This window comes from Maylandia zebra, linkage group LG16 (genome assembly GCF_041146795.1).
Source record: "Maylandia zebra isolate NMK-2024a linkage group LG16, Mzebra_GT3a, whole genome shotgun sequence".
Classification (NCBI taxonomy): domain Eukaryota; kingdom Metazoa; phylum Chordata; class Actinopteri; order Cichliformes; family Cichlidae; genus Maylandia; species Maylandia zebra.
In genome coordinates this window covers 6958056-7102234 of record NC_135182.1, presented here as the reverse complement: position 1 = coordinate 7102234, position 144179 = coordinate 6958056, and the positions used below count along the sequence as shown (strand labels likewise).

The window sequence follows — 144179 nt, the reverse complement described above, 5'->3', positions numbered from 1 at the left end:
GAATATGTTATGACTTGTTTTTCAGATAAAAAGTCAATCAGAAGTTTTGGGTAAATAGTTGTGCTGTAAAGGAGACAGTTCAGCAGCAAAGCTGCAATGAAAATGTACATAGGCTCATGAAGGTTTTTATGAATCCAGATCACATACACGATGGTAGAATTACTGCATATTATTATAATGTATAATGTAAAGATAATACAAAAATAAACATATCTGTACTTGTTAACCTCAATGTATCCATCTAGAGTTACATATGTGGTATTTAACTCCTCATCCATGAATTAAAAAAAATGCTACAAAATAAATATATAGCAGCATAAAGATATCAGAACTTCAAATACAAGTACACTCATCAATCAAATGCTTATAGTGAATCATATGTATGTGGACTGAAGAAGAGTTTTATTGGTTTGCTTCAACCTTGAGGGAGCTGAACTGTGAAAGTCAGTTACATCATTGTTCAGCCTCTTTTACTTGAGGCTTTAGTAGTTAGAGCTAATGGATCATAAGTTGCAGCTAACAATGACAATGATCAGCCAACTTCTATTAATCTAGTATAGAATTTTAATAATGTAGCAAGATTTTATTGTTGAGTGTATCCTGGCTTTTTTGCGCTCGGGTCCATATCTTATTTCATAAGGAGTTTTTATTTGGTTTCCAGTTTAGGTGGTGTGGTTTTATGCCTTGTGTACATTTTCAGTGAAAAAAAAACTTGGATAACTACCATACTAAATAATAATAATAATAAAAATAATAATTAAAAAAAACTTTAACAAAAACAAGGACATCAAGCTTGTGCATTACGAATGTCTTTTCATACATTATTTTATTTATAGCCTATAAATAAAGCCTATATATAGCATACATGGAAAAAATTCCCCCGCTGACCCCTGCGGGCGGTCTATCCTTCAAGCTCCGGTCCTCTACCAGAGGCTTTGGAGTTTGAGGGTCCTGCACAGTATCTTAGCTGTTCCTAGGACTGCGCTCTTCTGGACAGAGATCTCCAATGTTGTTCCTGGGATCTGGTGGACCCACTCGCCTAGTTTGGGAGTCACCGCACCTAGTGCTCCGATTACCACTGGGACCACTGTTACCTTCACCCTTCACATTTTCTCAAGCTCTTCTCTGAGCCCTTGGTATTTCTCGAGCTTCTCGTGTTCCTTCTTTCTGATGTTGCTGTCATTGGGAACCGCTACCTCTATCAGAATCAGAATCAGAATACTTTATTAATCCCGAAGGAAATTAGGAATTATCACTATGGCCGTCTCCTTCTGTTTGTCTACCACCACTATGTCCGGTTGGTTAGCCACCACCATTTTGTCCATCTGCATCTGCATCTAAGTCCCACAGGAACTTAGCTCGGTCATTCTCCACCACCCTTGTGGGCGTCTCCCATTTTGACCTCAGGACTTTAACGCCATATTTGGCACAGATGTTTGTGTATACCATGCCAACCACTTGGTTATGGTGTTCCATGTATACCCTGCGTGCTAGCATCTTGCATCCTGCTGTTATGTGATGGATTGTCTCTGGAGCATCTTTACACAGCCTGCACATGGGGTCTTGCCTGGTGTGATAGACCCCAGCCTCTATCAGTCTTGTGCTCAGAGCTTGTTCCTGTGCTGCCATAATTAGTGCCTCTGTGCTGTCTTTTAGTCCAGCTTTGTCCAGCAACTGGTAGGATTTCTGGATGTCAGCCACTTCCTCTATCCTATTGTCCCTCTATGATGGTGCCTCCTCTTTCTCGGGTTTCTGCTGCCTGAGGTATTCCCTGAGCATGTGGTTGGTTAGGGCCATCTTCCTGATGTATTCATGGATGTTTGCTGCCTCATCCTGGACTGTGGTGCTGACACACCAGTCCTTGCTTTTGCTTAGCATACAGCCTCAGGGTGCTGGATTTGGGGTGAAACCCTCCATGCATGGTCAGAGTCTCCTGATCATGATGTCACTGGCTTCTATCTCCACCTTTGGCCAACTTATTATGCCAGCAGGGTACCTGATCAAGGGCAGGGCATAGGTGTTGATAGCCCAGATCTTGTTCTTACCATTCAGCTGACTCCTCAGGACTTGCCTGACCCTCTGCAGGTACTTGGTGGTTGCAGCTCTCCTAGCAGCCTCTTCATGGTTCCCATTTGCCTGTGAGATCTCCAGGTACTTGTAGCTGTCTTCAATGTTTGCAATGTTGCCTTCTGGTAGTTCCATCCCCTCAGTTCTGACTACCTTCCCTCTCTTTGTTATCATCCACTTTGTTCAAGACAGTCCAATGAAATCTAAAAACCATTGCATTCTTCAGTTATTCAGTTCTCACCCCACGCTGCCCAACTGAATCCAGTTCTGGGACTGATAGAGTATTACCACCCAGGAGCTCTGTGTTGGAAAATCCATGAGAAGACTTTAACAAAGACGCTCCCTTTAAATCAGTATCAGAATCAGCATACTTTATTAATCCCTTGTGAAATTATGTGGGTTACGGGTTGCTCCAGTACAGTGACATTAGAAAAAACAATAACAAAAACAAAAACAGACTAGACTATTAACAATAGAATATCTTAAGATCTAAGGAATAGCACAATATATACAAATCACCAAATAATAAATATCCAGATGTGATTGCAAATAAATATCAAGAAAATAGACGGCAACATTACAGAGTAAGAAAAGAGTGTGTGCAAAAGGATGTAACTTTTGCAGTGTTTACAGTGTATTAGACGGAGGAGTTCTACAGGGAGATGGCCACAGGCAGGAATGATTTCCTGTGTCGTTCAGTGGTTTTTGGTAATTTCAGTCTCTCACTGAACGTTGATGTGATACTACAGAACTTTAATAACTTTTATCTGAGTAGACTGAGTTTCACTTTAGTGGACCTAAGCCTCCTAGTTTTTTCTCATGAAAGACTGAATAGGTTAATCAAGTTTTGGTTGTTCTTTTTTCTTTACTTTCTTTTCTTTTTCTGGATACTGGTTCCGGGTCGCTACTCGTGCGGTCCACCGGCCAGTCAGCTGAAAAGTTTTTTCAGTCACTTTAATTTTAAAACTGTATATACTGTATATTCTGTGCATTTATTATCTCACTGTTATACCCTGTTCTTACTGTCCTTATCTTCAACGTTATGCTGCTCGGTTGTCTGTTAATTGCCCCTTGGGGATGAATAAAATCTTCTGATTCTGATTACTACCCTAAGAGATCAATTGTCAAAGCACCTTAAGTAGATGGTATAATAATTTCGAGCTTTGAAGTAAATTTTGATTCTATTACTTAATGTGCAGAAACAGAATTACAATTTAGCCACACTACTTGCATGCTGACTTGGGGTATCTTTGCCACTGTTTATTAGACACTGAACTTCTGGACTGCAAAGCCGCCTTAAAGTCAAAACAACTCTTCACAGTTTAAAAAAGGTCACATGAATGCATGTTGTGGTGGAGGGTTTGCTGAAATCCGTGGAGGGTGAAGTAGAGTGATTAAAAACATACTGCATGGTCAGAGCAGGACGCATTAGAACTGTGGATAGGATCTTGTAAATACAATTCCCAGCCAGGTAACTCAATGGACAATAAACTAAATTTAACTTACATAACACTTAATGGGTATGTAGAGGTGGAAAAGTACAGATATGTCTATTTTCTGATTATTTTTACAATATATGCTGCAGTAATTTTCTCTAATTCCACCATTATTCGTCTTATTGTGTTTCATCAAAGCCTTCATGAGCCCATGTATATTTTTATTGCAGTTTTGCTGATTAACTCTACTTTTTTTTTGCACAACCATCTACCCAAAGTTTTTGCTTGATGTTTTATCTGAAAAACAGATTATATCACACACAAACACACAATGTGTCACTTTCAGTATTTTGTACTTTACACTTCAGGAGCTTCAGAATTTTTAGTGTTGGCAGCCATGGCCTATGACAGATATGTGTCTATATGCAAACCTTTGCAATATTCCGTAATCATGAAAAAAAACTACCATCTCTGTTTTCTTGGTCTTAGCGTGGCTTGTGCCTGCTTGTCAGGTTGCAGGAACAACTGTCAGGGCTCTGTGTGCGGGCAGGCAGAGATGAGGATCCAAATGCAGGACTCGAACACAGAATTGTAACTCACAAAACCTCAGCTTTATTGCTGGCAGGAAAACAAACATGAAGTGAGGATGGAACACTGAGACCAAGGACACACAGGCATAATCTGAGGGTACGACGCGACACTGGGCATGGGAAAACACAGGGCTTAAATACACAGGGTAGTAATGAGGAAATGGGCCACAGAAGGGAGACACAGCTGGGAGAGATCAGGGCTAACGAGACATGGGGAACAAAGCTGCACACACTAACATAAGACAAAGACTTTCACAATAAAACAGGAAACATGAATCACAACTCAGAGACATGGACTCAACACAGAGACAGAAAATGAAACATGGAACTGAACTATACATGAAACCACCATTCCTAAAACATGGATAATAGAAACATGAAACTCTAATAATAATAATAATAATAAACATCACAACAAGAGAATGAGAAACAATCCAAAACACCAAGATAACTGAAACACAAAGTACCAGAGAAACAAAGAATAATCCATGATGCAAAAGTGAACCAAAACATAATAAACTCGAAATACTGGGTCCAACGGACCCAGAACCGTGACAACAACATCACTAAGTGCTACTAGAAAAGTGTGTAACTTTACTCTGCAAGGGATATTTTGTAATAAGTCAATTTACAAACTTCATTGTGTGAGTTCAAGAGTTTTGGCTATTTATGGTGTGAATGTTTTGCTCAATATTGTATTTTTTCCCATGCTCTACATAGTTTTCACTTACACAAAGATACTTATAATATCTTATCAAAGCTGTAGAGAAGTCAGGAAAAAAGCTACACAGACCTGCTTACCTCACCTGCTGGTTTTATTCAACTATTCATTCTTCTGTACATGTGAAGTTATTATACTTCGACTGGAATCTGATATTTCACAGACTGTACGTTTAATAATGACTTTGCAAGTGGTTTTATATCATCCACTGTTTAATCCAATCATATATGGACTAAAAATGAAATATATTTCTAAACACCTAAAGAGATTGTTCTGCTAAGAAAAAAGTATAGTGAGATGTTTGATTTTGATCCCTGAAACAGATTTATTGTTTATTTCATCAGATATTCTTTATATTGATATATCTCCTATATAAATATTGATTTATCTCTCTTTGTACTTAACAATTTTTCTTTTATCTATTTATTTAACAATCTCTCACTTTGTGTGAGAATCAACATTTTGTTCATGTGATGAACTCTTCTGTTACAAATTGGTGAGGACTTCTACACTAACAGTCACATTTATAGCTACATGTTGACAGACTTTTCAAAATCATCTGCAATAGAAAAAAGTAAAGACAAAAAGAAAATTAATTAAGAAAGCAGCTCTTCAAGTGGGCACTGATAGGAAAAGAAACATAGCTGTTGATAATAATGCAGATTTGGGTCCTGCTGTTAAATGAAACCTTCCCCTTGTATATGTAAGTATTCTTTTGCCATGTTATCAGACTGTAGAGTGACAAATTAGTCAAACATAATAAGAGTAGCACATGGGTGTAGAATTGCTAGCTAACAACAAGCTTGTAATATAGTGTGTTTTCACCATTGTTTTTTCCTGAAATTGGCTTTATTTTGGTATTAAATCAATTTGTTCTAGAAGTAATTAGTGTTACCTTAAAACTTCACACATCACCTACAGCAAAGTGCAAAAGCAACCCAAGAGTTCCTTATGGCAAAGAAATTATGTTAATGTTAAGATATTTTAAGCTCTTGGAGAGATGGTTGAACCTTTGTGTCCTTAAAAGACCAGAAAAGTTTTCTGGTGTCGAATATATTTACTAATAAAAGCTTGAGGAGCTTAAGGGTCCTGTGCAGCATCCTTGCTGTTATTTGGACTGCACTTTTCTGGACAGAGATCTGGGATGTCCTTCACTACCCCAAGTCCTAAAATTACTATGTGAAACACTGTTTCTTTCACCCTCCACATCTTCTCACGTTCCTCTCTCAGCCCTTGGTACTTCTAAAGCTTCTCATGTTCCTTCTTCCTAGTGTTGCTATCACTTGGTAACACCACAGTACATCTATCACTACAGCTAATAGACCCCATTCCAACAGTACTGCTCAGAGAGGTCCTACCTTAAAGTATACCTCAGTCTTAAATATGGGCATACCACAGGCCTTTAAAGTGGACATGAAACACTTCATTTATAGAGGCTAATTTACATGATGGAGCCCAGCTCTCACAAACTGACACAGTGTGTGTTGCTGGATTTAGGAAAATAGTGCTTAAAACGCTAAAGAAGCTAACTAGAGTCCATGATCGTCTGGCAGCACAAATGAACAGGTCACCACCATGAGGGAGAGGTCGCCACACCACATGATCCTGCTAAGATGAACAGACATATGGCTCAATACACAGAAGGAAATAAGCAGGAATTCCAGAGAAACAACACACCAGCTACTGGTACAAGGTACCCAATACTGCAAGACCAGGCTCAGCAACTTATGCATCACCTGGATTGGCAAGAAAGCCTATGACTCGATGCCCCACACACAGATCTTGGAACGCATAGATTTGTACAAGATAAAAAGGACACTAAGAGCCTGAATCAGAAATTTGATGGGGATGTGGCGAACTTCAAGCCTATAGCACAAGTCGCCATCAAGTGCGGGATTTATCAAGGAGATGCGCTGTCCCCACTCGTGTTCTACATATGCCTGAAACCCCTGAGTCATTGACTGTAACAACATCGGAATGTAATTTGTACTGGAAAAATGTAGTTGGATGTACCTGGGAATCCCACAAACAAATAACCATGAAGAAACTGCTAGGAAAGCCAGTCTCCAGCAGTGTTGATTGCCTGTTGTCTCTGGTCCTCTGGGACTCACCCTTTGGCAGTGGGCAACCCATCTGGGCCTTCCTGATAAAAAATATCTAATATAGTAGAATAGAATAGAATAGAATAGAATAGAATAGAATAGAATAAACCTTTATTATCCCATGGATAACAGATTTTGACATAGATTGTTACACAACTGTACACACAGTAGCTTTTTCACATTTTAGTTCAAAAACCAGAACCTCAGAGATACATACTTCATCAATCTTAAAAAGTGAACATTTGATAAATGCCACAGCCAAAACTTCACCCTGGCCACTTTCTCTGGGACAATTAAAACAATCATAAAGGGAGGGCATAGTTCACCAACTAGGCAGTCCTCTCCAGAGTTTATTCACATTTCTGTTAAAAATATAAAACTATCAAGGGCTCTAACATTAAAAAGACTAAACTTAGCAAGGTGAATGGAGGTAGCAAAGAAACTGTAGGTTGTAGATGAACAACATTTAAAAAACTGGATGAGGCAAGAGATTCCCTACGCCTTGCAAAAACTGTCCTATTAGTTATTAAGGCCAAAATACCAAAAACGTCACTTGAGGGTTCAAGTCCAGCTGTATTGTATATCAGTCTATTATAATCAACAGGTATGGTTGTTCATGCCTGAGGTTTTTGTTTGTTTGTTTGTTTTTGTTTTGTGTTTTGATACTGCATTCTGTGTCAGTGAAGGGCCTGTACTATTTCTTCAATTGGTTAATACTCTGCGTAGAAGCCTGGCTGGTCCTGAAGGCCTCTATAGATTGAAATCATCTCAACAGAGACTTCAGGTTACACCCATGCCTTACAGAACAAAAATAGTAAAACTGACCAAATAAAGGATCCTTTCCAGAAAATGAAAGTGAACTACTAGCTAAACTACATTTTCTTGCACTCCAAAAGAAAACAAACTGGAAAGAAAATCCAGATATATAGTTTTCAACTGTAAAATAAAACATATTTTGAGGTGTCTGAACTGTATGTAACACAAGATTGTAATGGAATTTCATTTACACAGAGCCACAAGATAAAAAGTGACTGGCATGATAACTGTCTCATTTTTTAAGTACTCGACCTTATGTTACTCTACTTCATCCCTTTTTCATTTCTCTTGATGTTGTGTTAGTATCCATTAAGAAGGATATTCACGTTTAATTTCATTGTGAAAATCAATAGGGGCAATCACATTAGATGAAACTATTAACAAATGTATTATTAATGAGGAGAGTGATATCAAACATTCATTTTAATATTTGTTTACGTTTCATTTTGGTTTTTAAATATTGATCAATTCTCAGTTGTAGGAGGAAAACATTAAGCCAGTTTTCATAAAATTCATAAAAAATGAGTAATAAAAAAAGACTATAAATTAATAAATTGGTTTGCTTGCAATTAACTGAACAGTATTTTGAGGTGTTTAGAAATTTCTTTCATCTTTAGTCCATATATTATTGGATTACAAAGAGGGTTATATGTTACAAACTGTAATGTCATTATAAAACGTGCAGTTTTAGGAAACTCTGATTCCAGTCTAACTATAACCATATCATACGTAAGCAAACAAGAATAGTTCATTAGAACTAGCACATGAGGCAAACAGGTTTGTGCAGCTTTTTTTCTGACATTTCCACAACTCTGATAGGCAACTATAATTATCTTTATGTATGTAAAAAGTATAAAAAACATAGGAGAAAGTGCAACATTAAATAGAACAACCATACCATATATAGATAATTCTCTTGAATTGACACAATAAAGATGGTTTGACGAATTGTTACAAAAAATACCTTTCAGAGTAAAGTTACAGAGTGGTGTATTTGCATTTCCTGCTATTGGCACTGCAACCTGAATAGCAGGTAAAAACCAGCACAAAAGCAGGAAAATATTGACTCTTGTTCTTCTCATTATAGAAGGATATTGCAAAGGTTTACATATAGACACATATCTGTCATAAGCCATAGCTGACAGCAGTAAGAATTCTGAGCAACTTAAGGCATAAAACAGGAATACTTGAAAGAGACAGGCTTGATACAAAATAATCTGTTTTTCAGATAAGAAGTCAATCAAAAGCTTTGGGTAGATGACAGTGCTCAAAACAACAGAATTCACTAACAAAGCAGCAATGAAAATATACATAGGCTCATGAAGGCTTTTTTGAACTACGATAAGCCACACAATAGTGGAATTGCTGCAAATTATTAGAATATACACCATAAACATGATCACAAAATAAAGATAACGGTATTTCTCCACTTCCACGTGACCACCGAAGGTTATATATGTTAGATTCATTTCAGCATTTGTGAAGATCAGAAACTGAACTAAAATGTAAAACAGGTAGAACGAGTAACAAACAGTGTATATATAATATTTGTTTTATGTAGATTGTCTTATTGATAGCTACCTAAACTTGGTGTGTGTTCATTTTTTAAAAGTGAACAACTCAAGTTACATCAAATATATAATGAAACTTCAGTCTCTATGGATCTCATTAAACCGTCCACATGGACTTGCTACTATGTTGACCACTTTAAGAGAGTGTTAGCTGTTAGACCTTACCTACATGGGTGCACATTCTTTTTTTATCTTCCGAACCACACTTTGCACTTTGAAAAAAAAAATTCAGCGTTAGGTGCACTAAACACAACAAACCATGCGATTCTCATAAGTAAATGTATTTTAAGAAAATTCTATTGCTTATAGGAATTTATTATAGAGAGCAAAACACTTGGAAAAGGTAGTAAAAAAGTGTGGGCTCTAAATAATGGAACACTTTGGTTTTGTCAGTCTATTCTGCCACAAAGAAACTACAGCCTTTATAGAGTTTGCAATAATAGGCCCAAATTTGTTGTCGTTGCTGAGCTTTTTGGTGTGTATATTGTGGTACTGCCTTAGCGGATTCAATCATTTTCCATGCAGTAGAAGCCTCGTGAACAACCCCCTAAGCACCCTGATTTTGAATGACCAGTAGTAAAACTCGAAGTACTGCCAAACCACCAAGTAATTTGGCCTGCTGCAATGTTGACAAACGTATCCTAGGCCTTTTCCCATTCAAAATAAATTTAGACACCACAGAGTGTATATCCTTAACCCTGATGCACCCGCCAGGGGGAGAGCGGCGGGGTCGGGGGATGCGGGTCCCCCGCGGAGGGAGGGAGGAGGTTGGGGTCGCGAGATCCCCCCCGAGGGGATGGGATGGGGATGGGATGGGATAGGATGGGATGGGATGGCGGGCTCGGGGGGGGGGGGGGGGGGGAATGCGGGTCCCCCGCCGAGGGGATGGGATGGGGATGGGATGGGATAGGATGGGATGGGATGGGATGGCGGGCTCGGGGGGGGGGATGCGGGTCCCCCGCCGAGGGAGGGAGGGAGGGAGGAGGTTGGGGTCGCGAGATCCCCCACCCCCCCGAGGGGATGGGATGGGGATGGGATGGGATTGGAGAGAGAGAGAGAGAGAGAGAGAGAGAGAGAGAGAGAGAGAGAGAGAGAGAGAGAGAGAGAGAGAGAGATAAAGTCTTGTAAAAAGGTGGTCGAGAAACACCCCGGCGAAAGCAGAAGAAGACGAAGAAGAAGAAGAAGACAATGTCACGCACTAGACCGTGGGAGCCAAAGAGCACTAAGGTCGGTACAGGCGGATCGCAATCGCCAGCGGTGTCCTCCTCCTCCTCCTCCCGCTCACCATCACCGTCGCCATCGCCATCGCATTTGGCGTACGCTGCGTGGTCGGCTCCGGTGGCTCCGTTGTTGCGACCGGCCACGTTTCGCTATCGAGGGCTAGGGGTCGAGGAAGACCAAGAGCAGCGGCAGCAGCAGCAGCAGCAGCAGCAGCAGCTACAGGAGAACTTGGAGGAGGACGAGAGCGAGGAAGAGGAGCAAGAGGCCGAGGGGGACGACAACGACGACCCGACGGCCCGAACGCTCGCAGACGAGGAGGAGGAGAGCCACTCGGAGGATCAGGAGGACGAAAACGATGGGGTGGCAGACCATAGGTATTTCGGGGAAGAGGATCGCGGTTACGAAATGGCGTCGCAACTCTGCCAGGATGGCGGCTCGCAAGGCGAGTCGAACCGCCGAGAGGGAGAAGAAGAAGAAGAAGAAGCAGGCGCCGACCCACCGGGGCGGGGGACTCGGGAGATTTGGCAAGAGGACGACGCCGGCCGCGCTGCAGGTGGCGTTCATGATCCTGGGCGCGATCGCGGCCGCGGCGCTGTCGGTGAAACTCGCGACGCTGATGTAGCCGACGATTACGACTACGACGATGACGAAGAAGACAAAGACTATGAAGAAGAAGAAGAGGAAGAAGAAGAAGAAGAAGAAGACGTCCTCGCCGATGATGATGATGATGATGATGAAGAAGAAGAAGAAAAAGAAGAAGACAAAGACTATGAAGAAGAAGAAAAAGAAGAAGAAGAAGAAAAAGAAGAAGACAAAGACTATGAAGAAGAAGAAGAAGAAGAAAAAGAAGACATCCTCGCCAATGATGATGATGAAGAAGAAGAAGAAGAAGAAGACGTCCTCGCCGATGATGATGATGATGAAGAAGAAGAAGAAGAAGACGTCCTCGCTGATGATTATAACGATGACGATGAAGAAGACAAAGACTATGAAGAAGAAGAAGAAGAAGAATTAGAAGAAGAAGAATTAGAATTAGAAGAAGAAGAAGACGACGACCTCGACCCGCCGGGACGAGGCCCCACCGAAGAGGCCGTGGCGGCGGCGCGAGACGAGGCCTCCGCGTTCATGGCCTACTTCCCGCCGGAGATAGAGGACTCGGTGATCGCCATGACCAACCTGGAAGCGGGCAGGCGCAGGCCCGCCATCGACGGATTGAAGCCCATGGGCCGCGTCGAGTTCCGAGCCTACCTGGGGCTGCTCGTGCTCGCCGGCGTGTACAGGTCCCGGGGAGAGGCCTGCGAGAGCCTGTGGGACGCCGAGAGCGGCAGGTCCGTGTTCAGAGCCACGATGCCGCTCAAGACCTTTCGAGCCTACTCGAGCGCGCTGCGCTTCGACGACAGGGAGACCAGAAGGGCCGGGCGAGGCGAGGGCGAGGGCGAGGGCGGCGAGGGCGATAGCTGCTACGACAAACTGGCCCCCATCAGAGCCGTGTGGGACGAGTGGTGCGCGAGGTTGCCCGCCATGTACCGCCCGGGACCGGAGGTCACCGTCGACGAGAGACTGGTGCCGTTCAGAGGTACGTACGTACTATGTGGTGTGTGTGTGTGTGTGTGTGTGTGTGTGTGTGTGTGTGTGTGTGTGTGTGTGTGAGACTGGGGGAAGAGAGGAGGAATAGGAGCGGGAATGGCGAAAACGGGCTAGCTCGCTCTGTTGTATACTCGTGTTGGGTTCCGCGTTTGTGCTGCTTTCGCATGACTCTTTATGTCTATGAAGCTATGAAGCTATGAAGTCTATGACTCTTTATGTCTTTGTATCTATGAAGCGCCTTGAGGCGACTTTTGTTGTGATTTGGCGCTATATAAATAAAATTGAATTGAATTGAATGTCTTCTCCTTGCGTTTCTGCCCCAATCTCCCCCACACTTTCCCACATCTCTCTCTCTCTCTCTCTCTCTCTCTCTCTCTCTCTCTCTCTCTCTCCATCCATCAGGACGGTGTCCGTTCAGACAGTACATGCCCAGCAAGCCGGCCAGGTACGGGATCAAGATATGGGTGGCGTGCGACGCGCGTTCCAGCTACACGTGGAAGATGCAAGTCTACACCGGCAAGCCTGACAAGCGCGGCCCTCCCGAAAAGCACCTGGCCACTCGAGTGGTCGTGGACCTCACCGAGGGACTGACTCCGGGACGCAACGTCACGTGCGACAACTTTTTCACCTCGCGCGAGCTCGCCGATAGGCTCTATCGCGAGAGAGGCCACACCGTGCTGGGCACTCTGCGGTCGAACAGACCCGAGATCCCCAGAGAGCTGCGCTGCGTCAAGGGCAGGGCCGTGGGCTCCGTCGAATCCGTGGTACTCGCCGGCTCCGCGGGACGAGGGGGAGGAAGAGGAGGACGGCGAGAAGGAGGAGGAGGAGGAGGAAGAGGACGAGAAGGAGGAGGAGGAGGAGGAGGAGGGCCCGACACGATCATCCTCTCCTACGTGGCCAAGAAGAACAAGAACGTGCTGCTCCTCACCACAGCTCCTCGTTACCACCATCGCTCCGGCCCCGAGCCCCGGCCTAGCCGCCGCATCAGCAACAGCAGCAACAGCAGCGGCAGCAACAGAAGCGGCGCGAAACCGCCCTTGGTGCTGCATTACAACCGCACCAAGGGAGGAGTGGACAACCTGGACAAGGTCGTGAGCACGTACAGCTGCAGGAGAAAGACCCGCAGGTGGCCCATGGCCCTTTTCCACAACATGGTCGACGTGGCGGCCTACAACGCGTTCGTGCTGTGGAGGGAAATTCACCCCGACTGGATGCCGGGCAAGCTCAACAGACGACGGCTCTTCCTCGAGCGACTGGGCAAAGCGCTCGCGCGCCCCATGCTCGAAGCCAGGGCGGCTTTAGCGCGAGGACCGGGAGGAGGAGGAGGAGGAGGAAGAGGAGGCAGAGTCGCGGCCCGAGGCGCTACCGCCGAGGCAGCCTCTAACAACGCTACGCCACGCGACTCCTCTCCGGTCAAGAGGCGAAGGTGCCGCGTGTGTCCCAGGAGCAAAGACGTCAAGACCAAGATCCTGTGCCGCGAGTGCCGAGCGCACGTGTGTACAAACTGCGCCGTCACGTACTGTCCCAACTGCGCCGCTTCTTCTTCTTCTTCTTCCCGCGACGCCGCTCCCCGGACGCCACCGACGCCGTGATAACACAAGCGCCCCAACGGTGGTCCCCTAGCGACCCCCCCCCACCCCACCCCACCCTATCATCATCATCATCATCATCATCCTGATCATCATCATCATCATCATAACACAATATATGCCCCCCCCCGGGGGGGGGGGGTCCTAGTGACCCCAAACCTATCATCATCATCATCATCATCATCACATATGCCCCCCCCCCCCGGGGGGGTCCTAGTGACCCCAAACCTATCATCATCATCATCATCACCATCATCATCACCATCACCATCATCATCATCATCATCACTTAATGCCCCGAGGGGGTCCTAGCGACCCCCACCCTAATCATCATAAAACACACATATCCCCCCCCCAGGGGGTTACCAAGACCCCCCATCGCCACCACCACCATCATCAGGATCATCATCATCATCATCATCATCAGACAGACACACACACACACACACACACACACCTCGGGGGGTCACCACGACCCACGCCCCGAGAACAGGCGGGCGCACAAGGGTTAATACATTCTTCATAAGGCAGATTATATGGTAGCAATAAAAGAATCTCTGAATCCCAACATTACAAAGGTTCAACAATCTCACCAGCAGCACATCTTAACATAAACACCATTCCTTTGCCACAAAAAAGTCTTGGGTTGCTTTTGCACTCTGCTGTAGGTGATGTGTGAAGTTTTAAGGTAACACTAAAGTACTTCTAGAAAGAAACTGTATTAATACCAAAATAAAGCCAATTTCAGGAAAAAACAATGGTGAAAACACACTGTATTACAAGCATGTTGTTAGCTAGAAATTCTACACCCATGTGCTACTCTTATGTTTTATTAATTTGTCACTCTACAGTCTGATAACATGGGAAAAGAATACTTACATATACAAGGGGAAGGTTTCATTTAACAGCAGGATCCAAATCTGCATTATTATCAACAGCTATGTTTCTTTTTTTCTTTCTCTTTTTTTTTCTTTTTTTTTTCCTGTCCCGTTTGGTTCTTTTGCCATCAGAATTATTGTCTAAAGGCAAAGAAAGATGCCCAACGGATTTACTTTACCAAATGGACCATCCCAGCCTTGCCGTAATGGTCCATTTGATTCACCTTTTATTGTTTATTTTATTTTATTTTACTTGTTAAGTATGGGACAGACTTGACCGGGGAAAAGAAAAGGGACAATGAAAGAGGGAAAGAAAAACAGCAGGGAAGAGGGACGGGGATAAAGGGCAAAAAACAATAAAATAAGCAGACAAAAAATACATAGATCAATCACCTGGATCACCTGTTGAGAAAGAAAAAAGAGAAAATAAGCAGAAGAAAAAAAAAAGAGCAACATAATAAACAACATCACGATGATCTATGGGAATGTAACAGTAAATACTAAATATTAAACATTATTGTGCAGCACGTAAGATCGACAGCGCACAGTGTGCTTTGAAGTAGGAGCCAAAAAGGGTGTAGTTTGTATGTGTGATCACCCGTGTGTACACTTGTGAGCATGAGCGCGGTTGTTTTTAAAAGGTTCCTTCATGTAATGATCTGCTAGAGGGTGTGGGGAGCCACAGCCCCATCCTCCAGGGCATGAAGCAGGTATGGAGGAGATCAAGACTCCAGACATCCAGAGGCCCCCAGAACACAAGAGACCAAGGAAGACCAACAGAGGGGCAGCCGCGCCACTGTCCCAGAAAGAGCTGAGGAGAGTCCCGGATGAGGGTCACTCAGTATCCGCGGAGCAGAGGCCAGGGGGGATTGCAGTGACGTGCCCGTGAGCTCCGCCGGCAGCCAGCTGCATGTGCTACTCTTATATTTTTTATTATGTTTGACTAATTTGTCACTCTACAGTCTGATAACATGGCAAAAGAATACTTACATATACAAGGGGAAGGTTTCATTTAACAGCAGGACCCAAATCTGCATTATTATCAACAGCTATGTTTCTTTTCCTATCAGTGCCCACTTGAAGAGCTGCCTTCATTTTCTTTTTGTCTTTACTTTTTTCTATTGCAGATGATTTTGAAAAGTCTGTCAACATGTAGCTATAAATGTGACTGTTAGTGTAGAAGTCCTCACCAATTTATAAAAGAGGAGTTCATCACATCAATAAAATGTTGATTCTCACACAAAGTGAGAGATTGTTAAATAAATAAGTAAAAGTAAAATTGTTAAGTACAAAGAGATATAAATCAATATTTATAACTGAAGAATGCAATGGTTTTTAGATTTCATTGGACTGTCTTGAACAAAGTGGACATTGGCTGGGTGGCCAAGCCAGGAATGCATAGATAATCAAGCGTCTAAAACACTGTGCTGCCGAGCAGAATTTCAACAAGTTAGCATCTTGTCAGGACCATACTGTTTGTTAGTTAGAAGCATACCACTGCAACAGGCCAGACTTAGACAGTGAAGTATTAGCCGAACCTGAAGCAGCTAACTTCAGTTTGGTTTCACCTCTAGGTTCAATTGAGGAACCATCCTGCATTGTCTGAAATGTCTAACTCAGGATGCAGCTAGGATAGATGTTTTCACTGTGAAAGAGAGGACATTTTTACCCATTTGTGAACATTTTCATCATGCATTCTAGATTAATTTAGTTACTGGTCTATTAAAAAACAAATTATCATGGTCCAGGTGAGTGCTGGGTTTTTACACAATGCTGGGATCCCCCTTCGGCAGAGACTCCAATCAGCCTTCACACCTGACTGCAATCAAGTCACCGGTATTTAAGTCCAGCATTCACAACAGACCTCTGCCAGATCTATACCTAACTAATTTTAGTGCTAGGCCGTCAAGCTCTCGTTAAATCCTTTAATGTTTTGTGGTTTTGCTCATGCAGTTGGATAGTGTAGTGGTAAGATTACACACCTTCGGAAAGGGAATCGCATGTTCGATTTCCACCCAGTATAAGGGTCCTGGCTAGACCTCCCATGCTAAAACCAAGCCCTGGAATGGCACGGCTACGTCTGCAGCTCAGACACAAATATTTTACTACATGTTGTACTTTTTATGTGACAAATAAAATTTGAATTTGATTTTTGATTTCATAGTATTTTCTCTTTGCCGTAGTTACCCACTTGGTCATCATGCTTTACAGCTATACTCACAACAATACTGAACAATACTCACCTCTGTTTGGACGCTGGTTTTCTGCTATCAGGTCAGACTCCCTTCATTGTGGCGCTCCACCTGCCTGCCTCCCTGCCAGCCTGTTGGATCACGTACATTCTGGACTCTCTCTGGATCACTGCTCACCCAGACCCCTTGGACTCCCTCCTCCCATAACGTCTTCACCTGCAACTCGTAAGCCATTACAACATCGTTTAACCAACTGGCCGTGATTCACTGGATTTCCACCCAGGATCCGTTCATGGACTTTTTGAATCTAGCCAAAGTTCATAGTTTAGGTTTCACGTTTCATAGTTTTGTCTCATAGTTCATAGTTCTCAACCTCACAGTTCATAGTTCATAGCCTTCAGAATTTCTTGCAAAATTACTATTCATTGTTATCAAATTAGTCACTGTAAATAAATGTATCCACGTCAATCTTTCCTCCGTCTGTGTCTGCACTTGAGTTCACACACAAAGCCTGGCCTTTTCGTCGTAACACACTCCATGTTTTCAAGCTTACACTCTTGTGCTTTTTTTTTTTTGAGGTAGTTCTGGCATAGCTTGGACTTGGACTGTTTCGGGTCATTATCTTGCTATAGGATGAATCCCTGACCAACTTGGTGCATACCAGAGGGGATTGCATTGTGCTGCAGAATGCTGTGGTAGCCGTTTTGGTTCAGGGTGCCTTTCACTCTCTATAAGTCACCAACCACGAATAAAACAGCTCCAAATCATCACACTTCCTCCTCTATGTTTGGCAGTTGATGGTACACACTCTGGAACCATCCTTTCACTGACCCAATGGCATACAAAGACTTTGCATAATGAACAGAAGATTTAAAATTTTGATTACTCAGTCCAAAATACATTCTTCCAGCCTTCAGTTGTCACCACAAGGATATACAGCAATGACATCGGAATTTTGTTCGGACTGGATAAGTGTAGTTGGATGATAATGAAGCGAGGGAACGTAGTCAGAACTGAGGGGATGGAACTACCAGAAGGCAACATTGCAAACACTGAAGACAGCTACAAGTACCTGGAGATCCCACAGGCAAATGGGAACCATGAAGAGGCTGCTAGAAAAGCTGCAACCACCAAGTACATGCAGAGGGTCAGGCAAGTCCTGAGGAGTCAGTTGAATGGTAAGAACAAGATCTGGGCTATCAACACCTATGCCCTGCCCTTGATCAGGTACCCTGCTGGCATAATAAGTTGGCCAAAGGTGGAGATAGAAGCCACTGACATCATGACCAGGAGACTCTGACCATGCATGGAGGGTTTCACCCCAAATCCAGCACCCTGAGGCTGTATGCTAAGCGAAAGGAAGGAGGTTGGGGACTGGTGTGTCAGCACAACAGTCCAGGATGAGGCAGCAAACATTGAAGAATACATCAGGAAGATGGCCCCAACCAACCACATGCTCAGTGAATACCTCGGGCAGCAGAAACCTGAGAAAGAGGAGGCACCATCATAGAGGGACAATAGGATAGAGGAAGTGGCTGACATCCAGAAATCCAACCAGTGGCTGGACAAAGCTGGACTAAAAGACAGCACAGAGGCACTAATCATAGCAGCACAGGAACAAGCTCTGAGCACAAGACTGATAGAGGCTGGGGTCTATCACACCGGGAAAGACCCCATGTGCAGGCTGTGTAAAGATGCCCCTAAGCAATCCAGCACATAACAGCAATGTGTACGATGCTAGCAGGCAGGGCATACGTGGAACACCATAACCAAGTGGTTGGCATGGTATACAGAAACATCTGTGCCGAATATGGCCTTGAAGTCCCAAGGTCAAAATGGGAGATGCCCCCTGGGGTGGTGGAGAACGACCGAGCTAAGTTCCTGTGGGACTTCAACATACAGACGGACAAAATGGTGGTGGCTAACCAGCCGGACATAGTGGTAGTTGTCAGGTTTATATTGTTGATTGTCATTTATGCTTAGAAATATTTAACCATATATGCTTAGAGGTGAGGGGATTGTGTAGTGATAGGATGTGTCTTAGTAGTCTGCAAAGACTTTGTGTGCATTCCAGAGTGTTCTGGCATGCACACTCACATCTTAGGGTCATGGGAAGAGGTCGTCTCTTCTCTTGCTGATATATGGTATAGCAAACTCATTTATATCTGTTTTAGTATAAGTGTCTTTTGTTTAGCTGGACTGCTGGACTTATAGACCAGCAAGTTTAGGGAAGTCGTTTATGGGGTCACATTCTGCCCCCCCCCACGCACACACACATACATACCTACACACACACACACAGACGGTACTCTTTGTTCACATGTGAACCTATGTTAATGAGCCTATGCATATTCACGTAACCTTAATAAAAGAGCAGTGTTACGAGGGAGCAGAAAAGAGCAACTGGGGTCAAGCGAAGGAACAGCGTTTGTCCAGTTGGTCTTCCTCGTATACGAGAAACATAAAGGACTTTGCCTGCTTGTGTCTTGCTTTACCGTGTAGTAGAATCATCTGAACATTCCAGCAAATAGGTTTATGCTACAAACCTATCAGTGGTAGACAAGTAGAAGAAAACGGCCGTAGTGATCGATGTAGCAGTTCCAAATGACGGCAACATCATGAAGAAGGAACACAAGGAACTTGAGAATTACTAAGGGCTCAGAGTAGAGCTGGAGAAGATGTGGAGGGTGAAGGTAACAGTGTGTGTATATATATATATATATATATATATATATATATATATATATATATATATATATATATATATATATATATATATATATATGCTTTATTTATAGGCTATAAATAAAACAATGTATGAAAAGTTGGACATTTGTAATGCATTTGTAATGCATAAGCTTGTCCTTGTTTTTTTAAAGTTTTTTTAATTATTATTATTTTATGATGATTATTATTATTATTTAGTATGGTAGTTATCCAAGTTTTATTTTACACTGAAAATGTAAACAATGCATAAGACCACACCACCTAAAATGGAAACCAAATAAAAACTCCTGATGAAATAAGATATGAACCCGAGTGCAAAAAAGCCAGGATACATTTAACAATAAAATCTTGCTACCTTATTAAAATTCTATACTAGATTAATAGAAGTTGGCTGATCATTGTCATTGTTAGCTGCAACTTATGATCCATTAGCTGTAACTACTAAATCCTCAAGTAAAAGAGGCTGAACAATGATGTAACCGACTTTCACAGTTCAGCTCCCTCAAGGTTGAAGCAAACCAATAAAACTCTTCTTCAGTCCACATACATATGATTCACTATAAGCATTTGATTGATGAGTGTACTTGTATTTGAAGTTCTGATATCTTTAAAAGAATAATACCTAACACAGGTTGCATTTTAGTGCAATTTTGATTTTATGTCGTCATATAAACTGGTTATGCTGCTATATTTGTTTTGTAGTATTTTTATTTTTTTAATTCATGGATGAGGAGTTAAATACCACATATGTAACTCTAGATGGATACATTGAGGTTAACAAGTACAGATATGTTTATTTTTGTATTATCTTTACATTATACATTATAATAATATGCAGTAATTCTACCATCGTGTATGTGATCTGGATTCATAAAAACCTTCATGAGCCTATGTACATTTTCATTGCAGCTTTGCTACTTAACTGTCTCCTTTACAGCACAAATATTTACCCAAAACTTCTGATTGACTTTTTATCTGAAAAACAAGTCATAACATATTCAGCCTGTCTCTTTCAGTTTTTTATGTTTTACACTTTAGGCAGTTCAGAGTTCTTTCTCTTGGCAGCCATGGCTTATGACAGATATGTGGCTATTTGTAAACCTCTTGAATATCCAACTATCATGAACAAAACCACTGTGATCATTTTCCTGGTCGTATCTTGGCTTATACCTGCTGTTCATATTGCAATCCAAGCAATAGCGAGTGCTGAAGCAACATTGTGTAACTTTAATTTAAAGGGAATATTTTGTAACAATGCAGTTTACACTCTTCACTGTCAAAGATCAAGATTAATTACCGTCTTTGGTGTGGTTGCATTACTAGATCTTGTAATACTTCCTATGATCTTCATAGTTTTCACATACACAACAATATTTATTGTTTCTTATCAAAGTTGTAAAGAAATTAGGAAGAAAGCTGCAGAGACCTGTTTACCCCATCTGTTAGTTTTAATCAGTATTTCCTGTTTAAGTATCTATGATGTAGGCATAGCTCGAGTGGAATCAGATTTTCCAAAAGTTGCTCGATTACTAATGACATTACAATTATTGCTCTATCATCCATTGTTTAATCCATTCATTTATGGGCTCAAAATGAAGGAAATTTCTAAACAGTTAAAAAGATTCTTTTGTCATGCCACAATCATTACGTGTATTAATGCTAATGTGCCTTAATTGTTATGTAATCAGTTTGCTGAAGTTACTCAAAACGTTTTTCATTCAACATAATCAAAAAGTAAAACATAAAAATGTCATTTTTACTCATTTAATTATTCATAAATTATTGCTATTCTTTTTCGCAGGTATAGTTCATATCGATAATAGGACAAACTTCCTCAACAAGTTTTTCTTTAGTTTCTTATAATTACAAGTCTAACAGAGTAATCAATCTTTTCAAAGAAAACATATTTAAGCAAAATAAATGACATTAGTTTTAATTCATTTCACACATTTATTTTTTTAAGTTGTATGTTGCAGTGCTCCGTACAATGCTCATCTAACCAGGATGTAATATCGACAGTTTCAGAGCTACAGAGTTTTGGTTACAACCTAGGTGCTTTGGAGAAGCCATTAATGAAAAATGTATGCAGTTGTTTTAACATAAACATATTCATTCTGCCATAGGTAAAATGATAGGTAATTAAATCAATTTTCAAATTAATGTCTTTAAACTTTTATATTTCTTCATTTTTACATTATTGCTAATTCTTATTTACGATATGCTAGTGGAACATGGGTGGGTTCAGAATCTTCCCCATAATATCAAATATGGTATCAAGAATTTCCCTGGTTAATATGTATCAAGTTTGAAATTGTAGTATTATAACAACCCAATTAGTCATCATAGCTGTTATTTTATCAGACCGATTACCTTACCGTAATTATCTTAGAGATTCATATGATATTTTAATGTGTAGAGAGAGATAATGAAAATTAATTTTTCCTTAGTGTATTGATCACCTGTTCTGACAATAACACATATATAACAGGCTTATTTGAACCATAGTGGGACAGACACTCATCACAGCAAGACCACCCTAGAACATAATAATCTGCAAAACATATCCCTCTTTGGGTATGACTGTTATTGCTTTACTGCTTTCAAGGAGTAGATGCTGTGTATGTTCTGTCACGGTTCTGGGTCAGTTTGACCCAGTATTTTGAGTTGTTATGTTTTTGGTGTGTTTTTGCATTTTGGATTCTTTTCTTATTATGATGATAATGATGATTATGACTCTATGTTTCGGTTATTCTTGTTTAGGGATTAGTTCGTAGGTTTTTGTGTTCTCATGTTTATTGCAGGTGTTGCGGCTACTCCAACCAATGGCCGCGGCAGGCTAAACATGAGGACACCTGATGACGCGCAACAATTAACGCACAAAACACTTCTGTAACATTTGCTTCTTTATTTACACATGCAACCGTCCAATATATACACATCGGCACATAGGATTAACTATCAAACAAACGCACAGATTGCACAAACAAATAACTACAACTCGTCGATAACTGTACTAACCATTATGTCCAATTACAACCTGGTTTATGGCATTAATTAGTACTCCGATATACAAACACCATCAAGTTCCAGTTAAAATACAACAAAATCATTCAAGTTACGCTCAAGTTGTGCTCTGTTGCGCTCTGTTGCGGTATGTTGCGGTATGTTGCGGTCAACAGAAAGTTTTGCCTCGTGCTCACCCTACCTTCTGCTCATCACATCAGGTGCTGTGTACAAGTGAGTGCAACCACCTTCACCTTATACCATACCCATGAGACACGCCCCACACCCATGCACCAATACAGTGAGTCCATTTAAACCAACCCATTTAGTCAGACGGAAACAACTCATATGGCTCCTACATACCGGCCCCTAATTATTGTAGAGCAATAATTACAGCATACTTACCACGTAGGAGACACTAATAAACATAATCAATCTTTTATCAAACATTCAAAAATACAATTTCAATTCCAAATAAATAAATATACCTTAATGCAAATAGATATTTAAAAAATGTCAATTTTCATGACTCTTCTGCTTCCTGTAGAAGACACACTTTAGTGATCGGCCTGTCCAAACAACCAGTCTTTGTCTTAACACGAACCCGACGTACAAGTCCTTTACTGTCAGAAATCGCTTCCACAATCCTTCCAGTCACCCAAGAGTTACGAGGCGCAGAATCATCGACAACGATAACCACATCCCCAGGAATGAAGTTCCGTCCGATTCTCTGCCACTTCTGACGCTCTTGAAGCTGGGGCAGGTACTCCTTGACCCAGCGCTTCCAGAACAGGTCAGACATGTACTGTACTTGCCTCCATCGACGTCGTCCATACACGTCCCCCTTCTGAAACACTCCTGGTGGTATCAATGGCTTGGTCTTAAGCAACAACAGATGGTTAGGAGTCAAGGCCTCCAAATCATTAGGATCAGTAGAGGCTTTAGTTATTGGTCTACTGTTCACAATAGCCTCTGCCTCACAAAGAACTGTACAAAGGCCTTCTTCGTCCAAATTCTGCACTTTCAAAATGGAATTTAACACCTTCCTAACAGACCTTATGAGACGTTCCCAAACACCGCCATGATGGGAACCAGCAGGAGGATTAAAAATCCATTTAATGCCCTTTTGCAGCAGCATCTCCTGAATCTGTGCCTGATTCCATCCTTCCACTGCCTCTCTCAACTCGCGTTCACCACCCACAAAGTTGGTACCATTATCCGATCGTATCTCCAATACCTGACCTCGCCTTGATATAAATCGACGAAGCGCATTAATAAAAGAATCTGTGCTTAAAGATGACAATACCTCCAAATGCACAGCTCTCACAGCCAGGCATGTAAAGATAATTCCATATCTCTTTACTTCACACCTTCCACGCTTAACTTGAAAAGGTCCGAAACAATCCACTCCAACCCGAGAAAATGGAGGTTCATCGGGTGAGATGCGATCTTGTGGAAGGTCTGCCATCATCTGATATCCTGATGCTGCATGAAGTCTGCGACACACTATGCATTTAGCCAAAATCCTCCTTATGGCAATGCTTGCACCTGGAACCCAATACCTTTGCCGCAATTCGGACAGCATGTGGTTACGTCCACCATGCCCTATTTTCTGATGTACATGTTGAAGTATTAGGTTAGTAATATGCAGATCCCTGGCTATAATTGTGGGATGCCTTGCATCTTCAGGCATAGCTGCCCTACTAAGCCTACCTCCAACTCTCAACACACCATTCTCAAATTTAGGATTAAGCCTATAGAGCTCACTACTCTTCTTCACCCTGTCACCCCTCTGCAACCTACTGATTTCATCTGAATATCTCCTTCTTTGACAAAAGCAAAGAACTGCATTCTCTGCCTTGTTAAGCTCTTCTACCGAAAGAAATCCTTTAGCAGCATGGTCCTTGACAGTTTGCAACTCTCTTTTAAGCCTTTCCTCAAGATTTTCTTGAGTCACGCTTGATGCAAAGCTTTCTTCCAGCTGTTTCCTCTTTTTACTAAGTTCCTGCAACAAATCTTTGAATCTAAGAACCCATGCAACCATCCTTTTTAGACGAGTCCACGAAGAAAAATAAGTAATGAACTTCATCACCCCATCTTTGCATTCGTTTGTACCAACAGCATTGACTAAAACAGTCGTTTTAATCTCTGGATCATTTATGGAGCTCTTTCCAAAATCAAGATTCACTGGCCAATTAATTTCTGGTTCAACAAGGAAGTTTGGCCCTGACAACCAAGAATCATCCCTCAAAAAGGTTTGCACCTTAACCCCCCTGGAGGCTAGATCAGCAGGATTACATGATGTATTAACATATTTCCACTGGGAAGGTTTGGACACTTTAAGTATCTCGGTCACCCGGTTTGCTACAAACACTTTAAACCTTGAGGTTTCATTGCTGATATACCTTAACACCGAGGTACTATCAGTCCAGAATACCGACTCCTGCAAATGCATTTGCAGCTCTTTTTTCCACATCTTATCCATTCTACTCGCAACTAAGGCAGCTGTCAATTCCATGCGAGGAATGGAAGTTTGTTTTAATGGAGCCACTCTTGCTTTACCCATTATAAACGCACAATGCACTTGATTCTGGGTACTGCGCAACAGCAGATAAGTGACTGTGCCATAACCCTCCTCGCTTGCATCTGCAAAGTGATGTAACTGAGCAGAAGCAACGTCTCCAAAATCAGAAGGTTTAAGGCACCGGTCGACCTTAAAATCTGCAAGAAGGCAAAGATCATTTAGCCAAACTGTCCATTCTTGTTCAACAGTAACTGGCAACACATCATCCCAACCCCAATGACTTCTGCATAGTTTCTGAAGGATCAACTTAGCAGGCAGCACCACAGGTGCCAAAAACCCTAATGGATCGTAGATTGAGCTCACAAGGGACAATATCCCTCTCCTTGTTGGAGGTTTGTTTTTCAGTGTGATCTTAAACTTGAATGTATCCGATTGGATACACCACTGTACACCCAGTACTCTCTCTACCGGTAACACATCACTATCCAAATCCAGATCCTTCATCTCCTTGGATCGCTCCTGTTGAGGTATAGCAGCAAGCACTGCTCTTCTGTTGCTAACCCACTTTGTGAGCTTAAAGCCTCCTTTAGCACAAAGAGCAACAAGTTCCTGATAGAGCCTCACTGCCTCCTCTTCAGAACCAACAGAGATAAGGCAATCATCCACATAGAAGCTATGTAAAACATTGTTGACAACCTCTAGTCTGAAATGATCTCTGTTGTCCTCTGCACATTTCCTCAAGGCAAAATTCGCACAACTTGGGGATGAAGTAGCTCCGAAGAGGTGTACTTTCATTCTATATTCCACCAGATCCTGACTATGATCTCCGTCCGGCCACCACAGAAACCTTAACAGATCTAAGTCATCTCTTTGTACTCTGACCTGATAAAACATGGATTCAATATCTGCCATGAGCACCACATGTTCTTTTCGGAATCTGGTTATGACCCCGACTAGCAAGCTAGTGAGAACTGGGCCTTCCAGAAGTTGTCCATTCAGAGACACTCCCTGAAACGAAGCACCACAATCAAAGACAACTCGTAACTTCTTCTTCTGTGGGTGATACACCCCATGATGTGGAATATACCATAATCCTCCATCACAGCGATCGAGCTCTTCAACAGGCACCTTCTCTGCATACCCTTTAGAAATGACTTCAGTCATAAAACTGGTGTATTCGTCATGAAATGAACCATTCCTAATAAACTTTCGTTTAAGGCTCAGAGCTCGCTGTTCTACAGCCTTCCTATTATTTGGCATGTTTACCTGATTGCATCTAAAAGGCAAACCAATGGTGTAATGACCATCAACCAACTTAGCAGAATCCATCACTGACTCCATAAACTGCTGGTCTTCTCTAGACAAAGCCAACTGCTCATCTTCAATACATTCTGGAAAGTCAGTCTTCATTTGACGTTCCCACAGTTCATCCAATCTTGCTACGGAAATCCTATTAACACTCACATCAAAAATGTCAGTATTACAATCCTCTCTGAGAGGACCATTCACCGTCCAACCCAGCATAGTTTTTACTGCATAGGGACCTCCATCTTGACTTCTAATAACATCCCATGGCTCCAAAGCCTTGGGCACATTGGTCCCGATCAACAGGTCTACCCCGGAATTTATCTCCAGTATGTTAATATGGCGCAAATGTGGCCATCTTTCGAGATCTTCCTGTCGGGGAATATTACGTTGATGAACAGGCATGCTTTTTTGAGTAAATAAGTCAGGCAAATCACAGTAATTATCTAAACCCAAACCAGCTACTTCCAAATCTGAAACCACATAGCTACTGACCATTTTCTCCTGACCCATTGTCCGCAAAAGAATGCCAGTTTTCCTTCCTGAAAGATTTAGCCTATTCATGAGTGCTTCCGTACAAAATGAAGCTGAACTCCCAGGATCCAGAAAAGCATAGGTTACCAATGACTGAGTACCTTTCTTAGACTTCACTCTAACTGGTATTACGGACAGAGCACTATTTTGCTCACCGGCCCCAGTAACACCACTGCTTTGCACAGCACAAGAAGGACCTTCATCTGATGGTTCTCTCCCTCCTATAGTTTGCACTGCGACACTTTCCCTCCGCTTGGAGTGAATATGTAAGAGTGTGGGGTGTTTCTGATTACAAACCTTACACAAGAGACGTTTCCTACAGTCTCTGCTTCTGTGCCCAATGCGCAGACAACCATAACACACACCATTCTCTTTCAAAAAAGATAATCTTTCACAGTGTAACTTTCTTTCAAATGAAGGACACAAATCCAACATATGCCCTGCTCCACAAAACAAGCAAGCCTTCGTCACAACTGAACCATTTTCTCGCCTCAGTGCTGGCTCAATCTTCCCTTCCACCTTGGCCACTGTAGTAGCAAAACTACTCCGCTTAGCCTTGGGGTAAAACTGAGGCTTACTATTCCTCGCATCTTTTCTGGTGGCTGTCGGAGGATCCTGTATATCTCCAAACAATGGATCACTTGCAATCTTAACTTGCCTTTCAACAAACTCAACGACATCGCAAAAAGACACTTTACGTCGAAACCTCTCCTGTAGATCGCAGACAACATTCCTCCACTTATCCCTGAGCTTGTAAGGCAACTTTTTTATAACTGCTTGCATATTAGCAGAGACATCCAACTCATGCAAGGACTCAACGTCCCCCATTGCATTGCAACATTGCCTTAACAAAAACCCATATTCCTGCAAAGCCTTCACATCATCAGGTTTTATAGACGGCCATTTACTGACCCTTTCGACGTAGGCAGCAGCAATTTTCAGCGAATTGCCAAAGTTCTCTTGGAGCAAAGATTTAGCTTTAGCATATCCATACTCAGCAGGCATATAATGACAGCTTCTGACCATTTCTCTTGGATGGCCTCTAGTGTATTGCTCGAGAAAATATAAACAATCCTTAGCACTGTGAGCTTGACTCTCCACCATGTGCTCAAAAGCTCTCATAAATGTTTGATATTGCAAAGGATCGCCATCAAATAACTGAATGTCACGTCTTGGTAACAAAAACAGAGACTGCTGCTCAGCTAATAAAGTTGTAATTTCATTTTGTTTCTTCAAAACTGTGACTAAATGATCATGACCCTCACCACCTTGCCCTGTATGTGTGAGAGGTTTTGATTGTGCGTGGGACTGTGAAATCATCTGAGTAGTTGAAACTGCACCTGGAAATACTTGATGCAACTTAGTCTCTGCCCTTTCCAACGAAACGACCTTGGGTTGAAAAGTATTTTTAAACTTGGGCCTTACATCCAATACCTGTGCTTGATGATCACTAGCATCCACACCCTGATATGGTTGTTCTGGTAACACAGGTTTGAACGTCGGAGCATTAGGATTTAAAACGGCTAAACGCCCCTGCTCTCGTTCTAAATACGAATTCATTCCATCGGATTTAACATTAGCAGCACTTGAGACTCGGGACATTTCAGAAGTTTTTAAAACATTCACCTTTGCTGCTGAGGCTGCTATTTCAGTTTCCAAGTCAAGCAGCTCCTTTCTTTTCTTAAGCTGTATTTCTTGTTCTTCCAAAGCATGCTTTTCTTTCAACAACCTCTGTCGAACAAGAAGGGCAGCCATGTCAGCCTCTGCCTTTATGCGTGCTGACAAGGCAGATGAAACCATTGAGCCACTGAGTGATGATCTGCTTTTCCTACTTTTGTTTCCAACATTAGAGATGCTATCACTTGGATTAACATCATCTATCGCAGCACCTTTACCAACATTCCCGGTCTGCCTAGAAACACCAGAACCATTTCCAGCAGGTAATGGATCAGAGGAATCAACACCAGGTGGATTTAAATCTGGCAAATCAAGCTCAGACACCTGATTTTTGCTCTGAGGGTTTCCCTTTGCATCATGAAGCCATTTCTTTATCTCCTCCATAAACTCAGTATTATGTGCTCGCACACTTATGAACCAAGCAGTTTGTTTTTCTTGCTCTGCTTGAGGAAGCAAAGGAAGCAAGGTTTCATGCAGATGAGTCGCCTCTTTAAGCAACACAGACAAATTCTCTAACTGAGCCTGAACAGTTGAAACATTATCCTCATATTGCTTTAACTCTTTAATAATTTTTATGACCTTTTTAATTTTATTAATCTTAGTGTGACGTTCTGTTTGCAGTCTTTCAATCTGATTCTCCAAAGCCTTAGCAGTCGGTTTTGGCTGTCTTTTCTTTCCATCCACATCACCACATTGTGTTAATTGGTGTGTCTCCATTTTTCTTCAAAACATTACGAAATCCAAACGCTGAACTGCACCTATGCCACACAGCCTCATTCCAACACCTCAACTTGATGACGTTCACTTCATAAACCCTGGCCATACACAATTGACAGGAGCAATATCCCCCACTAACTGCCTATTAAACCTAACTAACTTAACCTAGTCTTCCGTACATACTAGCGGTGGGTATTTATGTACCTCCATACCGTCAGCTGTGAGGAAGACAAACTGTCTTAAACACAAACTGCGGCGGTACTCCCAAGCCAATGGCTTCAGCCGCCTGATGCACAAATACTAGAAAGCAAATCAGTACAACGCCTTGTGCAGCTGTACTGCTAAAACCTAACAGGGGAACAAAACTCCTGAACAAAATGCGCTAGTGTAGCCAAAGGCTTAATCTAAAAGCGGGTGGACAAAGGCAACAGCAAACTACAAAACTATCATCAATAAAACTCAGCTCTTCATAAATAATCCAATAAAACCTAAAAAGAGCACTTTCTGTTGACATTTGTTGCGGCTACTCCAACCAATGGCCGCGGCAGGCTAAACATGAGGACACCTGATGACGCGCAACAATTAACGCACAAAACACTTCTGTAACATTTGCTTCTTTATTTACACATGCAACCGTCCAATATATACACATCGGCACATAGGATTAACTATCAAACAAACGCACAGATTGCACAAACAAATAACTACAACTCGTCGATAACTGTACTAACCATTATGTCCAATTACAACCTGGTTTATGGCATTAATTAGTACTCCGATATACAAACACCATCAAGTTCCAGTTAAAATACAACAAAATCATTCAAGTTACGCTCAAGTTGTGCTCTGTTGCGCTCTGTTGCGGTATGTTGCGGTATGTTGCGGTCAACAGAAAGTTTTGCCTCGTGCTCACCCTACCTTCTGCTCATCACATCAGGTGCTGTGTACAAGTGAGTGCAACCACCTTCACCTTATACCACACCCATGAGACACGCCCCACACCCATGCACCAATACAGTGAGTCCATTTAAACCAACCCATTTAGTCAGACGGAAACAACTCATATGGCTCCTACAGCAGGTTTAGTTCAGTGTCTAGTCTGTCTCTCTGTGTCGTGTCTGCGTGTTTGTTTAGTGGTGTTTTGTTTCCTGTTTTACTCTGAAGGTTCATGTTCCCGTCTTATGTCAGTGTTTCTAGCTTTGTTCCTCCTGTCTCATTAGGTCTTATTCCTCCCAGCTGTGTTCCCCTTCTGTCTCTAATTCCTTGATGACTGCCTCAGTGTATTTAAGCCCAGTGTGTCTTTGTGTCAGTGTCAGATCGTCTGTTATCCTCACCTCGTATTTTCGTAGTTTCCCTTATTGTGACACTGTGTTTCATAGCCTGCTTAGTTACTCTGTGTTTATAGTTTTTTCCATAGTTCCTTCACAGAGTGTCTTAGCCTTTTTAGTTTACACAGTGTTCTCTGTCTTCTTAGTTTTCCCAGTTTCAGTGTTCCCTAGTGTTTTTGTTATGCCTTCAGCCACAATAAAGGCTTGCCTTATTTTGGAAACCTAGTTCTGTCTCCACCATGTCTGCTCTTGGGTCTACCTCATTCTTCACACCGGCGCGCCCCGCCGTGACATGTTCCAAGGAAGAACCGAGGTATAAACCATCAACACTTTATATGGAAATGATAAGTTGTGCTACAAGTTATGAGAGTTGTGTGTCTGTGTACCTGACTGTATAAGGGAAGCCCAGCTCTGCTTCCGCTTTAGAGACGCTGGCTTGACTTTGGCTGACTGGACTCTCTCTCTTGCTGCAAAGTGAATAAAACTCACTTCAAAGACACTCATCAAGTGTTTGTATTTTATTTTTAAAAAACTTCCACGACAAGATATAGGTGAATATTCATATCTGTGCATTCCCAGGTGCTGCCAGCTAAATCTAAGTTTTATCACTCCCACTTTTCCATTCAAGCAATCTCCACCACCAGCATCTTGGCTCCGAGGGGTCCTGCTGAAGAATATCTGAATATAATAACCTTTTTGTGTTGACTGTCAAGTTTACTTTATTTATATAGCACAATAATTAACAGAAGTTGACCAAAAGAAAAAAGAACACTTACATTTACATTCCAAGTCTTAAAGAAACCCAGTTCCTAAATATATGGCAAGCTGACTTGTCTGTTTTATTGTGTTAACTATTTCTTGTGGAAGTGATTTAGTTGTCATTAAAATGTGCTCAGAATTTTCAAATTGATGATGATTTATTTGATAAATCAAGACACACGGCTCTCTGCCATATAAGTTAAAAGTATCAAAATCAGTACTCAGTATCAGTAATGCTGAACCTGTATTTACTTTGCAGTGTTGCAGACCACTAGGAGCCAAGCTTCTCATTTGACTGTCATGAAACGTCTGTGTGCTGGCAGGAGAGGACCCAAACACAAACTCATGGAAAACGGGACTTAACTCAAAATACAGCTTTATTACTGAATGGGGGAAAAGGCGATACAAGACAATGCTAAACTAAACTGGGAAATTCTAATGCTAATCTAATCTAATTACTCAGGGAAACACGGGGAGAGACACGCAGCCATGAGGGAGGACCAAACTGAGAGAGACGTTGACCTAAATACACAGAGGGATGACAGGGACGTGAGGACACGCACTGCCAATACGAATAACCATAACGAGACAGGGGAAGCTAGACTAAACGGAATGAACATGAAAACATGGGACCTTTACAATAAAAAAGGAAACATGATGTGTAAGTGGAGGAGAAGCAGGCTAGATGGAGCACGGGAAAACGAGGGAGAGCACAGACATGGCGGGCTCTGGAAACATGATGGATTAAAACACAAGGATGGGAAACAAGGCACAAGGACTCACACAACTAAATAAACACAGATGCACAAGGGGAGACAGAGGGCAAAGACACAAGGGGAAATCTAATAAACCTGTCATGATTTGGCTGTGTGGCAGGCAGGAATGGACCCAAACGCAAACTCAGGGGGACAGAACTTAAACTCAAAAGCACAGCTTTATTGCTGGGAAAACAGATCATACCAACAATACAAAACTAAACTAAACTGGGAAAAACTAATTATAATGTGCACCAGGAGATACAGGGAGAATCACACAGCTATGAGGGAGAACGCAACACAGAACTGAGGGAGACGCGGACATAAATACACAGAGGGTCAACGAGGAAAGTAGTAGCACATGGGGAACACAGCTGACACTGATAATCATAGCAAGACATGGCAGGAGTAACACAACACTGACTCATGCTGACGGGAGACTGTCAAAGTAAAACAGGAAGTACACAGGGGTGCAGACAGGGGGGCAGGAGAGAACACGGAGAGAGCACAGACATAACGGGCTGGGGAAAACATGGGATAAAACATAAGGAGGAGAAACAAGGCATCGGGACTCACAGATGCGTGGACACACATGGAGTAAGGTCACGAGGGGAAATCTCATAAACAAAACTGAACAACCTAGGAATCACAGAATAAATAAAGAACAGAATACAAAAACACAAAAAAACTAAGAACGCTGGGTCAAAAGGACACAGGACCATGACAAAACCATAGTGAACAGAATAACCTAGGAACCAAATAATACAGAATGATCAAAAATATATGAAAACTAAAAAAAACTGGATCAAAAGACCCAGGACCATGACATTAACCCTCTGGGGTCCAGGGTATAATTGGCCACTTTTCACTACTTTTGATTTCATCTCAATATTTCTATGGCATTATTTTAGTGCCTCTATTCTGAGCGCACCTAAAAAAAAATTGCAAGCGCAAATGTTGCATGTTGAGGAGAAAATTATTTTGCCAAACAAAATTCATTTCTGTGTACAAGAAATATATTTTAGTGTTTGCGATTGTCATTACACACAATAACAGCATTTTGTCCAAAACTCAAATGAGGCAGTGGCAGAGGAATGCAGAATGGCGGAGTTTAAAATATTAGTCTTTCTGGATCATGAAATAAACTGATGTTGCCGTATAAACTTCAAATATCTGCTCAGTTTATCAAGACATCACATATTTGCCAGAGTGCTCTAACTTTTTCGGAGATGCCTGCTACCCACCAGCTGACCCCAAAGCTGGACTGGAATCGGGCATACTGGGAATTTGCCCGTTGGGCCAATGGTAATTTTATGTTTTTATGTTTGTTTGTTTGTTTGTTTTTGTAATGGTATAAACAATGAAAGGTGGTGGATTTGCCAATTGGTCATGATGGACTCTGGGCTGGACCAATTACAATACATCCGTATTGAGATGAAAAGGAACGCAATTTGTCCTGTACTTCTGCTAGAATGAAAAACAGAAAAGCTGGAGTTATTCTGTGTCTTTACGCTGCACAGCTGCCTCTTCTTCTTTCATTCTCCCCCCTCCTACTCCTGTTGCTACTTCAATCATGAAACTAGTCAATGATCAGCTGATCAGCTTTTTTCTTTTGTTTGTTTATCGCCCACTTTGCACCAGAAAGAGGAAACCAGCGGATGTCGCGCTAAACAACAGCAGCACATTTAAGCAGCTGTTGTTAGAATTAATTTAATATTACTTTCTAGTATCAGCTGATGTTTACTGGAGCCACAGCTGTAAAAGCTGCTTGTCATGATATGGGTTTGGATATCTGGTGAGAGGGAAACACGAAGGTGAAATCAAGAGATGTCCTCAGTGGTCATCTGATGTAAACTGTTTAGAACTCATACATATATACCAACAAGACAGTGTACATCACTGTCACAAAAGCGTTTGTTTTCATCCAAAGGCTTTATGGTTTTTCCTATAATACCTTGTGGCCACTCTCTAGTCAAAATGCCCAGACCGATTTTTTGTCCCAGTCAAGCTGACCAGGTGGTCAAGGTGCGGACTCACAGTCTCTTGCTTCTACAGCCGAACATAGCAGGTGGGCTAAAACTTTGTTATCGGTAAGCTGAAGAAATTAATCTCTAACGAGTTAAAATACCATCAGACTTTATGCTGCTTCCTGCTTAATTTTTTGATGTCAATCAGTTGTTTTACAATACAGTGGAACCTGGACTTACGAATACCCCATTTAACGGAAAATTCAAGTTACGACGGCACTTAACAGCAAAATGCCCGTGTAACGAAAACCGCTGGCTCTGATTGGCTGATCCTAGAATGCCTACAATGCCCACAATGCCTTCCAAATCATGTGACAACCCCCTTGGCTTTCGTACTTGCGCTTCGCTGTTCCACTTGAACGACGTATTGTTGTTGCAGTTAGCAGTTAGCAGTTAGCAATTAGCCTATAGCCTATCGTTCACTCAAAAAGCGCGATGGGTGCTTCGACTAATTTCGTAAGTCGGGGTTCAACTGTACTCAGTATTGAATACTTGGAGGTAATTTTTAGTGTATTTCCTCTTGTACTAGTAGGCCTATGATACAAGCGGGATTAAGCACATCTATTCTAATACTCCAATTCGTGGACTGAGTCCTTGTGTTTACATGTTATTGAAATTATTTGCACTTTGTTCGGTTTCTGATAAGCGTTTGTGTATTGCTCCAACAATGACTTTATATCTGATGGATCTAATGAATGTTTACCATGAAAAGTGAATTATATGGTGACTATAATTCCTGAATGTTTGAAGCCTTGTAGATAATCTTTAACATTGCTGCAGGTTACAACTAAATTTTGAAGACTGATACTTTCAACTTTGAAACTTGATATCTTAATGTTGTTCAACATGACTGAACTGATAATGATTGAATTGATGATAGCTGATCGGAATAGTAGTTACTGCAGTGTGACACTACTTTAGTTTAATTTGTGAGAGTTATTCCTAAATTGTTCGTGACATATATTGGACCATTGTTTATAGGTCAGGTTTTTATATGGGACAAATCCAAAGACCAGGTCAGCGATTCCAGAACCCAGAGTGTTCCGGTGTTCACTGGACGGCGAGACAACCCAAGATCCTAGGAGACGATATACATACACACGCACAATCATTTGCACATTGATCGACTACAATCCTCTACTGTACAAGTAGTACGGTAGGACAAACAATCACACACACACACTCCTCATCGGATGGACTCTATTGCAATACACCCGTTTGTCATGGGCCCCACCGTTACCATTTGGACTTAAAAAAGACTAATTCTTTACTTGTGCACAATTTTATTTTATTCTATTTTTTTGCTACTTTGGGGGAATTTTTTATTTTTGAAGATCTGTTAAAACCTGTTGTAATTCTGTGTTGTTAAAAAAATAGTTGCTGGTCCGTTTGTGTATCCACCATGCTTCATCTGTGTGTTCTCCCTGCTGTCATCCGTCGTCATTCTCCACTGATCATCCTCCTTCATGATTGTAGAGTACACCCAGCACAGACACACGCACACACAGGCAGGTATAGCCAACTTCCACGTTTATTGATATATTTGTATTTTGACAGCTGACTCAGTCGCACCGTCTGACAGCTCGAGCCCAGCTGATCTCCCCTGGCCGCTCCTCCTCGTCTCACTATAAACACAGCGGAGGAGACCATCATCAGTCCATAAACAATATCAGCTGTTCTTACCGGCCTCGCGGCGCCGCCCCGTTGAGCCTTCCGCTCCACTCCTCCCCTGCAGCTGCGCCCGGGGCCACGCCTCCGCCACAATGATCATGTCCTGGTTTGTGTTCACTAGTTTAGTTGTTCTCAGTTTAGATAGCCTTCTGTTCCTTTTGCCGTTTGCCCATTTTTATTTTGTGTTTAATAAACCACCTTCACACCTTTAGTGCCTGCGTTTGGATCCTCCTTTTCTTTCTTCCACACGGCTCACTCAACTCGCCGTGACAGTACGGACCAGCCAGATATGGATCCAGCGGCATTCAACCCACCCAGCGAGCTTCAGGAGGCCGTTATCGACTCCGCTTCAAGGTTAATCAATCTGTGGGTAGAGCATGAGGAAGGAGCGTTTCTCTATGCTGTGGAAGACAAGCTGCAACAACTTATTTCCGGTTACCCCTGGTTATTGGGCTCACTGCACCCGATCGTACAGAATTTTGTTCTTCACAAGCTTCACCTTCACCCTCCCGCCGCTACCGCTCGCCCACTCGCTTCGATGGAGGACGTGCCGTCCGACCCGCCGGACAAGGAGTTTCCCGGCCCGTCGGAGCCGTCTCCAAGGAGGAAGCGACGTTTGCGCCGCCGGCGCGGCACTCCACGGCCAGATGGTTTTGCTGGGTAATACAGACGTTTTGTCCAGGGATATTCAGCCATTGTCAAGCCGTTGCATGATCTCACTGCTGGTTATTCACCTTCCCAGAGGAAACTGAGACGAACTGTAAAGCCAGAGAATTACCTCAACCCCAAAGAGCCATTTGGAAGACAATGGACGCAAATGTGTCAACAAGCTTTTGAGTCCATTATTGACAAACTTACTTCTGCCCCAGTTCTGGCATTTGCTGATCCCAGAAAACCATACACACTCCACACTGATGCCAGTGCCACAGGTCTTGGTGCGGTGCTGTATCAAGAGCAGGATGGAAAAAACAGAGTTGTAGCATATGCCAGCAGAGGTCTTTCCCGGAGTGAGTCAAAGTATCCCGCCCACAAATTGGAGTTTCTTGCTTTGAAATGGGCGGTGACTGAAAAATTCCATGACTATCTTTATGGTGCTCAGTTTACAGTTGTGACAGACAGCAACCCATTAACATACCTCTTATCATCAGCAAAACTTGACGCTACCGGTTACAGGTGGCTTTCAGCTTTGTCCACTTTCACCTTCAAATTAATCTACAGAGCAGGAAAGCAGAACTTGGATGCTGATGGTTTGTCTCGCCGACCTCATGGTGAACTGTCTGATGATCCTCTGTCACAGAAAGAACGTGAGCGAATCTGGAGATTTGCATGGCAACATCTCAATGAACCAGATTATGTCTCTATTGACCACCATACCGTCAAAGCAGTTTGTGACCGTCATCTGGTGTACAGTTCAAGCACTGATCCTGATCTTGCTCTGGTGTTATCCATGTCTGTCAATGTCAACAGTCTGCCTGACAGTTTCACGGACGACATCCAGTTCACCTCCATGGTACTCCCCCGAATCTCAACAGCTGACCTTGCAGCCAAACAACGCCTCAACCCTGTCATTCGGCATGTCATAGCTCAGGTTGAGCGAGGAGAGTCACCACCGCCATTCCTGAGGGAAGAACTTCCCGATTTACCTCTATTACTGCGAGAAGTAAATAAACTGGAGCTCTATAACACCCTTCTCGTCAGGAATAGACAAGTGGGAAGTGACTTCACATACCAGCTAGTGCTACCCGTGGAATATCGACCAGTTGTACTACACCACCTACATGATCAAATGGGTCACATGGGAATTGACAGAACACTAGACTTGGTCCGTTCCCGGTTTTATTGGCCTAAGATGACGAGTGATGTGGTCCATAAAATAAGACACTGCAAAAGATGCGTGAGACGCAAATCTCCATCTGAACGAGCCGCACCTCTGGTCAATATCAGAACCTCTCAACCCATGGAACTGGTGTGTATGGATTTTCTCTCTGTGGAACCAGATCGTGGAGTCAAAGACATACTTGTCATAACTGAACATTTCACAAAATATGCCATTGCTGTGCCAACACCAAACCAGAAAGCCAGGACTGTTGCCAAATGTTTATGGGACAACTTTCTTGTGCATTATGGTATCCCAGAACGCTTGCACAGTGACCAAGGCCCTGACTTTGAATCCAGAATCATCCGAGAGCTTTGTGAAATGGCTGGGATCCACAAAATAAGAACCACTCCATACCATCCAAGAAGCAATCCTGTTGAACGGTTTAACCGAACATTACTGGATATGATAGGAACACTCACAGCTCAACAGAAATCTCTTTGGAAAGATTTCGTAAAACCCCTGGTGCATGCATGCAATTGCACAAGAAATGATGTTACAGGTTTCTCACCATATGAGCTTATGTTTGGCCGCCAACCTCGCTTACCGGTGGACTTGGCCTTTGGACTACCCCTTGCCAAAGAAGGATCAACATCCCACACACAATATGCGGAAAAACTAAAGTCCCACCTAGAAGAAAGTTACAAGCTGGCCATCGAAAACTCAGAAAAGGTGATGAAACGTAACAAAAACAGATTTGATAAAAATGTCACTGCGTCACAGCTGAATGTTGGAGACAGAGTTCTTGTGAGGAAAGTGCGGCTAAGAGGCAAACACAAGCTTGCAGATAAATGGGAGTCATCTGTGTACATTGTAGTGAAGAAAGCCGGCACTCTTCCTGTGTATACAGTTCGACCCGAAGGCCAAGACAAGCCCCTGAGAACTTTACATCGAGACCTCCTACTGCCCTGTGGGTATTTACCACCTTCTGAAAAGGAAATGGTTACTAAGCAGAAGAGAAAAATGCCTGTCTTACCCCTGTCTCCTGTACGTGCTGATGCTAATGGCAATGATGAAGAGGAACTCATCTCATACCTACCTGTTCCTTTCTCTGCTGAACCTGTCACCTTCACAACAACCATTGACTTACCCAATACTCTGCAACCTGTTCCACTTATCAACCAGCCCGATGTCCCTGTAGTATTGGCTACAGAGGTAGAGAACGCTATTCTCTCAGAGGAACCTGTACCTGTTGAAGAGGAACAAGTTATTGCTAACGGAACTTTGGAAGCTGGCTTTGAGCCAGTTAATCTTGCAGAAACTTCTCATGATGAAGAAAGTCTGTCTTCTGATTCAGAAGCATCCAGAAATAACTTGTCACAACACTCACCTACTGAATCAGAGCCTCTGATTCCTGAGGCAGAACCACCCTTGAGGCATTCAACCCGCCCCAGGAATCCTCCTGATCGGCTGCAGTACATCAAGCCTGGTAAGCCTCTGTTAAAGAGCGTTCAGACCTTTCTGCATGGGTTAAGTTCTGTCTTCTCCTCGCTCTTCAAGACGATGAAGAAGAGGAGACGATGCCTTCACACCTCAGCAACCAGTCATTCGCTGCCAGCCTAGTCCATGTACGAGGATGTCCATGAGATTAGGGGGGGGAGAGTGTAACCACGGTAACTTCTGACCCCACTTCTGCCAGTCCCTTTATTGTGGCGGGAATAAACCCTGTATAAGTTCCGGGTAAATCAACTGCATGTTCCCTGCTCTTCTAGCTGCTGTTGTCCCTGTGGTTGGCGTACTTGTCAGATATCGACAAATTTTACACTACAGACCAGTTGACAGCGTGCAATAACCCGGCCGATTCATTCATCTTTACACTACCTCACAATCGACTCAACGGTGAGTTATTTGTTTGTTTTGTTTTGTCACAATTAATGAAAATGCAGAGCCGCGATCGCACATCCTAAAACGCCGGTAAGCTAATGCTAGGCTAGCGACAGTAAATCAAATCAAATCAAATCAAATCACTTTTATTGTCACATCACATGTGCAGGCACACTGGCACAGCACATGCGAGTGAAATTCTTGTGTGTGAGCCCCACAAGCAACAGAGATGTGCAAACACAACAACACAAACGAGCAAAATACAAGAATGGCCAACCTGAAACTAATAAATATATGTACAATATATAATAGTGTATGCATTTCTGGATGTGTATACTAAATATTTTCCTACGTGTGTGTGTGTGTGTGGTGTGTGTGTGTGTGTATGCACATTTTTACAAATTAAATAGTTAAAAAAAATTAAAAAAATAAATAAATAAATAATAATAATAATAATAATAATAATAATAATAATAATAATAATAATAATAAAATATATAAAATATACAGAGTTGAATATGTGCAAAACAAGTGGCATTTATATACAGTGTGGAGTGCATAATGTTAAAGTTCCAGTAGTGAAGCTGAGGTGTCTATGACGTGTTCAGCAGTCTGATGGCCTGATGGAAAAAGCTGTCTCTCAGTCTGCTGGTACGGGACCGGATGCTGCAGAACCTCCTTCCTGATGGAAGTAGTCTGAACAGTTTATGGCTGGGGTGACTGGAGTCCTTGATGATCCTCCCCGCTTTCCTCAGGCACCGCTTCCTGTAGATGTCTTGGAGGGAGGGAAGCACACCTCCAAGTCCACTATCAACTCCTTTGTCTTTGCGACGTTGAGGGTGAGATGGTTGTCTTGACACCAGTGGGTCAGGGCGCTGACCTCCTCCCTGTAAGCTGTCTCATCACTGTTGGTGATAAGACCCACCACTGTAGTGTCGTCCGCAAACTTCACAATGATGTTGGAGCTGTTAGTGGCTGTGCAGTCGTAGGTGTAGAGTGAGTACAGGAGAGGGCTCAGTACACACCCCTGTGGAGCACCAGTGTTCAGTGTGATGGGGGATGAGGTGATGCTGCCCAGTCTGACCACTTGGCGTCTGTCAGACAGGAAGCTAAGGATCCAGCTGCAGAGGGAGCTGCTCAGTCCTAGATCCTGCAGTTTTCTGTCCAGCTTCGAGGGAACGATGGTATTGAATGCTGAGCTGTAATCTACAAACAGCATCCTCACATACGTGTCTCTCTTCTCCAGGTGTGACAGGGCAGTGTGTAGTGTCAGGGCTATGGCATCATCAGTGGACCTGTTGTGGCGGTATGCAAACTGTAGAGGGTCCAGTGAGTCGGGTAGTGCAGAGCAGATGAAGTCCCTGACCAGCTTCTCGAAGCATTTGCTTACGATGGGGGTCAGGGCTACAGGTCGCCAGTCGTTCAATGAGGAGATGGTGGAGGATTTGGGTACAGGGACGATGGTGGCCATTTTGAAGCAGGCTGGGACTACAGACAGAGAGAGGGAAAGGTTGAAGATGTGTGTGAACACTCCAGCCAGCTGAGCCGCGCATGACCTGAGGACGCGGCCGGGAATCCCGTCCGGACCAGTAGCTTTGCGTGCGTTCACCTTCCTGAAGCACTTCCACACATCCTCCTCAGACACAGTGTGCGCACTGACGTCATCCGCGGTGCGCACACTGTCCGGTCTCATGGTGTTCGCTGTGTCGAATCTAGCGTAGAATACGTTTAGATCCTCACATAGAGAGGCCGTGGTCTGCGGTGTGCTGGTTTTCCCTCTAAAGTCTGTGATCGTGTTTAGTCCCTGCCACATACTCCGAGGGCTGTCAAACTGTTGCTCCACCCTGTCCCTGTACTCACGTTTGGCTGCTTTGATCGTCTTCCGGAGTTGGTAATGTGCGTGTTTGTAGTCCGATGTGTTCGCGGAGGCAAAGGCGGTGTTCCGTGCCGCGCGAACATCTCCGTTAATCCAGGGTTTTTGATTTGGGAAGGATTTGACTGTTCTGGATGGGACGACATCTTCCACGCATTTCCTGATAAATCCACAGACTGAGTCTGTGTATTCATCAATGTCTCTGGCGGCCACGTGAAACATTTCCCAGTCCGCGTGATCAAAACAGTCCCGCAGCGCAGACTCCGATTGGTCCGTCCAACAGTGCACCGCCCTCCGGGTTGGAGCTTCCTGTTTCAGCTTCTGCCTGTAGGCGGGCAGGAGCAGGATGGAGCAGTGATCTGATTGGCCGAATGGGGCGCGGGGGAGGGCTTTGTACGCATCCCGGAAAGAGGTGTAACAGTGGTCGAGTAGCCGGTTTCCACGTGTGTTGAAAAGGATGTGCAATTACTAGTTTTATTTATTGAATATTGTTGCTTTTGTTTATTCCATTATGGCCGAATGTTGACTTAACGTATCTAGAGTTGAACGAGTGATTTGAATTTTGTAGTTTTGTCCGTTTTGGATGTTTTTTGTTACTTTTCTGATGAAATGCCAAAACGGCCTATGAGATTTTGCATTGAGTTAAATTCCACTGAGATTATTGAATCTGTTGCGCAACACCTGTGATTAAATGAGTTTTGTAAATATATTTGATTAACTTTGGATAATGTTTATTAGCTTTATTGCTGATATACTTTGATGGGACCCATGAGAATGTTTTTCTATAATAGTATTTTGAATGAAATTCATTATAAGAGATGATTGTTTATTGATTGTTGTATGAAACATGGCATTAATTACTTGTCTTTGTTATTTATGGATTTATGTATTTTGTCACGGCAGTAGAATGCTGTTTCATTTTCTTCTGTGATAATTTATGTTTTTGACCTTGTTTAGGTCAGGTTTTTTTTTTCTCCCGCGATCAGCCCTGATCAGCGCGGGATGGCGAGCCACCCGACCACCGCTACGTTGCAGTAGGAATCGTAAACCTATGGACTGAATTAAACTGTTGACACATGACCTATCACAGGTCCATGGAACTAAACTAAATCTCATACTGGATCACACCTCATCCCACCTCCTTTTGGAACCTAATAAGCTGTTTTGTATTGTCAACATTATTTTTGTTTGTGATATATATGCATATTTTTTTAGCTTTTTGTACATCTGTCTATACATTTCTCAAAAATATATATATTTTGAGCTCTACTTTGGTTTCCTGTGCTTTATTCACACACTCAGGCTCCATAGTCGAAACTAATTCTGATAGCTCATTGTCTATGAAGCTGCAGTCAGGTGCCCTGGTCCTTTAACCGCGTTACATGGGACATATAAGCAGCCGGCTGTGGTGAGTGAAAGGGACACTTTTTTTGCTGCGTCAGGTTCTGTGACTGTGTTTTCTGGAGCTATTTTTTGTGTGTCTTCTGAAGATAACAATGATTTTTCCGTCGCACCCATCGCCACTGTTCCAAAGACTGCCTTTGCTGAGCCCGCATTCAGGGTTAATGACTGTGTTCACGCTATTGTTTCTAAACCTGGAGTTACTGAGTTTAGCACTACGAGTTTAGGGAATGACTATGTTAGGGGAGCCTTTTCGTCTGCATCGGTTCCTTACGGTAAAGCAATAAACTTCCCTGAAACAGTTTTTCCTGACCATATCCCCCCATCCACACCTTCACCACAATTCAATGTGGGGTCTGTAACACAGTTAGCAGTACAGTTATTAGTTCAGTCAGCAGCCCAGCTGCCCTCAGTTCAGTATGCAGCCCAGCTGCCCTCAGTTCAGTCAGCAGTCAGTGTCTGTCTCCACTGGAGGGCCTGAGAAGCCCTTCCAGCCTCAAGTGTCGTCTGCTGGAGGGCCCGAGAAGCCCGTCCAGCTTCATGCCTTGTCTGCTGGGGGGCCAGAGGAGCCCGTCCAGCCTCAAGTGTCGTCTGCTGGAGGGCCCGAGGAGTCTGTCTAGCCTCATGCCACGTCTGCTGGAGGACCCGAGAAGCCCGTCCAGCCTCATGCCTTGTCTGCTGGGGGTCCTGGAGGACCCAGCAAGCACATCCTCGCGTCAGCTGGAGGGTCCGGGGAAGTTTGTTCAGCCGTCACCTGCTGAATCATCCCCTGCGACTTCTACACCGTCACCGGCAGCATCCACATCTCCGCCTGCAGCATCACCGTCAACTGCAGCATCACCGTCAACTGCAACATTACCGTCAAGTGCAGCATCACCGTCTGCAGCATCACCATCGTCAGATTCCGCAGCCATCCCGCTGCCGTCAGGTTCCGCAGCCGTCGTCCCGCTGCCGTCAGGTCCAGCCTCTGTGTCTTCATCCAGCCTTGCCTTTCCTGGTCCAGCTTCAGCCTCGCCTTCGCCTGGTCCAGCTTCAGCCTCACCTTTGCCTGGTCCAGCTACAGCCTCGCCTTTGCCTGATCCAGCTTCAGCGTCTGGTCCTGCCTCGTCTGGTCCTGCGGATGCCACACCGTCATCAGTTCCAGCTCGTCCTGTTCCGCTTCACCTCTGCCGGCCGCTTTCCTGGTCTCTAGCTGAGCGTCATGGCCGTCGAGGCCAGCCTCCTGAGACAGTTTGTTGCCGTCACTGGTATCGTGGCCAGCCTCCTGAGACAGTTCGTTGCCGCCGCTGGCATCGCAGCTGACCTCCGGACCTGCTCTGTTTCCACCACTGCCTTCCGCGTGGCCGGCTTCCTGATTTGTTTTGTCTGCGCCGCCCCCATTGCCGTGTGCACGGTCGGCCCCAAGAACTGTTTGCCCGTCGCCGACGTTGCTGTCCGCACGGCCGGCCCCCTGAACTGTTTTGGCTCTTGTGCTGTCCCTCCCTCTCTGTCTTTCACTCAATAGACACGCACACCACCACCATCAACTTTGCTAAATTGCTAATGAAAAACGTTGATCAGGCAGCTGTGATTGAGTAGCAATGTCCATCCAACTATATTCACAGTTGTTGTGGTCATGATGATATTGTGAGGCCACACTGAAAAGGCTCGGATGAGCTTGCCAAAGTTCTACAAGTTGTGCCTCCATCACTTGTGTCCAGCTCACACGCTGCACTGCTGTGCTGCCCCATCTTTTCACTTTCATTACTGTGTTTGCACGTGCGCAGTGTGAGAGGCTGCGTTGACACCCTCACAACGGCCAACAGGATTTCAAACAGGTTTGATTTTCTTACGACCAAACGACTGATGATCGGGAGCTGGTCGTGAGGTGTTAATCGCTTCTCGTTACCCCACGTATACTATACGATGCACAACACATGATGAAGGCGAAACTCGGGCCGATCACCAAAATGGTTGCACGACTGAAAAATCGTCTCAAAATGAGCCAAAAATCGCACAGTGTATGCCCAGCTTTAGGGAGATTAGCCTTGATGTAGCCAACAGCCCTCTGTCATTTCTGGTAAGCCAACAAGTCCGACGTTATTCCTGCGACCCCTGTGCTCCAGATCTGTGAGCTTTGTAGCGAGTTGGTCAAGTTGTTTCTTTAGATTGATAGTCAATCGTCTGTCCTCTCGTGCAGCTGCTTGCACTGAATCCACTCGGTCTTGAGTACACTTAGCCACTGTAGCCACTCTCTCGAGTTTGCCGCTAACATCATTTACCACTTCATTGGTCTTTTGAAGCTCTGTGCATAAGTCGTGTAAAGCAGGGACTGAGACAGAGTCCATAGCTTCTCTGACTGCCGAGGCAACTATTGCATTGAGGGACTTTTGTTGTTATTGAAGTGCTAGCTTTAAGCCATTAGCAATAACCTTGTTGAGGTCATCCTTAGTAACGGAGGATTCTTTAAACTTCTTTAAGGGAGAATGAACAATCTCCTTTTTCCATGAGTCTCTGGTTAATGAAGTGTCCATAGTAGGATAGGCCTCAAAATAACTAACTTGTATGACAGGATGCGTGAAAAACTGTGACTATGTGAGCAGAGCTAGAAACTATGCTGGCGAAGGGTCACGTCACAAACTTAATTTCTTAATTGCTGAAAATGCATGACAATTTCTGTCCAGTCATACTTGTCCAATAATTTGAACATCACAATCAAAAAACAGGACATGCTCAGATGAAAATGGTTTTGCAGATTTGCAGTCATCAAGTGAAATTTTTTTAAGGTATGGGTAAAAAATTCCTAGCAGTAACATGCTTGTTGACAATAGATTTTAACCATAAGAAATTTTTTAAAAAGCACTTCGTCATGGTAAAAGTGCTGTATGAATATGTTATATATTCACAATATGTTATTTTGTGAATAAGACTTCTTGTGGAAAGTGCTTTGACTGCATAGAAGGGTGCTATAAAAGTACTAGTCCATTTATGCTTTGTTAAGGTTTTTAACTATATTACATTTATAAATAATGAGTTATGGAAAGTTCAAAAGAATTTTCATTTAAAAAAACCTATTTTTTTTAAGTATTGTAAACTTCATGTAGTTGATGGAGGTGATTTTACAATTGGTCATGCTAATTTTAATTACCTTATTTAGCTGCATAAATATATATAACTGAGAAAACAGTTATATGGCTGGTGTGGTTACACGAGGTCTGCGGTTGTGAGGCCGGTTGGATGTGCTGCCATATTCTCTGAAACGCCTGTGGAGACGGCTTATGGTTGAGAAATGAACATTCAATGCACGGGCGACAGATCTGGTTGACATTCCTGCTGTCAGCATGCCAATTGCACGCTCCCTCATTGCTTGTGGCATCTGTGGCATTTTGCTGTGAGACAAAACTGCACATTCCAGGGTGGCCTTTTGTTGTGGGCAGTCTGAGGTACACCTGTGCACTACTCATGATGTCAGATCAGCATCCTGATGTGGCACACCTGTGAGGTGGGATGGATTATCTCAATATAGCAGATGTGCCCACTACCACACATTTGGACTGATTTGTGACAACTGTTTGGGAGGGATGGTTATATTGTGTATCTGGAATGAATTTTAGGTCTCTACGTCCATCCCATGGGGAATGGGAGCAGTAACAAAGGTGTTGCGTTTATATTTTTGTTGAGTGTATATAATATATATATGGTCGCCCTTAAATATATATAACTGAGAAAACAGTAAAAAATATTTAAGGGCGACCGTGGCTCAGGGGGTTGGGAAGCGCAACTGTAAGGATAGGTTGCCGGTTCGATCCCTGGGCTCTCTGTCCTGGTCGTTGTGTCCTTGGGCAAGACACTTTACCCTACTGGTGTTGGCCAGAGGGGCCGGTGGCGCGATATGGCAGCCTCGCTTCTGTCAGTCTGCCCCAGGGCAGCTGTGGCTACAACTGTAGCTGCCTCCACCAGTGTGTGAATGTGAGAGTGAATGAATAGTGGAATTGTAATACGCTTTGGGTGCCTTGAAAAGCGCTATATAAATCCAATCCATTATTATTATTATTAAAACAGAAGACACTGTGATGAATATTCATATGCTTGTCAGCATCAAAGAGAGACTTCTACTAATTGATTCATTCTACTAAATTATTTTTATGTGAATATACAATAGTAAATACTAATCTATGACAATAAAGAAGGGAAAATGTGAAATGCAGGCATATGAGATGTTTAGAATTTAAACATTACCAGAAACAGTTTAAGAAATTGTTCGTCTTGTTTTTTATGACCATTTTGTTGTCATTAATAGAAGAACAGAAATGAACATTTACATAAATGTCATGACATTTCTATAAATTTGATCTCTTTTCCTCTGTCTAGTATGTAAAATCAGAGAAAAGGTACTCCATTATCTAGTTTGCATTACAATTTAAAATTATATGCCATACATTTGATAATAGGGCAGTAATACCAGTGTTATTAAACTTGACAACAATATTTTGATATGTTTGAAAATTTCATTCATTTTGAGTCCATATATGATTGGATTTAAAAGAGGATGGAATAAAATTGACTGAAACGTCAATGTCAAACGAATAGTTTTTGATAGATCAGAATCCAGTCGAACTATAATTATATCAAGGAAAATAAAACAGGAAAAGTTGATTAACACCAGCAGGTGGGGTAAACATGTCTTTACAGCCTTTTTCCTCACTTCTCTACAACAATGATATGATATTCTAATAATCCTGATGTATGTAAAAAGTATGAAAAGCAAAGGTAGAAGGGCAATGTTTATCAACGTGACCATACCATATATAGATATTGCGACCGAGGGCACACACTGAAGCTTGTAAAGTGAATTGTTACAAAAAATTCCTGTCAGGGTAAAGCTACAGAGTTTGACATTCGAATACAACACACCCAGCACTGAGGTTTCAAAAGCAGGTATAAGCCAAGCTAAAATCAGACATACATAAATAGTTATTCTATTCATAATAACTGGATATTGCAGGGGTTTACATATAGACACATACCTGTCATATGCCATTGCTGCCAACAGTAAAAACTCTGACCCACCTGAGGTGTAATATAAAAATCCTTGGAAAAGACAGAGTGGATATGATATAGTCTGTTTTTCAGACAAAACATCAGATAAGAGCTTTGGATAGATAATCATGCTGTAAAGAACAGAGTTGATTAACAAAGCTGCAATAAAAATATACATTGGCTCATGAAGGTTTTTGTGAGTCCAAATAAGGAAAACTATAGTGGAATTAAAGCAGAGAATCAGAATATATAACGTGGATATAACTACAAAATAAAGATACCTGTATTTGTGCAATTCTGCAAACCCACCAAAAGTTACCAATGTTAGATTTAATTCAACATCCATTGACAAAAACAAAAACGTTACTGAGTATGGAACTATATTACATAAATGGTATTCAAGAATAACAAATGAAAATGCAACTGTTACTGTATTGGAATAATATATTTTCAGCACTACACTAAGAAGGTAAGTGACTGACTATATGGCTTTGTTTTATTAGAAATCTTCCATCCTCTATGGGACTCATTAGGTTCTCCACTAACATGTAAACAACTTCAGGAAATCTGACCTATAAACATCTGATCTGATGTTTATATCACTGTGCAATTCATTGAATTTGCCCATGCATTGTTTTTAAATCATTGAACTAGTATAGGCTTACTATATACGCAAAAAGTTCGAGTGTATGAAAAAAGGCTAAAGAAACCTCTTGAAAAGGAAACATTTTCTTTTTCTGTTTTCCATATGTGAATGGACATATCTCTCTGGGTTTCCGGACAGAGATCTCGGATGTTGTATTGGTATCAGATCATTTCCCCGAGTGCCCCGATTAACATAGAAACCACTGTTGCCGTGACCCTCTACATTTTATCAAGTTATATGACTATATAACACTTTAGTTAATATAAAGCATAGAATTTAGGCACTTCAGGTAACTTCATTCTAACACTTGGGTTTCTGCTGCCTGAGGTATTCACTAAGCACACAGTCTGTCGGGGCATTTCCCTGATGTATTCGTGAATGTATGTTGTCTCATCCTGGACTATGATAATGCATGGTCAGGAGCCTTCTTGTCTTGATGTCACTGGCTTTTGCCAGCCTTTTATGCCAGCAGGATACCTGATCACAGGCAGGGTGTAGGTGTTTATAGCCCAGATCTTGTTCTTATCATTCATATGACTTCTCAGGATGTGCCTGAACCTCTGCAGGTACTTAGTGGTTGCAGCTTTCCGAGTGACCTCTTTGTGGTTCCCATTTGTCTGCGTGATCCCCAGGTACTTGTGGCTGTCCTTGATGCTTGCAATGTTGGCTTTTGGTAGTTCGATCCCCTCAGTTCTGACTACCTTCCCTCCTGTTGTTATAATCCGACTACACTTATCCAATCTGAGTACTGACATGGACTAGAAATAGAGTGCATATTTCTCTTACGGTGTGTTCACACCGAACGCAATAGACGCGACCAGAGCATCAGGTTTACATGTAAAGTCAATGGAGGAACGCCATGAAGCGTGACTGGGGGTCCCGCGAAAATTCAGAATCAGATTTGCATCGTGAAAACGCATGAGTCGCGCGAGTAGCGTGACTGACACGTTTGAAGCACGAATAAAAATACATGCGGCAGTTTGTGTGCTGCATTTTGTGCATTTGCGCGTATCCAGCTTCAAGCCGTGCCACGACAACCAATTAGGAGCCTGGTGACATGATGCTCTGACCGTAGTTCAAAGGGGCAGGTCCAGCCAAAGCCACTTATTCTTCATTCAATATGGAGGAAAGGCTCATCAACGCCGTAGCAAACCACCCGGAGCTGTACGACACCAGCTGTTTTCTCTACCGAGACAGGAATAAAAAAGGCCTAGCTTGGAGGAAGATGTGTGAAGAGATCGGGCAACCTGGTAAGTTCATTCATTTCTCTTTTGAAATTTTTAACTGACCCGTGGAAGCTGCACAAAAGCTAGCAAGCCGCCTACTGTCCTGCTATTTTCCTACTGATGTACAAATACCTTTCTGCTAACGAGATTATGTACTTATTCAGAGGACATCTGCAGGAGAAAGTGGAAGAGCCTCAGGGACACATACTCCAAGTAGAAGAGGATGGAGAAGAAGAAGAGGAGCGGGTCTGCAGCAGGATCGGGATGAGATGGAAGTTCTTTGTGGTCATGGGGTTTCTGGCAGCAGGGGAGTCCCAGTCAGAAGGTATGTTTACAATGAATTAATGTTGGCAGTTAATTTATGCATGTTGTCATATAGGAATATATGTTATTGTTAACATATATGGGCATCAGTTTCCTCATGTGCAAATGGTTACTGGACTTCCTGACCAACCACCCCCAACATGTCCAGCTGGATAACCACTGCTCATCTACAATCACAATGAACACCGGTGTACCACAAGGCTGTGTGATGAGCCTTTTCCTCTACTCCCTCTTCACCCATGACTGGAGACCTGCCGATGGTTCTAACACCATCATTAAGTTTGCAGATGACACCACGGTGATTGGCCTCATCAGTGACAACGATGAGGCCGCCTACAGGGAGGAGGTGGATCATCTGGCTGAATGATGCGACACAAGCAACCTGCTGCTTAACACTGAGAAGACCAAGGAGCTCATCGTGGACTACAGGAGGAATGCTGACCCACATCCACCCATCTACATTAAGGGGATGGCTGTGGAGCGTGTGAGCAGCTTCAAGTTCCTGGGAGTCCACATCACCGAGGATCTCATCTGGACGACTAACTGCTCCAAGCTGGTCAAGAAGGCTCACCAGCGCCTCTTCTTCTTGAGGACTCTGAGGAAGAACCACCTGTCCTCAGACATCCTGGAGAACTTCTATCGCTGCACCATCGAAAGCATCCTGACCAACTGTATAACAGTCTGGTACGGGAACTGCTCTGCCTCGGACCGGAAGGCGTTGCAGAGGGTAGTGAAAACTGCCCAGCGCATCGCCAGAGCACCACTTCCTGCCATAAAGGACATCTACAGGAAGTGGTGTCTGAAAAGGGCTGGGAAAATCATCAGAGACCCCAGTCACCCATCACAAGGACTCTTCACCCTCCTGCCCTCTGGGAGGCGCTACAGGAGCCTCCGGACTAAGACCACCAGGTACCGAAACAGCTTCTTCCCCACAGCTGTCAGACTCCTGAACTCTGCCTCCTGACATCAGGCCCACATTAAACACATGGACTGGACATACACACACCCACAACCACCTACACACACAATGGACAACTGTACCCTCATACACACAATAATAACATGGACTGAACCACCACTCTCAACCACTAGCACTTTATATAGCCTTTGTAGAAATTATCCACATATCTCACTCATCTTAACTGCACTACTGTATAATTCTGTATAAATAATCATTCTGTATAATACGATAATTTTTAATTCTACAACTGCTTATAACTTGCACAGTTCACATTTCTGTATAGCTGTATATCTCATATTTCTGTATAGTTTTTTTTTAAATTTCATATTTGTGTATAGTTTTTTCATATTTATATCCTGTTCATAGCCTGTACTTAGCTTGTACTTAGGGCTAGGCCATATTATACCGTTCACGGTAATACCGATACAATGTTAGGCAACAATAAGAAAATGAAATATCGCGATAGGATATGGGTAAAACTTTCACGGACTGCCGGGGTAGACCATGTGGAGTGAGTAGAGGACCCAAGAGGAGACAGAGGCGAGGACACAAAACTGGACTTAACAAAAAGCGAGCCTTTATTTAGGGCCGAAAACTCATGGAAAAAACAACAACAACAAAGTAACTGAGGGAAAACCTGAACATAAACTGGGAAACTATGACTCTACTGAGATTTAGACTATGACTAAACAACATAAAAACTATGACTTACTATCATTGGGAAACTGTGACAAGGGGTAGGGGAGATAACACAGACGACGCGACACTGAACACAGCAAGACTGAGGACTAAATGAGGTGATCAGAGGAAGTGGAGACATATGAGGACACAGCTGACACACATAACCTAATGACAGGACAGGGGAAGTGAAAACTAAATGCAATGAACAAAGAACAGAGGACTCTTTCAAAATAAAACAGGAAACATGATGAGACAGACCAGACAACATGGGCTTGACAACACGAGACGTGGAACACAAAGGGCAAATGAGACTAAGATCCAGGGGAAGGGGAAATGAGGAGATCCACTAAACAGAACTAAGGCTGAACAACTTAGGGGTTTAAGAGAGGTGGATGAGCTTAACCCAAATAATAAATGACAATACACAATATATAATGAACTCAAAATGCTGGGTCACAGACCCAGCCATGACAAAAACGCGCATGCGCAGTCCCTTAGTTTTCATATGCACATGGCCGAAAAAGCCAAAAGAGGCAACGGAGAATGAGAAGGGGGAAAGTGGATTTTTGAGTGAAACAGATGAACCAGAACTATTTTTTAAAAATGGTGCAACTTCACTTGTGTGGTGTTTGTCCGTCAGATACACAGAAAAGTAAATTTTTTTGTAGAACATGCATCGTTATTGCCGTATTTGTCGGACTAAGGTGCTCGTTAATCTGGGTGTAATCGGGGTTCTAAACCCCGTCCTTTCAGGTCCCAAAGTTAAACGATCACTGCAGCATCACTGACAGTTAAAAACTGTCTAAATTCTTTCGATCAGCATTGCTGCTTTACCAGGTGTAACTATGAAGTTTAACATACAGGCATCCATGAAAACAGAATTTATTACATTTAACGGAGTTAGAAGCTAGCAGGAAATTAGCGGAAGGTAGCTCGTTAGTTTCGCCAGTTACCTAAGCATGATATACCATGTTCTGACTGAGAGAATTCTGAAAAAATTCAAACATTAGCTTTCCTATCACTTCCAACATAAATGAAGACAGGAAAATAAACAGCAGCAGACGTTTGTATGGTTACTGAAGTTGGGCTAACTGGTATATAATGATGTGCTACGTATCGCTAGCGACACAGCTATGTTAGCATAATATAAACAGCGAAGCTGGAGGATGAACGCTAACATTTTTCCACTCGATAAAAGTTAACATGAAGCTTCCTGACGGTTAGAGACACATGCAATTGCATGGCAGGATGCTGTAAACGGACCAACTTCAGTCAGGAGAACAACTGAGATAATCCATCCACAGTACGAGGTTAGTCATTAATATACTGCAACAACATGGGAATGGAGCAGCTGTGATAGAATACAACATAAATGAATCAATGGTACAGAAGTGGAGGAAGCAAGAAGAATGAGTTGAATAAAGTTTGATTTATCTGACTGCTTTGTTTCGCCTAATGTGCCTTATAATCCCGTGTACCTTATGGTCCGAAAAATATGTATTTGACTTTTTTATTTGGCACACTGCAGTTTAAGGTTGCAAAGCGCCTCTTTTGAACTTCAGTGGATATTACATACATGGTTATGCTGAGGATATGTCAGCCCATTTCTACTGGAAATGCCTTTTGGTTAAACTTTCAGCAAGAAATTTGCACTGTTAAATGTTTATATGGTTTTAATGCACATAAAAAACAGCTGCTTATTTAACTGAAAATAAATGGATGGGTTTTTTTTTTGTGCTAGTAAAGTTGTGGAGTTGTATTTTGTCTCGCAGAAATTATATTGTCAGTTATATCAATATCGCAAATTTTCAAATATATATCGTGATATATTTTTTTGGCCATATGAATGAATTAATGAATGAATGAATGAATGAATGTCTTTCATATCACCCTGCTCTACTTGTACTCACTACAGCCTGTACATACTTATAGTTATAGCATATTCATAACATACCTTCATACCGTGTACATTATAACATACCATAATAGACCCATTTCTGTAATATACTTACATATCTATATTTTTGCTAATATATATTTGTAATATATCTATATCATGGCTAAAGCACTTCTGGATGGATGCAAACTGCATTTCGTTGCCTTGTACCTGTAACATGTGCAATGACAATAAAGTTGAATTCTATTCTATTCTAATATTATTTCAAATAATTCTTTTTTAATAACTATTGTATCAGTTCTACTACACAGCAAAATATTAACACACAACTTGACACATGTAGAATTTTTTTCATAGTATACTAATGAAAAAATATACAACTATATAGGAACATAGTGAAGACCAATTATTTAAGACAATAAAGAGAGGTTAGTTTATTTTGGAGGCAAGCTCCATTTATTAAGTAAATTTTAAAAAGGCAGGAATGCACTTTAGAGGTTTGTGGGTTGCTCTTAAAAGAGCCGTTCTGGGGAAGTCACTGGGACGTCAAATAGGATATTCTTTTGGCTGCCAAGACACTGCTCCCTATGCCGAGAAGTGGGCCATGAACTTCTCCCTCACCATCAGGACCTTTCGAGTATCACTAGAAATATTATAAACAGTCATCTCCATACCACAGTTTGCTAACAGTAAACACCGACGACATTCACAGATAGCACACCATATCCATGTTATCAGTGTATAAACTGATAGTTTAACATATATTAGCATAGGTATCAATAAAGGACTACTGTATTAAACACTTTTACCAGGCATATGGACAGGCACTCTGCAGGTGGGATTGAGCACCTGTAGTTGGTGTCCAGGCGGGTGATGCTTGGACTGACGCGGGACAGCAGCTCCTCAAATTGGGCAAGGGTAAGACAGTGGTACCGCTGAAAGCGGCCATCATCCAGACAGAGCTCCTGAAGCAAATGGTGAAACTCACCAAACTGCTCACGCTTCTGGAGGACCTGATGGTCCCAGGTACAGCGAGGACGTCCTTTACGCCGCTGCTCTGCTCTCTACAGTTAATAGAGAAGGGAGACTCTCTCTTCAAACACTAGATCAACAGCTGCCATCTTGCAAATATACCATCTGGCACTACTTCCTCCCACATTTAGAATAGAATAGAATAGAATAGCCTTTATTGTCATTGTACAGAGTACAACGAAATTGGAGTGCCACTCCCTTGGTGCAAGTTTCAATAATAAATATAAATGTAAAATATAAAAAGTACAAAAAAAACAATCGTAAGTACTCAAACAATAGTATGTACAATATATACAGGATAGCAGCATTAATATAATGACAGTATGAATAGCAGCATAATATAATGACAGTGACGGTATGGAATAGGTTCAATTGTTTTTGTGCTTATTTACTACGGTGATAGCTCTGGGAAAGAAGCTATCCCTGAATCTGTTTGTCCTGGTTTTATGTGACCTGTACCGTCGGCCTGACGGTAATAGTTCAAACAGTTGGTTGCTGGGGTGAGAGTGGTCCTTGATGATATTGCCAGCTCTGCTGAGGTACCGAGAGTTTGCAGTGACCTCCAGGCTGGGCAGAGAGCAGCCAGTGATCTTCTGGGCTGTGTTGATGACCCTCTGCAGTACTTTCCTGTCTGCAGCTGAGCACCCTGCATACCATGTTGTTATGCCGTACGTTAGGATGCTCTCTATGGTGGCTCTGTAAAATGTCACCAGCAGCCTCTCCTCCAGGTTGTTCCTCCTGAGCACTCTCAGAAAGTGGAGACGCTGCTGGGCCTTTTTAACCACCGCTGTAGTATTTGCAGTCCAGGAGAGGTCATCAGATATCTGCACGCCCAGAAACCTCATGGAGTGTACCCTCTCCACACAGCTCCCGTGAATGTAAAGTGGGGCCGGGTCTGCTCTGCCCTTCCTGAAGTCCAAGATAAGTTCTTTAGTTTTCGTGGTGTTCAGTTGGAGGTTGTTAACTGAACACCACTCAGTCAGTCTGTTGACCTCATCTCTGTAGTCCGACTCATCCCCCCTTGAGATGAGTCCAACCACTGTGGTGTCATCCGCGAACTTTATGATGGTGTTTGAGAGATGGGTAGGGGAGCAGTCGGATGTGTAGAGCGTAAACAGGAGGGGACTCAAAACACATCCTTGTGGAGACCCGGTGCTGAGTGTGATGGTGCTGGACCGGTGGGGGCCGAGTCTGACAGACTGTGGTCTATTTGTCAGGAAGTCCTTGATCCAGAGGCAGATGGGGGTGGAGAGTCCCAGGTGAGACAGTTTCTGGACCAGGATCTCCGGGATGATATGATTGAATGCTGAGCTGAAGTCCAGAAAGAGCATTCTCCTCGGTGCTCCAGGTGACTCAGCGCAGTGTGGAGCGCTATGGTGATTGCGTCCTCGGTGGAACGATTTGTCCTGTAGGCAAATTGGTGGGGGTCCAGAGTGGGAGGCAGACCGGCCCTGATGTGCTGACAGACCAGTCTCTCAAAGCACTTCATCACTACAGGCGTAAGTGCAACAGGCCTGTAGTCATTTGGGCTGGCCACAGCTGTCTTCTTGGCGATGGGGATGATGGTGGAGGTTTTGAGGCAGGGCGGGACGGTGTTTGATGACAAGGAAAGGTTGAAGATTTTAGTGAAGACTCCAGTCAGTTCGTCAGCACATGCTCTGAGAACCTTTCCATGTATTCCATCAGGACCTGCCGCCTTCCTGGGATTCACTGACCTTAGAACACACCTCACTTGGTGCTCCCTAAGTGTTAGTGTGCCAGTGCTGGGGGCGGGTGGAAGTGGTGTGGCAGCTGAGGGCTTGGTCGTCTCAAAGCGGGCGAAGAAACGGTTTAGATCCTCAGCCAGTGAGGCATCAGTCCTAGATGTTGCCTGGTTATTGCTTCTGTAGTTGGTAATGTGATTGATCCCCTGCCACATTTTTCTGGGGTCGTTGTCAGCAAAGTGATCTTCAATCCTCCTCCTATAGGCAGCCTTAGCTTTCCTGATGCCTCTACTCAGGTCTGCCCTGGCCGCCCTATACGCAGCCCTGTCCCCTGACTTGAAGGCAGTGTTGCGGCTTTTTAGGAGGGATTGCACTTCGCTATTCATCCAGGGTTTTTGATTTGGAAACACCCTGACCCTTTTGTTGACGGTGACATTGTCAACACAGTTCCTGATGTACGAGAGTACAGTGTCCGTGTACTCCTGGAGGTTGTGGCTGGAGAATAAATCCCATACAGTTGTTGAGAAGCAGTCCTGCAGTTGAGAAAGGGCTCCTTCAGGCCAGGTTTTTATTGTCTTTGTCTGGGGCTTTGTTTTTCTCAGCAGGGGGGTGTAGGTGGGGGTGAGGGACATGCAGAGGTGGTCAGATCCAGCCAGGTGGGGGAGGGGTGTCGCTCTGAAAGCATGCCTGATGTTTGAATAGACATGGTCCAAAGTGTGTTCTCCTCTCGTAGCAAAGTCCACGAACTGGACAAATTTAGGAAGCACAGTCTTTAGGCACGCTTTGTTAAAGTCGCCGGCGACAATAAAAACCCAATCGGGGTGGGCAAGCTGTTGTTTGTTTATGGTGTTGAGCAAGAGGCTGAGAGCCGTGCTAACGTTAGCATCCGGCGGTATATAAACAGCTATCACAATAACTACTGTAAACTCCCTCGGGATGTAAAAAGGTCTGCACGAGACTGCCAGAACCTCCAAATCAGGAGAACAGTGTGTGTGAATGATCCTGCTGTTACAACACCACTCGTTATGCACGTAAACACATAGCCCCCCTCCTCTGCTTTTACCTGAGTTGCTGTTTCTGTCATGCCGGTGTAGCGTGCGGCCCGCTAACTCGACTGCAGCGTCGGGAATCAACGGGTGAAGCCACGTCTCCGTAATAAGAATAATTTCCGCTTCACGCGTGTGAAAATTGCATATTTTTAAGTGCGACCAGTTTGCGTTGGACGCGCTTCGAGGTGCGAATGTGAACGTGACCAGCTTGGGGCTTCTGGCGCTTTTTAGTCGTGTCTATCGCGTTCGGTGTGAACGCACCCTTATACTGCCTTCCCTTCACTGGCTTCCCGTTAATTCCAGAATTGAATTCAAAATCCTACTCCTCATATACAAGGTCTTGAATAATCAGTTCCCATCATGTTTTAATGACTTTATAGTACCATATCACCCCATTAGAGCACTTTGCTCTTGCACTGCAGGCTTCTTTTTCCCAGAGTATTATAAAGTAGAATGGGAGGCAGAGCCTTCTGTTTTCAGGCTCCTCTTCTATGGAACCAGCTTCCAGTTTGGATTTTGGGGACAGACATTATCCCAACTTTTAAGATTAGTCTTAAAACTTTTCTTTTTGCTAAAGCATATAGTTGGGGATGGATCAGGTGACCCTGAATTGTCCCTTGGTTATGCTGGAATAGGTGTAGGCAGCTGGAGGATGATGCATTGAGTATTTCTTGTTCAGTCATTTTTTTCACTCACTGTGTGTAGATAGATAGATCTCTCTGCATTGAATCATTACGTCTTATTAATCTCTGGCTCTCTTCAGCATGGCTTTTGACCTATCTTCCTCATCTCACCCCCACTGGTTGCAACAGGTGGCCGCACCTCTCTGAGCCTAGTTTTGCTGGAGGTTTCTTCATGTTAAAAGGGAGTTTTTCCTTCCCACTGTTGCCAAAGTGCTCGCTTATAGCGGCTCATATGATTGTTGGGTTTCTGTCTTCACACTCAGGCAACGGTCGTTGGGATTTGTATAAAAAACATTGAATTGAAACCAATATGAACTGTTAAAATGTATCCCAGTTTCTGTTCATTCACCCTAGTTATCCAGTTCTTGCTCACCATATGTTTTACACACATATAAATGAACAAAAGATTACTATACATTGTACAATAACTTGTCATTTTATCCAATTTCGACTTTTTTCTATCACTCACATTTACATTAAATCAGAGAATGAACCTGTTGTATATCAAGAAAGTCATTTCCTTTATACACTCACACCCAACAGTCCGGTTTGCTGTCCTCGTGGAGACATCTCATTGACATATTGCTTTCTTTCGCAACTTACCCTAACCCAGTGATTCGCAAACTGTGGTAAGTGTACCAGTGGTGGTACTTGGGCTCCCTCTAGTGGTACCCGGGAAGTCCAGATTTTGTGTGTGTGTGGGTGTGTGTGTGTGTGTGTGTGTCTGTATGAATACATATATATGTATAGATGTAATTGGCATGTGATAGATATATTGATTTGCTGTAGTAAATTACAGATTTTGGTCCCCACAAAGTAAAAACCAGTACACACACACAAACACACACAAAAGGCCAGCAGAATTTGACTCTTTTTACTAAATCATTTTCATAACAGCGATTAATAATCTGTGATAAAGGGAAATGAAGGAAAAACCTGAAATCCAAGCATGTTTAGACTTTAAATATTACCAGCATCAGTCTAAAAAGTTAAATATCTTTGCTTTATGACCATTACATATGTCAGCACTAAGAGAATAGACTTGAACACTTACATAAATGCCATAAATAATAGTGCAGTGATTTCAGTGTTATTTAACTAGACACAATAATATCTTGAGATGTTTAGAAATTTCATTCATTTTGAGTCCATATATAATTGGATTTAAAAGAGGATGAAATAAAATCAACTCAAAGGTCAATATCAAACGGAGAGTTTTTGATAAGTCTGTTTCCAGTCGAACTATAATTATATCAAAGGAAATAAAACAAGAAAAGTGAATTAAAACCAGCAAGTGGGGTAAACATGTCTTTACAGCTTTTTTTCTCACTTCTCTACACCTTTGGTAAGATATTTTAAGAATCTTGATGTATGAAAAAAGTATGAAAAGCAAAGGTAGAAGGGCAATGTTTATCAACATGACCACACCATATATAGATATTGCTACTGACGGCACACACTGAAGCTTGTGAACTGAATTATTACAAAAAATTCCTGTCAGAGTAAAGCTACAGAGTTTGACATTAGAATACAACACACCTAACATCAAGGCTTCAAAAGCAGGTATAAGCCAAGCTAAAATCAGACATACATATATAGTTATTCTATTCATAATAACTGGATATTGCAGGGGTTTACATATAGACACATACCTGTCATATGCCATTGCTGCCAACAGTAAAAATTCTGAACCAACCGAGGTGTAATATGATAAACCTTGGAAAAGACAGAGTGGATATGATATCATCTGTTTTTCAGACAAAACATCAGATAAGAGCTTTGGATAGATAATCATGCTGTAAAGAACAGAGTTGATTAACAAAGCTGCAATAAAAATGTACATTGGCTCGTGAAGGTTTTTGTGAGTCCAGATAAGGAAAACTATAGTGGAATTAAAGCAGAGTATCAGAATATAAAGTGTAAATATGATCACAAAATAAAGATATCTGTATTTGTGCAATTCTGCAAACCCACCTAGAGTTAGCAATGTTACATTTAATTCAATATCCATTTAATGAACAAAAATGTTATTTACTATACAACTAGATGACATAAATGGTATTCATTAAAAATCAAATGAAAAGACAAGTCTTAATGTATTGTAGTAATGCTTTTCCAGCACCGAACTAAGAAGTAATTGGCTCTGTGGCTTTGTTTTATCAGACAATTTCCCATTCTCAATGGGACTCATTAAGTTCTTCAAGAACATGTAAACAACTTCACCAAACTTTATCAGTTGATATTTTTGTCTGTGTGATCTATCATCGTACAGCATACCTCATAGAGAGGTGAGTAGACTTAGTAGTGTAGATAAAATAATAATAAAATATTATTATTATTATTATTTGTGTATAACTTTCTATAACCAAAGTGCTTGCTGGTACAGGAGAAGCACTTCTAGTATATATTCTGAGCCCAGGCCATGAAGGACAGGTAATTAGTAAAATCTTAAAATCAATTCTAATACAATATGTAAATTTTTCTTAGTCTTTAGAAGATGTCTAGCTGCTGTATTTTGCACGATTTACAGTCAATTTAATGCTTTCTGAATGATACCTGTTAGAAGACCATTACATTACTGTATTTTTTGGATTATAAAGGTGCACTTTAAACCCTTGATTATGTTGAATGATGAATTGAAGGCAAAGAAATACTGAATGCAATTCTAACAAGCTTGAAAGTCAATATGTGTTCAACACAGCTTAAACTCTTTTGAGCAAATTTTACTGAATGTCTTTAAATAGTCTTCAGGAATAGTTCTCCAGGCTTCTTGAAGGGCATCCTAAACCAGTAAGATTGAGGTCCTGGTGCTGTAGACATCAGTCCATAACTGACAGTGTTCTGCAGTGTTGTTGTTTTTTTCGTTGTTGTTGTTTTTTTAATTCCAGGTTATTGAAAGCCATTGCTAATTAGATATTTTCTAAATTATATCACATGGTGGATCAAACTCTGACATAACTTATGAAAGTGACCAACATTATTAGAGACAAGGAAACAGAAGCAGGGCTACAGAGTAGGGCTGAACGATTATGTAAAATAATCTAATTGCGATTTTTTGCCCCAATATTGCGATTGCGATGCAATATGCGATTATTTTTTAAGGTCTTTGTCTTCTGTATTTTAAACAAAGACAAGCAATACATCATATAGTATGGCCAATACTATATTACATTAATTTTAAACTGTTCTTTCCTGGAAGACAGACCTCTGTTATGATGACATGAGGTGATGCATGAATTGATGACTGACATTTTTATTTAACTTCTTCAATCACAACAGTATATTTGAACATACACAATAGTTTATTTTTAGCTTACAAACATCTGAGCATAAAGTGCTGACAAGGAACCCTGGTGTAAACATTAAAATGAAAGTCAGTACAATGTGCAGATTGCAGAAATATACATAAAAAAAATCAGTGGCTTTACCACACTCAGTTTTTCGACATCTGTGAACTACTAGACAGTCATTCAATTAAAAAAATAATATTAAATAAATAAAACTATCCATCCATCCATCCATTTTCATCCGCTTTGTCCGGGGCCGGGTCGCGGGGGCAGCAGCCTAAGCAAAGAGGCCCAGACCTCCCTCTCCCCAGCCACCTCCTCCAGCTTATCCGGGGGAATACCAAGGCGTTCCCAGGCCAGCCGAGAGATATAATCTCTCCAGCGTGTCCTGGGTCTGCCCGGGGGCCTCCTCCCGGTGGGACATGCCTGGAACACCTCACCCAGGAGGCGCCCAGGGGGCATCCTTGTCAGATGCCCGAACCACCTCAGCTGGCTCCTTTCGATGTGGAGCAGCAGCTGCTCTACTCTGAGCCCCTCCCGGATGGCCGAACTTCTCACCCTATCTCTAAGGGAGAGGCCAGCCACCCTTCGGAGGAAGCTCATTTCTGCCGCTTGTATCCGCGATCTCGTTCTTTCGGTCACTACCCACAGCTCGTGGCCATAGGTGAGGGTAGGGACGTAGATCGACCGGTAAATTGACCGGTAAATAAAACTAATAAATAAAAAATACACACATCTTACTGATCTCTGCAGTCAGTAACATTACACATAAAGTGCAAACATAATAGCAATTGTATAAACACACACACAAACACGCCTTTAAAATTTAAAGGCGTGAAATTGGACGGTCTAGCCTTCTGATTAGCGTCACCGCTGTCTCGGTGGAGTTTAATAAACTCGGCCGTCTGCTTCTTGCTATCTAAAATATAACCAGACACTGGCGTAAATTCTCGACTGTCTCATACTTCTGTTTAATAAGTTTTCTGTTTGACGTTTAGTCAGCTGTGTGAAAACCAAGGAGGAACCCACCCGGGGGATTAATAAAGTTTTATTTTATCTAATCTAATAACTTTAATCTCAGCCAAACCAATTTACTCACGAACAAACAAAACACTGAAAAAAGCCCAACAATAACATTTTTAGGTTGTCTAAGTGACTTATATATTACGTTTAACCCGAGCAGCGAAACTCCGCGGTGATCTGAAAATGATGTGCCGGGAGTTGTGCCGTTCTCGGCCGCATCAGTAACCCTTGAGCTCCCGGCTAGCTTTCGAGCTGGTGGGTAGCAGACGCCTCTGAAAACGTCGAAGCACTTTTGCAAATATGGGATATCTTGATAAACCGAGCAGATATTTGATGTTTACACAACTACTTTCTCGCCTGAAAATATGTTAAAAGTTTATTTTGTGACCCAGAAAGATTAGTATGAGTAATTTTAAAACTTAGTAGCGGCCGCCATTGCTGGAAACTGGAGTTTGGCTGGGCCGCGCTATGAATTCTGGGATATGGTAGTAATTTGGACAGCCTTCGGCGCGTCGCTGTGACGTAATCGGTCTACAAATGCGGCCTCAGGAGGATGCAGCCCATGAATTTGGACATGTCCAGAGTATAATCGCAGCCTTTGCGGTTAGAAAATTGCACTTGATCATGTCGCGATATTATCGCAAATGCGATATATCGTTCAGCCCTACTACAGAGTCAGAATACAAACAGACTAAAGAAGTCTCTCCAGAAAAAAAAGAACCACTGCCCAGTATTTACATCATACCCTGAAGTATACCTTGAAGAACCTGGAGAGGTTAATTCTCAAACATCTCACAACTCTGGTGAGTAAACTGCTGGATCCCCTGCTGGTCGCTTACTATCCTAGTATTGGGGTGAATGATGCAGTCATGTACCTCCTGCACAGATCACTGTCACACCTGGAGAGTACTGGAAGCACTGTGAGATTCATGTTTTTTTTTTTTCCTCCCTTCCTAACGGCCACCTCCAGAAATTCTCTGATGATACAGTCATTGATGGATGTCTGAGGGGAACGATCTAGAGTATAGGAAGATCATCACCGACTTCATCATCTGGTGTGAATTCAACCAACCACCATCCATCGCACCAGTGAACATCCATAGTTTGGATATTGATGTGGTCGACACATACAAATTCCTGGGTGATCCAACATATCACCCTAATTTAATTTAGCCTTCTGTTTATTTTACTTTATACCTCGTGTATTTATATTTATTCAGTCGGATCTGTTTCCAGCCCTTTTTAAACTACTTTAAACCACTTTGATCTCTAATTTTCACTTGGTGAGGGATTATTATGTTCTTCCTAGTCTGAACTGCTCTCTTCACCTGAGCTGCTATCCTGTTCTGAGTCACTGTCTTCTTTGTTTCTTACAGTCACGTGCAAAATGTCCCTTTTTTCCACACTCCCAGCATGCAGCGCTAAAATTACTGTTTGGTGTGTATCTAAGTCTGCCTTTACCTCTTGCTCTTCCAATATGCATTCCTCTCCCTTTCTTTTGGATTATTCCTGCTCCAGCTTATTGTTTTTCTAAACATTTCTCATCAGGTGTTAATTTTACTTGTTTATTTCCCATTTTTAAAGATTTTGCTGGGCCGTCACTGGCACGCTTGACTTCAGAGTGGTTGCTGATACTCCCTTCTACTTCACTTCTAAAAAAATGAAGCGGTATCAGTTTTATGAGATAAAACTCAACCGTTGTCCTTTGTCACCAGTACGTGAGCCTCAAGCAAAGAAAACAAAAAATGGAAGTAGTTCAGCAGCATATTGTGCTGTAAAATCAACTTACTTCCAGACAAATACACATAGACATTTGCGCCCTTCTACAATTTGTTACGAAGTAATTACGACTACCTCTAAAACCTAAGTCTAATTTGGTTCGTTACGGCGTAATTGCGGCTACTTCTAACCTATTTTACGCGTTTCATTAAACCTTTGCGGTGGTTTTATATACCAAAATAATGTTTCTCACCTTCAGATGTCTCACTGGTGGTTCGGATCGTCAGACTGAATCCCACCGCCGTGGACCAGACTATAAACACCTGCCCGGACCCGAATTCACGTCCCGGGGCTTTCTTCCTCGTCTAAGAGGAAAACCTTTTGGTGGCAGTGGTTATTATTATATTCACATGCTTCCATCTTCCATCAGTGGTCAGTGACAACTCGTACTTTTCGACTCTCCTTCTCCCTCCTCGCGCTCACAGAAACATAACAGGTATTGCAGTCCATTCTCCCTGCAGCACAGACTACACTGCCCATGAGGCTACTTTCTTCTGCAACACTCTGCCTATTGCCTTCATAATAAATTATTTTGAATAATAATTTTTAAAAATATTTCTTCAAGTCATTAGGCGGCCGCAAGTACAGGTGACATGGGGCGCGAGATTCAGACACAGGCATTAGAGCCTCTTAATGCGTGCTTTCTTTGGGTTTCCACTGGCGTGGAATTACCAAAAATAGAGAGGGCATAGCCTAATATATGAAACAGGGAAAGACCGCCGTGTAATCCATTTATTTCAATAAGGTAACTGTATTCTGAATACCACCTTTTAAAACGGTAACTGTAATGGAATACAGTTACTCATATTTTGTATCTTAAATATGTAACGCCCGTACAATTATTCCATTACGCCCCATCACTGCTGGCAGGGTGCAGGTGTTGAGTAGCCAGATGTTGTTCTTCCCATTCAACTGACTATTCAAAACTTGCTCTAGCTTGAAGTTGGCCTTTAGTGTTGTTCTGTCATGGTTGGCTGTGTGGCAGGCAGGCAGGAGTGGTGAACCCAAAATGCAGGACTCTTAGGAAACGAGGTTTAAACTGAAAATGCAGCTTTATTGCTGGAACAAAACTTCAACATAAAATAAAACTCACAAAAGCAAACAAAACTCTAACTGAGGTGCAGGAGGCCTGGAAGTCATGAACACACAGCAAGTTGAGGGTACGACAAGACAGGGAGCACAGGAAAACACAGGGCTTAAATACACAGGGGAGTAATTAGAAAATGGACAACAGGAGGGAGACACAGCTGGGAGAAATTAGGCTAACGAGACAGGAGAGAGGTAAAACTAAACACATTGACATGAGACATGAACTTTCAGAATAAAACAGGAAACTAACAGACACAGAGAACCAGACAGGACACTGAACTTGGCAGGCAGACTCACGAGCAGACACAGTGACACCATGGACAGACAGAGGGAACACAGGCAGGCATGAAACAAACACACTAACACATAGCAAACCTAAACAAAAGACAAGGCAGAATAAACAAGAATATAGAAGAATATAAAGAAACACAAAACACCGAGTCCTCAGACTCAGGACCATGACATGTTCGCCACATCCCCACTGAATTGAAGGCTCTTAGCATTCTATGCATTCCATTGAGTCAACGGCTTTCATTTTCATTTTTCTCCTTGTGTGATTAAGTCTTACCTGTAGGCCATTCTGTGGATACAGTGATGTTAAGGATCTCTGCCTGTAAAATCTCCTCAAACACATGCATAGCAAAGTAGAATATTACCAAGCTCTCAGAGCTTCGCGATTAATAATCAATACTCTTTTGATGTATTTGTTTCGCAACTACTTTCTTCTCCTTTCCCCGTTTGCCACTGATGAACTGATAACACTATCGGAGTTATTACTGTACAACTGTGACATTTAGGAAATCAAAATATTCATATTTTCATTCATTCTTGTGTGTGTGTGTGTGTGTGTGTGTGTGTGTGTGTGTGTGTGTGTGTGTGTGTGTGTGTGTGTGTGTGTGTGTGTACATGCGCACTCGCATATGCCTTAGAAGAATGAAAAAAGGTACTTCAAACTGTATGATGCAATTTACTTCATAATATCAACATGGCCCCTTAAGGTGAATTCATGACTTTAACATTTGGCTACACAAAGCTGCCCCCTGGTGAGTAAGGAGCCGGCTCGCGTTGTTCACTTCAAAGAGTTGGCTCTAAGAGCCATTTTTGTGCCATTTCGTTCGCGACCGACACGTCACTAATTTGTATTCAGCCAATCTTGATATCTGATCACTCAGATCACTGCAGCGTTGACCTGCCCCACACTAAGACTAGGGCCTCAACATAGTCAAAATGAACATACTGTCATGTCTTAATTTCCTTTTATTCATGTTGCCACTTCTCCCTCCTCTGTCTTGCTTTAAGAATATACACTCTGTGGTGTCTAAATTTATTTGGAATGGGAAAAGGCCATCAACATTGCTACAGTTTTACTACTGGTCATTCAAAATCAGGGTGCTTAGGGGGTTGTTACTACCAGAGATGGGCAGTAACGCGTTACTGTAATCCGATAACTTTTTTCAAGTAACGAGTAAAGTAAGGGATTACTATTGCAAAAACGGTAATTAGATTACCGTTACTTTCCCGTAGGAATGCTGCGTTACTGCGTTACTAAAACCGTGATTTTTTTGCGAGAATGTCTCATGACAGTGACGTAAGCGAGTGGACGTTCGTGACAACAGCTGTGTGCAGATCAATGGATAATATATCGAGTGTGGGAGAGAGTATGAGCATGCAGCGTTTAAAGCGTGGAAGTACTGACCTTACTTTAAGTTTGATTCCATAAAAAGTGACAAAAACATTAGTGTCCGTTGTGCGTGGGAAGAAAACTTCTTTTTACAGCGAAAAAAACCTCTAAACTTCCAAGCAAGCACCAAGTGCGCTACGACGTAATGGGAAACTCACAGAGAAACTCGCGGATTCTTCCACTGACCGCTGCGGCACACCTGCACCAGGGTAAACCTCCGCCTACCCTACTCCTGCTTTACAGGTGAAAATAGAGCAACAGGACCGCTGAGTCTCTGACTTTATTTTCTGCTGTGTTTTACTTGCATCTATTTGAAAGAGTGAGTGTAAACACACAAAAATATTTTATGTGCTGGAATGTGCAGAAAATAGGTTTAAATATTAAACAAATTTCTTCCAGTCAGAGAATGTTGCATATAATTACATTTTTGCTTGATGCATAAAGTTAAAAGATTAAAACTAATAAAACAAGTTTTAAAAGGAGATTTTTCCATTTGATTACATTTTGTATGATGGATTATGTAGAAAAAGTAGAATTGGGCTGAAAGATCTATCGCTTTATCACCTATTCAGGTTGTAAATCGTGTTTTTAAAAAGTAACTAAGTAATTAATTACTTTTGAAAATAAGTAATCAGTAAAGTAATGGGATTACTGTTTTGGGGAAGTAATCAGTAATTAGTTACTGATTACTTTTTTCAAGTAACATGACCAACACTGGTGAGGAGTAATCCGAAGCGAACACAGCAGCCGCCCTGCACAGCGCTACCCTTCCAGCGCGTCACACAGACCCGCCGTGTTCCCCCGCAGGAAACAAGCATCGAAGGCGTTTGGAAAGGGAGGGGGATAAGTGTGTGTGTGTGCGCGTGTCCATAGTTCGCCCTGCCAGGCTAAGTAAACAGTCTACCAGCCAACCCAGGTGGCCTTGTATGGAGTGGGAAGGAACAGACTAAACACAGTCGTTATCAGGGTGTTTTTGTTCGGCTCCAGCCTTGCAGCTGGCGCCAAAGGGGCTATCCGCATGAAGTGATGGTGCTTTTTACTTTAGTGCGAACAGCTCATATGAATTTCAAAGCAGTTCTACAGCTTCGCCATACTTGCGTTCTTTGATGTTGTCATTTCTTGTGCTCATGATGTTGGTTTTGATATCTGTTGAGAGGGAAACATGAAGATGAAACCAGAAGATGTCCTTAAGTTGTCATGTGATGTAAACTGTTTAGAACTCATACATATATACCAACAAGACAGTGTACATCACTGTCACAACAGCATTTGTTGTCATCCAAAGGTTTTATGGTTTTTCCTATAATACCTTGTGGCCACTCTCTAGTCAAAATGCCCTGACCGATTTTTTGTCCCAGTCCAGCTGACCAGGTGGTCAAGGTGCGGCCTCATGGTCTCTTGCTTCTACAGCCGAACAGAGCAGGCGGGCTAAAACTTTGTTATCGGTAAGCTGAAGAAATTAATCTCTAACGAGTTAAAATGCCATCCAAACTGATAATGTTCACAAAGTATAATTTTGTACTTGTCGTAGAGGACAGAGTGAAACCAGAAGGTTTACTGAGCTGTGGCTTCATGTAAATGCTGAGCATCCACTCGACGGCGGTAAGCTAAATGTGGCTAATCAGACACGTGATGTGCGGAGTGTGGGTACAGTTGTTGGGTGTCTCTGAAACGCACTGTTGATATGCTAGTTAGATCGTTAACCAAGTCATTAACATGTGAAAAGCTGTAAATGGTTAAAACAGCTGAAAATAAGTTTATGAGAGATAATTGTAAGCAGACTTTATGCTGCTTCCTGCTTAATTTTTTGATGTCAATCATTTGTTTTACAATACAGTGGAACCCCGACTTAGGAATACCCCATTTAACGAAAAATTCAAGTTACGACGGCACTTAACGGCAATATTTCTGCCCGTGTTATGGCAAAATGCCCATGTAACAAAATCCACTGTCTCTGATTGGCTGAGCCCAGAATGCCTACAATGCCCACAATGCCTTCCAAATCATGTGACAACCCCCTTGGCTTTCGTACTTGAGCTTCGCTGTTCCACTTGAACGACGTATTGTTGTTGCAGTTAGCAATTAGCCTATAGCCTACCATTCACTCAAAAGGCGCGATGGGTGCTTCGACTTACGAAAATTTTCGACTTCTGAAAGACCCTCGGGAACGAATTAATTTCGTAAGTCGGGGTTCAACTGTACTCAGTATTGAATACTTGGAGGTAATTTTTAGTGTATTTCCACTTGTACTAGTAGGCCTATGATACAAGCGGGATTAAGCACATCTATTCTAATACTCCTATTTGTGGACTGAGTCCTTGTGTTTACATGTTATTGAAATTATTTGCACTTTGTTCGGTTTCTGATAAGCGTTTGTGTATTGCTCCAACAATGACTTTATATCTGATGGATCTAATGAATGTTTACCATGAAAAGTGAATTATATGGTGACTATAATTCCTGAATGTTTGAAGCCCTGTAGATCATCTTTAACATTGCTGCAGGTTACAACTTCAGGTCTCAAAGTCAAATGAACACTGCAGCATCACTGAGAGTTAAAAACTGTATAAATTATTTCACCTTTAATAAAATGGGTGTTCTGTTTTACAAAGTGTAACAATTACATTTAACATCCAGGTCTTCATGAAAACAGAATTTAGTAAATTTAACAGAGTTAGAAATTAGCATTGAATTTACACATTACACTATATTATGTTTATAAATAATGAGTTATGGAAAGTTCAAAAGAATTTTTCATTAAAAAAAAAAAAAAAAATATATATATATATATATATATATATATAACTGAGAAAACAGAAGACACTGTGATGAATATTCACATGCTTGTCAGCATGTTATGGCCCTGTCCATAATCTGTTTTGGTGGCTGTTGTTGTCTGTGCCTTTAAGTCTTTGCAGGTCCCGGAGTGGAGGAGCTGACGGCTGCTGATTGGTCCCCTGGCCATGTGATCTTCATTCAAATCCCTCACCAGCAGTTGTCCCGGGGCAGCCACTGACAGCAGCAGCAGACCTGACCCTGGCCTCCAAAACCTGAGACTTTTGTGCCTGTGACTTTGTGCGACTTTTTTGGAGTTTTGTATATAGTGTGTACATTAGTTTTCATTGTAAATAGCCTTGTAAATAGCACTGCAACAGAAGGGGTGAGCTGCCTTATTGTTTTTCCTTGCACTGTTTTCTCCTGTTTATTTCAGTTAGGGAGTTAGGTGTAGCGCTTGTCTTTTGTTTGATATTTGATTTCACATAGGGTTGTAGATAACACCTCCTCCTGACTTAGCTTGTTCTGTTTGTTATTTTGGCCTTTGTTCACCCCGGAGCTTCATTTTTGCAGTGCAGAAAAATAAATCACGATTCACTAAGAAATTGGTTTCCCTTTGTGTATGGTTTTGGGGACCAGGGCGGGGCAATTCTTTCAAACTTGTGTTGCGTTCCTGTACCCCTAGACTGGGGCGTAACATAAAGTGGGGGCTCGTCCTTTTTTTTTTTTTTCTTTTGCCATTCTTTTTGCTCATTGTATTTTGTGGGTTGTCTGCAGTCTTTGGTTGGCAGTTTTCTTGTAGTGTTGGGGGTGATCTAGTCACAATGACTTTTGATGTGGATGATTTTGCACTACAACCCACCGTGGATAAGTTGGATCGATGCACAAAGGCGGATTTGTTGTTGGTGGCAGATTTGTTTAATGTGGGTGTGCCTTTACGTGCTAAAAAGGCAGAAATTAAGCAGTGCCTGACAGCTCAGCTGGTGGATAAGGGGGTTTTTGCGGAGTCGAAACCTCGGCCGGTTGAGGCGACTGGAGGTTTGGTGGTGGATGCGGGAGCAGAAGCTGCTGCAACCATCCCAAAAGCTCCCAGTGGACGGGTGTCGCCAGGGGCGGAGGCTCCTGCTGCCATTCAGATCCCAAACGTTAGCCCAGCCGGACAATCAACAGGATTGGTTACGGAGGATCTTGGGCTCGCCCTTCGCCTGAAAGAGGTGGAGCTTGCGACTAAGTCCAAAGAAGTTGAGCTTATGCATCTCCGCATAAGGGCTATGGAGCTGGATCCTTCCCGGCAGCGCAATGTTACCTCTACCCCAGTGAGTAAAGTTGTGAGTAAATCTTCTGATTCACTCTCCTCTGACCAATTTGATGCAAGCAGGCTTTAGTGCCACCTTTCAGAGAAAGTGAGGTTGACTCTTACTTTAATGCCTTTGAACGCATCGCAACCACTTTGAAATGGCCCAAGGATGTGTGGAGTTTGTTGCTGCAGTGTAAATTGGTGGGGAAAGCACAGGAAGTGTGTGCGAGCTTGTCTATTGATGACAGCCTGGATTATGAAATTGTGAAATCCACTATTTTAAGGGCTTATGAGCTAGTTCCAGAGGCATATCGCCAGAGGTTTCGGTCGTGTGAAAAATCTGCCAACCAAACACATGTAGAGTTTGCCAGGGAGAAGACTCTCTTGTTTGATAAGTGGTTAGCTGCAAGTAAAGTGAAGGACTTTGCTCAGCTAAGAGAATTGGTCCTGCTGGAGGAATTCAAAACGTGTCTTCCAGAGAATGTTGTTGTATATATCAATGAGCAAAAAGGTGGATTCGTTGTCTAAAGCTGCTGTTCTCGCAGATGAGTTTGTGTTGACCCATCGCGTTGCGTTTTCAGCTGTGCGCCGTGAATGTGCCCCGTTGTCGAAACCTGCGAGGAGTTTGAGGGTTTCTCCTAAGCGTCAAACGCGCCCTGATCAGGTCCCCATGACTGTCCGAGAATGCTTTTATTGCCATGATACTGGCCATCTCATTGCCAGTTGTCCGTCGCTCCGTCGCAAAGAGCAAACTCACACATGGAAAAAGCCAAAAAGCATTGGTTTTGTTCAATCGGTTGCTACTCCTAATCCCGTCAGTGATGAACCAGGAAATGACAGTCTTGACAGCAGTTACCGACCATTCATTTCACAAGGGTTCGCCTCACTGACTGGAATAGAGGAGGATCGCGTGCCGATTGTAATTTTGCGCGACACTGGGGCTGCCCAGTCTCTCATTTTGGAAAGCGCGTTGCCTTTCTCAAGTAACTCGTTTTGTGGTGCTGATGCTCTCGTGTGGGGAGTGAAAATGAGTGTGTTACGAGCTCCGCTGCACAGAGTCTTCCTACAGTCGCCTCTCGTTTCGGGCCCGGTAACAGTTGGGGTGCGCGCTCGCTTGCCCGTGCAGGGGGTTACTATGATTCTGGGGAATGATCTAGCCAATGGGAAAGTTTTCCCGATCCCTGAAGTAATTGAAAACCCCGTCGATGATTTTGATTTTGTTTCTGAGCCTGCTGCTGACAGTCTGCCCTCTGTTTTTCCTGCCTGTGTTGTCACACGCGCCCACAAGCGTAAATATGGTGATGTTGACTTGTCTGACTCTTTTCTATGTTCTGAAGCTGTTCCTGAGAAAGCTGAACTGCCTGTGGAAAAAGCTGAAAAATGTGTGTCTGATAAACTGCTACCCGCTACACCTGACCTGTCTTTTGAGGTAAACAAAACAGATTTTATTCATGCGCAACAGAATGACCCGACTTTGGCCAAATGTTTACTTGCCGCAAATTCAAGCGATCAGAATCCCCGTGTCTACAGCATTGAAAATGATGTGTTAATGCGCAAATGGCATCCTCCCTCCTCTAGTGATCTTGGCTGGAACGTATTTCAACAAGCAGTTGTACCGCAAAATTTCCGACACCAAGTACTCAGCCTAGCACATGACAGTTTCTCTGGACATTTAGGAATTAGGAAGACCTACCTTCGTATTCTGCGTCACTTTTTCTGGCCAGGTTTGAAGGCTGATGTGACCAAATATTGCCGCTCTTGCCACGTTTGCCAGGTCAGCGGAAAACCCAACCAGGTTATTCCTCCTGCTCCATTGCATCCAATCCCAGCCTTAGGCGAACCATTTGAGCACATAATCATCGATTGTGTAGGTCCGCTTCCAAAAACCAAGTCAGGACATCAGTACCTCTTGACTTTAATGTGCGCCGCCACACGCTTCCCCGAGGCTATTCCGTTACGCACTATCAAAGTCAAAGCCATTGTCAGAGCATTAGTAAACTTTTTCTCCCTTTTCGGTTTGCCTAAATCAGTTCAAACAGACCAAGGGTCTAACTTCATGTCCAAGATATTCGCTCAGGTCTTAAAATCGCTATCCATCAAGCATCAAAAATCCAGTGCATATCACCCCGAATCACAGGGTGCGCTTGAGCGTTTCCACCAGACTTTAAAAGCCATGATGAGGAAGTTCTGCCTCGAGTCAGGAAGAGAGTGGGACGAAGGTCTGCCACTTCTCCTTCTAGCGGTGAGGGAGAGTGTGCAGGAGTCCACGGGTTTCAGTCCCGCAGAGCTGGTGTTTGGACACACAGTGCGTGGTCCCCTACGGCTGCTTAAAGAGAGATATCTGTCCGACACAGCTACCCCCGAGCAGAACGTATTAGATTACGTAAGTTGTTTTAGGGAGCATCTGCATAAAGCATGCGAAATTGCACGCGAGGCTCTTTCCGCGTCTCAGGAAAAAATGAAAAGGAAATTCGACAAAAAGTCCGTGCAGAGAAAATTTGAAGTGGGTGACAAAGTGTTGACTCTCCTACCCGTTCCTGGATCCTCTCTCCAGGCAAAGCGTAGGAGAAAGCGTCGTGTGTGTCATGTTAATCTGATGAAGCCTTATTTTGTTCGTGATGCAGGTGTAAACTCCTCCTCATCCCCCGCTGCGCTGTCTGCCGTGTCGGTAGTTGTGCCAGCATCCCCGTCTCAGTATAGCCCAGAAAGTGATGGCTTAGCTTTCGTTTGTGCTGAGGGTTGCTCCCGACTCAGAAACTCTGAAATATTGGATAATTTGAAATCTCACCTAAGACATTTAGATGAGGCTGCCCAGACCGATGTGTGTTCTCTGATCAATAATTACCCATCTCTGTTTGCTGACACTCCGTCTCGCACTACTGTCCTCGAACATGACATAGATGTAGGTGACCACCCTCCGATCAAACAACACGCTTATCGTGTGAACCCTACCAAACGTGCACTTTTTCAGCAAGAAGTTTCCTACTTGCTGGAAAATGGTCTTGCTGTCCCTAGTTCGAGTGCCTGGAGTTCCCCATGCCTTCTTGTGCCGAAGGAAGACAAAACTCCACGTTTTTGTAGTGATTTTCGAAAAGTGAACAGTGTGACCAAACCCGACTCCTACCCTCTTCCCCGCATGGAAGATTGTGTTGACAGGGTTGGCTCCGCAAAGTTTGTCACCAAACTGGACTTATTAAAGGGTTATTGGCAAGTTCCCCTCACTCCACGTGCATCTGAAATTTCTGCTTTTGTCACTCCGGACCACTTCCTCCAATACACCGTCATGCCTTTTGGCCTTCGAAATGCCCCTGCCACATTCCAACGCCTTATGCACATTGTCTTAGGTGGTGTCACAAACTGTGAAGTGTACTTAGACGACATTGTAGCCTATTCAGAGACTTGGTCAGATCACCTTGGAACACTCACGGAGATTTTTGAAAGATTACAAGAGGCATCCCTTACCCTAAATCTTGCCAAATGTGACTTTGGTAAGGCCACTGTGACTTATCTAGGGAAGCAGGTGGGTCAGGGACAGGTGCGCCCCCTGCTGGCTAAAATCCAGGCTATCCTAGATCTCCCTGTGCCTCGCACTAGACGTGAGCTTCGCCGGTTCCTTGGTATGGCCGGCTATTATCGTGGCTTCTGTAAGAATTTTGCAGATGTAGTTGCACCTCTCACCAGTCTCACAAGTGTGTCAAAACCATTTGTATGGTCCCCCACATGCCAGAATGCTTTTGAGTCTGCCAAAGCTCTCCTCTGCAGCACACCAGTACTTGCCGCTCCTGTTTTCACACATCCGTTTAAACTTGAGGTGGATGCCAGCGCCAACGGTGCAGGTGCGGTACTGTTGCAGGAGGATAGGCAGGGTGTTGATCACCCAATTGGTTACTTTTCGAAAAAATTCAACTCCCACCAACAGAAATACAGCACCATTGAAAAAGAAGCCCTCTCTCTATTGCTTGCTCTACAGCATTTCGAGGTCTATGTCGGTTCCAGTTCAGCACCTGTCATTGTTTACACACCACAACCCCCTCGTGTTTTTGACCCGAATGCAAAATTCTAACCAAAGGCTCATGAGATGGTCCCTCTTAGTACAAGATTTCAATCTGGAGATCCATCACAAAAAAGGGACAGAGAATGTACTGGCAGATGCGCTGTCACGTGGTTTTCGGAACCCCTAAGCGCCAAACATCTTTAGGGGAGATGTTTGGTCTTGGGAAGGGGGGTGTTATGGCCCTGTCCATAATCTGTTTTGGTGGCTGTTGTTGTCTGTGCCTTTAAGTCTTTGCAGGTCCCGGAGTGGAGGAGCTGACGGCTGCTGATTGGTCCCCTGGCCATGTGATCTTCATTCAAATCCCTCACCAGCAGTTGTCCCGGGGCAGCCACTGACAGCAGCAGCAGACCTGACCCTGGCCTCCAAAACCTGAGACTTTTGTGCCTGTGACTTTGTGCGACTTTTTTTGGAGTTTTGTATATAGTGTGTACATTAGTTTTCATTGTAAATAGCCTTGTAAATAGCACTGCAACAGAAGGGGTGAGCTGCCTTATTGTTTTTCCTTGCACTGTTTTCTCCTGTTTATTTCAGTTAGGGAGTTAGGTGTAGCGCTTGTCTTTTGTTTGATATTTGATTTCACATAGGGTTGTAGATAACACCTCCTCCTGACTTAGCTTGTTCTGTTTGTTATTTTGGCCTTTGTTCACCCCGGAGCTTCATTTTTGCAGTGCAGAAAAATAAATCACGATTCACTAAGAAATTGGTTTCCCTTTGTGTATGGTTTTGGGGACCAGGGCGGGGCAATTCTTTCAAACTTGTGTTGCGTTCCTGTACCCCTAGACTGGGGCGTAACACAGCATCAAAGAGAGACTTCTACTAATTGATTCATTCTACTAAATTATTTTTATGTGAATATACAATAGTAAATAATAATCTATGACAATATAGAAGGGGAAATGTGAAAGGCAGGCATATGAGATGTTTAGAATTTAAACATTACCAGAAACAGTTTAAGAAATTGTTTGTCTTTGTTTTATGACCATTATGTTGTCATCAATAGAAGAACAGAAATGAACATTTACATAAATGTCATGACATTTCTATAAATTTGATCTCTTTTCCTCTGTCTAGTATGTAAAATCGGAGAAAAGGTACTCCATTGTCTAGTTTGCATTACAATTTCAAATTATATGCCATACATTTGATAATAGGGCAGTAATACCAGTGTTATTAAACTTGACAACAATATTTTGATATGTTTGAAAATTTCATTCATTTTGAGTCCATATATGATTGGATTTAAAAGAGGATGGAATACAATTGACTGAAACGTCAATGTCAAACGAAGAGTTTTGGATAGATCAGAATCCAGTCGAACTATAATTATATCAAAGAAAATAAAACAGGAAAAGTTGGTTAACACCAGCAGGTGGGGTAAACATGTCTTTACAGCTTTTTTCCTCACTTCTCTACAACAATGGTAAGATATTCTAACAATCCTGATGTATGTAAAAAGTATGAAAAGCAAAGGTAGAAGGGCAATTCTTATCAACATGACCACACCATATATAGATATTGCGACCGAGGGCACACACTGAAGCTTGTAAAGTGAATTATTACAAAAAATTCCTGTCAGAGAAAAGCTACAGAGTTTGACATTCGAATACAACCCACCCATCACTGAGGTTTCAAAAGCAGGTATAAGCCAAGCTAAAATCAGACATACATAAATAGTTATTCTATTCATAATAACTGGATATTGCAGGGGTTTACATATAGACACATACCTGTCATATGCCATTGCTACCAACAGTAAAAATTCTGAACCAACCGAGGTGTAATATGATAAACCTTGGAAAAGACAGAGTGGATATGATATCATCTGTTTTTCAGACAAAACATCAGATAAGAGCTTTGGATAGATAATCATGCTGTAAAGAACAGAGTTGATTAACAAAGCTGCAATAAATATGTACATTGGCTCGTGAAGGTTTTTGTGAGTCCAGATAAGGAAAACTATAGTGGAATTAAAGCAGAGTATCAGAATATAAAGTGTAAATATGATCACAAAATAAAGATACCTGTATTTGTGCAATTCTGCAAACCCACCTAGAGTTAACAATGTTACATTTAATTCAACATCCATTCAATTAACAAAAATGTTATTTACTATACAACTAGATGACATAAATGGTATTCATTAAAAAACAAATGAAAAGACAAGTCTTAATGTATTTGTTACAACCCACTCTGTTAGGCGTCAGGGGAGGAGTAACATAAACAAGCCCCCCACACAAACTGAGTAAAGTAAAAAGTTTTAATTTCAAACTTTAAACAGAAAACCGACAGGGCTGTTCAACAGACCACTGGGCATATAATTATTACATAAAGAACAAACGAAACAGTCACGCGTAAAAGCTAAGGGTTAACTAAAGTAGGCTGGCAGCACACAAAATAAAAGCTAAGGGTAACTAAGGCAAGCCAGCATCACAAAACTCTAATGAAACTAAGTTCAGCTGTATATCAGGTTTAAACAAAGAGCAACACAGCAAAGAGGTTTAACAAACAAGATTCACATGCAGAGCAGACAAGAAGGACACTGCATATTCACTTCAGAGCAGCAGTTCCCCCTAGTGTGAAGGATCTTCAGCCTTTTATACTCCCAGGTGCAGACAATCAGCCAGTCAATTGGTCATGGAGTGGTCATGGGATCTCCAGGCAGCCAATCGTCCGCGAGGTCTGGCACACTGTGATCTGCATAAAAGAAGGCTGGCACAGGACTCCCAGCAGCCAGTCATCCACGAGTCCTGGCACACTTAGATTTGCATAAGCACAAAAGGGTAGTCTCACTCTCTCCAAGGCCCAGGGCCGTAACACCACTCCCCTTAAAATACAAGACTACGTTTTGTATATACAGATTTCAATATTCATGACAGACAACAAAACAAGTCATACTCACAACCGGGAGAGGCCATCAGCTAGTACATTTTCTGATCCTTTTATATGCCAAATCTCCAAATTGTACTCTTGCAGCAGCAAGCATCGCCAAATAAACAGGGGTACTCATGGACCAAATTAGCTATGTCTTCTTGTTGCTCGGAATGATTTTAACACTTCAGAGTAAGGCAAGCGGGGCTTAGAACCACTGGAGTCATTCAGTTTTAAACCATCAGCCTCGTCTGTGCTTTCTACCTCTGAGTGACTGAAGACGGCCACAGGAGCACAGCTCCCAGTGGGTTTTGGTTAGGGTCGGGAGTGGTATAACTTTAACATGATTATATGGCAAACACAGGTTTTGCGTCTTCGATTCGGCGTGCTGATTATGTAATCAGTTTCTCCTACTTGTTCGTGTACCTCATAAGGCCCCTCATACTCAGCAGAAAGAGATGATCCGGGGACAGGGAAGAGGACAAGTACTTCATCTCCTGTCTGGAATTGTCGTTTGACAGCAGCCTTATCATAAGCGTGTTTCATTTTTCCTTGTGAAACAGTGAGGTGCTGCTTAGCCAGAGCATTAGCCTGACTCAAACGCTCACAGAAATCCTGCACATACTTGGTCACTCCCACTCTAGGGCTCCCTTCCTGGATCAAATTTCTCTTTCATTGATTTAAGCGGGCCACGAGGCGTGTGGCCAAACACTAGTTCAGAGGGACTGAACCCGAGTGACTCTCGGACAGCTTCGCGAGCAGCAAACAACACAAAGGGAATCCCTTCATCCCAATCCACTTTGGCCTCTAAGCAATACTTGCGGAGCATGGCTTTTAAGGTTTGATGCCACCGCTCTAAAGCTCCTTGGGATTCTGGGTGATAGGCAGAAGACACAACCTGTTTGATTTGTAGGTTTTTAGCTACTTGCTTGAATAATTTAGATTGAAAGTTAGAACCTTGATCTTTTATGACAACTTTAGGCAGTCCGAATGTAGAAAAAACTTAGTAAGGGCTCTCACAACAGACCTTGCCGTAATTTGTGCAGTGGAATAGCCTCAGGGAAACGTGTAGCAGCACACATAATGGTGAGTAAATATTGGTTTCCTGACGTTGTTCTTGGTAGTGGACCTACTTAGTCTACTATGACGTGATCAAATGGTTGATCGACTACTTGGATGGGACATAATGGTGCAGGGGGTATAACCTGATTTGGTTTACCCTCAAGTTGACACATATGGCAACTACGGCAGAAAGCAGCCACATCACGTTTCATGCCAGGCCAGAAGAAGTGTTTTAATAGTAACTGATACGTTTTTTTGATGCCTAAATGTCCTGACCACTGGCTTTCACGAGCAAGCGCCAGGATCTTTGACCGATACAGCGTGGGTATGACAATCTGCTTAACCTTACTCCAGTCCACACTCCTAGCACCCAATGGAAACCATTGACGTATTAGCACAGCTTGTTCTATGAAAAAGGCTTGTTGCTCATTCTTAGCTTGCTCAGCACTTACCACATGCTTAAAACATCGCTGCAACGATTCATCAGCCAACTGGGCCGCCGACAGATTTTCTCTGGTTAAAGGCAGTGGTATTTCTTTTACAGATGGACTAGGCTCCTCAGGGTTTACCAAGTCTGGGGAAGACAAAACATTGTTGTCGTCAGGTAACGTGGCACCCTCCTCAGAAAATGAGGACATCAACACAGAATCAGCGAGGGTAACGTCACCATCTTTACGGGCTTGGGCACGAGTAACCACACAGGCTGGGTACAGCTTTGGGGTCACAGAAATATCTGGGGCATTAGAACTGAAGGGCTTATCCAGCACCTCCAGACTAGGACGCACTAATTCGCCCGTAATATCATTTCCTAGCAACATGGCCACCCCCTCTATTGGTAAGGACGGACATACTGCGACAGGGAAAAATCCCGTAACGAGTTCTGATTTGATATAGACCTGGTGAACGGGCCTGGGAGCATAACCCATCTCTATTCCACGCAGCACAACATTAAAGCCGCATGCACTGTCTGCTGAGAAAGGTAAAGCACTAGAAAGGATTAAGGTCTGAGACCCTTCGGTGTCTCTCAGTATGCGCTTCAAGTAATGAACCGTTTTTCAATACAAGCCTCAGTGCTTCAGAAAGCTTCATTTGGCCATCACTACCGACAGGGCTGTTCAACAGACCACTGGGCATATAATTATTACATAAAGAACAAACGAAACAGTCACGCGTAAAAGCTAAGGGTTAACTAAAGCAGGCTGGCAGCACACACAATAAAAGCTAAGGGTAACTAAGGCAAGCCAGCATCACAAAACTCTAATGAAACTAAGTTCAGCTGTATATCAGGTTTAAACAAAGAGCAACACAGCAAAGAGGTTTAACAAACAAGATTCACATGCAGAGCAGACGAGAAGGACACTGCATGTTCACTTCAAAGCAGCAGTTCCCCCTAGTGTGAAGGATCTTCAGCCTTTTATACTCCCAGGTGCAGACAATCAGCCAGTCAATTGGTCATGGAGGGGTCATGGGATCGCCAGGCAGCAAATCGTCCGCGAGGTCTGGCACACTGTGATCTGCATAATCAGAATCAGAATCAGCTTTATTTGTCACAAGCAGGTTGCCCTGCAGTGAAATGGGACCCCCCGACCTTACACACATAACACAGACATCACATGGGGTTACAAGTCGGAGATTGGTAGCGTTACAGAAAAGAACACTGAAATGTACACAACAACGGGAGGGTACAAGAGGAAAACAAGAGACCTCCACTCATGCTGTGCTTCCATGGTAGGACAGCACGAGAACAGGAAACAAAAAAAACTCTGCAGAAAAAAAAGCACATGAATGGCCACAGCACAACATTATGAAAGACATGACAAGCCACAGGGTTGGGTAGGGGATATCATAACACAATAAACACAGTGTGCACATCTGATCTGGGACTGCTGCAATCTTTCGACTGCGCCGCCAGCTGACCCGATGTCCAAATCATGGGGGAGGTAAGCATCGAAGGCGCTGGAAGGGGAGGGGGGATGGGTGAGTGCTTATCAGTGTAAGTGTATGTGTGTGCGTGTCCATAGTTCAGCAGAGACAGTGTCCTTCGCCCTATCAGGCTAAGTAAACAGTCCTCCAGCCAATCCAGGTGTCCTTGCATGGGATGGGAAGAATAGTCATCACACAGTCGTTATCAGGGAGTGATTGTTCGGCTCCAGCCTTGGGCCTGCAGCTGGCGCCGTGGTGGTGTCCGCATTTTGATGTTGATTTTGTTGATTTTTTCATGCGAGCAGCCCAGGAGAATGTCAAGTTGCTCTTTAACACTCTGACGCTGGTCTCTCAATCTCCCGTTGGAGAGTCGCGAGCCTCCCCATGATGGTATCAAACTTCTGTTCCATGGTGTTATCATTCTTTTGATTCTGAGACCCCACAACTGCAGTGATCCGTTCCGCGATGTGTTCCAACTTTCGCTCAAGGGTCTCATTTTGAGCAGGCCTCTCTCTGATGTATCCCCCCATACGCTCAATGGTGTTGTTTTGAGCCTTCACAGCAGCTGTAAGCGTCTCCAAGGTGTTAACCATGCTGCGTTCATTGTGAGAGGTCGCGCCTCGTCCCATCGTTTCAATTCCAGCGGGCAGCCTTGGGGGGGTTTGAACAGCCGGTTCTGCTCTCTTATTTCTCCGATAAACCAGGGCCAAGCCAGCTCCGATCAGCAAGAACCCTGTTATCATGGTTCCGAATAGGTAGATATCTTCAGCGTCCTTGATCGACAGGCACATGACCCTCCAGTTCTGCCACCCGTCCATCGTGTATCCGGCAGGGAAAGTCCCTCCAGGGTACTCAGGCTCTCCCGAGCCCAGACTTCTCGTTGAGAAAAGGGTGTCAATAGCATTCAGAGACCAGTTGATCAAATCCATAATTCTCTTTTAGGTTTAGAGAACGACAGTGAGCGACTGTTCCAGGGAAAGTAATGCACACGAGACAAGACAAGGACACAGAGGCTAAGCAGGGAAGATAGGGGTAAGAAGGCTGGCACAGGACTCCCAGCAGCCAGTCATCCACGAGTCCTGGCACACTTAGATTTGCACAAGCACAAAAGGGTAGTCTCACTCTCTCCGAGACCCAGGGCCGTAACAGTATTGTAGTAATACTTTTCCAGCACCGAACTAAGAAGTAATTGGCTCTGTGGCTTTGTTTTATCAGACAACTTCCCATTCTCAATGGGACTCATTAAGTTCTTCAAGAACATGTAAACAACTTCACCAAACTTTATCAGTTGATATTTTTGTCTGTATGATCTGTCATCATACATCATACCTCATACAGAGGTGGGTAGACTTAGTAGTGTAGATAAAATAATAATAAAATATCATTATTATTATTATTATTATTATTATTATTTGTATATAACTTTCCATAACCAAAGTGCTTGCTGGTACAGGAGAAGCACTTCTAGTATATATTCTGAGCCCAGGCCATGAAGGACAGGTAATTAGTAAAATCTTAAAATCAATTCTAATGCAATATGCTAATTTTTCTTAGTCTTTAGAAGATGTCTAGCTGCTGTATTTTGCACGATCTACAGTCAATTTAATGCTTTCTGAATGATACCTGTTAGAAGACCATTACATTACTGTATTTTTTGGATTATAAAGGTGCACTTTAAATCCTCTAATTTTCACAAAAATCAACAGTGCACCTTATGTATGAATTCTGGCTATGCATACTGACCTTGAACCAATTTTATGTGGTACACAGTGCTCAAAAATCTGTGAAAAAATGTCTTAGCACGGGTCCAAAACTCTGTCCGCTTCAGGTCTCAAAGTCAAATGAACACTGCAGCATCACTGAGAGTCAAAAACTGTCTAAATTATTTCACCTTTAATAAAATGGGTGTTCTGAGCCCCGGCTTGGACAGTCTCGGTCGTTGTGTCCTTGGGCAAGACACTTCACCCGTTGCCTACTGGTGGTGGTCAGAGGGCCCGGTGGCGCCAGTGTTTGGCAGCCTCGCCTCTGTCAGTGCGCCCCAGGGTGGCTGTGGCTACAATGTAGCTTGCCGTCACCAGTGTGTGAATGTGTGTGTGAATGGGTGGATGACTGGATATGTAAAGCGCTTTGGGGTCCTTAGGGACTAGTAAAGCGCTATATAAATACAGGCCATTTACCATTTTACCATTTCTGTTTTACAAAGTGTCACAATTACATTTAGCATCCAGGTCTTCATGAAAACAGAATTTAGTAAATTTAACAGAGTTAGAAATTAGCATTGAATTTACACATTACACTATACAATACACTATATTATGTTTATAAATAATGAGTTATGGAAAGTTCAAAAGAATTTGACTGCCTGCTCAACCATTTGGTTTAGCATATTTTGAGAGACTATATATAATGAACTGGAGTACTTAGCTTAACTCAACCTTATTGAGCCATCTCTACCACTTGGTTGAGTTATGTTATCCTAAAAAAAAAACACTAGATGGCACTGTGTCAGGATATGGCAGGCCTCATCTGCCACCCTCCAACCAGGAAATCAGAAAGCAAAAAATCACTCTGGACACATGGACTGTTTTGGCAAAAAATTTTAAAGGTAAGTACATTTTTCTTCAGTATAAACATCTCAGAGTCTTTACTGAACATGATTATGTCATTTGATACCAGAAAATAGCTGTAATAAATCCATAATATTTTTTTAAAAACATGCTCAACCAAACGGTTGATTTGTCAATTGATGGTAAGAGTAGCAAAACTTAGCTAATGTTTAGAACTGTTGTTTTAACATATGAAATTGACTATTTACTATTGAATATAAATAATTTAATGATCTATACATGTAAATATGACATGTTTAAATTTGGATTTGCATTGGCACTGTTCGACCAAATCGCACAGGTGGAGCCACTTTGATGACAGACAAAGAGCTGATGAAGAGAGGGCGTGGAGCTTTTGACTACAGGTCTGCTGAAGGTGTGATCGCAGTTAAATGGTTTGACAACAAATGTGTGAACCTGCTAAGTAATGCTTCTGGGATCATGCCACTTTCAACTGTCAAACGCTGGAGCAAAGAGTCCAAGGCGAAAGTTATGATCCCATGCCCATCACTCATCCCTGCATACAATGAGCATATGGGAGTGATAGATCTCTCTGACATGCTGGTACACCTGTACAAGACTCCAGCCAAGTCTACAAGATGGTACCTGCCACTCTTTGGTTACATGCTTGATCTGTCCATTGCAAATTCCTGGCTGGTCTACAAGAGGGAATGTGGACAACTAAACCAGAAACCAATCACACTCAAAAGATTCTGCCTGGCAGTTGCGCATAGCTTGAAACAAGTCAACAAGCCAGCATCCAAAGTTGGCCGACCATCATCCAGCTCTTCACCACCACCAAAGAAACCACAGCCAGATGTGCGATATGACTGCTTTGGGCATTGGCCACTTCACTGTGACAAGCGAGGCCGATGCAATTACTGTCCAAAGGGCGTCTCAAGATGGAAATGCCAAAAATCCAATGTTTTCTTGTGCTTGAATGCCAGTCAGGAATGCTTTGCAGTGTACCACCAGAAGATCTAATCATCAAGGGGTATTGGTGAAGTTGCATGAACGGCAAAAGAAAAGAGCCAGAACTGTTTCAGTGTGTTCTCAAATTTTTCAGTGCAAAATGGCAATGGTATATAATATACCACCAGAATTTTCTGGAAGATAAAATAAAAAATGTTAGTGCTGTTCCAACACTACAGTGAAAAGTTTATGTTAACAACAGGTCAAAAGTGAATTTGTATGTTTATGAATTTTCGGTAATTGCAGATCAAGTTTTTGATCAAATTTACAATATTTTAGTGTTTTATACATTTTGTGGTTTGTTATTATAACGCCCACTGTTGAAATGGAATCCAACAATGTTTGATGTTTTACTACCACAATAAAGTGGGTCAAACACAAAATTGGGTAGTTATTGTTTTGCAAAATGAGTATAACCTTTACTTTTTTCTACTAGTTATGTCTGTAGAACTTTATGTAGTTGTACCATAGAGAGACATCTCAACCGTTTGGTAGAGGGTAATATTTAAAAAACTATAAGGTGTGTATAATTTTTTTTTTTAATTGTGATCATTATTGACCTAAAGGAATAGAAAATATGAACAAATAATTTTTTCATTGTATTTTTCTTGGTGAGGCAGTCAAAGGGTTAAAAAAAATTATTATTATTTTTTTTTAAAGTATTGTAAACTTCATGTAGCTGATGGAGGTGACTTTGCAATTGGTCATGTGGTCAGCCGTCGACCATCACAAGCCACAACGTGAGCGTGTGTCAGTGACTGTCTATCCTTTCTCTACAAATACCTACCACATTACATGAAGAGATACACCAAATGGATAGATGGACAAATTAAAGGCTTCAAAATGTTCTGATGATAGGATCAACAGAAAAATCAAATTTTTTACCCAGAGAAGTGTAAATTTTAATTAGCTTATTTAGCTGCATAAATATATATAACTGAGAAAATAGAAGACACTGTGATGAATATTCACATGTTTGTCAGCATCAAAGAGAGACTTCTACTAATTGATTCATTCTGCTAAATTATTTTTATGTGAATATACAATAGTAAATAATAATCTATGACAATATAGAAGGGAAAATGTGAAATGCAGGCATATAAGCTGTTTAGAATTTAAACATTACCAGAAACAGTTTAAGAAATTGTTTGTCTTTGTTTTATGACCATTATGTTGTCATCAATAGAAGAACAGAAATCAAAATTAACATAAATGTCATGACATTTCTATAAATTTGATCTCTTTTCCTCTGTCTAGTATGTAAAATCGGAGAAAAGGTACTCCATTATCTAGTTTGCATTACAATTTAAAATTATATGCCATACATTTGATAATAGGGCAGTAATACCAGTGTTATTAAACTTGACAACAATATTTTGATATGTTTGAAAATTTCATTCATTTTGAGTCCATATATGATTGGATTTAAAAGAGGATGGAATAAAATTGACTGAAACGTCAATGTCAAACGAAGAGTTTTGGATAGATCAGAATCCAGTCGAACTATAATTATATCAAAGAAAATAAAACAGGAAAAGTTGGTTAACACCAGCAGGTGGGGTAAACATGTCTTTACAGCTTTTTTCCTCACTTCTCTACAACAATGGTAAGATATTCTAACAATCCTGATGTATGTAAAAAGTATGAAAAGCAAAGGTAGAAGGGCAATGTTTATCAACATGACCATACTATATATAGATATTGCGACCGAGGGCACACACTGAAGCTTGTAAACTGAAGTGTTACAAAAAATTCCTGTCAGGGTAAAGCTACAGAGTTTGACATTCGAATACAACACACCCAGCACTGAGGTTTCAAAAGCAGGTATAAGCCAAGCTAAAATCAGACATACATATATAGTTATTCTATTCATAATAACTGGATATTGCAGGGGTTTACATATAGACACATACCTGTCATATGCCATTGCTGCCAACAGTAAAAATTCTGAACCAACCGAGGTGCAATATGATAAACCTTGGAAAAGACAGAGTGGATATGATATCATCTGTTTTTCAGACAAAACATCAGATAAGAGCTTTGGATAGATAATCATGCTGTAAAGAACAGAGTTGATTAACAAAGCTGCAATAAATATGTACATTGGCTCGTGAAGGTTTTCGTGAGTCCAGATAAGGAAAACTATAGTGGAATTAAAGCAGAGTATCAGAATATAAAGTGTAAATATGATCACAAAATAGAGATACCTGTATTTGTGCAATTCTGCAAACCCACCTAGAGTTAACAATGTTACATTTAATTCAACATCCATTCAATGAGAAAAAATGTTATTTACTATACAACTAGATGACATAAATGGTATTCATTAAAAATCAAATGAAAAGACAAGTCTTAATGTATTGTAGTAATGCTTTTCCAGCACCGAACTAAGAAGTAATTGGCTCTGTGGCTTTGTTTTATCAGACAACTTCCCATTCTCAATGGGACTCATTAAGTTCTTCAAGAACATGTAAACAATTTCACCAAACTTTATCAGTTGATATTTTTGTCTGTATGATCTGTCATCATACATCATACCAAGGTTATTATTGTTAACAAAAACTAACGTAATAATGAAAACTAGAAGTGAAAAAACATTTTCGTTAACGGAAATAAAAGTAAAAACAAAAAAAGGAAAACTAACTAAAACTGTAATGAGTGTTCACAAAACTAACTAAAAGTAACTGAATTTATAGCAAAAGTGTGTTTAGTTTTCATTGATGTGTGCGTGTCATACAATAGTCAAGGGTGAAAATGAAGTTTAGTTTCCAGATTTTTTCCTTGCTGTCTAATTATGCCAGCAGGTGGCAGTACGTTACTCTAGTCGTCTGTGTTGCTGCTCCGTCCACGCGCAGAATCATGTCAGGAAAAGTCGGGAGAAAGCGCCAGAGTCCAATTTGGGATTACTTTGAATATGACTGTGTTTTGGATAAAGCAAGTGTCTTGTAGTGGAAAGAGACAAATCATGATATCAGATTATAATATATGATATCAGATTGTGAACCACAGTGCAATGTGGAAAGAAAACAATAATTAATGCATTTTAGGAGAATTATATTTCTTACATTTTTTACTGTGGAGAGGGGAACACTTGAAAAAGTTAGCAGAAAAGTGTGGGCTTTTGCCACAAAAGAATGGCAAAGCAACAATCCACTCAACTTTGTCACAGATGTCTGAAGTTACAAAGAACCGTGGTTATCTTTGAGATTTCCATTTCATGTTATTCCCTTCTGACTGCTAGTGGCATTGAACAATGTGAAAGACTCATAACAGCAACTTATCTGTCAGACAGTGGCGTGGGCCCTGTGGTCACATGAACCTGGCAGAACATATAGAAGTTGTTGTCTGGGATGCTGCTGCACAGATTTTCTCCAGTGGAAAAACTGTTATTGTTGCATGACCACACCACAATAGTGACAGATAACAACTGAAAGGGAAGGTGTACCTGGAACTTCTTACATGGGCTTTATTGTGTCAACAGCTCAGTGGGAATTTCACTCTCTGGACAAAGCCTTTTCCCTGTTCTTCACATTACAAAAAACTAAGAGCCGCTCTTTGCATCTGAGTCTAAAAGACTCAGTGCAGTCAAATTCCGTCCAGCAACAAAACTTGCAAACCACAAAAATCTTTGATAACTTTCTCAAAAATTTGATATAGTATAACAATTACCAGTGATCAACTAACTGAATTGATTTGTTAGACTTACTAAGACATATTTTGAAAAACTAAATTCTGAAACTAATATTGCAATGCCCTGGCGTAGCGATCCCCAGCTTCCAAGAATAGCAACTGGGATATGTAACGTCACTTCTCTGGTGGGGAAGGAGCCTGAATTAGTGCATAAGACTGAGAGATACTGATCAGATATAGTTGAGCTCACCTCAATGCATGGCTTGGGCTCTGGAACCATTCTCCTGGAGAGGAGCTGGACTCTGTCTCAGTCTGGAGTTGCCCTCAGTGAGAGGTGGCGGGTTTCAGAGATGGCACGATACCACTTTTTTTTATGTCCAATACTGATATCATAATTTTGGATATCAGCCGATACTGATATGAATACGATGCAGTGTATTTTATAATCAATAAAACGTTTTAGGTTTTTTTTTATATCTTGCTGCATTTTGTGAAAGTTCATACTCAAGTTTTAAAAAGCAAAACACTAAAGCTATTAAAAAATACACTGCACCCAAAATATTTCTTTATTCAGCAATACTGATCAGTCTAATAAACTTAAACCTACACCATCCGCTCTAATCTGGTATTTTAAAGAGTACTTAGCAGAAATATTAAACACCCAGCAAAAGCCACCCCCACCCTCCGCCTCATAATGCTTATTATCGTGCGATTGTGGCTCAAGATTTAGGAGTTCGTCTTGTAATCGGAAGGTTGCCAGTTCGAGCCCTGGCTTGAACAGTCTTGGTCGTTGTGTCCTTGGGCAAGACACTTCACCCGTTGCCTACGGGTGGTGGTCAGAGGGCCCGGTGGCGCCAGTGTCCGGCAGCCTCTCAATCTTATATAAACAAAAGTGTCCAACACAATCTGAGTGCTTGTGGGCAAGAGTTTGTGTGCAAGTGGGTCAGGGAATTCAGTGAAAGGGCAATGGTAGAGCTCCAGCGAAGCCCCCATGATCCTCTCTGCTGCTTTCTTTCTCTAGAAGGTTTTGATCATGGGGGTTGAAGTTCTTGCTCTCCTCAGTTTGTGGAGAAAGTAGAGTCGCTGCTGGGCGTTACTAACCAGTGATGCTGTGTTTTTTGGCTAGGAGAGATCTTTTGAGATGTGCACACCTAGGAACTTTGTGCCGCTAACCCTCTCCACAGCAGCACCATTCATGGTTAGTGGGGTGTGCAAGGTGTGAGTTTTAGTTGTGTCACTTGCAAATTTGATGAATAGGTTGGAGCTGTGTGATGGTGTGCAGTCATGGGTCACCAGAGTGAAAACAAGGGTCTCAACACACGTGTTCAGCATTCTAGTGCATGAGGTGTTGCTGTCGACCTGTACTGTCTCCTGTCTTCCTGTCAGAAAATTTAGTAGCCAGTTAAAGAGTGAGGTGCTGATCCCCAGCAGATCCAGTTAGTGAATGACTTGCTGGAGAATGATTATGTTGAATGATGAATTGAAGGCAAAAAAATACTGAATACAATTCTAACAAGCTTGAAAGTCAATATGTGTTCAACACAGCTTGAACTCTTTTGAGCAATTTTTACTGAATTTCTTTAAATAGTCTTCAGGAATAGTTCTCCAGGCTTCTTGAAGGGTATCCTAAACCAGTAAGATTGAGGTCCTGGTGCTGTGGACATCAGTCCATGACTGACAGTGTTAAGCAGTGTTGTTGTTTTTTTCGTTGTTGTTGTTTTTTAAATCCAGGTTATTGAAAGCCACTGCTAATTAGATATTTTCTAAATTATATAACATGGTGGATCAAACTCTGACATAACTTATGAAAGTGACCAACATTATTAGAGACAAGGAAACAGAAGCAGGGCTACAGAGTCAGAATACAAACAGACTAAAGAAGTCTCTCCATAAACAACCACTGCCCAGTATTTACATCATAAGTGCCAGAATGCTCAGAAATCAAACAAATAAGTTGGAATTTGTTTGATTCCAACTCATCCCCAGCAGATCCAGTTTGGAAGTCGAGGTATACCATCAGCTCGACTTCCTTCTTTTCTTGTGGCGTTCGTGTCGCATATATATGATGTCAGGGGACATTTGGCGACATCGCTTTTATGACCCCACTCGGTGGTACTCAATTTAAATTTAAACAAGCTGAGTCAAGTTGAGTTGCCTTGAGCTGATCCGAGTACTGTATGTACTGATTGAAAAGGGGTATTACTGTGATCTCTTTACACAAGAAAACATAGAGAACTACACAACCACTCTCCTGTTTTATATAAAGAACTGTCTGAATAGTGTCACTATTGATATTCTCCTGATAGAAGATTCACCATGGGCGTCTGTACCATGGGCTTGCTTACAAATCCAGGTCTTATGGAAATGTGGAAATTCTTAAAGGGAGATAGTATGTTAATCGTGTAGTATACCCTGAAGAACCTGGAGAGGTTAATTCTCAAACATCTCACAACTCTGGTGAGTAAACTGCTGGATCCCCTGCTGGTCGCTTACTATCCTAGTATTGGGGTGAATGATGCAGTCATGTACCTCCTGCACAGATCACTGTCACACCTGGAGAGTACTGGAAGCACTGTGAGAGTCATGTTTTTGTTTCTCCCTTCCTAACTGCCACCTCCAGAAATTCTCTGATGATACAGTCATTGATGGATGTCTGAGGGGAACGATCTAGAGTATAGGAAGATCATCACCGACTTCATCATCTGGTGTAAACTCAACCAACCACCATCCATCGCACCAGTGAACATCCATAGTTTGGATATTGATGTGGTCGACACATACAAATTCCTGGGTGTTCACCTTAACAAGTTCCATCTGCTGGGCAAGCTGAGGTATTTTGGGTTATGCAGGACATTGCTGAGGACCGTTTATGACACTTTGAAGGCTTCTGCTACCTTTTATTTTGTTATCTGCCCTGGAGGTGGTAGCACAGAGAGGGACAGGAAACAGACTGATATACTGGTAAAGAGCGCCACCTCTGTCCTGACCACTCCCATAGATCTCATAGAGGAGGTGGGTGAAAGGAGAAGCCAAGCTTTGCCCATTGTGCACACTCAGCCCATGCATGAGACTGTGGAGGCCCAGAGCACCTCCTTTATCAGTAGGCTGTTACGGACACAGAAAAATATAAAGAGATAAGGAGAATCTTGGAGTATTTTATTGTATAAAGTAACCATCTGTACATAGTATAGTACTTGGTCTTTTTTATGTTTCTTATTCTTTTTTTCTATTATATTGTTTTCTAGTATATCTGTAATTCAGGGAACATTATGTTGCACATTATCAGGGAATACAGTTTCCATTAAAGGGTGTACAGTTGTCCCTCACTATAACGTGGGACAACTGTTTTTGCAGTGTAATTATCCTCTGCACAGCTTTCCTGTTCTCAGTAGTGGCCCCTTTGTACCAAACACCCAGGGAGTAGGAGACCACGCACTCTACTGAGGGGTGGTAGAAGGCCAGCAGCAGCTTCTGGTTCAGGTTATTCTTCCTCTGGTCCTGGCAGAATAGGACCAGAGGCATTGAGGCATTTGGGATGTTTTGATGGAGCCAGGATGGAGCCAGGATCCAGGATTCAGTTACAATCAGTAAACGACACTCATAGACAAATCTGTTATAGTAGGTTGTGATTGTAGCTCCTCCATTTTCTTTGTGAAGGATCTTGCATTGGTCAGGAAGATGAATAGATACATAACATGCAGGGGCCTGTCCGTCAATGATGGTCCTTCTCCTTGCTCCTCTTCTTTCTTGGGTTTCTGCTCCCTGAGGTATTCAATAAGCAGCTGTGAGTTGTGGACATTAAATCAGGAGAAGGAGCTTTCTTGTCTTGATGTTAGTGGCTTCTAGTTCCTTTTTTGGCTAGCTTATTATCCCAGCAGGGTATTTGATCACCAGCAGACAGTGTTGAGAAGGTTACTTTAAAAATGTATTCCACTACAAATTACAGAATACATGGCCCAAAATGTATTTTGTAACGTATTCCGTTACGTTACTCAACGAGAGTAACGTATTCTGAATACTTTGGATTACTTAATATATTATCATGCTTTTTACAACTACACGAATGTACTATTGCTGTGTGATTTATTACTAATACTGAAGGTTACTCGCCATATCAATACCAACTAGATTTTCAAATCTCAATATAAAATGAGTAAAATTAGGTAAGGCTGCACTTTTTGCAGCAATCTAGTATATAAAACTATTCCGCGCATATATAAAACAGGTCAGCAGCTCCAAACCGTAGTAAAGGGACCTCTGGCTAATATGTCGGGTTCCATGTCGGGGTCATAGCCAAAAACCTTTTGGTGGCAGTGGTTATTATTATATTCACATCTCCATCTCCCGTTTCTGGTCGGTGACAACTCGTACTTTTCGACTCTCCTTCTTCTCCCTCCCTCGCTCACAGAAACATAACAGGTATGGCAGTCCATTCTCCCTGCAGCATGGACTACACTGCCCATGAGACTACCTTCTTTAGGGCTATGTCTGCAACACTCTGCCTATTGCCTTCGTATTAAATTATTTTGAATAATAATTTTAAAAAATATTTCTTCAAGTCATTAGGCGGCCGCAAGTACAGGTGACATGGGGCGCGAGATTCAGAGGCATTAGAGCCTCTTAATGCGTGCTTTCTTTGGGTTTCCACTGGCGTGGAATTACCAAAAATAGAGAGGGCATAGCCTAATATATGAAACAGGGAAAGACCGCCGTGTAATCCATTTATTTCAATAAGGTAACTGTATTCTGAATACCACCTTTTTAAACGGTAACTGTAATGGAATACAGTTACTCATATTTTGTATCTTAAATACGTAACGCCGGTACATGTATTCCATTACTCCCCAACACTGCCGGCAGGGTGCAGGTGTTGATTGGCCAGATGTTGTTCTTCCCATTCAACTGACTATTCAGAACTTGCTCTAGCTTGAAGTTGGCCTTTAGTGTTGTTTGCCACATCCCCACTGAATTGAAGGCTCTTAGCATTCTATGTATTCCACGATCCACGAGTAGGTCATTGTGTCAACGGCTTTCATTTTCATTTTTCTCCTTGTGTGATTAAGTCTTACCTGTAGGCCATTCTGTGGATACAGTGATGTTAAGGATCTCTGCCTGTAAAATCTCCTCAAACACATGCATAGCAAAGTAGAATATTACCAAGCTCTCAGAGCTTCGCGATTAATAATCAATACTCTTTTGATGTATATATTTCGCAACTACTTTCTTCTCCTTTCCCCGTTTGCCACTGATGAACTGATAACACTATCGGAGTTATTACTGTACAACTGTGACATTTAAGAAATCAAAATATTCATATTTTCATTCATTCTTGTGTGTGTGTGTGTGTGTGTGTGTGTGTGTGTGTGTGTGTGTGTGTGTGTGTGTGTGTGTGTGTGCGTGTGTGTACATGCGCACTCGCCTTAGGAGAATGAAAAAAGTTACTTCAAACTGTATGATGCAATTTACTTATAATACTTACTTACTCATAATAATATTATTTACTTCATAATATCAACATGCCCCCTTAAGGCGACTTCATGACTTTAACATTTGGCTACACAAAGCTGCCCCCTGGTGATGTAAGCATACCTTAATGAGTCATTAATGACCTATACTGTGCCTTTGCATCTATCTCACTTGCACTGTGGAAAACAACAGGCCAGGCCTCAGAGGAGTGGCCTGACTACAGCCAGTCTCTAAACCTCTAATTATGACCCAGTGGCAACAGTGAGCTCATGGGATGTTCTCCCATTTACCTCTGTAATTACAGGGATCCAGTGGTATTGATCTAATGTGTTATTTTATAATAACCATTCAGTACACCTTTGGGTTTTTATAACAGAGAATTTGTGGTGGTCAACAGGTCATTATGTCTTTTGCCTCTAGAGAGCAATTAAAATGCAGCTTGGTATTAACTCTCACAAATACAAGCTCTTCAACAACAACAATAAACGTACTGTTTATAATAGTAGTTTTCTCTTTCATAAAACAAGTAATGATGCAAATGCACCAAAAGTTTAAGGAGTCAAGTAAATGTTTCTGATTTTCAGAAGAGAGTGAATCTTATATTTTAAATGTAGACTTTCCACAGGTCTACAGCCAACATCTCTTTCAGAATTAATAAATCATTCTTCTTACAGGTTGTGTATAAATTACATTCAGCGTTTCATGTTTTTTATGACTTTCAGTCTCATGAACCTTGCAGTTCCTTTCTAGAGGGCTGGTGCTGGTAGGGTAACCTCATACTAAAGATCAGTAAAACTGAAAAATATTATGTTAACTTAACCAGAAAGTATCAGGGGAGAAGATGTGAGTTTTGTCACATCATTATGATAGTCAAAAAAGTCTGAACGAGTCTTGACCACTTCATGTATGCCCAAAGAGATTTTAAAATGTGAATCAGGATCCAGTATTCTCAGGAAATTGCAGTAATTTCACTGTAGTTTTATCGTAAATAAACACATGTGGTTTATACTGTATAGTAAAATTATTATTTTGCTGGACTCCCTTAAAACAGCCATGTATTATGGTGAGCTGTGTGACAGGCAGGGGTTGGACCCAAACGCAAGTCTCGGACACAAAAACGTAACTGAAAGCGACAGCTTTATTGTTGAAAAAACAAACTAAAACAAAAAGAGGTGAACACTAAGGACACTAACAAAAGATACTAGAACTAACAACTGGACGTGACATAACATGACATAACATGACATGGCATGACATGACATGCCGGGAGAACACACAACTAACAGAAGAAAACACAGAGTCTTCACACACTCCCGTTCTCTGTTACCTGGTGGGGGGGGGGGGGGGGGGGGGGAGTTTGCTGTCCGATTGAGTCTGGACTTTGGGGCTTCCCTGCTGCTGCGGAGTCGGGGAGGTCTGCTTCTCTCCACCCCAGGGAAGAGGGTAACACCACCTGAGTCTGGGTGCAGTTTCCCCCTCTAGGGGCAAGGGTACCTAGACCTGGGGTATAAAGTACGCTTGGGGAGTGTGATTGTGTGTACAGTGTCTGTTTATGTCTGTCTCCACGTTGGGTGAGTGCTGAGTAATTGCATATGAGAGCATGAGGGTAGGAATGGATGGTTGTATCTGTGTGTGCCTGTTTGTCTGTGTCTAAATGTCAGGTTGGGTATCAGACGCCAGCTCTCTAGGGACATCTCAGGCCCTCCATGGTATGGAGGCCTATCTCCCTCCACCACTCCCCCTGCCAGTGGCAGACACCCTCAGTCATCGGTGCATTGGTGGTTCTTTGTGTCTGGGGATGGGGGTCCAGGTACGCACTGGCTCACTCCTGGTGGCTGCTTGTCAGGGCCTGGAGCCTGGGGCTTGTTCGGGCCCCTTCGGGGGGTGGGATGCCCTCGGCAGAAAATACAGCTAACAGGGAGAATGCAACAATGAACAGAGGGAGACCGAAGACTTAAATACACATGCAGGATAACAAAGGGATGGGAGACAGGCAGGAACACAGTTGGGACTAATCAGACCAGAAAACATAGGGAAGAAGTTAAACTAAATACAATGAACACAGGACAAAGGACTACGAAAATAAAACAGGAACCAAGAGACACACTCTAAGATGTGGAATGACTAAATACAAAGAACAGGGGGGAGCGAGAGACACGACAGGGAAACAGATCAATTAACACAGAAACAGAACTTAACATGCACAAGAGAGAGACTACATAAGCAACAGGGACACAGTGGAGGCACAGCACACTACCATGACTAAAACTAAACACAAGGATATGAATAAAGCCAGGAAACTGGATGAACGTCCCAGGACCGCGACAAATACTAAACAAAACAAGAACCAAAACCAGGGAGATGAACTACATTTTAGAATAATGTATAAACCATAATCTCAAAAAGAAGAAAACGGAAACGACACCATGGAAGAATCCTAATATAATAAATAATAAAATATTAATTCGTCCTGTAGGCCCATCACTCTACAGGAGGAATTAACAGATACTGTTCATAATTTTTATGGGTGTAATTTCTAGGCGTAACCAAGTGGTGAAAGGCTTCCGCTTGGGTGGTCTCAGAACCTTGTCACTTCTATTTACATATGATGTGGTTCTGCTGGCTCTAGGTGGTGGCCTTCAGCTTCCACTGGAGCGATTTGCAACCAAGTGTGAAGTAGTGGGAATGAGAATTAGCATGTCCAAGTCTAAGGCCATGGTCCTCAGCCAGAAAAGGTTGGAAAGCCCAGTCTGGGTCAGTGCCAAGTTGCTGCCCCAAGTGGAGGAGTTTAAGTATCTCGGGGTCTTGTTCACAAGAGAGAGTCGAAGGGATCGGGAGATTGACAGATGATTTGGTGCTTTGGTTGCAGTAATGCTCTGCTGGTCCGTCGTGGTGAAGAGAAAGCTAAGCGTAAAAGCGAAGCTCTCGATTTACCAGTTGATCTACATCCCTACCCTCACCTATGGTCACAAATTTTGGGAAAATGACCAAAAGAACATGATTGTGGATATTAGCAGTGGGAATGAGCTTTCTCTGAAGTGTGGCTGGCCTCTCCCTTAGCAATCTGCAGTCTACAAACAAGCCTATGATCAGAATCCCCAGTGTGTCAGCTAGGATATTAATATGTGGTTCTGAAAGGAGACATAGTTTCAGGAATGCAGCCGCAACACACGACAAATGATCCACTTTAACTTTTTAGGTGGTAGCTCGGAATAGTATTACGTTGTGGCAAGTTAAGAAGCAGAGTTTTTAATTGACATTATGGATAATGTTTCTACAGTGAGAATTTTTAATCTGTTAGCATTCAATGAGACAGCTAATTACAGAGCTGCTTTCTTTTCTGCCACTCTAGTGTGTTACTTTGCAATTGTATTTCTTAATGTCACAGTCATCATGATTATTGTCTTAGATGAAAGCTTACATGAACCTATGTATATTTTAGTATGTGTGTGTTGCATTAATGGGCTTTATGGAAGCACAGGTTTCTACCCCAAGTTCCTCATTGACCTCCTTTCATCTTCACAGGTCATCTCTTATAGTGAATGTCTTTGTCAGGCATTTGTAATGTACTCTTTTGTTTGCAGTGACACATCTATTCTTGCAGTCATGGCTTATGACAGGTATTTGGCCATATGCCAACCACTTCAATACCACTCTGTTATGACAAAAAAGAAGCTCTCCAAACTAGTATGCTTCTCTTGGTTAACACCTTTCTGCATTTTCTCCATTAACATTATGCTGACAGACAGGCTGATATTCTGTGGTACAGACATTCAGAGACTCTTCTGTGTTAATTGGCTGATTGTTAAAGTTGCCTGCCCTGGCATGGACACTCTTGTCAATAGTGCCTTTGCATATGCTACGCTTTCAATTTACATATTTCACTGGATTTTTATTGTTTGGACTTACATCTATCTTGTTAAATCATGTGTGCAATCAAAAAAGGACAAGGCAAAGTTTATGCAGACATGTGTGCCCCATTTGATCTCTTTGGTTACTTTTTTTGTAATTGTGATTTCTGATTTGATGCACATGCGATTTGCATCAAATGATGTACCTCAAAGTTTTCAAAACTTTGTCGCTATAGCTGTTCTCTTTATTCCTCCAGTTATGAATCCTTTACTTTATGGATTCAAACTATCAAAGATCCGTAACAGAATTCTTGTTACACTTCATATCAAAAGATGTTGACTTTTTCTTTTAATCATTATCAGTTACTTGTGATAAGTGGAAGCTATGGAGGCTTTATTAAAACATTTTTCTTAAATTGTAAATAGACCACTGTTTAGTATTACATGACACTGGTAACAGCCTTTGTAAGTCCATTGTATATAGCTTAGTTTAAGATTCTGACTTGACTTAAATTACATGAAAAAAAGAGGTTCAGAGTAAATGTGTGTGATTTCAGAAAACTTATGCAAAAAAACAAAGCCATACCCTGCGTGTACCACCCTTTATCATTGAGTTATCTTAATATAGGTCACATTTAATCTTTATGCCATAATGTACCTTACATATCATATATATTTTCATAATTTGTGAACAATTGCTTTTAAATTTAAATTTTATTTTGCAAAACATGCCCACTTTAACTTTTTTCCTTGTTGTCCTTTATTGTTTGGTCATTTTGATTTCATTGATTAAAGTTAATTACAAAGAGTTTGTACCTCTATGAAACCTGAAGAGCTGAAAATCTTAAGGCAGAAACCAAACTGTTAGCAGAATAAACAATTTGGTTTTAGTGTTTAGAAAATGTGTTTGTGGGTCTTTTATAGTGCAGAAGGTTTTGATTTTCTTTTCCCTTTTTCATTTATTTTGTCTACTTTTATTGTCTTGAATGTTTCTTTTTTTATTATTATTTTATAAAAGGGAGAAAGAAAGAGAGGTAGGGAAAGAAAAACAGCAGGGAAGAGGAACGGTGATAAAGGGCAAAAAACAAAAAACAACAAAACAAACAGACAAAAAATACATATATCAATCACCTGGATCGCCTGTTGAGAAAGAAAAAAGAGAAAACAAGCAACAAAAAAAAGAGCAATATAATAAACAACATCATCGTGATAATCTATGTGAATATAACAGTAAATACTAAATAATGAATATTATTGTGCAGCACGTGGGATCGACAGCGCACACAGTGTGCTTTGAGGCCCGTGAGCTCCGCCGGCAGCCAGCTGTGCCAGAGTGACCGAGCCCCAGGCCCAGAGGCTGAGGGCACCCCACCCCCCGAAGGGGCCCGAGCGAGCCCCAGGCTTCAGGCCCTGTCAAGCCAGGAGTGAGCCCGTGCGTACCTGGACGCCCATTCCTGGACACAAAGAACCACCAATTCATCGATGTCTGAGGGCGTCTGCCACTGGCAGGGGGAGTGGTGGGGGGAGATAGGCCTCCATACCGTGGAGGGCCTGAGATGTCCCTAGAGAGCTGGCGTCTGATACCCAACCTGACATAAAGACACAGACATACAGGCACACACAGATACAAACATCCATTCCCACCCTCATGCTCTCATATGCGATTACTCAGCACTCACCCAACGTGGAGACAGACATAAATAGACACTGTACACACAATCACACTCCCCAAGCGTACTCTAAGCCCTGGGTCTACGTACCCTTGTCCCTAGAGGGGGAAACTGCACCCAGACCCAGGTAGTGTTACCCTCTTCCCTGGGGTGGAGAGAAGCAGACCGCCCCGACTCCGCAGCAGCAGGGAGGCCCCACATTCCAGACCCCAATCAAACGGTCAACTCCTCCCAGCCTCCCCGTCCCAACAGGCAACAGAGAACGGGGATGTGAGAAGACTCCAAACCTCCCTCCGCCTACCTGCTCATATGTAGTGTTGATGCATGTGTGTTCTAAGGTGCATTTAAAACCCAGGAGGGCATGGAGCTACCTGCCAGAGAGCAGCAGGTAAGCGCATAGCCCCTCCTGATAGCCCTCAATATATACGTGTATTTAAAAATTGAAAGGTGGGCAACGACGCCAGGGGTGAGGTTGTACATCCTGATGGTCTTCTGGATGCCCACCCCCAAGGTCCTATATGTATGTGTAATGAGAGTGTGAGTAATGTGAATGTCTAAGTTGTGGGATAAAATTGAGGCACAGGCAGCCAGAAGGGGACAGAGGGGGGGATGCCTCCCCTGCACCCTGGTGACATACCTGTTGTGGGTTCGAAAATGTTGAGCAATGGAACAAACCAACAGAGGCCCAGAAAAGTTCAGTCAAACAATGATTTATTGAGTACACGCGTGGGAAGATGTATACTGCCACACCAGCATCGATCTTCCCCGAAAAGGTCTATTCACAATGGTTTCATTCATCAGGGTTACGCCCCTTCATGCATCACAAATGAACATAATATGCATCAGTTATAGTAAATGGTCAATCTTAAACCCATAAAATTAGACAAAGAAGTTCCTTTTTCTATCACACCTTCCATACAAGGCAATAAGTTGCAAGCCTAAATGGTCCCTGAGGGCTTGTCCTTTTCTTGACTTGTCTTCTGTCACCTGTTACTAGGCAAGCTAAAAGGCAGTTAGAAGCAAAATGTATCTCAGGCCTTTGGCCTGGAATCAATACTTTCATGTGTGCTTGTAAGCGTGCATGCTTTGAACCTTCTATTGCTCCAAGTCACTTACACCATTGATCGCCTGGACAGTCACGCCACGCGAAGCTTAAGAACTTTAATAGACCGAACATCAACTCTCTAGAAGCACAATCCTGCAATGTGTGTATAAAATGATTATAACTGCACCTGTAATGAAAATGTTAATATGTGATTATGATAACACCTGTAATACAAGTTTTAACATAATGCCAACAGCTTCAATAAATGCTTTGATGAAATGATGATGGTTATGAATAGTAGCAGTAAAATATTTCCCTCATCTCCACACACCTTTACCCCAAGGCCCTGCATGTGTGGGTGATTGTGGTGGAGCGGGAAGAGGGAAGCAGCTGGAGATGGGGAGGGAAGGAAGGGAGGCCCCTCCCTGGGGCCAGCTCCCCGGCTGACCCAGTAGACACCCCCATACCCTGGAACCCACCTGGGCAAGGGGGCCCAGGCCCATCTGGACCATCCGTCTTGAATGTTTCTAGCTAATAATGACTATTTTAAAAATACATAAGCAATACATTTTCAGGAAATAACAAAAGTAATATCTTTGTCCACTATAAAAATATTGTGGAGATTCACAAGCATTCATGCAAAATGAAAATAATTATAAGGCAATGTAAATAAAACAGAATGCAATGATTTGTAAGTCTAATAACCCCATATTTTATTCAAAATAAGATACAGGCTTATTAGACCCCCCCCCCCCCCCCCCCCCCAAATTAACCCTATATTTTTATTGGGGTGGGGCTATCCCAGCTGTCTTAAGGCAAGATGCAGTGCTAACAAATAGACACAGACAACCATTCACACCCACACCTAATTTTGAGTTTCCAATTAACCTAACCCCACTAACTGCATGTCTTGGGACTGTGGAAGGAAGCCGGAATACCCGGAGAGGACCCTCATAAACACGGGAAGAACATGCAAACTCCACACAGAATGACCCCGGCCTGATGTTGGAATTGAAGTCAGGAAATTCTAGCTGTGAGGCAACAGTGCTAACCAAAATTTCATGAAAAATATTAGCTCATTTTGAATTTGATGGCAGCAACAAGTCTCAAGGAATTTGGGACAGGGCCATATTCACTACTGTGTAGCATTCCCTTTCTATAAACATCTGAAAACAGAGTTTTCAAAACCATCAAAAGCAAGAAAACACATAAGTTAGCTACTAAACAATGGAGTAAGTGTCATGGTCCTGGGTCGGTGACCCAGCGCTTTTAGTTTATCATTTTCTAGATGATTGTTTAAGTTCTGTGTTATTTTCGATCTGCCTCTGAGTCTGCGTCTGTATCTGTCTGTCTATGGTGTCTCCCCATCTGTTTGTGAATCTGTCTGTTTAGTTCAATGTCTTGTCTGGTTCCATGTATCTGAGTTTCCTGTTTTATTGTGAAGGTCCGCGTCGTATGTGAGTGTGATCAGTTTACGTTTCCCCTGTCCCGTCAGCCCAGATTCCTCCCAGCTGTGTTGCCCTCCTGTCTCTCATCCCCTGATTACTGGTGTGTGTATTTAAGCCCTGTGTGTTCTCCTGCCTGTTGCCGGTTCGTCTGTGTTCCTCCGTGTCAGTCTGTGTAACTCTGTGTCAGTCTGTTACCCTGTGTTCCACGGTGTCCTGTTCCTCGTCTGCGTCTCTCTGCTATTCATCATCCGTTGTCATATGCTCCCAGGTCTGTTATTTTAGTTCTCCCAGTTTAGGTGTCTTTAGTTGTTTGTTATGCCCCACTGTTTGTTTGCCACTACACCTCTGTAAATAAAACCACCGGTATCTCATCCACTGCCTGCATCTTGGGTCCTCCTTCTAAATCCACACGGCTCGCCTCGGCAGCCGTGACAGTACGAACCGGCCAACATGGACCCAGCAGCATTCGCACCTACCCAGGAGTTTCGGGAGGAGGTAACCGACACGGTCGCAAGGTTGGTAAACCTGTGGCTCGAGCAGGAGGAAGAAGAGTTCCACCGCGCTGTAGAAGCCAGGCTACAGCAGCTACTCTCTGCACACTCCTGGCTGCTAGACTCGCTTCACCCGCTGGCACGGGACTTCCTCCTTCATGAGCTGCACCTTCGCCCTCCAGCCGCTACCGCTTCCCAACCCAGCCTGGCGGTGAAGATTTTGCCCGGCCTGGCGGTGAAGATTTTGCCCGGCCTGGCGGTGAAGATTTTGCCCGGCCCGCCGGAGGTTTTGCCCGGCCCGCCGGAGGTTTTTCCCGGCCCGCCGGAGGTTTTGCCCGGCCCGCCGGAGGTTTTGCCCGGCCCGCCGGAGGTTTCGCCCGGGAGGAAGTGACGATCGCGCCGTCGGCGTGTCGCCCCACAGCCGGAGAGTAGGACTTCGGAACTGCCAGCTGTGGTGAGTGGAAAAGACACTCCATCTGTTTCGCCAGCTCGAATGACTGTTTATTCCGGGGCTGTGTTTGTTGAGCCAGCTGCCCAGCAGGTAGCTCAGTTAGCCGCCCGGCCGGAAGCTCAGTTAGCCGCCCGGCCGGAAGCCCAGTCGCCACCTCCGCCACATTCAGCCTCACAATCCATAGCTCAATTACAGTCACAGCCAGACTTATTACAAACCCTGTTACAATCCATGGCCCAGTCAGTAGCCCAGTTAGCAGAAGAATCATTAGCTTTATCCTCAGTTCAGCCTCCTGTTCAGCAGTCACCAACCCTGCATCCTGTGTCAGTTGCTCCACCACCTGTTCAGCCATCACCTTCACCTACTCCTCCTGTACAGCAAGCCATGTCAGTCCAACCCATAACGGACAGTTCAACAACTCCGTACTCTAAGCAGAGAGACAAACCCAAGAACAATGTCAACATTCCTCAAAGGCTGGCCAGTTCTGAGACTGAGATGCACTCCAGGGCCTCCCCAGAGGCTGGGTTTCAGCCCCCATCAGACTCTGGACCCCTGGAGTTTAAGAAGCCAGCTGAGGACTGCACAGAGCTGTCGCTGTCTGAGCAGGGTCAATGCTCTGCGCAGCTGCAGGCCGCTATGTGTTTGCCAGAGGCCCGTGTGCCTGCTGGTCCTGTTCTGTCCCTGCCAGAGGCCCGTGTGCCTGCTGGTCCTGTTGCGTTCCTGCCAGAGGTCTCCGCACCTGCTGGTTCTGTTCTGTGTGTGCCAGGGGCTCCAGTGCCCACTGGTTCTGAGACTGTTTTTGCTGGGGGACCCGAGGAGCCCGTCCAGCCATCTGCCTCGTCAGCTGGGGGGCCCGAGGAGCCCGTCCAGCCTCCTTTCTCGTCAGCTGGGGGGCCCGAGGAGCCCATCCAGCCACCAGCTGCTCCACCAGCAGCCTCATCCACGCTTGCAGCAGCAGTTTCATCCATGCCGCCACCTGCTGCAGCGCCTCCGTCTGCATCCTCCACGCCGTTGCCTGGCCCGGCCTCTGCTGCATCCTCCACGCCGTCGCCTGGTCCGGATTCAGCATCCTCAGCGTCGCCTGGTCCAGCGCATGCTTCGGCTTCATCCGCTTCACCTGGTCCAGCCACTGCTTCATCCTCGCCTGGTCCAGCCTCCGTGTCTTCATCCTCGCCTGGTCCAGCCTCCGCATCACCTGCAGTGGCCTCCTCTTCAGCTTCCTCATCAGCTGCTTTGCCTGGTCCAGCTTCAGCATCCTCATCAGCTGCTTTGCCTGGTCCGGCCTCCGCTTCTGCTTCAGCCTCGCCTGGTCCGGCCTCTGCTTCTGCTTCAGCCTCGCCTGGTCCGGCCTCTGCTTCTGCTTCAGCCTCGCCTGGTCCAGCCTCCGCATCCTCATCAGCCTCGCCTGGTCCAGCCTCAGCTTGCGCCTCGTCTGGTCCAGCCTCAGCTTGCGCCTCGCCTGGGGCTGCAGGGGCCACGCAGCCTTCAGGTCCCCTACTACCACCTCCACATCGTCGGTCATCTGCCAGGCCGCTTGTTGGGCTTCTCCGCCACCGTGGACGCCCTTCTGAACGCCGCCACTGCCTTCCGCGTGGCCGGCCTCCGGACTTGTTTCCACGCCGCCGTTGCCGTCCGCACGGTCGGCCCCCAGAACCGTTTCCACGCCGCCGTTGCCGTCCGCACGGTCGGCCCTCAGAACTGTTTCCACGCCGCCGTTGCCGTCCGCACGGTCGGCCCCAGAACTGTTTCCACGCCGCCGTTGCCGTCCGCACGGTCGGCCCCCAGAACTGTTTCCACGCCACTGCCTACTGCGTGGCCGGCATCCGGACCTGCCCCGTTGCCATTCGCATGGTCGGCCTCCTGAACTTGACCATCTGGGCCTTTTTGGACTCTGTAGCTGTAGCTGGTCAGATATTGAGAAAGAATTGCTGGAAAAACATGGTACTACTTTTCCATGTTTTCTTGCATCTGTTTTTGTTATATGTCCTCTCTCTCTTTCTTTGTGTTTTTGTCTACCACTGATCCTTCAGAAAGCAGAATAATCCTGGAGGAGGTGACCCAGTGACCATTACCCTGCAATAACCCCCAACACACACATACACAAAGCAGACACAGGCTGGCCTCACCCAGATGTTGCAGTGGGATTTAATGCACCAGAAGTACTGTTATTCTTTGCTGCCACTCTGATTCTGGTTGGCTTGCTGACCTGCTGTTTGTATGTGCCAACAGTTATTGTGAGAATCAAGACCAATGTTCCGCTTATGAGGACATTAAAGATAAAGGATCATTTTGTTGATCTTCACATCGTGACAAACCTGCCGCTTGTCACGGCTATTTGAGGCTTTGGGCTCTGTCTTAGGCTTTGATTTGGAATTAAGGGAAGATTAAGATAAAGGGCAGGGTAATGCATTATGCCACAAAGGGTTCTCACAAAGACAGCTATACAAACATGTGTGATTATACTGTGTGTGTGTGGGGGGGGCTAAAAGCAGTGAAGAGTTAAGAAGCTTTGTGATTTGATGACTTACTTAAAGTGAATGAGAGAGTGAGTTGATGAGGATGGCTGAAGAATACAACGAGAAAGCAGGAACTAGAATAAAAGTGGACATGGGAACACTGACAGGGTTAGCGATAAAAACTTCAAGCTGATAACGAAATGTTTTTTTAAAATATTGCAAAAGTCAGCAAACAGGGAAGAGAGAAGGGGGAGCAGGAGACAGCGCAAGGGAGTGAGAGAGGGAGATTGGTGGTTGGTGGATTAAGTCGTGTCAGAGAGGATTAGTGTCAGTTCAGGTTTGGTAGTAAACTCACATTCATGTTGTTGGCGTTGACTGCTTCTGACACACTCGCCCTACTGGTTCCTTTCAACTGAGAAATCCCACACTGAACAATTGGACCACAGGAAGGGAATGTGAGTTTACCTTTTTTGACACTTCTGACTCTTGTAGTGCAATTGATTAAAAAAAAAATCAGACTAAGCATATACAGCCTTCCTGCTTGCTCTATGGGGCTTTACTTACAGCTGATGAGCAAATAAGCTGAGTGCCTATTTGCTCACTGTACTTTTTATATGCCTTTTTGTGTTTGCTTAGTAGCACAGCATTTGAAATACCAAGAACTTGAGGGATGAGGGATGAAGGATTTACGCACATACAGAATAATCACAAAGAAATACTAATAAATGCTGCCATCCACTATGGGACCCTCCTGGCGATAATGTAGACACAATAAAATATTGCATATTTTATATACAATAGCATAGCAACAAAGTTCTCCCTGGTGTATATAGGTCTGGATTCAATTTATTTTTTAAATGATAATATTTATCTTACATGATTGATAAGCGACACCAACAGAAATAGTCTAAAAGAAGTTCCATGAAACTGTGTAACGAGTTTCACAGAACCCAAGGTTTCGTGACTAATGGAAGCTCTTCCCGGACAGTGTAAGTGGAAACGGAAGTTGAGCCGAGATAAGCAGCTGAAGAATAGCCGTAACCTGAAATTAGTCCACATTTAGTAACCTGCTGCTGTAACAGGAAGTTCTAAAGTAGGATAAGCTGCATTTAAAACATTCACTTCATTCATTGTTTCCCTCTCTGCTGTTCAAAGGAACATAATTTTTAAACATTGCTCTGCAATTTTGATCATTTGTTGTTCTTTTTTTAAAAATAAATTTTAACATTAACATTTTATTTGTAAAATATTCATTTTATGTATTTATTCAAAGTAACCCCTAATAACGACCAAAACTACACAATAAAAATAAAAAATAAAAACAATCACAGCATGATTTAAGTTAGTTATTTGGACACCATTTGAGGTAGAATGTGTATTACAACATGGTATAAAGATACACCTATTTTCTACAGCCATAACATTTAATCATAATAGTAAGACTTTGCTATGATCTCTCAAAAGTTACAGACTCTTAACTTTGAAGTACAATTAACTTAAAAACTACTCATTTTATCCAGCTGCAGTCAAATTGTCCAGGGCATCAAGATCTGTTGTTGATCAATTTTGAATGAAAATCATGGTTATCAGCCATAACTTCCAAACTCTGAAGATTATATCCATACCAAGTAGTAATTTTGAGTGTTTTCATGCCTTGAAAACATGAAGATCAACCTGATATTCTGCCTAAGGTGAAATGCTTTTGGAATGAAAATGTAAATGTGTCATCTTTCTTTGTCTGTTGTAATAAAACAAGATGATAGTCACACACAACATGAATTGAATTATGTTTAATAATGACATGGGTACTAACTAAAGATTGTTAAATTATCTAGATTTGTTTTATTTTTAATATGTAAAAAATGAGGTTGTTACATAAATCTGTTTTTTATTTCTTTATCCATATCTTTTCAGTGGAATAACCCTTTCATTCTCTTCTGAACAATTACCATGAAACAAGCAATGGAGGATGGTGAGAAGCACATACACGTATACAGACAAATTCAGTAGACTTGAATTCATGTGTCTCAGTCATGAGTAGGTGCTTACTTGAAAAGACTTATTATAAAAGAAGGGTCAGGGCTTCTCTATAATGTTAATCCTGTCTGGTTCTGTCGGCTTTTCACCTTCTGCTCAGGAGAAATGTGAAACCTCAAACATCTGCTGTGATATTAAAGACAATTATATTAAAGACATTCATTGGAATCTGTCAGTCACAGTGTAATTAATCATGCAGTACCCCAGTTTTAATGCCCCAATTCTAACTATTTCTGACAATACCAAGTGAAAGATAAAGAGACAGTTAAGCAAACACTGGAACAATACAGTAATCAAACCAAATTTGGACAATATGAGAGCACTTTTATTTTTCAATTACTAAAAAACTTTCTCCACTGCTATTATTGTACCAATGTGAAATAAAGTAATATGGAAATGTGGTTTTACTCTAAGCACTCGAACCACATTTTAATGTCAACATTTCAGACAATGCAAATTTGTTCCCCAAGCTAACCAACTTGAATTAGCTATGTATGGATCACTTCAGCATCTGTATTGGATAGCAGTATCTCCAGTTTGTTTAAGCAAATATTTTATTTGTACGATTATTTATCTTCTGTGCTGCCTTGACTACACTCTAAAGCCTCACTCTATCCGCCTTAGTGCAGCTGCCGTACCATACTGTGATATATGTCAGCAGGCTCTCAATGAAGTGGTAGAAGGTCAGCAGCTGGTTGGAGTCCAGTTTGCACTTCCTGAACTGCTGCATAGGCATAAGTGCCATATGATTGTGTGTGTAATTTGATGAATTAGTTGCAAGTGCTTTGAGCGCTCAGCTGTGTAGAAAGGTGGTGCATAACTACCAGTCCATTTACCAAGAATTCCCTGTGTCTTCCCTAATTCCCTATGTCATCATTTGTTCAGGTGTCAGTGTGGTACTATCCAGTGTGGTGAAGGATGTTGACCAAGCTGTTAGCAGGAACATTAATGGTGCTCAGCTTTTGCATGAACTACTGAGTGCACCGTGGCTTTGTGCCCTGCTGAAGGTACATGATTCAAAGGTCCTGAGTAAAAGACACACACCTACCATCTGTCTGCAAACTAAAAGTTATCATTTGGTGCTTTGTCTCCAGATTTATGAGTGCCTGTTAAAGTTCCAGAGACTGACACCAAGCCCCGTTTTGCCTTATGCTGCAGGACTCTCACATGAGGTGTGTATATATACAACACAACAAACAAGCAGCCATAGACGAAATATTTAGATCCCTAAATATCAGTCATTAGTGTTCTGTAAAATATCACCTTATCACAGCTGATTCAATTGGAATTTTAATTCTGCATCTTGCAAAAGGTAACAAAATTAAAACTAAGTAAGCCTGATAATGTAATCAATACAGAAACCAACCAGAACATGTCTGCTTTCTGTAAATAATACAAAGCACAACAGGAGACACCCTCTCTACATTTACATTTAGATTTAAACCTTTCCTTTTTGAAAAAGTTTTTAGAGGATGTGGATCAAGTGACCAGATGACTGTGATAAGTCATTTTAACCTCCTAGGACCTGGCGTCCACATATTAGGACATCACACTTTGGGTTATTTAGACCAAAATACTCAATTTTGCTCTACAAGGGCCTGATATCCACTTATGAGGACATTATGCTGCTACTGTTCTTACGAAATTTTAAATGGATATCCTCATATGTGGCTCTCATTTTTCTTAGAAACAAAAATAGGGTAAAACAAAAAACTGGTAATCCTTTGTTTTTACATTCATCGGGTCCCAATATGCCCAAATATCAAAGAGAAATTAAAATGCATGCTCTGGAAGAGTTCGGGTCGTAGGTGGTTAAAGTCATTAAAATTATGTCTGGATCTAAAGTTTCTTCTGGAAATATTTCCATAGAAATCAGTGTTTTTAGGTCTCTTGCTTTCCTTTTACATATGTCTGGTATTCTGTCTTTCCAGTATAATGTAATTTAACATCTGATTCAGGAATCTTCTTAATTTTTCATTAGGTCATAACTGCAATACTGACAGCTCAAAAGCCTTCAGCTCCAGCTAGAGAGTTGTGCAGCCTCCTGAGCTCACCTCATATCCAGGTACATACACACACACACATATATATATACATATATATATATATATATATATTAGGGGTGCAATGATACACAAAATTCATGGTTTGGTTCGATACTTTGGTGTCACGGTTCGATATTTCTTGATACAAAAAAAAATGTTCATGCTTTTTTAATTTGTCATTTATTAAAATTATAAATATATATTTTAACTCAAAAGTACAGTTTTTAAATTTAATGCTGCTGAAACAACAAAGTAATAAAAAAAATAAATCTATCTGATAGAGAAATCACTCATCTTTGGAAAAGAGAGTTTATTACAGAGAAATGGCTCTTTCCAAAATAAAAGCGATTGTATACACTTCTTCTGGGGTATACTTTCAGCAGCATATTAAACATATCAGGTCCCCATAAGGAGAATCATGTGCTAACGGCTGTCTAAATGACTCAGGTAAAGTTTGTAGCATGCGTGCTTGTTGTTTTTGTCTGCTTCCACTTGTCTTTGCACTAGGATGATGTCGGTGTAAATGTGCAGTCATATTCATTGTGTTCCTACTAGTGCTGTCAGCGTTAATCTCGTTGAAATGACCTTAACGCCACAACACACCAAATCTCCGTTAACAAGCTACCGCGGATCGCCCCGTGCGTGGGGCTGGACAACCAACACATTAACGAGCTAACTGCGCTAACGCAGTAGTTCCCACCCATGTAATTGAGCATTGCGTGGCACATCCGACATACTATTTTACTTTTGTCCATGACGCGCTTACCTTCAGGGTCATACGTCACATGAAAACCAAAATAGTTCCAAACGCCAGATCTGAATGAGGGTGGGGGAGGTTAAATTTGCTATGTTGCAATGAGAGCTTAACTTGTGTCTCGCGAGCTTGCCCTGGGCTCAGTGAATCTGCGTTCGACTACTCCGCCTAGGCTGCACTGCTGAGTGCAGATCCACTGAGCGCTCAACACAGACAGCATCGTCAGAAGAAAAGTTGATAAAATAAATTAAAAACTTTGTATTGTTCGATACATATGCGTACCGAACCGAAAGCACTGTATCGAACGGTTCAATATCGATACGAGTATTGTTGCACCCCTAATATATATATATATATATACCAGCCAACTAACGGAGTTGCAGAAAGGTGCGACGAATAAGGTGCCTAAGAAATACAGCAAGCTGTCCATACCTGAGGCCTTGGAAACTGCCAAGCAAAGACTCACAGCCTTGGCCAGCCGCTTGAGGAGGTACACCAGAGAGATAGAAGGCAGGAGAATAAACCAGCTGTTCTCCACAGAACCAGCAAAGGTGTACTCTCAGTGGCAAGGGAACAATAAGAGAACAGCACCACCAAGGCTGGAGACGGAGCAATACTGGAAGAGCATATGGGAGAAGGATGCAACCCATAACGGCAATGCTCAGTGGCTAGAGGATCTGAGGGCAGACCACAGCGACCTCCCTGAACAGGGTCCAGTAACCATCACAGTGGCAGATATCCAAGAAAGGGTCTCCAGTATGAAGAGTTGGACAGCACCAGGGCCCGACATGGTTCACGCCTACTGGCTGAAGAAGCTAACTGCACTCCACGAGCGTCTGGCAGCACAAATGAACCAGCTGTTAGTTAACGAGAGACACCCGGAATGGCTAACTGAAGGCCGGACGGTCCTGATCCCCAAGGACCCCAAGAAGGGACCAGTCCCCTCCAACTACCGACCAATAACCTGCCTCAGTACTACATGGAAGCTCCTGTCAGGCATCATATCGGCTAAGATGAACAGGCACATGGGTCAATACATGAGCGGGACACAGAAAGGAATTGGCAAGAATACCAGAGGCGCAAAACAACAGCTACTGGTAGACAGAACAATCAGCCGAGACTGCAAGACCAGACTGACCAACCTGTGCACTGCCTGGATTGATTACAAGAAGGCCTATGACTCAATGCCCCACAGCTGGATACTGGAATGCCTAGAATTGTACAAGATCAATGGGACCCTAAGAGCCTTCATCAGGAACTCAATGGGGATGTGGCGTACAACACTAGAGGCCAACTCCAAGCCCATAGCACAAGTCACCATCAAGTGCGGGATCTACCAAGGAGATGCTCTGTCCCCACTGCTGTTCTGCATAGGCCTGAACCCCCTCAGTGAGATCATTAACAAGACTGGCTACGGATACCGACTACGGAACGGAGCAGTTGTCAGCCACCTCCTGTACATGGATGACATCAAGCTGTATGCCAAGAGTGAACGAGACATCGATTCACTGATCCACACTACCAGGCTATACAGCAATGACATTGGAATGTCGTTCGGACTGGAGAAGTGTAGTCGGATGGTAACAAAGAGAGGGAAGGTAGTCAGAACTGAGGGGATTGAACTACCAGAAGGCAACATTGCAGACATAGAGGACAGTTACAAGTACTTGGGGATCCCGCAGGCGAATGGGAACCATGAAGAGGCCGCTAGAAAAGCTGCAACCACCAAGTACCTGCAGAGGGTCAGGCAAGTCCTGAGGAGTCAGCTGAATGGTAAGAACAAGATCCGGGCCATCAACACGTACGCCCTGCCCGTGATCAGGTACCCTGCTGGGGTAATAGGCTGGCCAAAGGAGGAGATAGAAGCCACTGACATAAAGACAAGAAAGCTCCTTACCATGCATGGAGGGTTTCACCCCAAGTCCAGCACCCTGAGGCTGTACGCTAAGCGGAAGGAAGGGGGCCGGGGACTGGTGAGTGTCAGCACCACAGTCCAGGATGAGACAAGGAACATCCAAGAATACATTGGGAAGATGGCCCCAACTGACCGAGTGCTCAGTGAATACCTCAGGCAGCAGAAACCCAAGAAAGAGGAGGGAGACGAGGAACCATCATGGAAGGACAGGCCCCTGCACGGTATGTACCACCGGCAGATAGAGGAGGTGGCTGATATCCAGAAATCCTACCAGTGGCTGGACAAAGCTGGACTGAAAGACAGCACAGAGGCACTAATCATGGCAGCACAGGAACAAGCTCTGAGCACAAGATCCATAGAGGCTGGGGTCTATCACACCAGGCAAGACCCCAGGTGCAGGCTGTGTAAAGATGCCCCAGAGACAATCCAGCACATAACAGCAGGGTGCAAGATGCTAGCAGGCAAGGCATACATGGAACGCCATAACCAAGTGGCCGGCATAGTGTACAGGAACATCTGTGCGGAGTATAACCTGGAAGTCCCGAGGTCAAAATGGGAGATGCCCCCAAGGGTGGTGGAGAATGACCGAGCTAAGATCCTGTGGGACTTCCAGATACAGACGGACAAAATGGTGGTGGCTAACCAACCGGACATAGTGGTGGTAGACAAACAGAAGAAGACGGCCATAGTGATCGATGTAGCGGTTCCGAATGACAGCAATATCAGGAAGAAGGAACACGAGAAGCTGGAGAAATACCAAGGGCTCAGAGAAGAGCTCGAGAGGATGTGGAGGGTGAAGGTAACGGTGGTCCCCGTGGTAATCGGAGCACTAGGTGCGGTGACTCCCAAGATAGGCGAGTGGCTCCAGCAGATCCCGGGAACAACATCGGAGATCTCTGTCCAGAAGAGCGCAGTCCTGGGAACAGCTAAGATACTGCGCAGGACCCTCAAGCTCCCAGGCCTCTGGTAGAGGACCCGAGCTTGAGGGATAAACCGCCCGCAGGGGCGTGCTGGGTGTTTTTTTTTATAGATAGATAGATATAGATATATAGATATATAGATATATAGATATAGATATATAGATATATAGATATATATATATAGATATAGATATATAGATATATATATTAGGGGTGCAACGATACACAAAATTCACGGTTCGGTTCGATACTTTGGTGTCACGGTTCGATATTTTTTCGATACAAAAAAATGTTCATGCATTTTTAATTTGTCATTTATTAAAATTATAAATATATATTTTAACTCAAAAGTACAGTTTTTAAATTTAACCCTAACCCTTGTGCGTGTTTTTTATTTTGACAGCGAATGCGCACCTGCGGACCACTTATGTGCAGCCCTGGTTATTTAGCTCGTCATATTGCAGCCACAGAAATTCTTTTGTCCATGAAACCATAAAGCTGCACTTTCTTTTTGCCTTATAGTCTGATTTGTCATAACTTCTCCGTTTTGTGGTAAGCTTTTCTTTGGCTGTCACTTCTTCACCCTGACCTGTCTTATTTGGCTCAGCAGAACTGAAATGCTTTTACACGCTCACTCACATAAGCTCAGCGATTCTCTGCGCGATCAACCTCTCACATGTTTAAGCTGCGGGAGATTTCACTTGTCATGTTTGCATAGTAAGCTAACGATTAATAAGACGATGTCAGAGGAATTGGTGCACAAATTATCATCACTCACAGATCAGTGCTGTCGCTCTCTATACACAGTTCGCACGATTGCAAAGTGAAAGCAAAAAAACAAGCGCAAATTCAAACGCAACTTCAATATGTCACATATTGACAGTGACTCACCGATGCCAATGACATAATTACCCAGCTACATTTCTGAAAGAATGCAAAAGCATTGACATATATTTTTCCTACAATAGCCCGACGGGCAGGGAAGAGATAGATTTTGGTAGCCTGACTGAAAAAATCGCTAGCTCCGGGACGTCGGGCTAGCGATATTGCAAGCCCTGTATCTGATTGAGGAATCACTCATCTTTGGAAAAGAGAGTTTATTACAGAGAAATGTCTCTTTCCAAAATAAAAGCTATACTATCCGCTTCTTCTGGGCTATATTCTCAGCAGCATAAGGAGAATCATGTGCTAACAGCTGTCTAAATGACTCGGCTAAAGTTAGTAGCATGCTTGTTGTTTTTGTCTTTGCACTAGGATGATGTCGGCGTAAATGTGCAGTCATATTCGTTGTGTTCCCACTAGTGCTTTCAGGTTAATATCGTTGAAATGACCTTAACGCCACAACACGGCAAATCTCCGTTAACGAGCTACCGCCGATCGCTCCGTGCATGGGGCTAGACGGCAAACACGTTAACGAGCTAACTGCGCTAACACACTAGTTCACACCAATGTAATTGAGCATTGCATGGCACATCCAACATACTGTTTTACTTTAGTCCATGACTCGCTTACCTTCAGGGTCATACGTCACATGAAAACCAAAATAATTCCAAACGCCAGATCTGAATGAGGTTCAATTTGCCTGTTGCAAGTAGAGCTTAACTTCTGTCTCACTAGCTTGCCCTGCTCTCTTCCTTCTGACGATGCTGTCTGTGTTGAGCGCTCAGTGGATCTGCGCTCGACAGTGCAGCCTAGGCGGAGTAGTCGAACACAGATTCACTGAGCGCTCAACACAGACAGCATCGTCAGAAGGAAAATTGATAAAATAAATTACAAATGTTGTATTGTTCGATACATATGCGTACCGAACCGAAAGCACTGTATCGAACGGTTCAATATCGATACGAATATCGTTGCACCCCTAATATATATATATATATAGATTCGTTTTATAGATTCATTTTAGAATCCATGTTCATCATGGCATGCCTTTCTTAACCTCTGGGGGGTCCTAGAAAAATGCATACACTATTGGGCTTAGAGCCACAAATCGACCACGCCATGAAAAGTGCCATAAAATATCTATATATTAATATTTTTTTCCACTTTAAATTAGCCAATCTTTTAGACCTACTTCTCCTTGAAATATTCATATCAAGTTTTAATTACATTTCGCGGATTTTAACCCTTTATATCCCGGTTTCGTCACATGGCCGCACTGTTTTTTTAGCCCCAAAAAACAAAGAAATCAAATATTTCCCAAAAGATACAATTCCAAGGCCCGGACTCCCGAGTACCACCAACATTCGGAAGATGGCCCATTATTTGGTTGTAATGACCGTGGAATGGGAAATAGCGTTTATAATGGGTTTCAATGGGGCACAAATCGACCACTAGGACCAATAGTGTAAGTTTATCTGTAGCTCAGCCACTGAAGCTAATTTAAGGGAGTCAGACTGGAATTTTGAAATATATGTAACCAGACTTTTTTTTTGGAAAAGTTGGCTATATTCCGTTCAACACAGTGCAAATGGCTTGTATACGAACAATGAAAAATGGCACAAATCGACCCAAGACCACCCAGAGGTTAACTTATAACTTATATTTGAAGTTTCTGGTTACCCATTACTGATTATCTATCTCTCTGTATATCAGGCTCTCTTGTCATCTCATGACAGTGTTGCACAGTCAGACTATGAGCCTGTCTTACCCCCTCTGCCTGATGAAATACCAGAGGATGAGGAGGCAATGAGGATTGTGTGTCTTGTAAAGAACAACCAGCCTCTGGTAAGACATAAGCATTTTCCTCATAAATGTAAACTTTTGCTCAGAAATACAGTTTCGTTCGTGTCAGCTATAGAAACCTATAAATATACATAAATGTGTTTTTGTCATTTTTTGTCCTTGTTTTTTGTTTTAGATAAGCTAAGGTAGCTTAGCTTTCTATTTACATGGCGTTATTAGTCTCAATATCTATGTCGTCCAAAACTCTCTGAAAGAAAAATGACAAAAAACATTGCTTATAAGCACAATCCAGAGAGTGATTACATTTTCAAACAAACCAAACAAATTAGTAATATATTCCTGTAAGATAGGGATGCAGAAATGATCACTTTTGTTAAACAGAATCTATGAAGTCAACAAGATGGCTTGTTGACTTCATAGATTCGATGACAAATCTGAAGGTAGCCTTGCAAGGTGCCCTCAGATTAGTCATAAAGTAGTTAAGTCTTAAATTGCTTAAATATAAATTACATTATGTTAACTTTAAAATGTTCTAATAAACCCTAAAAACTCAAAGTTTCTCATCTTTCATTCATTAAGAGTGGAGAAGAGTGTAGAAGGAGTGTAGGAGAAATTCACAGCCGCTGGAGCAGCCTGCACCGCTTTACATTGGAACGTCTCATCCCTGCAAGAAGAGCTCAGTCAGGGGAGGAGCTCAGAGTGCCCGAAAGTGAAGCAAAGCTTACCCTTGTTCATAAAGACGGCAGGTCCCACCCCTTTCTCCCTCGCTATGAATCCACAGGAAGTTGCTATTTGTGTTCACCAACTGTAAAACTTGGGAACAAAGGACTCAATCAGTCAGCTCCCTCTGTTTTGAACCCTGCTACCTGCACTGGTAAGAGGAGGAAGAACAGATGATGACAGTCCATACAATCACCAATCATCTGACCATTTTCATTTGATCATTCTTTGTCTGTATTTAAGCCATCAAATATAAAAAACAATGGCAACATATCATAGAAACGCAGGCCATCCATCAGTACCTTCACTAATCATAATCGAGGATTCATTCTTTCTTGTATCTAATCATTCTAGTATTTGGTACTTTCTGGGCAAATATTTTCATATGTCTAGCAATGGCAATGAAAGGCAACAACCACTTCATCTATCTTGGTGTCATTCCTCAGTGCAACTAAGTGTTCATTTCTTCATGAACCTGCCATCATCTGGCAGTCTATGAGTCTTTTGGGCTTTCCTGCCATTACATTTCTTTTCAGACATAGTTTGCTAATGTCTTTCTGTTCTCTTGAACTGCAAATTTATTTGGTGGTTCATTTTCAGAGGAACTCAAACCCAATGGGAAAGATGGTGCTTCAACCAGAGAGAGCAGTGATGACTACGCATACCCACCTCCTCCAATCCCAGCTTACAGTTTTAGCCTTCCCAACTCTCCTGTGTTGTACAAAAAAAATTCTACAGGAGGACAGTCAAAAAATATCCCCACACCTGGAAGGACCTCCTCTTGTCGTGGCATGAACCCTCTTAGATCTCGCACTGCTCCTTCTAGTCCTGCAGCTAGAAGGAGTACTCAGGAACAAGGGGTGAGCACTATCTCCAGAAGAGATGGTTGTCAAACCACTCAAACCAGACCTCATAACACACATCAGGAAGAGTCTTTAAATCATCCATTAATGTTCCACTACGCTACAGCTCCTCGTCACAATGAATGCCAGAACATATCAAAACGTAAACAAAATGCGCAGCAGCAGCAATCAAGACACCATAATCAGCCTGCTGAACTCAAGAAACAGTGCAGTGTGGAAGAGCTTAGGTCCACTGTTCAGATGGTGGCCAGCAGTATTGAACACAATAGTCAGGATGTACGCCAACTTGGTGAGAGGATGGTGGCAGCATCAGAGATGATCACAGACAGCGTGGAAGAGAACGCCCAGGCACTTAACCTGCTTGCCGAGGTGGTGGACAAGCTTCAGGGGCTAATCGTAACCAAAAAACACCTCGAGTCATCTCCTTCACAGACAAAGACACAACAATATCCACCCTCACCTCCTCCAAGGGTCTCCTCATTATCTCCAAAACTTGTCCGCAAATCTCCAATACCATACCCAGGCCCACTCTCACCATCTTCTTCCACTACTTTCTCCTCTTCTTCATCCACAAGTTCTTGTGCAGATGACTTTACAACATCTAGGAGTCCAACACAAATTAATGGTGGATCCAAAAGGATGGTGGCAGCTCCTCAGAGGGCAGGTAGGGGTGGTAATAATGGACAAGTGAGGTTCAACACTGGAACCATTTCAAGAGCTCCTCTGGAGGACCAACAAGACTGTAAGAGTACAGGCTGCTTAAAAACAAAGAAGAAGAAGAAGAAAGAGTAACTAGACTAAAAACAAACCTTTTCATCTCTTTCCAGCATTTGTACTGGAAAAGCTGTGACAGTGACAAAAATACCTAATGTTTTAGTCTAAAAAGAAATATCAGCTACAACAACATATGGACTTTTTTTTTTTAATTTGAAGACTTTTTCGATTTTTCAAACAATCACTCAAAGGAACAAAAGCAAACAATATAAAGGTACAAAGCAATTTCTTTCTGTCTTATTTTCGTCATCTAGTCCAACTATTCTTAAAAAGTATGACAGCTTTCATTTTTTTCATCAGCTCTGATTTATTATTTTGGGTTCTTGACTATGATGGTCTGAATATATACATTGAGCAAAAAAGGAGGAAAGTGTTTAGGGTTAAATTTATTTTTAATAATATTTGTTATGGATTATTTTGTACATGTCGAACTGCATTCATCTTGACTTATTGTTTGTATATTTACGTGGTATCTATTGCACATCAAATACAGCAATAAATCCCTGTGGAAACACCTAAGAAGTTTTACATTATTCCACATATAGAAACATCAAAATTAATTTTCATGAGCACTGTTTTAGCGCCTGGTTGGAGCTTATGTAATTGGCATTTTTTTAAATAATTTAGCATTTTCATTTCCCAAAACTATGGTAGCAAATTTGCAGGACTACTAAAGTTATCCTTAATTTTCATGAGCCCTTGCTACCAGTTTGCTTCTAGCAATGGCCTGTAGTGGACATGGTATTGTGTTGATAGTGTTTACCTTTAGAGTCCCCATGATATTTTGATGTAATGCAAAATGAGTTAATATCAAATACCCAAGCATTAAAATATAAAGAAAAAAACCCTTTAGTTATCTATTTAACTTTGATCTACCACCAGCACTAAACTGTGTGGCTTTGAGTTGAATGTATGTTCAGCTGCTGGGTGTATTATGTTAGTGTGTATATTGATATTCCTCACAAAATGGCACAAAAATGGAAGGCCTTATAAAAAAAAATAATAATAATAACTGGCGTACAAGAAGAGCTTTTACTTAATTTGCTGATTTTTTAATGAGGATCTCATGAAGAGAAAATGTGTTTAAACAAAGTATTTATTATTTACTTTTAAAATCGTGTACTTTTAAAAATTAATTTAGTCAAAATTTTCCATTTGCTAATCTTAGAAAACATTTTGCCTTTGCCTTAAGGTCTCTTGTCACTATTTTTGCTTGCTTTTTACTTTGTTGTTAAATTTTGAACAACTCTCTATCTGTTAGGGTGCAACTATAAGAAAGGATGAGGCGACGGGAGATATCTCTATTGCCCGGGTGATTCATGGAGGATTGGCTGACCGCAGTGGTATACAAGTATTTTAAGTGTGTGTGTGTGTGTGTGTGTGTGTGTGTGTGTGTGTGTGTGTGTGTGTGTGTGTGTGTTACATGTTTAGACAGCTTTGTGAGGACAGAAAATTGACATGCCACTATACTTATACAGTCGCTTATAACAAAATGTCCGTCCGAGTTTGAAGGTGAATGTGGTTTTAGTGTCAGGGTTACAATTAGGTTATGGTTAGGTTTAGGCTGAGGGTTAAAGAAAGCAGTATGTCAATGAGATGTCCTCACTAAGATATGAAAATGTGTGTGTGTGTGTGTGTGTGTGTGTGTGTGTGTGTGTGTGTGTGTGTGTGTGTGTGTGTGTGTGTTGCATGTGCATTTTTGCTTATGTCTGTGTGTGAGAGATGAAAACATCACGCCTAGCAATAATATGTCTTAATAAATATGGGTTTTTGCCTGTATCAGGACTTCTACATCCTGGAGACCTATTAGTGGAGGTAAATGGAAACCCAGTGGTGGGCCTGGAACCAGAACAGGTCATCCATATACTGGTATGCTATCAGCATCTGCTAAAAATAAGAAAAACATTATTTAAAAGAAAATACTATTATCAATGCTATTGTATACATTTTAGAAATATTAAAGGCAGTTTTTACCACCTCATTCAAAAGCCATTTAAAGTAAAAAAAAAAAAAAAGAAAGAAAAGAAAAAAAAAGAAAACGAAAATGTTAAACACAAGCTTTATAGTATTAATAATATGTATAAATGATAGTATGACAACATGCTTGGTGAAAGCGTGTACATTTGATTATTAAAAATAATTCTCACCATGTATACTTCTTGTGTATGACTTTCCCTGTCAGGCCAATTCCCAAGGCACTATCCTGTTTAAAATCATTCCAAATCCATCTCAGGCCATCCTCAGCCAGACACCAGTAAGAAACACACACTTTATCACTTTACCTCCAGTATCACTTTATTAAAAGCACATTTTGTTGACATTAAACTTACTTATGAGCAGGAAAATCCCTGTACAATTACTGACATGATTCACTGATTGTTATTTTCCAGGCTGGTGTTCCAGGTTTAAAAACATGATTTCCCTCAGTACATCTGTGAATGTTTCACTTTTTGATTAATTTATTTTTTAATCTGCAATAAAACAAAGTTTATCTGTCTGTCTTCCAGGTATGTATGAGGGCAATGGTAGACTACTGCCCTCTGCAGGATTTTTCCATCCCATGTCCAGATGCAGGAATGGCATTCAGCAGAGGAGACCTTCTTCAGGTGGTTGACCAGTCAGATGGACAGTGGTGGCAAGCCAGGAAACTGCCATGTGCTACATCCTGCGCTGGTCTGATTCCCTCGGCCAGCATGCTGAAGAGGTGAGACGCACTCACATACTGTGAAGATGTGACGAACTTACAGGCCGCAGCCAGAGGAAGCGGTTAGTTTATAGATCTGACATTATGAGAGTAAGAAAACATTTATAACATAATTCTAAGTAACTTTAAAGGGCTACATCACTTTTATTCTGCACATTTAACTGATGGCAAAGCCTTAACACTGTTAGGTAAAGTTAGCTTATAATAATGTCAGAAAGAATATATCTTTGCAGTTTGGCTCCATGATTTTAGCTTAAGACTCTAATACATTGGTTGCATTTAACAATTTATTTCTCTTTCTACAGTAAACAGAGGGAACAATGGTGGTGTCAGCCTTTACAGGTTCATACCTGCATCAGACCACGTGAGGAATCATGGTTGTTATTATTAAACATGTGCTTATTTAATGGTTTATATATTATATGTACATTTATTGCAGAGTTGTTTGTAACTTGGATATTTCTCAGTAATGCCTAAAGTTTTACAAACCAGTGTGATTACATGAAGCACTTTTAATGTATTTTTTAGTCTTTAAAATATTTGAAAGATAAGTCAGTCACTACAAAAATAATTTGTTATTTTAAGTCGGTGTGTGCATAAAAGTTTTTTTTTCTCACCTGTGTGTAAATCTCTACCTGCTGTGACATAAAATGAGCAATGCTTTTAACGGCTGTTTATTTTTTCTGTTAACCCTGCTGCCCTTAGTGACCCTGACTGCTAACGGTGGGTGTGACATGTGAAACATCATCCATAATAGTCATTTAATGTCGTAGTTTAGTTCATTTTATTTTTCTGAGTGTGCTTGTTTGTTAGCTTGTTTTGATGACACCTTTTTTTATTATTATTATTCAGCACTAATTACTGTTATCTGCACTAACCTGTCAGTCAATTCCTAACACAGAGAGGTGTCGCTTAGGCTAATAACAAACCACCAATAACAAAAACAAGAAACCACAGAAGACTTTTTTTTAAATCATTGAATAAAACTATAATAATTGAGGTCTCTGAGACTATTAACAGAAACAATAATCTATACTACTGGTATACAATATCTCCCAAACATCACTTGTTCGTCATGTTAGGGAATATCTTGTAGTCAAAACCAGCTATCCATGCATGCATACTTATCCAGAGTCAATCACAGCTTTCATAGGATGAGAATTCTATGAGAAATCTATCCACAGGTCACCAATCTACCAAAGAGAGAAATACAACCATTCGCACACATGAATCACCAATTGAACTACAGTGTTAATTAAGCTGCTTCTGCAGCTGCTTATTTCATCTTCTGAGAGATCTCAAAGGTAGAAACAAGAGCTAAGATCATGCCAGGCTGCTCCTTTCACAGTAACTGAAGTGTGTTATGTTGTGTTACAGTCTGTCACATTAACACTTTCAACCAAACATAGCTTTTTGTGCCTTTCAGCCATACAGTATGTTGTCTTTGTTGGTGTATTTAAACCCAGCTACATGTATGTGAAAATAAGCTTTAACTAACTTTTCTGTTATTTTGTTCCAGAGGAAAATCCTGCAAATTCTGATGAGAAACATGCAATAACAGGTGAACATAATAAATACATATTCATATATATTTTAAATATTTAGTTTTTATATACGAAAGCTATGCATTATTCAACAACCCATTGAATGTCACTATTTTTTTTTTTTTTTCAGATCTGGAGGAAATAAATTTTGGTAGGTAAGTCTGTCCAGTGATGAATGTGTAAAAAGTGCAACCTTTTGATTGCATGACACTCATTGCTGTTCCTTTCTATTTCTTAGTGGGGGTTTTTCTCATATTTATGTCTATTGAGTTTCTCATCAATACTTTAGAGTGACAGACAACCAAACAACAAATTCTTTACACATGAAGTTGAAAAGATAAATTATTTAAAACAAACAAACAAAAAAATATATGTATAATATAAAAAAAAAAATCCCCACTCGCCCCTGTGGGCAGTCAATCCTTCAAGCTCGGGTCCTCTACCAGAGGCCTGGGAGCTTGAGGGTCCTGCGCAGTATCTTAGCTGTTCCCAGGACTGCGCTCTTCTGGACAGAGATCTCCGATGTTGTTCCCGGGATCTGCTGGAGCCACTCGCCTAGCTTGGGAGTCACCGCACCTAGTGCTCCGATTACCACGGGGACCACCGTCACCTTCACCCTCCACATCTTCTTGAGCTCTTCTCTGAGCCCTTGGTATTTCTCGAGCTTCTCATGTTCCTTCTTCCTGATGTTGCTGTCATTCGGAACCGCTACATCGATCACTATGGCCGTCTTCTCATGTTTGTCTACCACCACTATGTCTGTATCTGGAAGTCCCACAGGATCTTAGCTTGGTCATTCTCCACCACCCTTGGGGGCATCTCCCATTTTGACCTCGGGACTTCCAGGTTATACTCGGCACAGATGTTCCTGTACACTATGCCGGCCACTTGGTTATGGCGTTCCATGTATGCCTTGCCTGCTAGCATCTTACACCCTGCTGTTATGTGCTGGATTGTCTCTGGAGCATCTTTACACAGCCCGCACCTGGGGTCTTGCCTGGTGTGATAGACCCCAGCCTCAATGGATCTTGCGCTTAGTGCTTGTTCCTGTGCTGCCATGATTAGTGCCTCTGTGCTGTCTTTCAGTCCAGCTTTGTCCAGCCACTGGTAGGATTTCTGGATATCAGCCACCTTCTCTACCTGCCGGTGGTACATACCGTGCAGGGGCCTGTCATTCCATGATGGTTCCTCGCCTTCCTCCACTTTCTTGGGTTTCTGCTGCCTGAGGTATTCATTGAGCACTCGGTCAGTTGGGGCCATCTTCGTGATGTATTCGTGGATGTTCCTTGTCTCATCCTGGACTGTGGTGCTGACACTCACCAGTCCCCGGCCCCCTTCCTTCCGCTTAGCGTACAGCCTCAGGGTGCTGGACTTGGGGTGAAACCCTCCATGCATGGTAAGGAGCTTTCTTGTCTTGATGTTAGTGGCTTCTATCTCCACCTTTGGCCAACTTATTATGCCAGCAGGGTACCTGATCACGGGCAGGGCGTAGGTGTTGATAGCCCGGATCTTGTTATTACCATTCAGCTGATTCCTCAGGACTTGCCTGACCCTCTGCATGTACTTGGTGGTTGCAGCTTTCCTAGCGGCCTCTTCATGGTTCCCATTCACCTGTGGGATCCCCAGGTACTTGTAACTGTCCTCTATGTCGGCAATGTTGCCTTCTGGTAGTTTGATCCCCTCCATTCTGACTACCTTCCCTCTCTTTGTTACCATCCGACTACACTTCTCCAGCCGAACGACATTCCGATGTCATTGCTGTATATCCTGGTGGTGTGGATCAGTGAATCAATGTCTCGTTCACTCTTGGCATACAGCTTGATGTCATCCATGTACAGGAGGTGGCTGACAACTGCTCCGTTCCGTAGTCGGTATCCGTAGCCAGTCTTGTTAATGATCTCACTGAGGGGGTTCAGGCCTATGCAGAACAACAGTGGGGACAGAGCATCTCTTTGGTAGATCCCGCACTTGATGGTGACTTGTGCTATGGGCTTGAGGTTGGCCTCCAGTGTTGTCCGCCACATCCCCATTGAGTTCCTGATGAAGGCTCTCAGGGTCCGGTTAATCTTATATAGTTCTAGGCATTCCAGGATCCAGGTGTGGGGCATTGAGTCATAGGCCTTCTTGTAATCAATCCAGGCAGGACAGGTTGGTCAGTCTGGTCCTGCAGTCTCAGCTGACTGCTTGGTCTGCCAGTAGCTGTTGTTTTGTGCCTCTGGTATTCTTGTCCATCCCTTTCTGTGCCCCGCTTATGTGTTGACCCATGTGCCTGTTCATCTTAGCCACTATGATGCCTGACAGGAGCTTCCACATGGTGCTGAGGCAGGTTATTGGTCGGTAGTTGGAGGGGACCGGTGCCTTCTGGGGGTCCTTGAGGATCAGGACCGTCCAGCCTTCAGTTAGCCATTCCGGGTGTCTCTCGTCAACTAGCAGCTGGTTCATTTGTGCTGCCAGGCGCTTGTGGAGTGCAGTCAGCTTCTTCAGCCAGTAGGCGTGAACCATGTCAGGGCCTGGTGCTGTCCAACTCTTAATACTGGAGACCCTTTCTTGGATATCTGCCACTGTGATGGTTACTGGACCCTGTTCGGGGAGGTCGCTGTGGTCTGCCTTCAGATCCACTAGCCACTGAGCATTGCCGTTATGGGTTGCGTCCTTCTTCTATATGCTCTTCCAGTATTGCTCCGTCTCCAGACTTGGTGGTGCTGTTCTCTTATTGTTCCCTTGCCACTGAGAGTACACCTTTGCTGGTTCTGTGGAGAAGAGAGATGGACCGATCCGATAGTATCGGTATCAGTCCGATACTGACCTAAATTACTGGATCGGATATCGGAGAGAAATAAAAAATGTAATCCGATCCATTAAATATCAGAAAAGCACCTCACAAAACTTGCAACACGGCGTAACTCGACTCATAACCGTAGCATGTCGGAGCAGTGTGTTCACGTGATAGAGCGGCTATGTGTATTTGTAGCCTCGCTACAAAACCAGAATTTCATCTCCGATGAAGTGATCCCAGAGAGAAGTAAAGCAAGTGTGTAAGTTCGTCTCTGAATGTTTGTAAAGCATTCCAGTGTTAAGCTTAACAACTGATATATGGAGCGACTGCCTTTTAATGAATAATTATCTGAATCTTACACCCAAATTTGTAATCTTGTGTAAAATATATAGAAGTCCATTACTGTATATAGTAACTATTAAGTCTATTATACCCTAGTAAGCTATACTACCTTTTCCTTTGGGAAGATACCATTTGTGCAGTCTGCAATTCTGTAGAAGAAAGATGTTGAATCTATTTAATTATTCTTGAAAAATAATTGATTTCTGTGCATTTTTTTTCCACACTGCATCAAATTAAAGTTGATTACGTCGATTAAGCATCATGAGGTGGAGGGTGGGGTGTGGTTCCCTATTTTTTTTGCTGGGAGTTTGCAACCCTATTAGTTAGGTTGCTTAATATTTCTGCTAAGTACTCTTTAAAATACCAGAATAGGGAGGATGGAGTAGGTTTAAGTTTATTAGATTGATCAGTATTGCTGAACTATGAAATATTTTGTTGTATTTTTTACATACAGGTATAACAGAATAGCTTTAGTGTTGTTGTTTATTTAAACTTGAGTATGAACTTATACAAAATGCAGCAAGATATTAAAAAAACAGTTTTATTGATTAAAAAACACTATATCAGATTCATATCGGTATCGGCAGATATCAAAATTTATGATATCGGTATCGGACATAAAAAAGTGGTATCGTGCCATCTCTAGTGGAGAACAGCTGGTTTATTCTCCTGCCTTCTATCTCTCTGGTGTACCTCCTCAAGTGGCTGGCCAAGGCTGTGAGTCTTTGCTTGGCAGTTTCGAAGGCCTCCGGTATGGACAGTTTCCTGTACTTCTTAGGCACCTTCCTCATTGCGCCTTTCTGCATCTCCGATAGTTGGCTAACCTCCCTCCGTGCTACTTTGATCTTAGCCTCTAGCCTCCTTCTCCATGGAGGGTACTGCCCCTTGTGGCTGTTCAACTTGTAGCCAAGCATCTCGCTGATCACTGCTGCCGTATTGTAGATCAGCTTGTTAGTGTCGGTAATCATGGCTGTAGGTATCGTCCGTAGTGCTGCATTAACATCATCTAGCAGACCTTCTGAGGGTACTTCACGTAATCTTGGTAACCGGCTATGGGGGGTCCAGGTTTCAAGCTTGGCCATGATCCTATCTTTCAGGTCAGTTCATCTCGCACTCAACGATCCTTCTCCTATCGCACTTGGGGCATGGTACCCAATCTCGAGTGGCCCCCTGACCTGGCGTCCTGGTTCCCCCTTGCCGTAGCATTTATGTTGTACCTCATCAATCTCTAGCTGTGAGAGCAGTCCCTTCTTTCGAATGTTGGAACACTGAGCTACTAGTTGTTTCGCCGTCATTGTGGATGTTGGGTATCGAAGAATCCATAGGTCCCTCATCCTATTCATCTAACCCCTTCCGCCAGGGTTACTTGCGTAGTAGCATTCCAACAACGCCTTGTTTTTGTCTCTTGCCCACCGATGCCTTCTTGTTCCAGTAGCCCACTTCTCGTCAGGGTGCCCTGGTTCCTCAACACCTGACGCGGACCTTGTTGAACTTGTACTACTGGAACTTATTGAGGACGCGGCCAGGAATCCCGTCCGGACCAGTAGCTTTGCGTGCGTTCACCCTCCTGAAGCACTTCTGCACATCCTCCTCAGACATAGTGTTCGCACGAACATCTCCAGGGTTTTTGATTTGGGAAGGATTTAACTGTTCTGGATGGGACGACATCTTCCACGCATTTTCTGATGAATCCGCAGACTGAATCTGTGTACTCATCAATATCATTAGCAGCCACGTGAAACATTTCCCAGTCCGCATGATCAAAACAGTCCCACAGCGTAAACTCTTTTTGTATATGTACTTGTTTATTCCGAGTCATAATTCGATAAAATTATTTTAATGAAAATTTTAAATGGCGGTAATTTAGGTGCATTTTTAATATGACCATGAAAATTAAGGTCAGGCTTACAAACAAAAAATAAAATGTAGTAAATACATATAAAAATAAATGCTTACTTGTTTCTGTACTTAATAAAAAGAAGAAATGTACTGCCTGGTGATAAATCTAGGAGTTTGAATGTTTCTTTCCTTCAGATGAAGCTGAATCTGATGTTACTGATGGAATCTACCTGGGTAAGACATATATGCTATTCAGATAATTAGGTAGTATTTAAGTAGTCATTAAGTGGGTAGCACTGATAATAAAATCTATACTGAAGGATGGATTTAATAAGACAAGTTATTATTTAATAATAAATTCCTACAATCTAATGAAATCATATCTATAGAAAATATATATTATCAATAATAAATCATTTTACTGCTGTCTCTAAACTTTGGTAACGTTCACCTTATAAGGAGAAGTGTGTGTGAGAAGTGTGTCAAGTTTATTAAGTGAAACTAAAAGTGCTCTTTAACCTCACCAGCTGGTTTCCGTCGAAGTTTCCGTGTCTGGAAGAGGACTTCCTACAGGAAGCGACGACAGTCGTGCACCACCTGCTCCCCCAACACCAATGCTTTGTCCACCCCCTATGAGGAAGTGGTTTTGTACCAGCGCCCTCCTCAGGAGAACCACCGCCTCATCATCCTCGTTGGTGAGATGAATAACTGCATTAATAACACATGAATGCTTCCATGAGAAATCAATCACTGCCTCCCAGCTGACCCTGAAATTATGGAATGTCGGTAAAGTGTTTCAAATAGACCTCCCACCTCATGTCAAAAGACAACTGCAGCACAAAATTGCTGAACAGAATAAAGATTAACAAAATCTGAGATTATCAATTGATCTTGAGACCCTCTGTAATAGAAGCCTCTCTGTATGCTTAGATTTTTCACTGGTTTCTTGAATACTGAATTGCTGGCATAACTACAGTAGTCCTTTGAATTAAGTACTTATCTAATTATAATACATACAATAAATAATGCTTTACTTTATGTACTGTTCAACACACTGGTCTCATCCTTGTATCAGGAGAATGTTTGAAATCGTTTCACTTCTACTGTAACAGCACCTGCTGTTTTCTCCTTGTTTGAAAAAGTTTATTCTCCAGCATTCTTGTCCGTCTCTGTATGTATATCTTTGGAAGTCTGAAGGAGATTCCTACCAGTTCATTATTTGTTCTTCTGCACAGGTGCTTCAGGAGTTGGAGTAAATGAACTTAGGAAGAGACTCATCAAACTGAATCCTTCGACATTCCAGGGACCAGTGCCTCGTATGTGCCTTTTACTTAACACGTGTGAGGTTTTCCTAATGAAATCAAATGAACCTGTTCTTCTCATTTTAAATGACAATAAAAAGAGGGCTCTACATTTTAAAAAAAAGAAATATATGTTTTTGTTTTGTTTGTTTTTAAACATCTGGAATATTATCATGGACTGTGTGTGAGGATGGTTGTGAGATTTGAAGTCACCTGTTGGTTTGCAGTTGAGCCCAGTTTGGTATAATTACTTATGAGAAGTGTCTTGTGACTTCCAGATAAGAAGCATGACTTACTGGCTTTGACACTCTTGAAAAAAAAATATTTAGCTCAATAGCGGAGGAGGTAGTAAAGTCATGAAAGTGATTTTACCTGCTTTACATAATTATTAGGGGTGCAACGATACACAAAATTCACGGTTCGGTATTTTTTCGATACAAAAAAATGTTCATGCTTTTTTAATTTGTCATTTATTAAAATTATAAATATATATTTTAACTCAAATGTACAGTTTTTAAATTTAATGTTACTGGAACAACAAAGGGATAAAATAATAAATCTATCTGATCGAGAAATCACTCATCTTTGGAAAAGAGAGTTTATTACAGAGGAATGGCTCTTTCCAAAATAAAAGCTATACTATACGCTTCTTCTGGGCTATATTTTCAGCAGCATATTAAACATATCAGGTCCCCATAAGGAGAATCATGTGCTAACTTCTGTCTAAATGACTCGGGTAAAGTTTGTAGCATGCGTGCTTGTTGTTTTTGTCTGCTTCCACTTGTCTTTGCACTAGGATGATGTCGGTGTAAATGTGCAGTCATATTCATTGTGTTCCCACTAGTGCTGTCAGCGTTAATCTGAAATGACGTTAACGTCACAACACGCCAAATCTCCGTTAACGAGCTACCGCGGATCGCCCCGTGCGTGGGGCTGGACGGCGTCAACACGTTAACAAGCAAACTGCACTAACGCAGTGGTTCCCACCCATGTAATTGAGCATTGCGTGGCACATCCGACATACTGTTTTACTTTTGTCCATGACACGCTTACCTTCAGGGTCATACGTCACATGAAGACCAAAATAGTTCCAAACGCCAGATATGAATGAGGGTGGGGGAGGTTAAATTTGCCATGTTGCAACGAGCTTAACTTCTGTCTTGCTAGCTTGTGCAGCGCTCAGTGGATCTGCGCTCGACAGTGCAACCTAGGCGGAGTAGTCTAACGCAGATCCACTGAGCTCTCAACACAGACAGCATCGTCAGAAGAAAAGTTGATAAAATAAATTAAATAATTTTGTATTGTTCGATACATATGCGTACCGAACTGAAAGCACTGTATCGAACGGTTCAATATCGATACGAGTATCGTTGCACCCCTAATATTTATACTGCTGTTTTCACTGTGACTAATTATTAATATAAACGTTCTGATTGGTCTGTTCTTCTAGACACCACTCGCTCAATCAGAGCAGGGGAGCAGAACGGTAGAGAGTACCACTTTGTTACCAAAGAACTGTTTGAGTACATGGTCTGCAACCACAGGCAAGATTTTATTCCTTTACTATAAATTTTGCTAATGTTCTTGGTGTTGATTGTCATGATTTTTGGGGCTTTTTGTTCAAATTTTAGGGAATTATATAAGTTTATTATTTATTTAACTATAATTGTATGCTGTTTTTGCACGTGTGGATGTATGAATGTGTGTGTGTACATGTGTTCAGATTTTTGGAATATGGGGAGAGTAAAGGTCAGCTGTATGGAATTAGCACTGATGCCATTGATGAGGTGCTAAAACGAGGGCGGATGTGTATCATTGACGCCGAGCCCCATGTGAGTCTCATGTAACACAGATTCACTTATTTCATGTATTCTGAACAGTCTCTAAGTTTTCTGTGAAGCTTTTTGTTTGCATATGATTGAAAAAGCTTTGGTGTTAATATAGTATTTTATTTCCAGAGCATCCAGCTGTTGCGAACAAAGAAATTTAAACCCTATGTAATTTTCATCAAACCACCCAGCCCAGACAGACTCAGGGAAACTCGCAGAGATGCTCGAATCATCACCAATTATGCCATCAACAGAGTTTTCTCAGTAAGAGCATAAAAAAAAAAATATGTGTGTGAGTGTGAGTGAGTGAGAGAGAGAGAGAGAGCAGCTGCTTATGAAAAAGAAAAGCAAAAGCATGAATGTTATTTAAAACTGACAATAATAATAATGTCGTTTTAGGAGGAAGACTTTGCAGAGCTTGAAGAGACATCAAAGCCGATTGAAGCAAAGTACAAGCAGTTTTTTGACAGTGTCCTGGTGAACGATGACCTACAGGACGCTTGCATAGAGCTCTGTTCCATCATTCAGCAGGCACAGGATGAACCACAGTGGATACCTGTAAGCTGGGGAAGAGCAGAGGATTAGCACAGGGGAAGAATAAAATACTAAAGAGATACAAAATGACAACGTGAAAGTGAAATAAGAAGAAACAGGCAGAAATAAGTATTTAAAGACACGGTGAAATCCTCAGAGCAGAACATAAGGATAATACATTTATAAGGGATGAACAGATAATCAGTCATATGATTATGATGTGACACTATCCATGATGTCATATCTTTGCAATTTGGGAACAAAACTCTTTATTTGTATCCAGTGGTTGGTAACCCTAGCAACAGTTTGTTGTTTCATGTTACATGCTGTTACATGGTGTTGAACACTACACTTTAATTATATTTCATATAATCACTCCCACTTTTGATGCTGTTTTTTTCAGTGACAGCTGTTCAATGTATTTACTTTCAGTCTTTCAGTCTTTGCCTCTCTGTGCTGTAGTGATATCTTATTGGTATGTTGTGGTTTAGAGGCTAGGTAGGCTGCATTTTTAATTTGAAATGTATGTCATATGGAATGTAATTAAGTACTGTCATATAAAGGTACTTGCACTTTACTTGAGCATTTCCAAATTGGTCACCTTTGTGCTTTTGCTTCACAACATTTCAAAGATATACACCACAACATTCACTTAAAGTCTTTGGTATTTGTGTTAATATAATATTCAGATTTTACATATCAAACAAGTCAGTTAAAAGTTTAAAGTGTTACCAGCAGGAGCAGCTACAGCAGTTAAATGATATCTGAACATTAATTCAGCAGTAGTTACATATTCTTATCCTGTAGGCAAATTCAGTATCTTGTTGGCTTTTTTGTAAAAAATAATGGTGACCACCAGGGCTGCCGCTCAGCCTCTTGGTAGACACAACTATGGTATCAATTTCAAAATCCTACGCCGCCTTGTTCTCAAGTTATCGCATTCACAAACTTAGGTGTCTATGCTGCCTGCCTGCCCAGCGGCATGACTGAGAATGTCGAAAAGACAAAATTGCCATTTCTTCAGCTCAATAATAAGAAATAAAGAATATCTAAGACAACAAAAGGAATACACAATGAGAATATCTCAAAGATACATTCATGTGAAGATAAGTGACATACATCCATATTACACAGTACCCAGTATGTGCTGGTAGTAGTATCCACACAAACTCCACTAATTCAGCAGTCTGTCATGTTTCACTGACTGGTACAAAAACATAGCAGAACGATTACACTCTTGTGTAACAGTTGCCAAGGAATCCTTTTCATCAAATTCTAATGATTTAAAGGTGTAATGCAGTTAGTAAAATGGCATTCATTTGTGATTAGCCTTTTCCTTCTTGAATAAATATAAAACAAGACCTTGAGAAAAATATTTTGCTTGACTGATTTTATTTGTAGCTCTTTGGTCAAGAAAATAACTTCCTTTTGCTATGAATGTAGAACGTAACAAAAATACAACTCAATACTTTGTAACATAACCTTTGTTGGCAATAACAGAGGTCAAACGTTTACTATAGGTCTTTACCAGGTTTGCACACACAGTAGCTGGTATTTTGGCCCATTCCTCCATGCAGATCTTCTCGAGAGCAGTGATGTTTTGGGGCTGTCGCCGAGCAACACGGACTTTCAACTCCCGCCACAGATTTTCTATGGGGTTGAGGTCTGGAGACTGGCTAGACCACTCCAGGACTTTCAAATGCTTCTTACGGAGCCACTCCTTTGTTGCCCGGGCGGTGTGTTTTGGATCATTGTCATGTTGGAAGACCCAGCCTCGTTTCATCTTCAAAGTTCTCACTGATGGAAGGAGGTTTTGGCTCAAAATCTCACGATACATGGCCCCATTCATTCTGTCCTTAACAAGGATCAGTCGTCCTGTCCCCTTGGCAGAAAAACAGCCCCATAGCATGATGTTTCCACCCCCATGCTTCACAGTAGGTATGGTGTTCTTGGGATGCAACTCAGTATTCTTCTTCCTCCAAACACGACGAGTTGAGTTTATACCAAAAAGTTCTACTTTGGTTTCATCTGACCACATGACATTCTCCCAATCCTCTGCTGTATCATCCATGTGCTCTCTGGCAAACTTCAGACGGGCCTGGACATGCACTGGCTTCAGCAGCGGAACACGTCTGGCACTGCGGGATTTGATTCCCTGCCGTTGTAGTGTGTTACTGATGGTGACCTTTGTTACTTTGGTCCCAGCTCTCTGCAGGTCATTCACCAGGTCCCCCCGTGTGGTTCTGGGATCTTTGCTCACCGTTCTCATGATCATTTTGACCCCACGGGATGAGATCTTGCGTGGAGCCCCAGATCGAGGGAGATTATCAGTGGTCTTGTATGTCTTCCATTTTCTGATGATTGCTCCCACAGTTGATTTTTTCACACCAAGCTGCTTGCCTATTGTAGATTCACTCTTCCCAGTCTGGTGCAGGTCTACAATACTTTTCCTGGTGTCCTTCGAAAGCTCTTTGGTCTTGGCCATGGCGGAGTTTGGAGTCTGACTGTTTGAGGCTGTGGACAGGTGTCTTTTATACAGATGATGAGTTCAAACAGGTGCCATTCATACAGGTAACGAGTGGGGGACAGAAAAGCTTCTTACAGAAGACGTTACAGGTCTGTGAGGGCCAGAGATTTTCCATGTTTGAGGTGACTAAATACTTATTTTCCACCCTGATTTACGAATAAATTCTTTACAAATCCTACCATGTGAATTCATGGATTTTTTTTTCACATTCTGTCTCTCACAGTTGAAGTGTACCTCTGGTGCAAATTACTGACCTCTGTCATCATTTTAAGTGGGGGAACTTGCACAATCGGTGGCTGACTAAATACTTTTTTGCCCCACTGTATCTATCAGAGAGGTCCTTTTCTGTTACTATTGGACAATACTCCACTTCCTTTGCCCCAATTTGTTGTGGTGTGCCTCAGGGGTCTGTTTTGGGTCCAACTCTGTTCTTGTCACAGTCTGGCGAGGGCAGACTGTATGAATTGATGAGAAGGACCCAAAACGCAGACCCCAAGGAACAGGGAACAAAACTTGAATGTTAACAAAAAGCAAGCCATTTAGTGAGGCTGGTAAAAGGTACAAACAAAAGGCAAGGCAAACTGAAGAAAAATTAACACAAACCTAAACTGGGAAATCTAAACAGCACCCTAAAGAACTCAAACATATCTTCCAAATAAACTAAAACTCAAAACGCTGGGTCAGACCCAGGAAAGTGACAGTTCCCCTTATACATGCTGCCTTTGGGATTTATTTTTAGGAAATGCAACATCCCCTTTCACTGTTATGCTGATGCCACCCAAATTTACTTCCCCTTCAAACTGGGTGTTTCTGTTCCACTGTAATGTTAAAGACTGGTTAGCACAAAATTTTCTCATCCTAAATGTAAATGAGACTGAAGTTATTGTTTTTGGAAGTCATTCGACTTTGGATAAGTTAACTGTTACCCTCAGTTCACTTGCTTGTCATCATTCTCACACTGTAAGAAATCTTGGGAGTGTTTTTAGATAGCTTTTATTAATTAGAGAGGCAAATGTCCACAGTTCAAACCAGTTTTTATCTGTTATGTGAAGCTTTATCTTCCTCCAAAACACCTAGAAACACTTATTCATGCCTTCATCACCTCTAGACTGGACTACTGCAATTCTCTCTATTTTGGTCTTCACCACTCATGTCTTGCAGTTAGTCCAAAATACTGCTGCTCATCATTTAATAGATGTTAGAATGTATGAATGTATCACTCCAGTTTCAGCAAATTTACACTGGCTCCCTGTCAAATACCATGTTAGTTTTAAGATTTTTTTTACTTAACTTTTAAAGTTTTAAATAATATGGCACCCAGCTATTTAAGCAAACTCCTCAACATTTATAACCCCAAAAGAGCACTGAGAGCTCTTAATATAACCGAGGTCTCGATTGAATCCTATTCAGTCTTTTAAATTGCGTCTTAAAACTCCCCTTTTTTCCATTTTAAACCTCTTATAGTCCCACACGTTGGAAATGTTGTAGTCCTCTGCATTTAATCCCTTCACTCAGTGAAGCAGTGGGCAGCTACCAATCCAGCGCCTGGGGAGCAGTGTGTAGGGATGGTACCTTGCTCAAGGGTACCTCAGGGTAGCTTGGATTCGGTGGATTCGAGTCCCCGACCTTCCGATCAAGGGGCGACCACTCTACCTGAACTATCCCCACCCCCCATAATGTTGGCTTTTAACTCAAGTTAATAACCTCAGACCTGTTTTTTAATGTTAATACAATGTCCTCTCATTTATCTGTATTTGTTTCTCTATTTTCTTCTCTTGTTCCTAACTGATTGTGAAGCACTTAGGTCAACTCTCTTGCTTTTAAATGTGCTATAAAAATAAAGTTTGAATTGAATTGAATTGAAGTTCATTGGACACAAGGCCAATTTGAATGTGATTGATTGGTGATTTTAGTGCATCTTTGTGAGATTAATGTATATGCAGATTGCCTGCTCACTTTCATTATACTTTTCTGATCTACACAGTGGGTAATTAGCAACTTCAAGGGACAAGATCTAGACCTTCTGCTGAGTTTTGAATTTTGTTGTATATCTGTTTTTTCATGTAACATTAGTCATTCAGACTATTCCAGGAAACTTCAACCTTCAAACTTAAACTGTGTTATAGAAATGTTATTAGAAGTGACACTTCTGGGTTCAACACATACAGAATGACTTCCGATAAAACTTCTGTAAAAGACAAGAAGGAACTAAGCTAAAAACTTCCTCATTTATGCTTCAAGTAACGTGTACTGCAGAGCCGACTCTCTAAAAGAAAGCTGACTATCTCAGGAGAGATGGAGGAAATCTATGTCAATGTTCAACATGGCAAGTCAGTCAACAGAAGCTCTTCAACAATTCAAACAGGTAAGAATTTCCAGTTTGATGGAGATTGTCAAAGGACTGAAATCCCCCAAACCTCATCCATCTAGGACTTGAAGTAATGTGATGAATAGGAACTCAGCGGGGTAACCATGTACATAGTTAAAAACAAGTTGTAAGTGTTGTGAAACTGGAGTCTCTGGAGCGGTCTCAGCAATATAATATTTCAGAGTGTTCCAGACGGTTAATTATGGCCAAACAACTGTGATCTAAAAATTGGAGCCACAAGTCTTTTCTTTGCTGCTAATTTTTTGTTGAATTATGGACTTTGGAGGAACTATGAGACCATAGTGGTATTTAGTGGCAGTTATCCCATTTCATCTATTATGATTAGTCTTGGTGATTTATAGAAATTGGCTTTCGTGATTTAAATGAATATCTTACCTGCATTTAAAGTCTGAATTGTGTTGTTAAACGGTAAAGGTTAAAATATGTGTATGGCTATTACAGCTTTTATTGCTTCTAAGAGGTTGCTCTAGCCCACAAGCTGACCGTCGCTTAGGGCGTTTATTTCTTGGTCTGCTACTTTAGGGCAACAAGGTGAGTGACTGACTGTACTTGACTAACAGAGTTGCTTAATCAGAGTATGTTATCAGAGACAGTGGTATCATTATCTAGATGTAGGCAGTTAGGATGTCTCCTTTAATTAGTTTCTAGTAATTCTAACTCAGAGCCTTAAGACGGACAACCAGTCCAGACTTACTGTACCGCAGTAACTGAGTATATGTTGCATATGTTGCATTATGTGAAAGACATCTCTGACTTTTTTTTTCTTATCAGGTCCAAAGAGCTCTGATGGGAAGTTTCACAAAGCTGTTATTCTTACTTTGGGGCTGCTGAGTGTTTCCCTGTTGGTTGGGCTCATTGGCCTTGGTCTTCACTGTGAGTTTTGTTCACATTTAGCTTTATTCAGTTCATTTTTATATTCTGTATTCCGTATTCATACGGGCAGTTTATGCCAAGCCTTCAGTGCTCGTTTAGTTCGCTCATCTATGAGAACACAGTCATCAGTTATCATCGAATTATTTATAACGTCATTACATCACTGTATATAATTAGAAAATAATAAGAAAAAATGGCTGTTCATGAATACAAAACAAATAAAAATAACAACAGATATTTATTGTTCTTCTACACTAGCTTCATTGTCATTGTATGAGAGAAAATAACAAATTATAGGCACTGTTAGAATAGCTGTTTTTATTTACAGACACGGAAGTCAATGGATTCCAGTGACTCCAAAGTGCCACTGCATTAAACATTGTTTGGCCAAATGTATTTCTAAACAGTGTACATGTAATGTACACATGTACACATCAAATAATTTCAGTCGCTGAAAGGACCAAGCTGCAGGCACCCCGTTATTCCAATATTAACTGACACCATCTTTCTTAGGTGGCAACTATGGTGTCATTTTTGTGCCTCTATTCTAACTGCACGTAAAAAAAAAAACTTTGCAAGCACAAATGTTGCATTTTGTGGAGTAAATTATTTTTGAGCGAAGAAAAGTGTAGCTTAAACTAGATTAAAACCAACAGTGGTCTTAAAAAATTATATATTTTAAAATGAAATAATTAAACATACTAACCGAAAATGCATTTGGCAGCATTCTGGACCATGTTTCCGGAATGCAATAGCTAGCAAGCTGATTGGAGACCGTAACAGCCTATCAGAATTTTCACATCCACGTCAGTGATTGGTTGGTTGGTACACCTAGAATGGTGTACAGATAGTTGAGCGTGCACCGAGCAGAGATGTTGTGAGCATGAACGTCACACTGAGAACAGCCAGCAACTGAGCAAGAGGGGCTGTTATTGTGTGTGTGTATGCATAATAGCAAACACTGAAATACATTTCTTGCACGCAGCAATGAATTTTGTTTGCTCCAATTAAACGTTTCTTCACTCAAAATAATTTTCTCCTCAAAATGCAACATTTGCACTTGCATATTTTTTGATTTGTTTTTAACCTGCACTCATAGAACAGAGGCACAATAATAATGCCATAGGTAACATATGTTGTAACAAAGCCTGTCAGTATTGACCAACTCAGTTGTTAGTTTTGTCCTTAACATAATAAACATAAATATGTCATTTTGTAAATGTATTTATTTCCAGATCACAGTGAAGCTGCACATTTCTCTTTTCTCAAAAACAACCTGACTGAGCATCTCCAGGCCTCTATTAATGCGATGTCGTTCATGACCAGAGAGAGAGACCTGCTGAATTCAAGCATCACTGAGTTAAAGAAAGAACTAATTTTAACCAGACAGAGAGAGAAAACTTGTCCAGCAGGATGGAGGATATTTAGTAGTTCTTGTTATTTCCTCTCCAATGACTCTGGTTCATGGACAAGAGCCAGACAGGACTGCAAAGACAAAGGAGCAGATCTAGTTGTCATTGACTGCAACAAGGAGCAGGTACTTCCCTAACAGTTGACCAGACTGCTTAGTTAATGATATGACCATAATCATAATAATGTGTAAGTAAATAAACGCAGTAACTACAGATCGAATTGCGTCCAATGATCTTTAAGAATGACATTCTTAAAATTGTTTTAGCTGAATGGAAAGCCATGTGTGTGGGTTTGTTTGTTTGCTTTTAACTGGAAAGTTTCTGGTGTTTTTAGTGTTTATTGAGTCATACTCAGCATGTATCTTCTTCCATCATGGTGGGGTGAGTTGATGCCAAATAGTAGGATTTTGGAGAAAGAGAAGGAAGTTAGTCAGAACTGAGGAGACTGCACTGCCAGAAGGCTACATTGGAGATACTGAGGACAGCTAGAAGTACCTTAGAATTATACAAATGGCAACCATGAAGAGGCCGCTAGAAAAGCCACAACCAAATACCAGCAGAGTGTCAAGTCCTAAGGTGTCAATTGAATGGCAAGAACAAGATCTGCTGAATCACCACGTACAACCTGCCAGTCATCATATACTCTACTGGAATAACCAGCTCGCCAAAGGAGAAGATAGAAGTCCCTGACATCAAGACAAGAAAGCTCTTTACCATGTATGGAGGGTTTCACCCCACGTCCTGCACCCTGACATTTTATGTGAAGCTAAAGGAAGGAGGATAAGGATTAGTGATTGTCAGAAGCATCATCCAGAATGAAACAACAAAAATGGGTATATCAGGAAGCTGGCCACAATGAATTTGTGCTTGGCGAATACCTCAGGCATTAGAAACCTGAGAAAAAAAGATGAGCAAGAACATCATGGAAGGACAGTATGTACTACGGGCAGATAGAAGAAGTGGCTGATATCAAAAAATCCTACCAGTGGCTGGACAAAGTTGGATAGAAAGACAGCACGGAGGCTCTAATCATGGTAGCACATGAACAAGCCCTGTGCATAAGACTGAAGGTGGGGGTCTATGGTGGTCTAAGTCTCAAGGTCAAAATGGGGTACAATACCCCTAATGTAATCTAATGTATAATAGCTTAATTTTCTGTTTAATGATTTTATAATAATGATTCAATTTTTAAAATATCATTTGTATCTTTTTTTTATCATTAAAAACAGACTTTTCTCTCCAAGTTAACAAAGTCAGAAACATGGAGCTGGATTGGTTTGATGGATGGGAGCAATGAGGGAACCTGGAAATGGGTTGATGGATCTTCTCTCACTCTAAGGTTACAGGCCCTTCTTCATTTTATTCCTTTCTTTTCCCTTTCTTAAATATAATTTTTACCATGTATTAAATGAGAAAGAAATCAAATTTTAAAAATTATTTGTGTAGAAATTTACTGATGTAAAAAAAATGTTTGTTTTTGTTGTTGTTTGTTTTTCTTTAAAAATGTTTACAAAGTATGCAAATCACCACATATCACTGTTTCTTTTCACTTTTTTATCACTTTTGCATTTGAAGAGCATCCCATTTTGAACAAAAGAAAAGGATTAGGTAGTTTGCATTACTTGTTGTGCAGATCATAAGATATCACAAGCAATGCTGGCTGCTCAGCATGCAAAGAATGTTCTGTATTTATTTGTCACACATACAAGTGTTTATGGTTTTAGAGAATGAATCTGTCAAGAATCACATTTGATTTTTAAGCCCCACCCACATTTTATCGCGCATGTATTCTACGTATTAACTTTACACTTTGAAACTACCTCTGTACATTAGCTGTTTGCCAGAGATGCGGTTCTCAGTTGGTTGCTTTTACAGTTTGCTCATTTACTTTTTATTTGCTACACTGATCTGTGCATGTGTATAATCACCTACAGATCATGAACATCACAGTTCTGCTTGGCTTCTACTCTGGTCTTCCATCAAAGAGCATGGATTTATCCATGGTGTGCTTTTGCAAATCACCGCAAAATTCTGCTGGGCTCTAAAGTGACCGAGGTCCAGGCTTTGATAATGGGACGCTGAAATGCGCATGACAACAGAAAGTTTAAATGGATTCTCATTGCTGTTTCCACAGACAATACTCAACTGTTGCCACAAGGTGGCAGTAATTTACATGATAAAGGCAAATAGCATGATCTTCTGTCCCTTTATGGGAGAGACTTGATATATTTTAATGGGGCGGCATTCAAGCAGGCCAAGAACTGCATCTGAGTTAAAACATACCAATGAAAAAACGTACCATGGCATACGCAGATGAACCACAACAGACAAGCGATAGACAGGAATCCCAAAATATTTATATTTGATCCTGGAATTCTTGACAGTATTTTGACACATACCAGCAAGCATACATGGTGAACAGGCCAGTGTTTTTGCCACTCTAAACTGTTCTAGACTAAACCTTAAAATCACTGTCAAAAAAAAATGTAATAATAACTTTAAAAAGTATACACTTGTCGAACTCCAGGCCTCGAGGGCCGGTGTCCTGCAGGTTTTAGATATCACCCTGAGTCAACACACCTGAATCAAACGATTCATTCGTTACCAGGCCTCTGGAGAGCTTCAAGACATGTTGAGGAGGTAATTTAGCCATTTAAGTCAGCTGTGTTGGATTAAGGACACATCTGAAACCTGCAGGACACCGGCCCTCGACGCCTGGAGTTCGACACGTGTGCACTAGAACAAAAATGACATTAACCAAACTAAACCACCATACTACACGTGAGCATATTACTACCACTTATGCCACTTAAAGCCTTTATTGTATCATACACCATACATAGAACTTTGAGGTTAAATAATGACTTGCGATGTCTCTGTTCATTAAGACTAAATCATTTAGATTTGCTAAACCCATAAAGCAGAGGAGGTGCCTTACACACACAAAAAACCAAAGATTTATTTTGCGCAGTACAAATATCAGTGTTACTGGAGTTGTCATTTTTAGGCTCAGTACAGAAAAAAATGTAAATGTGTACAAAAATGGGAATCATGGAAAGACTTCTAATATTAGAGATTAACAGTGTCACCATTGTCTTGTTCTGAAACCTGTTAGGTACTGGGAGGCTGAGCAGCCTGATAACGGTGGTGGTGATCCAAAGTGGGGTGAAGAAGACTGTGCACATATTAGAACTGGCAAGGATACAGAAGAAAACTGGAACGACCGCTCATGTGATGCTACTCTGAGGTGGATCTGTGAGAAACTGGCTTAGCACTGAGCTATATGTTTACATGCTTTTGAAAGGCATAGTGCCAGTTCCATCTCATCAAGAATATTTATTAAAAAGGTTTATTAAAAAGGTTTATTTGAAATGTTCAGAGTACCTGAAACCAGTTATGCCATGGTTACTAGACACTGTCTGTATTTATGTAGATTTAAATGGAAGAAGAGCTGTACAGTAACTCCAGAGGTAGAGGTAGAGAGTCACTGTAATTTCAAGAAATAAAATCTTTACTCCTAGTAGAAAAGCCATAGTTCATGAAAAGCTATGACTATTTAAGAGTTAGTTAAAAAGGAAAGAAAAAAAAGGTTAAATTCCAAACATAAAAACAGATAGACTGTATATAAAAGATAGTTGCACAATGCAGGTTAAAAAGGAAGCCAGGGTGGAAATGTCATATACCTGTCTTTTTTTCTACTGACCAGCAGAGGGCAACCTTGTAGCTGTCTAGAACTCGACTTCTCGCTTGATTTAAAACCTCAGTATATATTTTTCTAATGACTTTATGGTCTCATTCAGTAGTATTATGACTTTATCATGTTTAGTTTGGAAAGTGCCATTTAAAAAATACCATGCCATATAAATAAAAACGTGCTTGTGGATGAAACTCTATCAAATGATATACAAGTTAATATTCTATCAATACCATACTAAACCTGTACCCGTGAAGCACACATAAACACATACTGTGTTGTTATCCACAAATCTCTGAGGAAAGTTTCCAGCACATTTTTAAATCTATGCAACAAAGAAGTAAGGCAGTTCTGGATGGAAAAAATTCTAATTCTAGTTTTGATGCCTTCAGTGAGAATCTACAATGTAAAATAAAGCCAAAAAAACATTAAATGAGTGGGTGTGTCCAAAATTTTGATTGGTAGTGTATGATGACTGCAGAATCTTCCTCATCTGAGGTGCAGGAGCATTGCAGCAGCCAATCCCTAGGGATCCCCTAAGGCTCAATAAAGTATTCTGATTCTGATTGTGATTATTTTGTGGCGACCCCATGCAATTACATCTCCATATTGTCACCCTACATTTGTAAGTGTCACATTCACGATGGTGGAATCTCCAGCAAAGTGCCCTCTGCAGTCCCAGTCTGCCAATACCAGGCTCTCCTTCTGCATGCAAGTTTCATCCAGAAAAGACGACAGCAGGAATACTCACTGACTGGAATGTCCTCAAGAGTAAAATTATGTTTAATTGGAACATGAACATTATTGCTTAATACACCTCCTTTATTATTGGACTACTTTTCATGGCTGAATTGTAGTTCCTTTTATCTAAAAACAAAAACAAAAAACCAATGTTAAGTACATTATACTCAAAAGAATCATATCAATCAATCAATCTTTATTTATAAAGCACTTTTCATACAGCAATGTAGCACAAAGTGCCTTACATGGTTAAAAGCAGCCCACCCCACCCCGCCCTCCAACTCACTCCCCACACTCTTATTAACATAAACAATCATGGATACATACACACACATCCCCCCCCCCCCCAACACACACACACTTAAAAAGTAAAATTGGGCTGCACAGACATGAGCCAGTTGATGCACATTTTAATTCCAGTGAAAAATACTATGTATTCCATTTTTGTTTACATTTAAGTTTATTGTTTGAACTGTTCTTTCCTTGCCATGTGTTTTCTTAATGTTGAACAATATTTTCTGACACAAATAAATAGAAAACGATCATATGTATAATTTTCTTGTCATATTCTCTCAAAATTAGTGTAGTAAACTATTGCAAAGAAAGTAGAAAGAAAGTAAAATTATTTAGGAAATATATAGGAAAAACTTATCAAAAGGTTATAACACAGATTTTCGTTTGTAAAACGTCTTCTAAATTAACAGGTAAATAGATAACTGACTAAATAAAATGTCCACATGAAATGTACATATGAGATACAGACTTTTATAGATGTAAAGGTTCTAACAAATGACAGTTTAAAATATTGCTACAGTGTCTCCAGCTGTTTATTGTTCCTCATCTTCCATCAAGTAGAAACCAGGGATGGAAATTTTCTCCCAGGCTTCGGAAGCAGCAGTGTTTGCATCGTCATTATCATCATTGTTTCCTGACAGCTTAATAGCTTCAAGGTAGGGCTTACAGATGTTTTCTGCTTTTTCTGTTGCCATTTTTTTTAGTTTGTCGTTTAGGTGAATACTGACTTCCTCTGCTAGAAGGTCTTCAAATACTACACTGTAGTAAGGCTGACAGCGTGGCCTTGTTTTAAAACAGCTGCAAGACAGTCTTTTAATTTCACAGGTCGTCCAGACAAATAAAAAACCACAGATGAGAAAAAGACCATAATCCTGGAAAAGAAAAAAAAGATACAGTTTGAAAACAATTCACATACTTGTTTTAAATGTAGGTTTGTTCTTTTAGTCAAGTTCAAGTTTATTTCAACTCTTTTTGCTTTTCTTAACATTCAGCTTCCAATAACCTGGCAGTACATAAAGGTCTTTTGAGCATGGACAGTTGTTAAAGTGATGTTTTCTTTCTCTATTGTCAGTCAGACACACAGCTTTTGAATTTTGCGCAAGCATCCACTTGATGCTCTGAGCGCACTAAGTAAAACATTGTGATACTTTCCTTACATGGAGGTAGAACTAAAATGCTTTTAAATGTAACAAAATTTCATTGTCTTACATTTTTTAACATGTGAATTTTAGTTTAAAAATGATGTTAGTCAAATTGATGTTGCATGATTGTTGTGTGTTGTTACTTACAAGTGATTGAGTCATATAGTCTCCTATAATCCGTTGCTCCTCATAGGTCAGATTTTGTTTGCATGGAATTCCAGTCTGGTTCTTGTTGAAGTTTGTCTTTAGGCAAACGAACCAGTCTCCATCAAAAAGAACAGCAGATATCCATACAGCCGCCAAACTGATCCACTTAATGAAAACCTTATAGACATAGCTGCCAACACACATAGCACATCTCGAGAGAGAGTGACACCAGTAAAAAATCTTTCTTTGGTGAAAAGGTTCAACAATGATGACAATAAAGGAGAGGATCAAAGGAGGCAGAGCCATGTACAGTACACCATTTGGATGCAGGCCCGGTTCACACGAGCATAAAAAATGCATGTTAAAAATGTACTGCAGGATGTAGAAGATGACTATGAGCACCAAAACACCCACAGAATTTCTGATTACTTGAAGAAGTTTGTAAGTAAACTCCGGAAATGC

At 42.0% G+C, this 144179-nt stretch overlaps 9 protein-coding genes across 11 annotated transcripts in view; 3 read left to right on the top strand and 6 right to left on the bottom strand.

The window, feature by feature from the left end:
• Positions 1 to 278, bottom strand: part of LOC101488094 (olfactory receptor 13C2-like) — a 933-nt gene extending 655 nt beyond the window's left edge. Inside the window, exon 1 of the mRNA XM_004572007.3 lies at positions 1 to 278. This exon is cut by the window's left edge and continues 655 nt beyond it. Within this exon, the coding sequence (XP_004572064.3) occupies positions 1 to 278 (278 nt within the window).
• Positions 279 to 8301: 8023 nt separating this feature from the next.
• On the bottom strand, positions 8302 to 9201 carry LOC105941455 (olfactory receptor 6N2-like). Its single transcript, XM_012924947.2, has one exon. The coding sequence runs from the start codon at positions 9199 to 9201 to the stop codon at positions 8302 to 8304; it is 900 nt and encodes a 299-aa protein (XP_012780401.2).
• Positions 9202 to 20219: 11018 nt separating this feature from the next.
• On the top strand, positions 20220 to 21170 carry LOC101487245 (olfactory receptor 13C2-like). The gene has a single exon (XM_004572006.3). It carries the CDS (start codon positions 20220 to 20222, stop codon positions 21168 to 21170), a length of 951 nt encoding a protein of 316 aa, XP_004572063.3.
• Positions 21171 to 43828: 22658 nt separating this feature from the next.
• On the bottom strand, positions 43829 to 48136 carry LOC101486966 (olfactory receptor 6N2-like). The gene is made up of 2 exons (XM_024805561.2): positions 47227 to 48136; positions 43829 to 44136 (listed from the first exon to the last, which is right to left on the bottom strand). Exons 1-2 carry the CDS (start codon positions 48134 to 48136, stop codon positions 43829 to 43831), a joined length of 1218 nt encoding a protein of 405 aa, XP_024661329.2.
• Positions 48137 to 59082: 10946 nt separating this feature from the next.
• On the bottom strand, positions 59083 to 60003 carry LOC101486683 (olfactory receptor 6N2-like). The gene has a single exon (XM_024805560.2). It carries the CDS (start codon positions 60001 to 60003, stop codon positions 59083 to 59085), a length of 921 nt encoding a protein of 306 aa, XP_024661328.2.
• A 16100-nt stretch (positions 60004 to 76103) lies between these two features.
• Positions 76104 to 77063, bottom strand: LOC101486392 (olfactory receptor 6N2-like). The gene has a single exon (XM_004572003.3). The coding sequence runs from the start codon at positions 77061 to 77063 to the stop codon at positions 76104 to 76106; it is 960 nt and encodes a 319-aa protein (XP_004572060.3).
• A 3296-nt stretch (positions 77064 to 80359) lies between these two features.
• Positions 80360 to 86680, bottom strand: LOC106675814 (olfactory receptor 6N2-like). Its single transcript, XM_014411174.2, has 2 exons — positions 85771 to 86680; positions 80360 to 80421 (listed from the first exon to the last, which is right to left on the bottom strand). The coding sequence occupies exons 1-2, from the start codon at positions 86678 to 86680 to the stop codon at positions 80360 to 80362; spliced, it is 972 nt and encodes a 323-aa protein (XP_014266660.2).
• An 18395-nt stretch (positions 86681 to 105075) lies between these two features.
• On the top strand, positions 105076 to 131075 carry LOC101485345 (MAGUK p55 subfamily member 4). 3 transcript variants are annotated; one of them, XM_004571999.3, is made up of 21 exons: positions 105233 to 105371; positions 106831 to 106888; positions 107839 to 107960; positions 108048 to 108125; positions 108935 to 109018; positions 115183 to 115314; positions 118891 to 118972; positions 119413 to 119498; positions 119812 to 119883; positions 120137 to 120333; positions 120639 to 120697; positions 121039 to 121056; positions 121853 to 121894; positions 122008 to 122028; positions 127030 to 127068; positions 127362 to 127529; positions 128070 to 128150; positions 129586 to 129679; positions 129859 to 129967; positions 130094 to 130228; positions 130364 to 131075. In XM_004571999.3, the coding sequence occupies exons 2-21, from the start codon at positions 106867 to 106869 to the stop codon at positions 130547 to 130549; spliced, it is 1827 nt and encodes a 608-aa protein (XP_004572056.1). In that variant the 5' UTR covers positions 105233 to 105371; positions 106831 to 106866; the 3' UTR covers positions 130550 to 131075. The 3 variants fall into 3 exon arrangements, 2 of the variants coding, with proteins under 2 accessions (XP_014266656.1, XP_004572056.1); XM_014411170.3 differs by lacking the exon at positions 119812 to 119883 and having other exon boundaries at positions 105229 to 105371; XR_013093428.1 differs by lacking the exons at positions 119413 to 119498; positions 119812 to 119883; positions 120137 to 120333; ... (9 more) ...; positions 130094 to 130228; positions 130364 to 131075 and adding exons at positions 115852 to 116146; positions 116593 to 117843 and having other exon boundaries at positions 105076 to 105371.
• Positions 131076 to 135122: 4047 nt separating this feature from the next.
• On the top strand, positions 135123 to 141959 carry LOC101485053 (CD209 antigen-like protein C). The gene is made up of 5 exons (XM_004571998.3): positions 135123 to 135390; positions 136186 to 136287; positions 137523 to 137824; positions 138929 to 139038; positions 140815 to 141959. Exons 1-5 carry the CDS (start codon positions 135321 to 135323, stop codon positions 140969 to 140971), a joined length of 741 nt encoding a protein of 246 aa, XP_004572055.1. The 5' UTR covers positions 135123 to 135320; the 3' UTR covers positions 140972 to 141959.
• The last annotated feature ends 2220 nt before the right edge of the window (positions 141960 to 144179 follow it).

Excerpts from the sequence above, each read along its gene's own strand:
- LOC105941455 (XM_012924947.2), bottom strand. The coding sequence starts at position 9,201 with ATGAATCTAACATATATAACCTTCGGTGGTCACGTGGAAGTGGAGAAA.
- LOC101487245 (XM_004572006.3), top strand. The coding sequence starts at position 20,220 with ATGGATGAGGAGTTAAATACCACATATGTAACTCTAGATGGATACATT.
- LOC101486966 (XM_024805561.2), bottom strand. The coding sequence starts at position 48,136 with ATGGATGTTGAATTAAATCTAACATTGGTAACTTTTGGTGGGTTTGCA. Across the intron at positions 44,137-47,226 it reads TATCAAAATATTGTTGTCAA|ACAAAACAAATCAGGAAGCC; the intron begins GTTTAATAACAC and ends GGGGCGGCGCAG.
- LOC101486683 (XM_024805560.2), bottom strand. The coding sequence starts at position 60,003 with ATGGATATTGAATTAAATGTAACATTGCTAACTCTAGGTGGGTTTGCA.
- LOC101486392 (XM_004572003.3), bottom strand. The coding sequence starts at position 77,063 with ATGGATGTTGAATTAAATGTAACATTGTTAACTCTAGGTGGGTTTGCA.
- LOC106675814 (XM_014411174.2), bottom strand. The coding sequence starts at position 86,680 with ATGGATGTTGAATTAAATGTAACATTGTTAACTCTAGGTGGGTTTGCA. Across the intron at positions 80,422-85,770 it reads TATCAAAATATTGTTGTCAA|ATCACAGTGTGCCAGACCTC; the intron begins GTTTAATAACAC and ends CTGATTATGCAG.
- LOC101485345 (XM_004571999.3), top strand. The coding sequence starts at position 106,867 with ATGAAACAAGCAATGGAGGATG. Across the intron at positions 118,973-119,412 it reads AGGATTGGCTGACCGCAGTG|GACTTCTACATCCTGGAGAC; the intron begins GTATACAAGTAT and ends TGCCTGTATCAG. Across the intron at positions 120,334-120,638 it reads TCGGCCAGCATGCTGAAGAG|TAAACAGAGGGAACAATGGT; the intron begins GTGAGACGCACT and ends CTCTTTCTACAG.
- LOC101485053 (XM_004571998.3), top strand. The coding sequence starts at position 135,321 with ATGGAGGAAATCTATGTCAATGTTCAACATGGCAAGTCAGTCAACAGA. Across the intron at positions 135,391-136,185 it reads CTCTTCAACAATTCAAACAG|GTCCAAAGAGCTCTGATGGG; the intron begins GTAAGAATTTCC and ends TTTTCTTATCAG. Across the intron at positions 139,039-140,814 it reads GGATCTTCTCTCACTCTAAG|GTACTGGGAGGCTGAGCAGC; the intron begins GTTACAGGCCCT and ends GAAACCTGTTAG.